Source organism: Balaenoptera physalus, assembly GCF_965194825.1.
Source record: "Balaenoptera physalus genome assembly, chromosome: 7".
Taxonomy (NCBI): Eukaryota; Metazoa; Chordata; class Mammalia; order Artiodactyla; family Balaenopteridae; genus Balaenoptera; species Balaenoptera physalus.
In genome coordinates this window covers 98,792,298-98,924,138 of record NC_138886.1, presented here as the reverse complement: position 1 = coordinate 98,924,138, position 131,841 = coordinate 98,792,298, and the positions used below count along the sequence as shown (strand labels likewise).

Sequence of the window (131,841 nt, the reverse complement as noted above, 5' to 3'; positions counted from 1 at the left end):
ACTTCAGAGTCCATGCTTTCCCACCACACTCTATTATTTCTCCTTAGTAAAGCTTACATATCCCTTTTTTGGAGGATATTAAGCTTCCTTGGGCTTTAGCCTCCCTCCAGCACGTGGGAAAATCCACTCCAATTGACATCTCAGTATCGTTACTTGAAATCACTCTGTAAATTCTTTTCAAGGCACTTCATGATCAGTAAACCATATGTGCCCTAGATTAGCATACGGCAACTTAGTCTTGTCATGTTCTAGCACTGGTTTCTAAATTTTATTAACTCTCAAAACCCTTTGTTCAAATGAAATCTTATAGGAAAGCCCAAGACATAAACAGAGTTGCTGCTGGAAGAGAGCAGGGTGAGCAGTGCATTGATAACCTGACCATCATCAACTGTAGCCACATTTATCGTTTACCGAGCACTCACCTGACACTATTTTAGCTCACTAATCCTCACTAACTCTCATTTAATCCTCCCAACCACTGTTGTTATTCCCAACTTAAGAACCCGCCCATGAGTTAGGCATGTCTTACTCCGTGGGTGACGGAGAAGCCTACCACCCTTGCTTCATGGAACCGGGAAGTTGAGGGAGCCAGGCCAAGGCTGGTGCAGTTGCTCAGAGACATCAGGCTTCTTTTATCCTTTCCCCAAACCCTTAAAATGAGGCTTCTCTCCCTCTGGATGTTGAGGATGCACATTTGCTACAATGGAAGAACTAAGTGGTCTAAAAATTACCAGGTTCTAGGAGACCTGTGAAGACTTTTCTCCAGATTCAGTCACTGTGGTAATTTCCTCAGGCCCCAAGCGCAGCACGATCCTGTTTCCTGGGTCTTGGAGCTCCCTTCAACTCATCACAAGCGGGCTGCTACTGCTTTCTCCTCCCCCCCCCCCCCCCCTTTTCTTGCTCCCCTTTTGACTTTGAGCTGCCGGTTCACTTCCACGATGATCCCAGGGGAAGCGGCTGCATTCAGAAGCACCTGGGAAGCACATCTTCACGACCTTTGGAAACCATGAATCATTTCGGACTTTTCACATACAAGATCTGATTTAATTCAAGCTTCAGAGATGTTCTCTGTTTAACATTCAGACAATGACAATAATAGCAAAGATGTAGTCCTTACAATGAGCCAGGCACTGCTCCAAGAGCTTTACATACATTAATTGAATCTTCCAACAGCCCTATTATCCCCATTTACAGATGAAGGACTTAAGTACAGAGTGATTAAGGGACTTGTTGAAGACTGCACGATAGGAAGGAGCGGGACAGGCAATGTGGCTCCATTGTTTTCATCCACGATGTTGCCTCTAATAAATTTAAAAATATTTTACAGGTTATGATAACATGTTGAAATAAACTTAGCTGAAAAATAACTAATTGTTAACATTCATCAAATGCCTAAACATGCTTATCTAAATTTGCATCAATGCTATGATTTCTCATTCGAATATGCTAAAGCAAATTGTTACACTACTGTATTTCTAATCAACTAAGATATGCACAATTCATGTACGTGACGTGACAGAGGAGCTAATTTGATAACCTTTTGGCAAATGAACTTCTTACTGGGACTGTAGCACTGTTTTTCTGCTTAAAATATTAATTCTGGCAACTTGGTGTTTCTTACGTATCAGGCACTGTCCTGGGGTCGATTACAGACGTCACAAATTCTTTGTTACATCTGCTATGGAGAGTGGAGTCTCTCTTTCTATGGAACCTGGGTTGGCCTTAGTGATTCGTTTGACCAACGGAATGTGGCGTAAGTGACATTTTGGGCCTTCGGAGACTAGCTCATAAGAAGTTTCTGCAGAGATGTCTATCAACTTTTAAACAAGGGCCCACTTGAGTAAAATGAGTCCGATCAAGTTGCTGTCATCTTCTGCCTGGAATTCAGCAGGGTGAGAGGGAATGGCCAAGCAGCTTGAATGGAGAGCAGCAGCAGGCAGGTCACCGCTGTCAGCATTACTGGGTCTGTGGTAGGGACTCGACAAACACCTTGTGAAGTCAATCTGCTCGTTCTTCCTTTATTCTTTTAACCTGTCGTATGCATTTATTTCCAGCTTAACGGTGGATGCCGGTGGTAAGCAGTAGTAGCAGCCAAACCCCCAACAGCTTGTTGGAAGACTGCCCTCATCACGTGCTTATGTTCTCAGTCCTAGTAAGTGACATGACCTGAGGCGGGGATCTTGCCCTGGGAGCTCGTCTGACACAGCCCCTTGGTTCCCCCTCTCTTCCTTTATACCAACACTGGAGTCCTGACAGACAGATGGATAAGACAAGACAAAGTACAGGAGGGAAGATCTAACTGATACATGATAAACCTGAGTAATATCTATTAAAATCTATATCCTGTAAACCGAGAATATACTTTTTTAAAGTGATCCTGGAATATTTTAAAATTAAGAAAAGACAATAAACTCTCCACAGTAAATAGAATACACATAACATTCTCTGATCCTGATGCCAAAACATGACAACTAATAAAAGAGTCAGAAAACAAAACCACTACCCACACCAAACTGCCATTATCTGGGGGAAAAAAACAGCAAAGAAAAAGGGGAAAAGCCTTCTTTTATACAACTTGTCGGTTAAGGAGGAAATAAAAACTGAAACTTCAGAACACCTAGAATATAATAGTAATGACAACACTAGTTCACCTAAGTGATTCAGCTTAAGCAGTACTCAAGTCCACACCTTAAATCTCATATTAATAATTAAGAAAAAATAAAAATGATTAAACTGAATGCTAACTCAAGGAGTTAGAAAAAAAAACGACAAAATAAACTAAGGAAAGCAAAAAGTAGGACATTTAAGGAAATCAATTAATTGGAAAACAGAAAAATAACAGAAGAGACGTTCAAAGCATACCACTTGGGGGAAACAAGCAAACAAAAACAACAACAAAATAGGTCAACCATTAGCCATCTTAATTAAGGAAACAAGGGAGCAAGCATAATACATAGTAAGGGGGACAGAGCCATATGCAGAAAAGAGGAGGGTAACTTTGCTCACCTCTAGGCAAATGAACTTGAAAACATGGACAAAATGGTTGGTTGATGATCCTAGCTAAGACATAAAAACTACACAGACCAATTACTGTAACAGATACTAAAAGAGCTGTCAAAGAGCTATTGCCGAACATCCACCAGCACCAGATAAATTCACTGAAATTTTAAGGAAGAGAAAATTCCAATGCTGTGCAAACTGTTCCAGAACTCAGGAAAAGGAAAAACATTTCCAATTTACCAGCATAAAATTAATAACAAAACTTATTAAAGATAGCGTGCAACACACACACACACACACACACACACACACACACACAGGACTAACTGCACTGATGAATACAGATGCAAATATATTAAATAAAATATGAAACATAATCTGGAAATATATTAAAAGAATAATACATATGGTCAAGTAGTTTATTTCAGGAACGCAAGGATGGTTCAAAATGACAAAATATATTAAAAGGTCAAAGGAGAAAAATCGTATGATCATCTCCACAGAAAATGAAAAGGCATGTGATAAAATTCAACATGCATTCTTGACTAATTTATTTTAAAATAGGGATCAATGGATACTCCTTAACATGATTAAATGTATATATCTCAACCCAGTTCATTATAGCCAATATATTTTAACATTATTCTAGAAGTACTAGACAATGCAATCAAGACATAAAGAGGTATGCAAACTGGAAGACATGACTGTATAACTGGAAAACACAAAAGAACTAACTGAAGTACTATTACAAACCATAAGAAAATGAGAGTCTGGTAGCTGGGCAGAAAATTAACATAAATAAGTCATTAGCTTTCATATATACTAAAATCAGACTAAATTATAAACAGAAAGGACTTCCTTAATAGTGGTAACAAAAATAATAAAATTTCTAAGAACTCTTGAAAAACATGTACAAGATCTCTGTAAAGTAAAATGCGAAGCATCTGTGAAGGAAACAACAAAAAAGACTTGAACAAATTGGGAACCGTTTTTGGATAGAGCACCATGGTTTAGATAGAAGCTTTAACATGATAATGATGTCAAATTTCCCCAAGTTGACCTATAAAAGTAAAACTGTCCAAAAAAATAAATGTACAATGGATTTGTTTTGTGGAACACAAAGGGTTGATTCTAAAGTTCAAATGGAGAAATAAGCAAGAATATTTGAACATTTAAAAATTACTGTTATTAAAACAGTGTAGGACTGGTACAAAAAAAAAAAAAGGCAAGTCAATTGAAGAGAATGGAATTAGAGTCTAGAAATACATCCACATAATATGAAAATCTGCAATACGATAAAAGGGCCATTTCCAACAGCAAGGAAAGGACAGATTTAATAAACAGCCTTGCAGTAACTAGGTAGTTACCTAGGAAGAAAAACTGGAGCCTTAAATTCAGGATAGATCAAATTTTTAAATGTGAAAAGTCAAATAACAGAAATACCCAACTGTACTTTTAACATTCAACCAGTAGCAGATACACTTTTTCCCTTGAAAAAAGGTGCAGAAAAAGAATGCATAGTATGTTACAATTTGTATTACATCATATAGCATTTATACATATAGATACATTTATGTATCTATATGGTATTTCTGGAGGGTATACAAGAATTTGGTCTTGGTACCTATTTCTTTGAAAGGGAACTAGAAGATGGCTGTCAGGGATAGGAGAGAGACTTAATTTTTTTACTGTTTGAATCAAGAAGATGTATTAGTTAATTAAACAAAGAAATTAAAATATATGTCAGAAAACAAAAACAAAAAACCTATACATAATAGTATATAATTAGTAGGACCTAAACAAGGTTAATTTGGTAACCCAAATTCTGCCAGTAAAATATTGTATAGGGGTCTAAAATGTATCTGAAAATAATATAAAAAGAGAACTGATATAGTTACTGACTCTTATAAGACACATCAATTAAAGGCAAAATAATGTCCAGGTCCTTAGGGATTTTTTTACCCTTGAGAACTGGTGTAAGCTACTACTTTACTATAAGGGAGTTAAGAAAGACATCCCCTCTTTAATTTTTCTTCTAGACACACTGCATATTTCATGGCCTGAAATTGTATATGCACCAAATGAACAAAAATAAATAGAAACTTTGATTTAAAAAGTACCTCAAGGCAATACAAAAAAAAGAAGTCATTTTAATTTTTGATACATAGTAAAACATTTCAGTCAGTTCTTCCTGACAGCATAACACGACAAATACACAAGACCTCAAACATGCTTTAAAATGACATTCAGCAAAGTATTTAAAATTTAATAAATAGCAATAATCATACACAAATACATTTTTCATACTCAAACATTAAGCTACTAAAACAGACAGCTAAAGAATAAATAAATGGGAATTGACAATAAAAAAATATGCGGGGTTTTGCAATTCATTTTACTTAAAAAAGGGAGGTGATCTGAATGATTTCTTAATTTGCTTTTCAACATGTAGCATGATCCTCCCCTTATGAATAAAATATATTGAAAAATCACTTTCTTACTATAATGCAGTTTTTAAATACAACAAATAAATATGAAACTAGCAAAGCAACCTCAAGTTGTCATAAAAATGCCCCCTCACGCCCCCCCCCCCCCATAAGCTATGGAAATATATAGTCATTATGATAGCAAATAATAGTATTTAAAGTGATAGTGCTTCTGCACTAAACTCATCTGAGACCTTGATATGATTTTAGTGCAAATCCCTAGGGTCCAATACAAGCATAACCCTGTATCAGGGAAAGACATTACCAGTCGGAACTTATCTTGTACAATTTTTGTACATATTTTATAAAGTTCAAGATTTAATGCATAGTAGAATATCTTCATCCGCTTAATTCTGTCCTTAAATAGAGATAAAAAAAGAAATGATTTGGGCTTTTTACCATTTGGTTTGTACCATATTAGAGTATTAAAGTCAACATTAGAAAATTTATAAAAGAGTTTTGTTTTTGCCATTAATTTATCTAACTCTATCTAAATTTCACATCATTGCATGTTAAACATGAGAAAAAATTTTAGACAGTTTTTTTCCCTTTGACAAGCTCATATTATGAAATCTAATAATGTTTAGACAGATGTTATACAAATAAAAACAGGTGAGAATAAGGACTTTTTCTCTTTTTATATTAACCACCTTAACATCTCGTATATTAAGTTACAAGATGTATTGGCAAAAGCATAAAGGGTTCAATTAAAAGAAGGTATTATTTTGAACAAAGAAACGTTTTAACATAGGATAGATAGAAACTGACAGTCAAATGAGTTTCTGCAGCCATATCTCTACTGCGAACTACAGTACCAGGATGAAAACAATTAGAAACAAATGGAAGAACATTATTGAACAATCTGAATACATAATGCATTTTTAGCTGCTACAATAGTAAACTCTAAAGTTTATAGAGTTACAGGTGTTTAATTTAACCATGCAGGCTAACATATGATAGTAAGAAATCACCCTGCATCTTTTCTCTTTTTAAATTAAAACTAGTTTAATTGTAAAGTTCCAAAACAATGAATGGATATTGCTCCAACTTGTATCCAATCTCCCTGATGGGATTCGTGTACCTAACAAAGTAACAAAGCTTCATCATCACTCGTTTCATTTTTCAGCATTGCTTCTAAGCAAGAGTCTGGTATCTGGGCAGTGTGGACAATACCGCAGCGCTCACAGGGGCCATCGCGATTACTTGGTCTTACTCCAGGGTCTGCTGCACTATATGGTTGTCTGAACCTTTGCCCTTGATCGGAGGCAAGATCAAGAAGAGGTCTGGAACAGTCATTCGCGTCAAAGTCTGAAGGTCCTTCAGAAACTGGACTCAGCATTTCGACATCATCATCTTCTTCTCTTCCATTTACCCCATTATCAAGTTGTCTCAAAGGGCTCTGGTTCTTACTTACGGAGCTTGATCGCCCTAATGTAAAACGTACCCAACGTAGCCCCTGAGTCATACGACTTAGCGCACTTGTGAGCTGGTGACGCGCCGGACTCACACTTGGGGGTTCCGCACTTGTCACATCCCGTCCGGTTTCTGTGTGACCACCTCGGGTATTCTGAGTGGAGGAACTTCCACTTGCTCCCACTGTTGCTTCTACCGCTGTTGTGGGAGGGATTTTTTGAGGCAAAGGAGCTGCAATCCCGCCAGATGCTCCTACCGTATCTCTTCTCTCATTTTCTGTGTCTGTGTCGTCAGATTCCACAGAAAACAAACTTCTGTGAGTATGATTTCTTTCAGGTTCTCTGTTGGTACTCTGACTAGGGGCAACCTCATCCCCATCTGCTAAGATCAGAGCCAATGACCCTGAATGGCGTGATCTTGCAAAATTAAAAATACGATTCCAGATGTTGCTGGATCTGCCTGCCATAGGAAGTCTGATTGAAGTAAATCCAAGCTGAGACCGTACAGCTAGCCTCAGGTTTTCCAAAACAGAAGCCTGCGGGAAAAAAAAAAGAAAGAAAGAAAGAAAGAAAGAAAGAAAGAAAGAAAGAAAGAAAGAAAGAAAGAAAGAAAGAGAGAAAGAAAAGATCTTAAAACAGCTAACAACGAGGTATTAAGATGGAAAACACCCTTCTATTCAGCATGTGTTGTGGATGAAAGTTCTATTACTCATTTTACGGTCTATGGAGGATGAATTAAATTCTCTCATCGATACAGGTTCACCTCACTCCAGAATCTAACCTATAACTTGAACCACTGTTCACTGTGTTTAAGATTTTCTCGATGCTTCATTTTATATATGAACTTTAAAATGATGTTTAATGCCAATTACAACAGCAATTTTATTTCAAAACTTCACATAGTAATCCAATCCTAGAAATGCACCAAAGATGGAAAATAAAAGTATTTGATACTTCTTTAGCTACGAAGATAGAAGAATCTCTACAATAATTCTCTAAATGACCTAAAGGAGTGTGAAAACTAGGCTGTTTCTTTTTTTGTTTTAACGCAGCACAAGTTAGACTTGATTTACAAGGATGAAACCTTCCAAAACATGTAAAAATTATATCTCACAGTTGGTTCTCAAAGATTTGTTGAATGAGTGGATATTGAGGATATCCATAAATTGAGGATATCCATAAATAAATATCCATAAATATTTATTATAAATAAATACAAATTTATTTATATTGTCATAAACAAAGGAATTACTGTATTTGTAATGCAGCACAGGAAACAAAAAGCCAAAGAAATTAACTTGTTTATAGCCCTATTCAATGGTATCTGAGACATTTGGGTTCCTTCTCAATCTTAAAGATTTAAGTCTTGGGCTTCCCTGGTGGCGCAGTGGTTGAGAATCTGCCTGCTAATGCAGGGGACACGGGTTCGAGCCCTGGTCTGGGAAGATCCCACATGCCGCGGAGCAACTAGGCCCGTGAGCCACAACTACTGAGCCTGCGCGTCTGGAGCCTGTGCTCCGCAACAAGAGAGGCCGCGATAGTGAGAGGCCCGCGCACCGCGATGAAGAGTGGCCCCCGCTCGCCGCAACTGGAGAAAGCCCTCGCACAGAAACGAAGACCCAACACAGCCAAAAATAAATAAATAAATAAATAAATAAATAATTAAAAATGAATATCTGCTTAAAAAAAAATTGTCTTTTACTTCTGCATTTACTGCTTCCCATAAACCCTTTCTTTTCAGATTTTCTGGTAGGAAACTCCACAATCTAAGACAGGGAAGGCATCAGGTTCCTGGTTTAGGAACGGCGGCCACCATCCCTCTGCCATGAGATCCTTCTCATCATTAACAATGTTCTAGGGAAGCTGCAGCTTAGGTTCCAGGCACTGGGGGAAATGTAAGCAAATACTTCCTCCTTCCTCTTCCCAACAGGGAAGTGTGCTGGGCGCACAAGACTCCAGTCCCTGTCACCTGGGGACACCCTCCCCTTTTCTCTTCCAAAAGGGAAAGAGAAAAAGATCTACCATGGCCATAGTTAATCTTCTGAAGAGCAGATCAGGAGCTTACTTTTGCTTTAACCATTTAGAAGCAGGATCAACTGAAGTCACTATTGTGAACTGATTACCATTCATTTTTAATTAAAATGTGACATAATACAAAGCATGCATCTCGTTAACTATATGTCACATTTGCTCAGCTCTAAATTTTGCTACACCATATTCTATTCATGTAATTTCAGTCTTTGAGTTTGTTTCTGCAGTAAAATTTCCACCTACATAAAATTTTACAGAATTGAAGAAACATGTTATGTGTACAGCCAGATCTTTATCATTTCGAAATGTTTATATCCATACTTCAGTATGCTTTGATGATCTTATTTTTAACCTCAGAGTACAGGTTGGACTCTTTAGATATGCAGATTAATCTATGATCTTGTGATTTCAGAGTCACAGGCAATGATGGTATCATTCACCAACCAATTGCTAGTGTCAGGAAGCAGACTTTTCTTCTGCCCTATTAGGTTTAGTAATTAGGGGCCTGCAAATTAAAATGACAAAAGATAGTTTAACAGGAGAAGAAGTTTATTCATATATATGGGAGCTAACAAGAGAAGTAACTATCTCACTAAATGTTTAAAGTTAGAGGTTTATATATCTAACTTAGCAGAGAAAAGGAAAGTGGAAGAAAGGACTTCTATTCTTTTAGAAGAATAAATGAACGATAAATAATTTTGTGATTATTTTGTGTCTGCACGTTCAAGGGGTCTTTCCTTCTTCTATGCGAATCTCCCCAGAGAGGGGATTTGTGGTAGGTTTACTCTTGATTTCTCTCCTGGGAGTAGACCTGTCTTGAAGAGGGAATCATAGAAGCCTCATTTCTCAGAAATGTCTGCTTTTAGTCAAATAAGGAAAGCTCTTTCTGCATCTGTTGATTCCCAAATGTTTTGAGCTTAAAATAATCTCCATACCAACTCTGAGGGTCCAACTGGGTCTCTAAGCATTCCTCCCTATATGTCCTCACTTGTAATGCTGTGAGGCAGTGCCTACTCTACCTTGTACAGATAAGGAAACTGGCTCAGAAGGACTCAGTTACCTGCCCCCGGTGAACAACTAGCCAGTTTCAGAGCTGGATTATTACAAGGGACATCTGAATCCATAGCCCAGCCTCTTAGCCCTTTGAGACATGATCACTCAAGAGATCTTAGAGGGCTTCCCTGGTGGTGCAGTGGTTAAGAATCCACCTGTCAAGGCAGGGGACACGGGTTCGAGCCCTGGTCCGGGAAGATCCCACATGCCGCAGAGCAACTAAGCCCGTGGGCCACAGCTACTGAGCCTGTGGGCTACAACTACTGAAGCCCACATGCCTAGAGCCCGTGCTCCGCAACAAGAGAAGCCAGTGCAATGAGAAGCCCGTGCATTGCAACGAGTAGTCCCCGCTGGGTGCAACTAAAGAAAGCCCATGAGTGGCAACAAAGACCCAACACAGCCAAAAATAAAATAGAACAACAACAACAAACGTTTAAAAAAAATAAGAGAGATCTTAGAGCTCATGTGATCCAACCCTCTTTATGCTATTGAATAAATTTGTTTACCTCACTGTCGATCACTAAATGGGGGGTCTTGGACAATTTTCTCAGCCCATTTGTGTCCCGGTTTTTCCATCTGTAAAATGATTACAGTATTCACTTCAGAAGCATGCTTTGAGGAACAGTGCCAGGCACATAGTAAGTGCTAAGTATCTGCTCTTATTATTATTTACTTTATAGACATCAACACATTCTTATAAAATATTCCAAGACTAAGTGTACAGAGTAAAACATGTAAATCATCTCTTACCCACCTGCCCACCCTCTTCCCAGGGGTCACCATCAGTGGATGTGTTTCTAGTCCTTTACCATCATAGTCATACATATTTTTAATCTGTGCACTCATGAGCTGTCTTCATGCATTTTAACAGAAATGGAATCATATTTTGCAAATTATTCTCCAACCTCCTGTTTCCATTTAAACCACTCAAGTCTTATAGATCTTTCCATGTCAGAACATCTCAGTGTTGCTCATTCTTTTTTAACAGCTGCATGGTGTTATACTGAATGGACTTAAAATGATGTACCCTTCTGATACTGATAAGCTTCTAGGCAGTTGTGGGGCTTTTGGTTTTGTTTTTCTCATGTAGCTAGACCAGCTCTTAGTGATTATAGACATGTGGAAAAGCTAAAGAGAGCATGTTGTTCCAGAAAAGTTCACATTAATATACAGCAGAGACTCTTCTCTCATGATCGGCTTCCTGTCTCTCTAGCTCTGATAGATAATATCATCTAAACAAACATTTGGGGTTTTTTTTTACCCATTTCTAGTGGGGCTGCACTTTTGGTTCCCTAACAACTTGCAGCTTCTGATCTGGGCAGAGTGAAGAACAAAAATAAAGGTGATGGTGGAGCTTGTGCCTAGGATGACACCCACTGGACTGAGATAATGAAACAGCCACTGAATGAGGCACGTTTGACCCTGGGGATGTCAGAGGTTTCTAAGGGAGCTTTTAATGGGCTAGTATCACAGGGTCACTTTTTAAAAGGTTCTACTTAAGTTGGACTGCATCTTTCTGCATCTTTCTTTCTACCATCCTAGTTTCCTTCCAAACCAACGGGATGACAGACCATGCTACAATAACATGAACATGTCGGTTTACATGAGGGAGTAGGGAGTTTACCCTTATCTGGGGAATTCTGAAATAGAGACTCCTGGAGGCACTATTTCTACCTGAATGTTTTGCACACTGCTAACGAATCACTTCTTAACTGCATGAGAGAGGAGTTTTTCTATGTACCATTTCAAATCAGAATCCGATGGTATTTTACCTTTAGGCAACAAAAGATCATCAGTTTCCAAAATTTAGTGAAATTTACAATAATTGAAAAAAATTTTTGTGCTAGCAAAAGTATCCAAGAGAGAAGAACCCAAGCCAGGAGCAAATATATTATCAAATTATTCATGAAATAATAATGATAATGATGTTGTGTGTTTGTGGAGAGCTTCCCATAAATGACGCCCTGAGCCAAGCACTTGGCTTAGATCACCTCACTTAATTGTCTCGACAGCGTAATCACTCTCACCTAAATATGAATTCAATCAGTCTGACTGGTTGAAATGCAAGGAAGAGTTCACTGATGTTCCCTGGTTTATAAAGAAAACTGCTTGTTATTACTTCTCTTCTGGATTATTTCACAGACATTAGATCGAAGTTTTAGAAGAAAATTCCCCATTTTAGTTTAGCAGATCTTCCCATGTTTTTATCATGTCTTAGCTATAAAAATTTCAGAAATGCAAATATATAATGTAATATAATATACTCTTTACAAATAAGTAAAAGCAAAGATTTATCTCATTCACAAAAATGCTAAAAAAGCAAGATAGCAGAATTAATGCTTTAAACTTAACACCTGACTACTACAGGCTACTACAGATGAATAAACGTCTATAGAAGACAAAGTACAGGGACTCCCCTGGTGGCGCAGTGGTTAGGAGTCCGCCTGCCAATGCAGGGGACACGGGTTTGAGCCCTGATCCACGAAGATCCCATGTGCTGCAGAGCAACTAAGCCCATGCGCCACAACTACTGAGCCTGTGCTCTGGAGCCCGCAAGCGCTGCAACATGAGAAAGCCACCGCAATGAGAAGCCCGCGCACTGCAACGAAGAGTAGCCCCCGCTCGCCTCACTATAAAGAAGGACTATATGATGAACAGCATCAAATTTATAATCACTGGGCAAACCATGAGGTACGATTTGAAATATACTAGAAATGGTCAGTGTCTTTCAAAATATCCCTTCTAGTCTTCCCCATAGTGTCTAAGGGGCCACCATGGCATTGAAATATTGATTTACTGTGAATCTCAAAGACTTTTCAATCTTAAGAAGTGTCTTTCTGAAATGGAGCTACCCTTTGTGGCATTCTTTTTTTAAAAAAATTAATTAATTATTTTTTAAAATAGATCTTTATTGGAGTATAATTGCTTCACAATACTGTGTTAGTTTCTGTTGTACAACAAAGTGACTCTTTTAAGTCAGGGTCTCTCATCCGTTTATTCATCCAACAATATTACTTGAACCACAATTGCCAGCAGGCGCCGTGTAAGGCTCTGAAGAGGATGGGAGACAGAGGCAGAGCTTTCCTAGGAAAGCTCACATTTTCACCTCCTTTATTCTCACCTGAGAGCAGCTGACACAGAAAGAGCAGGAGAAAATGTTGATGTCTGAGTAGGTAAGAGGGAAAGGACAGAACACTCTCTTTGACCACCTTACTATGAGCTGCCATGGGCTGGCTCTGTGGACAGAACATAAAACATGTGGCAAGATTGTGCTGGGGTAAGTGGTTTCTACATGGACTATTTCTAAGACAGTGTTATGCTCTTACAATTTCTCACTTTCATTGTATAACTGTCTCTGCTCTGAGTACATTTCAGAGAAAAATCTTCGGTGAGCATTCAAGTAAAGCAATGAAAATGTACTGCAGTGTGATCAAGCGGGTATTTTAGCGATTTATAATTATGCCTCTAACATATAAAATGCTCTACACTTCACAAGTTGGACTTGTTAGGAGGCAGATAAATTCATGAATGTGTGCAGTCTCTATTATATTTCTATCCTGGACTATTTTTCTTAAAGATTTTTATAGCTGCATAGGAGGTGATTTTAAGAAAAATACTTTGACTACTTTTTTCATGTTAAATACTCACTACAAATATTGTAGGAATATTCAAAGATAGAATTCTTCTGTTCACCTCCTGTCTTGAAGAAGCTTTTGTGTTTTTGAGTGACATAAAGTCTCTTTGACTTTGTGTTTGAAAGTGACATAAGTGTGGTAGGTGTCCTGATACAAGGATGGCATTTTCGGTTCCGTGCCTGTCTCTCAAAGGTTCAATGAAGCACAGAGGAGCAGGTGACTTCCTTACTGTTTCTGTGTGGGCTCTGCCTGTCCCATCACTGAGTCTGCCTGTCATCCTCGTGCAGATGGGCAGGCAGTTTACAGGCCCCATGGGGTCTGTGTCCTGGCTTCAATGTTGGACCCATTAGGAGAGCCCTGGGGGACCACATGAGTTGCCCGCAGGGTCCTACCTGAGCTCAGGGGAGCAAAGGGGGAGATTGAGGGCAGTGAGAGCTCTCAGCACCGCTGCCCCTGGGCTCACTCCCTGGAGGTAGTGATGAATGCCCAGACCTAAGAGCCTTCTGTCCATGTTTGCTGCACATATAAACTTAGTGAGGCAGTGATGAATTTGTGGAGAAAACAATATTTTTTTAAGTCCAAAGAACTAAATTAGAGTTCCTGACCTCTTGTGATTCCAACTTTGTATACATCTCTTAATCTCCATGAACCTCCATTTTTCTGTGCAAAAGAGAGGTAACAGTGATTGCCCTGACTACCTCCACGATGGAAGATGTATTGGTGTTTTACGTACAATGAAAAACTATACAGGAGTTCCATGGCCGATGGTTTGTAGAATGAGGCAAGGTAGAATAAAAACAGTGACAGAAGGAACAAAAACAGAAAGACGGGGTGTTCTTTTCTTTTAAACAATAATGAATTCACTGAGGAGTCTGAAAAGTTCCAGGAGCTGGGTGCTGCAGAGCCCAGCGGACACCATGGAAACCTCAGCAGGATGTCCAGCGTTTCAATGTTGCATCACCGTTAACTAATAGGAAGCCAGTTTCCTCTCCCTAACTTTCGGAGAACTAAGGATTGTATATTTTGGAAAATAAGGTTGAAAATGAGAATAAAGAGTGAGGATGATCGGATTGTAAATTTTTTTTTAATTTCCTATTTTCCTGCTGCCTCAACACCCAGGGGACCAGGTGCGTGGGTGTGCCCAGGCTGGTTCCTGCCGCAAGATTCCCTTTTTGCCCTCCCCGACTGTGACTTAGACATTCCAAGAAACAATGAAATCTCCTCAAGCCTTGTTTCTGCTCCATCCAGACTTGCCCAAGGTCCTCACTCTCTCTCGACTCCCCACCTGCTAGGTGGCTGTTGAATAGTGAGGTGCGCCCTGTCTTCTCCTCTAGGACCTGTGAGTATAATAAACCCTGTAATTTCTTCTGCAGAAATATTGCAGTGGCCCTTAAAGACCCTACAAGGGGGACTTACTCCCCCATTTACAATGATACTGGCAGCAAATGGAATTTTAATTCCAAATGTATGTAGTTTGGGAAAGCTAGATGATTTCCTATACAGACTATCTAGAAGGTTCTGTTGGCTCCTAGACACCCAATAAGCTATTAGAGAGTCTGCTTCCTGGACCTTGGCTCACAATAGCTCAGTTTCTCAGGCCCCATCTTTATTTTCATTCTCCGCATTTACACTGGCGATTATGAGTGTCAGCCATGGTTTATGACTAATAAAACCCTATTGTGTAAAATGCACTACAGTGAGGACCTTGCACAACAGGTGATTTAGGCATAAGAAGCTATCCTTCTGCTATATTCTTTTAAAATACTGAATCATTTTTTAAAACATGAATTACAAGCTGTCAGGGATGTCAGTCATGTACACGCATATATGCAACTAAAACTGTGCAGGTGTATCCCTCAGATTGTTTAGTGCTTACAATTTATTTTTGAAAGACATTTTGTGCTAAGTGAATGTAATCTAACATATAATTTTGGTATGTTTTACGAAAGGGACAATCATACTTCTCATTATTATCATTTAATTAATACGAAAAGAGTTAGTTTGGCTTTTGCTCAATTTTGAATGTGATTTTTAAATCTCATTTTATTAATTGAGATGAACTATAGAACTATGGGGGCTTCCCTGGTGGCGCAGTGGTTGAGAATCTGCCTGCCAATGCAGGGGACACGGGTTCGAGCCCTGGTCCAGGAAGATCCCATATGCCGCGGAGCAACTGGGCCCATGAGCCACAACTACTGAGCCTGCGCGTCTGGAGCCTGTGCTCCGCAACAAGAGAGGCCGTGATAGTGAGAGGCCCACGCACCGTGATGAAGAGTGGCCCCCGCTTGCCGCAACTAGAGAAAGCCCTTGCACAGAAATGAAGACCCAACACAGCCATAAATAAATAAATAAATAATAAATAAATAAAATTAAAAAAAAAAAAAAGAACTATGGTATATCATAGTATCAGCAATTCAGAAATCCTCAATGCAGTTTAACTTTCAACCTGTTCCAAGAGGATTTAAGGGCATCATAATGTCCCAGGGCTGTAAAAATTTGCTTGTGGATGTAGTAACCATATGCTTATCTCACATACAACTTTTCAGTCTTAGAATTAATGGTTTTTGTGAATTAAAAATTATTCTGCAAAAATTAGCATAACTGTCCTTGCCTTTAAGCATCACTCTGGTGAGCTGGTATTAGGAATAATGAGAAGAAACTTGTATCAACCCTGCACCCCACCACTGGTTAAACTACAATATGCTCTATACACCGTGAATCACTTCTTTTAAGAAAGTTATCTTATGAGATGGCAGCTGCTTATACCTGGAAATGTAGAAAATACTTCACTCACAACGTTTACGGAGACTAACTGATGAGGAAACACCCAAGGCAGAGACAAATGAGACGGAGCTGTGCGCTCAGGGATACACGGGCTGGGATGCAGGAACCAAAACTAGCACCAAGTGGCCCCTGACCTGATGTGATTCTGCAGGGAATTGCAGCAGATACGTTTGCTGGGAAATAAGGCAATGCTCAAGGAGGAGGAGGCTGCAGATTTGTAATTTAATAACGAGGAATTTAAACTGTTGCCACAAGAGGTGGGGCATTTCTGGTAGAGCAAACCTCCACGCAGAGGCCTGGACTTGGAAGAAGGCGGTACACTCTCCGGACAAGCAGGATGCTGGGCGGAACTTGGCTGAAGTTTAGGAAAGAGGATGGTGAGAAGAGTCTGGGGAGTCATGTCAGGGCCACTCTGTGAGGGGCCCTGAGTGTGAGAGTAAGGAAGGGAGACCGCAGTCCCCAGGCAAGGGGGTGCCCAGGGAGGCACGGGGGAGAGGGGGGAATATGCCCACCTTCTCTGGGGGAAGATGCCTCCCCCCTCCCCAGGCCCCACAGGGGTGGGAGGCGAGGCTGGGGGATTTGCTTCAGAACACAGACGGGAATCTATTGTTATAGACTGTATCTGAAATGAAGAAAATTAGTAATCAGTAATGAGTTAAAATAGAGATCATTTCATTTGGAATTAGACAAATCCTTAAAAGGTGCTACATACACATGGAAGTTCATTTATCTTCTGGTGCTGAGTCAGGTTTTGGTTTTAGTTTTGTTTGTTTTCCCTTTTTTCTAACCAGCCACAATGAAATCAGGGCTGGGGTAGAGTTCTCAGTAGCAGTGACTGCATTCCGGAGGGAGGGGCAGTGAGCAGGGTCTCACCTCCTCGCCTGGATGCAGCTCACCGAGCTCTCAGGGAGGAGGGCGAGCTCCCTGCCATCTTCCGCGGTCCCGAGCCCTCGTCCTTCTCCAGCCCGAGGTCAGAGAGGTGAGCGGTCCCTCCTTCCTCAAGGGTACAGCCCTGCCTTCCCCTCCTCAGGAGTGTCTCCTGGGATGAGCCCTGGGTGTGGGGCCCTGAGAGGCTGCCCCCGGCAGCTCCCTGCAGTGCTAAGGGCTCCTCCCAGCGTTTGCCAGCAGCTTCCGTGCTGGTGCTTGTTAGGGCCGCTGGGCTGGGAGGACGTGACCCACAGAAATGTGTCATTTAGTGAATCCACAAAGTGGCATCACTCAGCCCGGGTTGTTAGGATCACATCCAGATGGCCCTCAGGAAACATCTGATAGAAATTGGTAAGTGTAGGTCACCTGAAATGCACCTAGAGAGAGGAGATCCTGGGGCAGGGCAGGGCTTAGGGGACCGGCAGAGCCAATGATAGCCAGACACAGGATAAGATAAGGCCTGGGTGGGTCAACAGGGAGACATTAGATGAAGTCATTAAGGGAGCTCAGGGTCAGGTCTGGTTTCTAACTGTGATACTAATTTTTTATCAAATCAAATCCTGGCCATGTACTTCCTATGTGGAGTGAAGGCTGCCTTAGAAACTGGCATGTTTTTATATCTACAGTACTTCTCTCACTTCCTGAACAAGTATTGGCCTGCGAGCACGTCAGTACCCTTTATTTTTGTGGGGTGTCCAGGCATGCAGTGTTCGATTTCCAGCAGCATTGGGAGAGACTGACACCACCCTCAGCAGAGGGAGCAGAGCTGTGTTTGAGGGGAAGCATCTCCAGTTATACAAGGTCAATTGGTTCTCTGTAAAAAGTGACAGTGTCCACGTGCAGTCCTAAGGGCCCTTTTATCCATCACACGTGACAGGTTGGCAGAGTAAAGACTCTTTTCTTCCAGCAGTGACGAGAATATGTTCCTGTTTTGATTTAAGTACATAACCAGAAACAGACTAAAAAGGCATTATAGAAACTATAGAAATGAGTCAAAGATCTACAACAACCAAGCGAACGCACCATCAAAAAAATGTCACATTTAAAAGGGTAGGAAACCTGTGGCATTTTTTAGTCACTTTTTAGTGCAGCTTGAGGAAAGTGGCAGCCAGATCCCCAGCCCCCTTTTGCAAACCTGAGAGAGAGCAGACTGATCTGCAATGTTCTAACCTGTCTGTGGGCTGCCTAAGGATTGGTCTTTTGACACCTAACTCAGAGTTCAGACAAACAAAAATGGCTCAGATCTCAGAATAAGGGAGCCATGGGAAGCAGCGGGTATGATTTGTAAAAACGGTTGCAAAGGTAACTATAGACCCACAGACACCAAGGACAAGAGATTACTGATTGAGGAGTACAATAGGACAGCTAAGGCCCCAAGAGTAAGCAAGAGTGAGACTCTTAGAAAAGCAAGACATTTAAAAGCAGATGTATAAATAGGAGAACTGGGGAAAAAAAACACACGCACTGGTCCAGAGACAACACAGGTCTGAAAAGACCCTAAGACATCACATTAGGCTGATTACAAAGGTCTTCCCCTGTGTAGAGCAAGTATAAGAAGACTGGGAGAGGTGGCTGTTTTTTAAAATGCCCAGTTTTCAACAAAAGATCACCAGGCAGACAAAGAAACAGTAAAACTAGGCTCATTCAAAGGAACAAAATAAATATCCAGACACCATACCTCAAGAAACAGGTTTTGGACTTACTGGAAAAAGATTTTAGAACAACTATCTTATGTATGCTCAAAACGTTAAAGGAATACACCAACAAAGAACTAAAGGAAATCAAGAAAACAATGAAATGAAAATGAAAATGAAAGCACAACTTACCAAAACTCATGGGATGCAGGGAAAGCAGTACTTAGAGGAAAATATAATGTAAAAGCTTACATTGAAAAAGAAGAAACATATCACAATCAACCACCTAACCTTACACCTTAAGGGACTAGAAAAAGAAGAACAAATTAAATTGAAAGCTCAAAGAAGGAAGGAAATAATAAAGATTAGAGCAGAGATAAACAAAGAGAGACTAGAAAAACAATAGAAAAAATCCATGAGACCAAGAGTCCGTTCTCTGAAAATCAACAAAATTGACAAATCTTTAGCTAGATTGACTAAGGAAAATAAAAAAAAGACTCAAATAATTGAAATCAGAAATAAAGACAAAGACATGGCTACATATTTAACAGAAATAAAAGGATTATAAGAGATTACTATGAACTGTACACTAAAAAACTGGATAATCCAGGTGAAATGGATGAATTCCTAGAAACACATAACTTACCAAAACTAAATCAAAAAGAAACAGAAAATTTGAATAGACCTAGTAAGGAGGTTTAATTGGTAACCAAAAGTTTCCTGGCAAAGAAAAGCCTTGGACCAGATGACTTCATGGATGAATTCTACCAAATATTTAGAAGAACTAAGAAGAACCAACACCAATCCTCTCAAACTCTTACAAAACTTAAAGGAGAAGGAACACTCTCTAACTCATTCTGAGGCCAGCATTTCTCTGATACCAAAGCCACATAGACACTACAAGAAAAGACAACTGTAACCAACATCTCTTATAAACAATGATGCAAAAATCCTCAACAAAATACTGGTAAATCAAATTTAGCAGCATATTAAAAGGATTATGCACCATGACCAAGTGGGATTTATTTCTGGAATGCAAGGGTGGTTCAATATATAGAAAACCAGCAATGTCATATACAGTATTAATGAAGTGAAGGGGAAAAGCACAGGATCATCTCAACTGATACAGAAAGAGCACTGACAAAAGTCAGCACACTTACATGATAAAAGCACTCAAGAGACTAAGAATAGAAGAAACTACCTCCACATAATAAAAAGCCATATATGAAAAACCCATGCTGAACATGATAATTTTTGGTGAAGGTTGAAAGCTTTTCCTCTAAGATCAGGAACAAGACAAGGATGCTAGATTTTGTCACTTCTGTTCAACATAATACTGGAAGTCCTAGCCAGAGAAATTAGGCATGAAAGACATCCAAATTGTAAAGTAAGAAGTAAAATTATCTCTGCAGACAACATGATTTTATATGTAGAAAACCCTAAAGATCCCCCCCCCCAAAATTGTTAGAACTAATCAGGGAACAATGTTTCGGGATACAAAATCAATACACAAAAATCAGTTGCAATTCAATACACTAGTAAGGAACAATCCAAACATAAAATTAAGAAAGCAATTCCATTTACAACATTATCAAAAAGAATAAAATACTTTGGAATAAGCTTAGTCAAGGAGGCAAAAGACTTGTACTCTGAAAACTACAAAACATTGCTAAAAGAAATTAAGGACACAAATAAATGGAAAACCATTCTGTGTTCATGGATTAGAAAACTTAGTATTTTTAAGATGTCAATGTTTCACAAAGTGATCTACAAATCATTTTCAACAAGGGTACCATGTATTCAGAAAGGACAGTCTTTTCAACAAGTGGTGCTGGGAAAATTGGATATTCACATGTAAAGGAATAAAATTGGACCCTTACCTTACACCATATACAAAAATTAACTCAAAATGGATCAAAGACCTAAACATAAGACCTAAAACTATAAAACACTTACAAGAAAACATAGTATAAAAATTTCATCACATTGGATTTGGCAATGATTTCTTGGATATGAAACCAAAAGTACAAACAACATAAGCCAAAATAGATAACAATATAACATATAGCTATAAATGCTTACATTGAAAAAGAAGAAATATCAAAACATAACAACAGAATTTTAAAACTTGGATACATCAAAGAACATTATCAACAGAGTGAAAAAGGCAACCAATGGAACAACAGAAAATATTTGCAAATCATATATATGATAAGGGGTTCATATCCAGAATATATAAAGAACCTTGTACATCTCAACAACAAAAAAATCAATCTGATTTTAAAATGCACAAAGTACTGCAATAAACATTTATCTAAAGAAGATACACAAATGCCCAATAAGCACAGAAAAAGATGTTTGTTAGGGAAATACAAATCAAAACCATAGTAAGATACTACTTCACTCCCTTTAGATTGGCTATTTTTTTTTTTATTGGAAAATAAGATGTGTCGGCAAGGATATATAGGAAACTTTGTGCACTGCTGGTAGGAATGTAAAACAGTGCATCCACTTGCAAGACCGTTATGGCAGTTCTTCAAAAAATTAAAAATAGAATTACCATATGATCCAGCAATTTCACTTCTGGGTATATATCCAAAAAAGTTGAAAGAAGGGTCTCAAGGTGATATCTGTACACTCATGTTCACAGCAACATTATCCACCATAGCCAAAAGGTGGAAACAATCCAAATATCTACCAACAGATGAATGGATTAAAAAAATCTGGGCTATACATACAGTGGAATATTATTCAGCCTTAAAATGAAGGAAAATCTGACACATGCCACAGAATGGATGACCCTTGAAAACATTAAGTGAAATAAGCTAGTTACAAAAGAACAAAAATTATATGATTCCACTTATGTGAGGTATCTATTCAAATTTATAAAGCCAGTAAAATGGTGATTGCCAGCGCCTGGAGAAAGAAAGGAAATGGGGAGTTAGTTTTTAATGGGTAGCAAGTTTCAGTTTGGGACGATGAAAGAAGTTCTGATGGATGCACTTGGAGGGCATTGTGCTGAATGAAAGAAGTCAGACAGAGAAAGACAAACACTGTATGATATTACTTACACGTGGAATCTAAAACCTATAACAAACTAGTGAATATAACAAAAAAGAAGCAGACTCACAGATATAGAGAACAAACTAGTGGTTACCGGGGGGAGGGGGGCAAAAAAAGGGTGGGGAGTGGGAGGTACAAGCTATTGGGTGTAAGAGAGGCTACAAGGTAGCATTGTACGACACGAAGAATAGAGCCAATATTTTGTAATAACTGAAAATGGAGTGTAACCTTTAAAAATTGTACAAAAAATATACACAGTAAATATTAGTTGTTTTACCTCTCAAAAAAATTCTGAAGATGAATAGTGGGGTGATAGTGACACAACAATGTGAGTGTACTTAATGCCACTTAAAATACTTAAAAGGGTAAATTATATGTTATGTATATTTTACCACAAGAAAAATTTCAACAAAGTAAAAGTGCATTTTCATTTAGGTGAAATGTTAGCAATGAGACCCAGACTGATACAATGAGAAACAGAAAGTTTCCTGCCTATGAACTCCCTGTGGTAATGGGAAACTCTACTCGTCCCAGCCACTGCTGCAGATTTCCTGGGCACTGTGGTTGGGTGCCACCACGCCCACCCTCAATTTCATGTCAGTGACACAAAGCCCATTGCGACTGTACCTTGTTTGGTGTCACGCGGTGGCAGGACAGGACAGGACAGAATTTCTCAGTTCTTACCAGGGAATATAGTCATCATCAACTTCACACAGTGAGAGTCTCAAATTGCCCACAATCTTATCTAGCTCTTGCCAGCAGGAACACCTTTTTTATCTTAAGGTAATGAACTCTGAATCATGAATACAAATCAAGAGCTGAACGACGGAAAGTTACACACCCATGATTCAATCAAGATAAACGCCGAGAGGCCACGTGCTCCCACCCCCTGTGATTTGGATGCTTATATTACCCAGCTATGATGAGCGAGCCAGTTCTGACTGAAACTGCTTCCCACTGAAAACGGGTAGCGGAAAGTCTCCCAGGAGATTGTCTGTTAGGCAGCTTCCCCACTGTTTCTTGGGGAACACAGTGCAGTAAACAGATCATCTCAGGGGGCTGTCAAATAGACAAAACAGGAGTGAAGGTAACAAAATCAGCCCTTAGCAAATAACGTAAACTGGCATTAAGAAGAAGAAAATGGTGGTTGAAAGAAAAGTGTTACTTGAAAGTAATAAAGCCAAAATCAGGAGAAAAAAGCAGAAAGCAAAACCAAAGTAAGTGTAAATGAGAAAATAAATTAAAATGAAATTTGAAAATGACCTAACAACTTTCTAATAGAGAGAACTGAATCCAGTCAAGCTCTTCAGGCTCCAACCTGGAGGCAGGTAAAGTGAGGTGTGAACAATCAAGGCCACTTGCTTCTGTTCTGCAGGTGACAGCTGAGCTAGGACCCTTACCTGTGTACCTCTCCCCTGCATCCTCCTTTCATCCTTCCTCCCCTTCCCTGGTTGATTCTTGGCCTAAGGTAGTTCTTGAGGACCAAGCATTGGGTTCAGATTGATTTAGGGAATAATATACATCTTGATGCATCTTGAGGGCTTCCTGTGACTGAGGAAAGGACCAGTAAAGGACAAAGACTCAGGAAAAACTGATGCTCAGAGAGGTTGTGTCCAGATAAGAGGGCAGAAAAGCAAAGCCTGGCCTGGAACTGCTCTGCCTCTCATTTCCCTGAACCAAGACGCCCCAGGTCCTGAGCTGAGCAAGTCCACACCCCTTTATGAAGCAGGGAATGCGTTTTGTCCAACGCTGAACTCCTCATCGCTGGCTTCCAAACCTGGCAGGAACATCTGTGTCTATTCTACATCTCACTCCCAGTAGGGAGACAGAATTCACAAAGGCACCAAACAATCCAGCATCTTTGTTTCTATGTGGAACCTTGAGCAAAGATGGCAGATCCCTAAGAACAGAGCCACAGCCTGGGCTGGGACAACAGCAAAACCACAGCACATAGGTGTCCATTCAGGATCCTGAGGTCAGCAGGTCTCCAGGTCTTTTCTGACCACTGCCCTTGGGTGCACCCTCACCTCCTAAACCCAGCCCTAAGGTGACCCAGACTTGCCTCTGCCCCACCAAGAACACGATTGCGTTGTAAAGTCTTCCTCCCTCTCATCCTCTCTTTCTTCTGTGTGTTCTGGGAATCTATCTCACTGCACGTAATTAATCATAATAATAAACAGGAAAATAAAGGGCTACTTCAATCATACCTTAGAATATTCCAGAGTAACACAGAAATTGACCATTGTGTAACTCTGAGCCTCAGTTTCTTCGTCTGTAAAATGAAGACACTCATGGAGAAAGACTAAATGATATGATGCACCTGAAATGCTTAAAACCATGCCTGGCTCACAATAAACACTCAGTAAATGTCAGACACCAACCACGGTTCTTCACCTTGACACAAACTCCAGCCTCCCTTTCTAGATGCCACTCCTTGTAGTACTCAGGGGTGTTGTTTGCTCATTTTCTCACATTCCATTTGCCATGGTGTCCAGAGCATTTCTTATCAATTTCTCATCAATTCCAGATTAATCTTCTTCCCTTACAAAAAGTGGGCACAACAAACAAAATGAGAAAGTGCCTCTTTTCCCTTACGATAAGCATCGTTTGACTATAGCCACCTCTGTCCTTCCAGGCCACTGTCATGTTCACGTTGAGATATATTGGAGTTCTTACTCCGGAACCTGTGAATGTGAACTTATTTGGAAATCTGGTCTTTGCAGAAGTCATCAAGTTAAGATGAGGTCATGACAGTGGACCCTAATCCAATATGACCTGGGTCCTTACAAGAAGAGAAGAGACATGCACAGAGGGAAGATGAAATAAAGACACAGAGGGAGAACACCCCATGACAGTGGAGGCAGAGATTGGAGTGATGATCTACAAGCCAAAGAACTCCAAGAATTACTGACAACATCATAAACTAAGAGAATGACCTGGAAGAGATTCTCCCGAGACCCTTGCCCTGCCCATGCCCTGCCAAGACACTGATTTTGGACTTCCAGCCTCCAGAATTATGAGAGAATAAATTTCTGTTGTTTTAAGCCCCTCATTTTCCAGTACTTTGTTACAGCAGCCCTAGGAAACTCATACAGGGAGAGATTTAATTCCTTTCAGTTTAAAGGTGCCCTGTACTGTTTGACAGGGGAGGGTTTTCAAAAGACCCTAGATATCACAGTCAGGTTCCTTTAATAAGTGATTCATGTATTTATTATTTATTTAATCTAAGGATAGAAAACTTATTGGCGATGTAATTCACTGACCATTTCACTTATTATGACTTGGGTATATATGGATGAAAAAGTGTTGCCACAGTAATTTTGCATTCCATTCTGACGATATTTTTTGGTAACTGTCAAATTTTCTTCCAATATGTAGGAGCTTTTCCTATGTCTGAATTTTCCATCAGTGGGAACTTTAGCTAATAAAGCATTTGCTGCAGCATACACAAGAGCTCCCCAGGGAGCTCTTTCCACTGCTCAAGTGATTTTTCTCTTCTCTCTCTTCTAAAAAAGAAGGATACTGAATCATTAAAATGTTCAAAGCTCTGAGAGAAAGATAAGCCATTCAGGTTGAATGATTAAGAACATTAAAAAACACAAAAGAGAAGACAGGAGTTCAAATCCAAATAAACTTCATTTGTCTAGTGCACATCAAACATTATTTATTTTGAACTTCTCTCCCTTGGCCATAGCTGTAGTGTGAGGCTAAGTTCTGGTATTTCCACCACCTGCCCTTCTTCTTTCTTATGCACGGCTCCTTCTAGAAAAATGCCCTGACCTTCGACTCTTCTTCAAAACTGCTCTTCCTTAGCTCTTAACTGATCCCTCCTCAAGGACAAAGTGAAAGGTAGAGTATGCCAATAAAATAAGCAGAGGTTTTCAAGCATACCACAGGGTAATTGGGAAAATGACTGGAAGATGAGTCATGTGCTTCAGGTCCGGAGCGCACCCTATAGGTATTTATGGTGCATGGCAGACAGATGCACTCCTGTCCATGCATCCAAACCAATGTAATATCATCTCAGAGACAGCTTATCCTTTTATTGTTTTTTATTTTATTTTTTTTTAATTGAACTGATTGATTTTATCCTTTTTTTAAAAAATAAATTTATTTATTTATTTTTGGCTGTGTTGGGTCTTCGTTTCTGTGCGAGGGCTCTCTCCAGTTGCGGTGAGCTGGGGCCACTCTTCATCGCGGTGCGTGGGCCTCTCACCATCGCGGAGCACAGGCTCCAGACGCACAGGCTCAGTAGTTGTGGCTCACGGGTCCAGTTGCTCCGCAGCATGTGGGATCCTCCCAGACCAGGGCTCGAACCCGTGTCCCCTGCATTGGCAGGCAGATTCTCAACCACTGCGCCACCAGGGAAGCCCTAGCTTACCCTTATATATGCCAGAAGAAAGCCACCTCACCATAAAACTCTTAGAAGAGAACATAGGCAAAACATTCTCTGACGTAAATAGTACCAATGTTTTCTTAGGTCAGTGTCCCAAGGCAATAGAAATAAAAGCAAAAATAAACAAATGAGACCTAATCAAACACACAAGCTTTTGTACAGTAAAGGAAACTATAAACAAAATGAAAAGACAACATACGGACTGGGACAAAATATTTGCAAATGATGCAACCAACAAGGGCTTGATTTCCAAAATATACAAACAGCTCATACAACTCAATAACAACAACAACAACAAAACCCAATTGAAAAATGGGCAGAAAACCTAAATAGACATTTCTCCAAAGAAGACAAACAAATGGCCAACATGCACATGAAAAGATGTTCAACACTGTTAATTGTTAGAGAAATGCAAATCAAAACTACAATGAGGTACCACCTCACACCAGTCAGAATGGCCATCATTAAAAAGTCTACAAATAACAAATTCTGGAGAGGGTATGGAGAAAAGGGAACCCTCCTACACTGTTGCTGGGAATGTAAACTGGTGCAGCCACTCTGGAAAGCAGTATGGAGGTTCCTCAAAAAACTAAAAATAGAGTTGCCATATGATCCTGCAATCCCCCTCCTGGGCATATATCAAGAGAAAACTATAATTAGACAAGATACATGCACCCCAATGTTCATTACAGCACTATTTACAATAGTCAAGACATGGAAACAACCTAAATGTCTGTCGACAGATGAATGGATAAAGAAGACGTGGTACACATATGCAATGGAATACTACTCAGCCATAAAAAGCATGAAATAATGCCATTTGCAGCAACACAGATGGACCTAGAGATTATCATATTAAGTGAAGTAAGTCAGATAGAGAAAAAGAAATATCAGATGCTATCACTTCTATGTGGAATCTAAAATACAACACAAATGAATTTATCTAGGAAACAGAAACAGACTCACAGACATAGAGAACAGACTTGAAGTTGCCAAGAGTGAGGAGGGCTGGGGGAGAGATGGATTGGGAGTTTGGGATTAGCAGATGCAAACTGTTATATATAGAATGGATAGACAACAAGGTCCTACTGTATAGCACAGGGAACTATATTCAATATCCTGTGATAAAACATAATGGAAAAGAATATGAAAAAGAATGTGTATATATACATAACTGAATCACTTTGCTGCATGGCAGAAATGAACACAACATTGTAAATCAACTATATTTCAATAAAATTGATTTTTAAAAAAGAAGAAAGTCACCCAAAAAGGTTTTTCTGAAGTTGAAATAGTACTTACTCTTATCTATATCATCTAAAAGCCTGTATTAGGAATATATTCACTGTGGAAATGACTTAGAATCTACTTACATGAAGGAAACTTAAGTCTAAATCCCAATTTGAGCTGAAAATCTCAAGTAAGTAATGAGCATATTTTTATATTTTTTATGTTTAATAAAAAGGCCATATAAACGGTTTGACTTCTAACAGTTAGTACACAGATCTTATATTTGACATAATTTAGGTCGAGTGTATAATTTGGGAAACAAGATCAGCACAAAAGCACCATGAAAGAGAAAAGACGATAACTGAAAGCATTCCAAACACCAGCACAGAGAGACTGAGCGTCGTATAGTTCATGGTCATCCAGAAAGACATCTGAGAAACGGCACCATTTTGGAAGCTGTTCACGTGGCAGAGACACGGCTTAGTGAATACTGCCTCGGTTTCCCATGAACCTCCCTATGTGCTGCAGGTAATGCAAAGGGTCCAGGACGGATGATGCTGCAGGCAGTGGGCTGCCTTAGAGGATCAAGCACCACGCTTGGGGGATTCACTGCTCGTGTAATGAGAAGATGCAGACCTGCTCCTTGCCTGGGGGAGGCTGGCCTCTCATCTCTCAGGACTGCTGTTTCTCTAGCACACCCTGAGAATGGCCTGGATAAAATGCAGCTAGAGCCTTCACTCTTAGCCTATCTAGAAAGAGCACACAAGCACTCAGGGTCCATGTGGATTGCATCTCCCCACATATCTTGAGGCTATTTCAGTGGGTAAGGGAACCAAATAAAAACACTATTTAGGGGAGGATGCAGAGAAATTGGAACCCTTGTGGAAATGCAAAATGGTGCAGCCACTATAAAAAACAATATGCAGATTCCTCAAAAAAAGTAAAAATAGAATTAGCATAATAAGCTCCAGCAATTCCTCTGCCGGGTATATGTCCAAAACAACTGAAATCTGGATCTTGAAGGGATATTTGTATACCCATGTTTATCACAGCATTATTCGCAATAGCCAACAGGTGCAAACAACCCAACCGCCCGTAGATGGATGAATAGATCTCTTAGTCCATTCAAGTTGATATAACAAAATACCACAGACTGGGTGGTTTACAAACAATAGAAATTTATTGCTCACAGTTCTAGAGGCTGACAGTCTGAGGTCAGGGTGCCAGTAAGTTTGGGTGAGGGCCCTCTTCTGGGTCTCAGACTTTTTTTTTTTTTTAAATTTTATTTTATTTATTTATTTATTTATGGCTGTGTTGGGTCTTCGTTTCTGTGCGAGGGCTTTCTCTAGTTGCGGCAATTGGGGCCACTCTTCATCACGGTGCGCGGGCCTCTCACTATCGCGGCCTCTCTTGTTGCGGAGCACAGGCTCCAGACGCGCAGGCTCAGTAATTGTGGCTCACGGGCCTAGTCGCTCCGTGGCATGTGGGATCTTCCCAGACCAGGGCTCGAACCCGTGTCTCCTGCATTGGCAGGCAGACTCTCATCCACTGCGCCACCAGGGAAGCCCTGGGTCTCAGACTTTTGTTGCATTCTCTCATGTTGGAATCAGGTAGGGATCTCTCTGGAGCCTCTTTATGAGTCACTAAGCCCTTTCTTAGTGGAAGACTTAGTCACTTCCCAAAACCCCCTACCTACTAATACTATCACCTTAAGGGGTTAGAATTTCAACGTATGAATTCTGGTGGGATACAAACATTCAGACCATAGCAACTGATAAACAAAATCTGGGATATACATACAATAGAATATTATGCAGCCCTAAAAAGAAGGAAATTCTGTCATGCGCTATAATATGGATACTCAAGGACATTATGCTACTTGAAATAAACCATCACGAAAGGACAAATACTGTATGATTTCACTAATATGAAGTATCTAAGGTAGTCAAAATCATTGAAACAGATAGTAGAGAGATGGTTGCCAAGGGCTGAGGGGATGGGGAGGGAAATTTGTGTTTAGTGGGTTTAAGTTTGCTTTACAAGATGAGAAAGATCTAGAGATCTATTCCACAACAATGTGAATATACTTAACACCACTGAACCGTACACTTAAAAATGGTAAGGATGGTAAATTTAATGTTATGTTTTTTTACCACAATTAAAAAACTATTTTGTATTTCCTTTGCTTTTTTTCCTCTAATCCTTTCAAAACCTGATATTGAATTGAACAGCAATATACGCATGTAGTTTAAAAATACCATTCATCGCGTACTCATGGCATATCTTTACCCAGAATGAGAAATGCTATTAATAATTTATCTTGTATGCTTCCAGAAATAGTCTATATATATTTACATGCACATATACGTATATGTTCATCTTGGAAATTTCTAATGGAAGCACAATAAATACATCCCTTTTCCTAGCTGTAAAAAAAAAATGTTTCTTAAATCTCATTATGAATAAATGCATTTGATAATCTTGTACACATGAAACTTATATAATGTTTTAAACCAACGTTACCTCAAATAAATAAACAGATCAATTAATTAAATAACCTCATTGTTTTCAAAGGAATGAATTCCATATAATACTATATTATTCCATAAAATGGAGTATCGTAATTTCTTTGTGTTCACCTATTGACAGAAAACTGGATCTTGACTGTAAACAATGCACTTAGTTTTCTTACAGGCACTTCTGTGCACCCCTGAGTGTTCCTGTGGGACTAACTCCTAGAAGTGGAATTGTTACTTGGTGTAGACGATATATTGACAGGACTTAAAAGCATTACTCCTTTGGGGCTGTCATCTTCAGCGCTCTAAATAGCGGGTGCTTTTGAACACTTAAGTTTATAGAAATTGTCCTCCAAGGACGTGCATAATGCTGTGATGAACATGGGTGTACAAACATCTCTTCAAGACCCCGCTTTGGGTATATGCTTTGGGCATATCCCCATCTTATGCCATTTTATGCTCCTACCAGCACTGTCTGAGAGTGCTTGCTTCCCACGCCCTGAGGAAGAGGATCCCCATCCTGTATCATCACTTTATTCACCTCCAACATGAATCCTCTGTACTGTGCTAAGGTGGTTTGAGTGTGGGCCCTGCAGCCAGACAGCTACGGTTCAAATCCTTGTTACATCACTAACTAGTTCTGTGATTTGAGGATAGTGAACTTGAACTTTTCATGCCTCAGTGTCCTTTTCTGTAAACTGGGCATAAGAGGGCTGTTGTGAGGATGTGTTTAATAAATATGTATAAAGCGCATGAAGCAGTGTCAGGCACTCACTAAGTACTTAGTATAACACTTCTTATTGGTTTAATAGTTTTCTTTAAATTGATTTTCTTTTTAACCTTAGTTTTATGCTAAATGCTATGTAATAATATCATAGATCAGATGTATACTATCTATATCTTATTCTGAAAGACATCAAATTACATGCATACATTTAAAATGAAAAGAAAGTTTTTCTAGGACACAGTTTGAAAAGGACTGTCCTAAGCAAGAGTATTAGCAAAGGTTTTGTGGAGTTCAAGTGGGAGAGGTTACATTGTGTCACACTGATGTTGTAATTTTCATTTCTTCATACTGAATCCGTACATCATCCCTTAAACAGATACAAAGTGGACTAGACCAGGGGTAAGCAACCTAAACCCAGAACCAGCTGGCTGTGTGGCTTTTTAAATAAAGTTTTATTGGAACACTGCCACACTCGTTCATTTACATATTGCTTCTGGCTACTTTCACACAACAGCAGAGTTGAGCAGTCACAACAGAGACTGCATGGTCTACAAAACCAAAAATATTTATTATCTGTCCCTTTATAGAGAAAGTTGGCTGGCCCCTGGTCTAAACCAATATTTCTCTCTGTCTGAGACCCTTAAACATGCTTGAACAGCATCCAGCTTCTCAACTGCTGCCCTAGTCTTAGCCACTCTGAAAGTTTGAGGTTTGCTGATCAGAAATTCTCAACATCTCAGAGTTTTGAGACTGTGATATTAATATTAAAAAAAGTACTCAAAGCCTGTCTTCCTGTTTTGCAAAATTTTAAAATTTCATCATTGCTTTTGTCTATACAAATATATAAAATGTGGTCTGCATCAAAGGCAGAAAATTGTTCTAACTGTTAAGTGGCACAGGACTGCAGAGTGCAGAAACCATAGGAGTTATGAAGGGCTGTGAACACAGCAGTGCTCTAAACACTCCACCTCTGCTGTGGGCCATTTTCTCAAGATCCCAGTTAGTTTGGTACCAAACCACTTGAGTCTTTTATGTCAAAACAACAGACCCAGGAAATCACCCATGAATAGCCTGAAGTACATACCATATCTGTGCCTTCTGTACATTTACATTATGTGTGCAAATTGTAGAATTTGTAGACTTTGACTGTCGTTCCCTATGAGACCCACTATTAGTACAACATCCTATGAAGCTAAGCTGCCAGAACTGCAGTCACCAGGAAGAATTTCCATGAAATCCTGGTGAGATGCTCCCTGGGCTGTCCTGCCTTCCACCTTCCCAAAACATGGCTCTGCAGCACTTCCTTTCAATGAGTCTGCTGCCGGAGCACCTTTTTTGGTAAAAATTCACTTTTTCCATCATTTACTTTTCTTCATCAAAAACAATACTTTTGCCATCTCCCAAATGAATAAAAAAGTCTACTTCTAAAGCTATTTCCCCCACAACTCTGCCATACTCTGTTCATATTACTGTTTAAGATTTACCTTTTTCATAAAATATATCCTAATTTCCATATATCTCTAATAACACCACTTCTGGAACTACTTCATTCCAGGAAAAGTAAAACTGTAATTTGTAAGATGTCTCAAGAGTTGCTATTTATCCTGCTGCATATTTAAAATTCTACTCACCACCACACCCCTCCCTCCCAACCTGATAACACCTGGCAATTCAAATGAGCAAAATCGTTACTTTTGCAAAGCAATAAAGTAGGTACAAAGGATATCGGGATAAACAAGCTGTAGTCCCTGATGCCAGAATTGATGTGAAATAAGCACGAGGTGAATAAATATGGCAAAAGAAAAGTAATACTTGAGAAATAAAAATGAAAAATCCTAGGAGTAGAAAAAGAAGGGCGTGTCTACACAATTTTAGTACAGAGTAAAAGGGATTCGAGTGAAGGTTTTCAAGTTGGGAAGGATTGTAATCGACAAATGGAAGGAAGGACGCTCCACACCCGCCGAATGCAGCTGGCCCTGGCAAGAGGCAGTTGTTACTGGATCCTGGCTTTCCAGGGACGCATCGGCTACTTTGTGGTAGCAGCTCAGGTGTCTCATTCACTTCTCTGCCTCAACCTTTTCAGCTGCTCTGAGAGTTTTCGACAGACCAAATCCAGCTTTTATCTCTATTGTCACTGAGACCTGCAATGAAGGGCAAATGGAACCACCTCTCTCTCAGGTTCAGTAGGGCATCGTCCTTGTACAACTTTGTGGGGAAGAAGTGTTAAGCCTCTTGTTACACTTAGGCTTGGCACCGAAAGGCTCCCATCACACAAGCAACATCACACAGTTGGCTAAGTTTTAACTTAACTAACCATCTGGGTTGAGGTCTGTTTGAGAACAGCAACTTTTCCTTAACTCAATCTAACAACTCCTTATTGAGAATCTGTTATAGGCCTGGCCCTCTGAGGAGATTAATCCCTGACCTAATGGCTCTCAGAGCCCAGAAGGGGGAGACATGTACAGAAAATTCAATTGTGGTCCACAATGGTAAGTGCAATCAACAAGACTGTCCATGGTACAAAGTCACTGCCTCGGGGATCAATGCGCTTGACGTAATGAGGTGAATGGTTAGGAAGGAGAGGGCCGTGTCCCTGACAAGGCCAAGTACATGGAAGAGATCGATACAGAATCATTGAAATGCTGCTCCTATTCTGCCCAAAACCACCCAGTCTCAGAGCCAAACTTGAAATCGGCAAGCCTGGAGCTGGCACAAGCCTCAGACAGCCAAGGCACACTCTGCAGACCCTTCTTTGCAACCTCCTACCTGATGTGGGGCTTGGCTCTGTTGAGTCATCAACTCATTAGCAATAAATGTATTAACCTAGACCTGAAATAAACCAACATATATTTAAATGACTGAATTAGCAGGAATCTCTGTCAAGAGAATTTCCGCTCCTTCTACCAATAGAGCTTCACACTTAGCAGAGTGTCTGCTTCCTTACATACAAACCCTCCTTATCTCTGAGTCCAGTTTTTCTTATTATGATTTGACACTGTTCTTATCCCTCTTTATTCTGAAACTACACAGTCATATGATCTTTCTATTTATACCAAGTAAACGTCATTCTTTTAAACCTGAATCCAATATTCTTTATTAATTTGATTATGCAATATTTCAAACATCCCCCCAAAACAGATATGCATGTACTGATAATCTAGATTTATTTTAACAAGGTAAATATTTTGCCATATGTGCATCAGCTCTTTCTCTTAAATAAATGAAGTGGTGCAGGTATAACAAACAGTCCCCTTCCCAACCACCATGCTTCCAGTATTTCCGTGTCTTTTTTCTGCCCTGCAAATTTGGGGTCACCTTTGTTGCTCTCTTAGAGCACTGTGAGATTGTTGTGACTCTTTCAATACAATATTAATTAGCCTTATTAATTAGTCTACTTGGTGCTCTAGGTTGGAAATGATCTAGAGAAGAACAAAGGTTCAAACGATTTGCTATGTCTATTTTATATTCATTTAAGGACCTACTGCTACCTATTTTTTCAAGGCGAAAGAAATCTATTAAATAGAATTATTTATACTAGAACTTATGTTTATTTCAAGTAATTTCTTTTCTTATTTTTCTCAAATATATTTTGCCAGTCCTTTCCTAGAAGAATGCCTTTTTCACACAAAGGGCCTGCATAGGAAGAAAAATACACTTAAATTCTAAGTTCAATTCAATGCATTTTGAATAACAATTTCCATCTTAAATTCATAAAGGATACAACTTCTGAATTAGAGTTCTGATGAGTTTTTAATATGAAGAATAAACTCCTAATGAATGCAGAGTATAGCGATTCAGGAAATATTATAGTTCTCAAAGATAGGACTAACTTTAACCACTTGATTGTTTTCACTAATAACAATGAGAAAATACCTGGGCTCCGCCCCCCTAGGTTGGTGACTATCAGGGAGAAAGAGGGTGTCTTGCAGTCATAGGGCACTGGAGCAAGCTTCCTGAGGCCCTGTTACAGAGAGCATCACCTGTTCAGGCTAACACGTGTGTGGGATAAGCTGCATCCTAGAGCAGGCGGCACAGTCTCCTCTGATCCAGGCAGCTGGAGGATAGTTAAGGAGCAAAACAATTTCCCCCACAGATGGGACTTGGTTCATCCCAGTCAGTGCTTCTCACAGTCTAGCTTGTACTGGAATCCCCTGCTCATCTTGTTAAAATGCAGATTCTATTCAATAGGTTGGGGTGGGGGCTGAGATTCCATATTTGTATCAAGATCCCGGGTGATGCTGCTGGTCCGTAGGTTACATGTTGAGTAGCAGGACTCATTGCAATCTAGGTCCTTTAATTCATAGAGAAAAAGGGAAGGCGAGGAGTAGAAAGATAAGATGTATAAGAAGAGGAAAGCAGAGAAATAGAAAAGAAAGCAAAAGGTCATGGAGAGAGAGTGAAAGAGAGAGAGAGAGAGACAAAGAACAGGAAATTTGATAATATGGCCCTCCCAGCATCCCTCCATTCTAAGTGCCCCCATTAGGGTGGACATCAAGTCTTTACATGGCCCCACCCCCCAATCCAGGGGCTTCGGTGCTAAGTGTAGGGTGGCCTGGGAGCCGTCCTGATCAGATCAGCTCTTCACAGGTGGTGAGATCTGAGACTTCCCTCAGCCAGAGCCAAGTAAGTCCGAGCATTTCCTCAGATTTTTGAACCAATATAGGAAAATGAATGCCAGAAGCTAATCCACAGAAGGCACAGGACAGGGCTGCCTCTTAGTTACAGCCATTCCAGAGACCCAGCTAAATCCTCCCCTTCTCCGTGTGGTCGGATTCCCAAATTACCTAGATTGATTCAATTTGATTTTCTAGAATTTGTAACAATACAGATAGAAGACGGATATAGGGGAAAATGGAGAGAGAAGAGAGAAATAAGGAGAAAAGTATTTAATGAAAGGTGAAAAAATAGATAAGGAAAGAATAGAAGGATAGAGGAGAAGAGGGAGAAATAGTAAGGAGATGAGAATGAAGACAAAGTATTGATAAAATAGAAGAAAAAACACCCAGGAATTGCAGGAGGAAAGGTCCCCATGGCCAATAGGGACCCAGTGGTCCCTGGGCCAGATAAGCCTCAACAGAGGACACCATTGCAGTGGACACCATTAGGCACGGTCTCCCGAGAGGAGAGGTGGGTATTGGCCTGGCTCTCATTGAGTCAGCCCATTGTTCCCAAACAACTGGAACGGGGAGGGAGAAGAGACAGAGTCAGGGCAGGCAGGTGGTCTGGGAAGGACAAGGCTTGCTATAGGGTCCCAAGAAGACCAAATAGGTGCCCAGGAGGGTGGTGATGGAGCTGCCCCAACACCCCTCTAGAATACTGCCAGCGCTCTAGGCTGCCCACTCACAGACCTCTCCTGCCCACCAGGGATGCTCACAGACCCAGACTCAGAGCAGGACAGTGGTTGGCGCCCACACCTCTCCCCAGCCTGGTCCAGAGGCCCCCAGGGAGCTCAGAGCTCACATTAGCTTTCAGGTAAGAATCCTGGTTCGCAAGGGCTGCCCCACAAAATTCTTGTAATGAATCTAAGAGTCACAGTAGATTGATGTAAGTGTTGGCTGACATATTCTCAGGGAAACAGTAGAAAATAAACATTAGTGAGCTCTGTCAGTGATCACTGATCTGCTGCACTGCTCACTGCAATGCTGTTCTATGATCCTCAGCATCCTAAGACTCTGGCCACTTCCTGATTTAGTTGGGCTGAAGTTGCAAACTCATCTTCTAAGTCCTATGGACGTTTAGCACCAAGCTTGGTCAAGCCACCTGGTTTACTAAATGACCGATATAAACCATGATTGTTCACATCGTATAGGAAATGCACCCCTTCTAAACTTGTTCAAACAGTGATACTTCTTCCACTACATTTCAAGTGAGGACATTTACTCTGCACATCAAAAGAGTTTGTATGTCCTGAGATGTAGTGCATCCCTTGGTGAGAGATGGTGATGCCTTTTCTGTCATGTAAGACACATGCCTTTATTTCCATTTAAATAAAACCCTTTTGGAATGTATTTCACAGATCTGAGTATTTGTTTAATTTTTTTGGTTATTTTCACATAGAAATCCAGTTCAGCCATGGAAGCAGTCACTCATTAAGAAAAAATATTAAAGTGGAACATATCACCAGTGAAGAACATAATTTCTTTTTTTAAGAAAGTCAATTTGGATAACTAACCTTCAGTAACTGGACCTGCAGTCCTCAAATCCCTTAGTAAAAGACTTTGTGGCCAGCCATGTCTCAATTTCATAATTTTGAGAATTTAGAGAGGTATACATTGCAGTTCACATATTAATTAATATTCCATGGCAAACATGTGGCAAAGCATATGGACAATTTGCCCAAAGTAACATAAGTAAAGATCTTCTGTCTTATTATCATCTCATGTCCATTTTCAGTAAGGAGTTAGGATTGACCTTTTTCTGAGAGTTTTCGGAATTTGGAAAGAGTTAACATGTATTAGCGGACAGAGTTAGCACAGACAGCAGATAGACCCAGAAGAACAAGAAAATTCACTTAAAATAATTGTGACAGGGAGAACATCCACAAAACTTTTAAGGCCAGAGAAGGAGTGCTTGATTTGGACTTTCTTATAAAAGTAGAAGGAGGCTTCCTGAGAAGGAAGCCAATACACAGTCTTTCTTGCTGGGGGTCAAGGTTACATCAGCGAGACCACAAGCTGGGGACACTGCTGTGGGTGAGAGCTACACTAGTGATGGCGGGGCAGCAGCCTCTCAGGGGGGACACCTGTGACACACCAACTGCGAGCAGGTGCTCAGATACCCCTGCAACATGACTTCATATGACTCTGGAAAACATCTTCAGATCCAATGAGAAATGTGTTTGCTAGGAAAGGATACCAAATGCAGAAAGAAAAAAAACATCAGAGATGTATAAATACAGTGGGGTGGGCAGAAAGGCCTCAAAGATGTCCAGGCCCTAAAGAAAGGAACTGTGAATATGTTACTTTGCATGGCAAAAGGGACTCTGCAGATGGGATTATGGTTAGGAAGACTGTCCTGGATTACCCAAGTCGATCCAGTCTAACCACATGAGCCCTTAAAGTAGAGGACTTTCTCCAGCTAGAAGAAGAGGAAATCGGAGAGGTGCAGCAGAAGGAGAACAAGAACAAAGAGCGATTTAAAGATGAAAGGGACTTGACCCCCTGCTGCAAGAACAGGCCACACAGAAAGCATAAGGGATGTGGGAAACCTCTAGGAGCAAAGACCAGCCCCCAGCTGGCAACCTACAGGAGATCAGTGTCTCAGTCCTACACCCACAAGGAAGTGAGTGAGTGTGTATGCAGAAGCATCAGGAGCGCAGTCCTGACTGCTGCCCTCTGAAAGGCCTGCTTGCAAGGCTGGCCCATTCCCAAGACTCTAATGATAAAGGTGGCTTACTGTGCCTAATGTTTGTTCAAACAGTGTGGTTCATACTCAATACCTGCCTTCCTTCTGGGAGTCTGGGATTTTGTTACATGCAAGGCAGAGGGTGCCTACATGACCAGCCCCCAGTACATGAGCTCACCTGGTTGGTAATATTCCATGTGGGTTTCTATAACTCACTGCTGGGGGATTAAGCTAGTCCCGTATGACTTCCCTGGGAGAGGACTGTAGAAACCTGGGCCTGATTTCCTCTGGGCTTCACCCCAAGCACCCTCTTCCTTTGCTCATTTTGCTCTGTGTCCTTTCACTGTGCTAAATCATAGCTGTATGACTACACACTGGTCCTGTGAATCCTCCCAGCAAATCATGGAACCTGGGGAAGGTTCTGGGACTCTCCAGACACCTTGAAGGACAAGTCTTCCCCAGAGCCTCCAGGAAAAATGCCTTAAGCAGAGAACCCAGCCAGGTCTACTGTACTTTAGACCTACAGAACTATGACATAATAACTCTGTCTTGTATTAGGTCACTAAATCCATGAAAATTTGTTAAAGCAGTGATAGGAAATTAAGTAAATGGCACCATGAATAAACATATTACTTTCACTAATGAAGAGTATAATATCTCAAGGACATTTTTTAAAATCTTAAATTCATTCTCAAGTTAACATCAGCAATTCATATCTAAAACAACCACGTGAAGAAGGGGTAGAACCTCTGGTAAGGTGTATGGTTGATTTTTAAGAGCAGCTGACATTTTGTGAGAGGTCTGGAAAGCAGCCAAACCAGCCCAATCTTTTTAAAGAAACTGTGAGTATAATGTCAGAATCATCAACTAGTGTGATTTACTGCTGTCAATGCCAGTTGTGTATAGTCGGGCCCAGATTAGGAGATGAATTCACTTAACCCACGGTGGTGCGCGCAGGAGATGTGAGGATCTTCCACTCATTCGTTTTAATTCAGCAAACATTTACCAACGTGCTCGGCCCCAGGCACCATGAAGTGCTGGGGACACAGGGAGGGATGCAAGCTCAGCAGGAGTGTAAGGCAGGCCACTTTACCCATGTTTATTGTGTGATAGGATGGATAGGATTGAGGGGTCCACTTCTGTCCTCACCTGCATGATCTAGGATTAATAATGCCACTATATTCTTGACCCTACTTCCCCAAGGGTGCCTGACCTTTAAAGAAATCAGCAGAGGGTGATGCTTACATATGATTCCTCTCCAACCTGCTTAACTAAAAACAAGAACTGTTAGAGTTGCTCAATCAAATGGGATTGGAGCGGGGCGAAAATATGAACCTTAATTAATACAATGAAGAATAAGTAGGCATTAACTATTAGTTAACTAATTTTGAAAAATAATATTTAATTTTGAACAAAAGTTCTCTATGTAAGTAGATGTTTCATTAAGCTTTAACTTACTTAAGCAATATTGACCTTAACCCTGCTTTGGACTTGGTGTTCTTAGAATAAGCACAACATTAATATCTGCTTCGGATCATACACATGGCAATTACTTGTTTGGAAACCTTAGGTCAGCCAGCCCTAAAAACACTCACATAGCCCTTCCCACTTTGTTCTTTTATCTAGTATTAGACAACTAACTAGTTTTTCTTGATTCAATTTGCATCAACATTTATTGACTAACTAATAAAAGCTCCAGGGATAAGAAATTAAGTAGACCACAATCTATTAAGTTATAATAAGTTACAGAGTTCTAAGGAAATTCAAATGAGGGCAGTTTGTTACACAACGAATATTATCATTTTGTTGCCTGTTAGTTTTATAGATAAGCTATGTGCTAAGACATAACGGCTTTTTAGCTGACAATTTTCTTCTTACTCTGACAATTAAGAAAAAAAATTTCTTAAGTTATACAACATTCTTAGCCTAAATTAAATGGAAGATACACTGTGTATTTTTTATTGTGGTAAGATATACATAACAAAAAGTTTAGCATTTTAGCCACTTTTAAGTGTACAGTTCTGGACATTAACATTCACATTGTTGTGCAAACATCACCACCTTCCATCTCAAGAACTTTTTCATCTTCTCAAACTGAAACTTTGTCTCCATTAAAACACTTACAGTCCATTACTCCCTTCCCTTGGCTCTTGGCAACCATCTAAATTATATTTTTAAGAAGAAGAAAACAGTAATTTCTTCTCCACCTGATGAATCTTCTTCAGGCCACACCCCATCAGCCAATTGCAAACCTGCTGCAGACCTTTACAACACTCTACTTTTAGAGCTTCTCATTCAGAGCAGACTGTGATTTAAAGATATGAAATGCTAAATATAGAATAAATTACATAAATTTTAATATTCAAAAAGTTAAGCAAACAAAATTTAATTCTTCTAAAAGAAGCATGGATATGTAATCAGAAGTAGAAACTGTCACTGATGTAAAATAGTTATGATTCCAAAGAATCCTAGGGATCTACTGTCCATAAATTACAAGGGGCCACATGGTGCCCAAGTTCCTGTTGGTGCAGGAACTCAACATATTCCTCAACAAGTCCTCCACAGAGAGACTCTCCATCACATCTATTTTTACATGTTCAGGGTCTTTCAGAAATTTCAGTTTATCAGAGGGCACAGAGAAAATGAATTTGCTTTATTTAAAAATGCTGAGGCAATATAAACTATTGTGTTTTTTATAAAACAAAAATAAAATCAGTCGTATGTGACTTATTTATTCCTTAGACTTCACACTATTTAAAGGAATAATGGGAAGACATTTTCAATATTTCGCTACATTATAAAATTGTTTTACTTATTTCATAAATTAGCCATGGACGGTGTATTCTGGAACGTCACATGTGGCTTACATTCAGTGGAAACATTTTCAAGTAACTTAGGAGGCTCTGTTTCTATACTTGATCTGACAGATGGGCAGCAACATGCAGTAACTGGCATAATTCATACTCCGACAGACTGCTTTTCAATAAAGCACATACCCAGATGCTTTCCTCTCGTCGATATTGCTTCCAGTTCCTCCCGCCATCGCTGAACATCAGGAGGTAGCTGGTCACCCAGTCGGAGCTCCCGTATCCTCCCTGGGTGGCCACAGCTGTGACCTCCATTCTTTCTCCAAGGTCAATCTGCAGCCACTGGTATTTATTTGACACAAGGGGAGACCAGCCACCAGCTCCTTTTTGTGGGAATAAAAAGAAGAAAACCGGTAAAGACAGAGAAATCTTTGAAATCTATATTAACCTGTAAGAGTGGGGTCATAAATAAGATTTATGAAAATCATAGTTTCAAATTCTGCATTATATAATGCCTCAGAATTATACAAACACACTCACATACACACACACCAACACAAAATAAAAACACAGGTTAAATGTAAATGGATGAAGCCTATATTAATTGTTTTGTTTCTTAGTTCATAACCCCTGACTCTCTGGTATTGGGGTGTCCCGCTAAGTGAAATTGCTTAATGTAATAGGTGGACAACTAAACACCATGCCATTACATCAGTGCTTGGAACTAGTGTCGTTACTGGCTTCAATGCATGACTTGCCCTTTGTTGGACATAAACAAAGGGCAAACTTTCCTTTGTTGGAAAATAACAAACTTTCCTTTGTTGGAAAATAAAGCTAGAAAACCTTAATTGTGGATTCCCAGCATGAGGAAGTACAATGTTGAATGTTGGGATAACAAAGATGGCTATGGCATAGCCCTACACTCATGGTGCTTACAGACTCATAGGAGAAGCAGACATTTCAAAGAACAATTTGAAATGCAATATGGGAGGGGTGGAGGTGAAAGTGATTTCTGTGCAGGGAGGGAGAGTTCTAAAAAGTCAGCAAGGAGGGTGAGCGAGAACCCAGAGGAAGTGAATGGGGAGGAGTTTCTCAGGTATTCAAGACAATAGGCCCAGAGTGGAAATTACTGTGCTTTGTTTTCTCCAGTGCCTGTGAAACACCGAAGAATTAGGGATACCTGTGAATGTATTATTGATACATTTTGTTCTTCTAGTTTAACAGAAACATGAGTTTTGAATTTGGATTTAGATGTCATATTAAATTTTCTGAATTTAAATTATTATGCAATATAAAAATTGGGGGGCTTCCCTGGTGGCGCAGTGGTTGAGAGTCTGCCTGCCAATGCAGGGGACACGGGTTCGAGCCCTGGTTTGGGAAGAACCCACATGCCGCGGAGCAGCTGGGCCCGTGAGCCACAATTACCGAGCCTGCGCGTCTGGAGCCTGTGCTCCGCAACAGGAGGGGCCGCGATGGTGGGAGGCCCGCGCATCGCGATGAGGAGTGGCCCCCGCTTGCCGCGGCTGGAGAAGGCCCTCGCACAGAAACGAAGACCCAACACAGCCATAGATAAAGAAATAAATAATTAAATAATTAAAAGAAAAAAATTGGGAAACAGGTTTGAAATGCATTCTGGAACTGATATTTTGCTAATTATCCATGTCTAGAAAACACAGTGTCATGTAAACAGTCCTTAACACAAAAAAACTAGCTTTAAAAAAATTTTCCCCATTGTCCTGACATCTAATTTGAGGTTCTCATAATAAGGTCTGACACTTCAGACAACATTTATTATCTTTTTTATTAGGGGCTATTATTAACATCCATGTCCTGTTTACAAAAGCTGTTACGACCAAGTACATGTCAGGAGGTGTGTGACATGGTTACAAGACAGCTCAAAGGAAAATGGAAGTGGAGCGCTTACATCAGGGTGTGGAGGTGAAACTAGCAAGTGGGCACATCTGTTGCTTCATTATCTCCTCTGCTAACGGCACTACGTGTATAACCCTTAGCAAAATTTAAAGCTTACAAATTCTTTAAAACTCAAATTCTTTCTAAGATTTCCTCATTTCCTGCAATCTTTATTCCAAAATTCCAAAATTTCCTCTCAACCACAAGCACAATGTCTTTTCCTTTGATCCACATCTTAAACATGCCACAACTCTGGCTGTTCTGTAATGCATTATTAAACTTTTTATTTTGAAATAATTTCAGATTTACAAACGAGTTGCAAAGATGGGATAGGGAGTTCCTGTCTACTTTTTACTCAGTGTGTCCTAATGTTAATATCTGACATCACCATGGTATTTTGATCAAAACTAAGCTATTAACACTGGTACAATGGTAACAAAATGACAAACTTTCTGTTGATGTCTCCAGTTTTTCCACTAACTAACTCCCTTTTTCTGTTCCAGAACCCCACATTGCATTTAGTCACCTTGTCTCCTTAGTGTCTTCCAACCTGTGATAGTTTTCAGTCTTTCTTTGTCTTTAATAACAAGATTGATCACCACCCAACACCTCCCTGCTACTTCTACTGATTTGTGCAGAGGTCCCATCTAATGTTTGATGAATGATAAGTCCTTCTGGGTTCTAGCTGAGGGTTAACAACAGTCCCAAGTAACATTACTCTGCAACTGCCTGTAATTTTATAATAATTGCCAAAAGAAGTCAGAAATTAGGTGTTGGCATTTAGCTGATCATTTTAACTTAAAGGTTCTACATTTGAAGTTTTATATGAATCAGTTTCAATCTCTGCGAAACTGCTAAATGTCCTGTATTCTTAGTATCAAGGTTGTAAAGAATGTACTGAAGATACTTCTTCTTTTTGCATTTCACAATCTTTCTCTGTCATCTTTAATCTCTCTTGAAGCGGGAAGTACCATCAACACGGGCACCACATGTACAGAAACGCAACAGAGTAAAAAGGGTCGGCATGCTTCCAGCATCTGCCCTGGGACCAGCCTCTCCCACAGATGCAGCCACGTCTCTGTCAACCACTCTTCACCATCTGCAGGTAATCAACCTTGAACAGTTCATATTCCTTACCTGTGGTGAGAAGGTGCTACTGGTATGCAAATTAAGCTATCTGATTAAGTAGGTGCTCTATCAAGTAATGAAACTGCAGAATTCCCTGTGCTGCAAAGCAATTCATTTCAGCTGGGTAACACAGCCACGGCGTAATCCCCAGACCCCTGTAGGGTGATGATGTTGAATTACTGTGCATTTGCCCATGCACGCAGTCCACCGGGGTAGATGCCCTTTTTTCTAATGACTGGAAAAAGTGGGAAATGCACAAATATAACCTGAGGACTGTTAGGGAGCCCCGAACAGTTTTACTGACGGGTAAGGGAGATCACTGCTCTGTAATGGAAAACAAAACAAAATACACTGAAACAACATTAAAGTGGGTACGCTTGAGAACAGCCGCCCCACCAGCTCTTAGCTGCAGAGCAGTGGTTCTGAAACTGATCAGCCTGCATTATTCAATGTTGCAAATCTTCAGTAAATTCCCCCTGGGAACCAACACCCCCTGAAACAGAGCCAAGGGATTTGCAATTACTGTTTTGGAGTCACCAGTGCTGAACCCACAAGAAAGGCACTTGCCCTCCCACCCAGCTCTTCCCCTGACCACACCACAGACTGTCTTTTTCCATTGTCACCGTCCTGTCTCCTGCCTCAGCCCCTTAGTTGAATAAAGTGTCACAATTCATACAAAGGAAAACATGTCCAGAGGGTCTGACTTGCACAGAACAAGGTTCCACAGCTTAGGACACTGAACACAAAACATCCCTCCCAGCAAAGTGTGATAGGTATGCTTTAGGGTTGCAATGAGAATTCAACAAGAAGCTGTGTTAGAGCATCTAGCACAATACTTTCTCTCCCATACACGATCGCAAGACGGGAGACAGTCATGGTGAAAGAGGGGTGACATCCAGAGTGTGGGGCATTGCAGTCTTTTCATTACTGAATGGCCCGTTACCTGCCACTTTATACTAGATAAAGGAGAGAAAATGAGGAAAGCCAAAACTTGTCACAAGCATGTGATGTGTTCAGGACCCTCCCAGATGCTCTAAGTGCTACCTCACAACTCCTCCATGCACCCGGCAAGTGGGACGGGTGTTACAGTCTCTGCTTTGCAGACAAGCAAAAAACAATCATTTTAGGTTCGGGTGAGGGTATTTTATAAAAGCTTAGCTCCCTTTTCATTCTCTACCCCTTCTAAGAACATATCCCTGTGATTTGTCAGTTATTCAGTATTGTTTGCTTATCAATACCAGACTGTCTTTTATATTGATACACTGGCAGATATACTGGAAGGTTTCTGTCTCCAGTTATGCCTGTGTGATTGTTTCCCCCGCCTTTCGTTGGCTCAGACACAGGCAGTGACTTGTGTCTCTGGGGAGACGAAAGGCTGAACAGGAAACTCTCAGCGAGGGCCTTAATTATTCTGGTCACTGATCAAGACGAAAATGACCCCTGCCCCTGGTGGCCACGGGGCATGCACTGTCATAATGAGTGTCAGCTTTGTGCAGAGGGGGAAATTACCCAGAGGTGGAAATTACCCAGAGGTGAAAAGGAGAATAGCTCATGCCTTCTTCAAGTTGGAACAAGGTCCAGAGCAGAAAGATACCAAAGGGAGCAAAGTCAAGTGGGATAATCTGAAGTGAACAGACTAACCTATCTCCAGGGCATCTAAATGTCAAGCAAGTAAATGGCTAAATTGAAATTGTAACCAAGGGAAGTTTCCCTTCAAGATCTTCATTACATTGTCTCAAATGGGAGCTCATCAAGCTCTGTGTATTTCTTTCCTCACTTAAATGCATCTTAATTCACAGAAAACTCATTCCAGATTCCAGGCGGGGCTGGGTGAGTGGGGAGAGGGTGAGATAAGCAGGAGTAACAGACGTTCCCAGGAAAAAGGGGCCATAGGGCGGCAGGCCCTGGGGATGCTCCCTGACCATCCCACTCAGAGATCTCTGGGATTTATATATTGGTGTTTTTGTCACAACCCTGCCTACATTGCTGAGGGAAATTTAAGCATTTGCTCCAGCTCTGATTTCTTAAGGAGCAATTCCAACTATCTACATATACCATTTCTGGCTATCAGGATGTAAAAAATGCAGAAATCCTCCCTCTGGACCTGTCTAGGTAACCTCTGATTCCCTTTCTGCTGTGCTTCCTGCAGTCTGCTAGCAGCCTGAGCAGGAGACAACAGGTAGTTTTCCAAAAAGTGCATCCATAATGAAAAAAATCACACAGAGCTGCCTAATTGTAAAACAGATTCCTGTACTAAATGCAGACATACCCTATAATGGTTTTGTAAACAGACAATTTAAAATTAAATAAAAAATAAGTGTATACTTGTTAATTTGTGATTCAAATTAAATGCCAGTGATATTAAAGAAAAAAAGTACAGTGTGACCGTTCACACGTGACTCCCTTAAGTTCTGCGCACAGTGTCCCGAGGGACAACTTTCAATGCCCTTAGCAATTAACATTCATCGCTGCAGCTCTTTCTGCATAAAATAAACAAAAATCCATTGCTACTGTGTGTTTTGTTTTGCTTCTCTCATAGACACTCCTGACCAAGTTTTAAAGAAACACACAGTAGCGAGGCATTCAGATCTGAGTTGATCTCAGGCTTTGCAGTTCTTATGTGTTTGAAGTTCTGTACTGACAAGACTATAAGATGATTTTGCTAATTTCTCACCTTAGAAATAAAATACAAATTGCCCAGCAAGCCTATAAACCATCCGAACATGTACTAAATACCTCATTCATGACTGAATAAAATGTACGACCAAGTGTATTTGTGCATCTCCCGTGAAATCTTCATGTTTATGAGAGATGCAGCTCTGAGATCTGGTCTAATTCTATAAAAGCATCATTGTGCATCTTTCAGAGGCCCCCTGAGTTATTCAGAACAGATATGATTCCAGATCATTCTTGAGGCCACTCAGAATAGCTGCATCTCCCTCTGATATGTAGAGAACAGTGGGGAATCCAGGATGCCCAGAAAGGCAGGAGGCCAGGCGTTCTGCTCCAAGGCCCCCACCACTTCCCAGGGACACACCGTTACTCTTCTTAAGGCAAGAGCTCCTTTTTCTTTTTAATTAAATTCAGTGTAGGATCATGTCAGGAAATGCAAGGGTGAGGTGCTTAGAAATAAAACCATGAGTACTAAATTATCCATCCATACTTGACTGCTCAATTAGCCAGAAGCCTTTGGAAAAAAAGTCCATTGATGGTAAAACTTACATTTTCTTTAGTGATGTTATGTAGCTGAATTCATTACAATTTGTAAGCACACTGTGAAAGCCTTGGATAAAAAGAGATATGTACAGACGAGCTGCTATACAAAATAGAGTGGTAAAATAAGAATGCAAAAAGGATGAGGTCTGAGCATCACAAAAGGTAAATACTACTGACAAAGGTGCATTTTTGGGGGGGTAGGCATTCATCCCCAGCAAAGTATGGCATTATTTTGTGTCGGAGAAAAGCCTGCTCCACTGGATTTCCTTGGAGGAAACATGGCAACAAGGGAAGAGTCTACTGCAAGGATCACAGGACAGAGAGAACAGGGAACCCCTGAAATACCATCTTCCAGTCAGCCCCTAGTCCAGAAGCTCCTCATTAATGTTCAGAGCAAAGGTGGGAGTAGCTGACCACAGGGTCCACTGAGATATTCCATTAGCCTTTGCCACTGGCTGTGGCCTTCCTGGACCAGTCTCTGTGCCACAAGTTAAACCAGAAGTTCAAGACTCCTGTGTGCTTTGATCATTAGTGATCCCAGATGCCTCATGAAAGGTTGCTAATTGAACCTCACCCCTTTGGCAGGATTGAAGGTCACCTCACTTGGTACGTCTTTCATCAGTGACTCCAAACAAGAAAAAGGGAATATCCCTACAAGAGGCAATGTAATTGCATTGGATGAGTAAAGCAGTATGTAATGGGATAAAATATATCTCCATAGGGATGCCAATAATATTTATTAAAAGTGGAGTAAACAAAGACATCACGGTGTATGTCAAGGATACATACTGTTAAATAAATAACTTTCATGAACATTTCTGTATATTATACATGATATAAAAGTGATTACTTTGGAAAAGAACAGAGTAGAATTGGCTAGACAACTATTTTTGAATTTGGATAGTGCTTAGAAGGGCTTCCACATATCTTTTGGGAAGTTGCCAAGTACGTCATAGGCAGTACTTACTTTTGGAAAAATACTATGGCAAAATTGTGGCCACCATAAGATACTTACTGGGCAGATAATAAACACAGACATAATTTTGCAAGGATAAACTGTTGTGTTTTTCATTCCTCTCCGGTAAATCCTGTTAGCCGGTGATCATTATCCCATGAAGCCCTAGCGAAGCCAGGGAGGGCAAAGACCAACTAAGAAAATAGGAAACAGGACGTGTGATGTCTCCCTCTTTGGCAGGAAGAAGAGATGGGAACCCAGACGATCGTGGGAAAGAGAGGAAGTGGAGGAAGGGTAAAAGGTGGTGGGAGGGTGATTCAGACACCTTGCTCAGGAGCGAAGTCCCAGGGGGATCAGAAAAGTGAGAGGAATAAGCAAGCTGTGGAAAGGCTTTGTCTTGGCTTCCATTTGGAATTTTGGGAGATCACCTTGTAGGGGGCTGTGTAGTCATTACTAATGGTTGCCAACTATTTCCCTTCTTCTACCTTCCAGGCACTTGGAGGATTGCGATTTCCACGCCCCCTGGTGGTTGGGTGGGGCTATGTGACCAGCTCTGGCCAACAAGCTCTGAGTGGAAGTGATAGGTTACTTCTGGACTAAACTGCCAGGACAAAACCATTTGACGATCTTTTTCCCCTTGGGATGGTGAACCAGACTGCCCACAGGCCATCAAAAGGGGGCACAGAAGTGAGATGAGAGTCTGACTGGATCTGAACAGAAGGTCAACTTGGCAAAGGCAGATTAAACCTGTAACCAAGGCTGCTCAGGCTGGAAACCAAATGAGACTCATGGTCAGGCTTCAGGGAGGTAAGAAGTGACATCGCAAAGATCCCGGAAGGAACAATGACCTGTTCCCTGGGAACACGGTCTTACCAAGAGGTAAATCCGCCACAGGCTTCAGGAGCAGGTGCCAAGTAACCCTCAGCGTTAAAAGCAGACGAACTCCCTTCAGCAGATAGCAAGGAGCTGAGCCCCAACGTGAGAAGCCCCACCATCCAGCTCCATGAGGGCACCAGCCCTTCTGTAAACCCAAACACTGTCTTGGAAAGAAGCAGGAACAAAGAAATCTGAGCATCCCTGGACGATGCTCACCCATTCAAAAGAGTCCACTGAATTCAAAAGAGACTGAGGATTGCCTTATTCTGGGGGTAGTGCTATAATTTGGGCTACTTGGTAGAGAGAAATGACAACATTGCCTCCCTGAAGGTTGTTGACAATGCTGAAAAACACGTTTGGTTTGTTCTGGTTTGTCTCATCTAGCATCTTAGGTTCTATGGAGGTAACCTGGGGACTCCAGACCTTGAAAAGGACCATGGGAAAATCTGAGCAGATGAGTTCTGTGTGACAACTGTACGGCAGGGTCTGCACGAACCCTGGGATTTGGGGGCTTCTCCTCTCACATGCTACCATCATGCCGTGATTTAATAAAGTTGCCTGGTCACCAACACAGTGCTCTGTGCTTTAGTACATGGGTGTATTTTACATGGATGCTATTACATTTGGCCTGTCCACTGCACTCAATACCCACAGTTGCATCTGCAGGATCATTTGTTAAGAAAAATCGGAAAAAGAATGTGTCTTGGCCCTAATAGGTCTAAAAACTTTTAGGAAGCACAGGTAAACAGAATGAAACATCTGACATCCAGAGGCAAAAAGTCCCCAGTACATTCATATGCCTTTATAAAAATCTGGTTTGCAAGCCCTTTTATTGCCATCTGAATTGCTCAGACTAGTATTTGGGAATACTGACCAGTTCTACCAGGCACCTAGCCTGTGAATAAAAGATAGAAATACTGGAGAACTACGATTTTATGAAAAAATATGAGGGACAAGTTTATTATTATAAGATTCGCATCAAACATTTTTGATGTATTCAGTAATATTCTGATTTATATCAGGAGTTGATATACGTCTAGATATTTTAAATTATTATTCACTCTTTCCATTTTCTAACATTTCTTTGTAAAAAACAGTGAATTTTACGTCACAGCTTATTTGGGATATTGCAGAGTCCAAATAATCAGATGTTCCAGGTTTTAAGAAAATATTTAGTGTCTGATGCCCAGGCCTAAGCATTTTCTGCTAATCGAATCATGTGTATTTATTTCCTGCTAAAACCTGGAGTATTAACTTGTACTAGTAAATGTACTTCCTAAAGTGAGAAATAAATATCTTAACGCTGAGAATTGTTGCTAATATGCTCAGCCATCAATTGTATTGGGAGCATTAGACAAAATCTTTCCTGGCTCCACCAACACATAAGTCTGTTGTGAGGAAATATGATCAATGTCTCGGTACGGGAAAGGTGAAGAATTACAAAGAGAAAAGAAAACATCCAGTCAGTTCAGCTTGTCTCCATCTACTTCCTGTTTGCAATACACAATATAGTAATCTGATATGCCATTTTTGATCAAGTTAAATTTAAAGCAGTCTCATTTGCACTGTCAGTGATGAGTGGCTTGCCGCATTAGAGGGCATGATTTTCAGCATCTGGGCCATGAATGGAGTTGTCCCTCTTTCTGGGGATGATTGTTTATGCAAGCACTTTGGGGGAACAAAAAAGGAGAACAAAATGTGTGTACACTTCCTCCTAATCAATCTCAATCAGCTCTGGCCAGACCACTCATCTCACCACCATGCCTGCGGTGACTAAAGAGGACACGTCACGTGGCTAAAAAGAACATGTTATCCGGAGTTGGAAAGCAGCATCTGAAATGCTAAAGCCAGTTTCATGAAGGGTCACCTACAGTAACAATAATTGTAAAAACAAAAGGTTATTTTCACATGCAAGATCTAGAATGAAAGTCCAGCGTGGTTTACTCTAAGGTAGTTTTTTTACTTTTGGTTTTGGTTTTTTAACTTTTGTTTTGAATAAACTTGGATAAACTGCATAAAGTTCCTTTAGGAGATTTTTGAGAAGAAAAAAATGAAGTCAGTTTTATAGCGTGTTCTTATTTAGAATACACAGATTTCAGCAATCTTGATTTTATATGAGAAATATTAGGTCACTTGTAATTCTAGGAAATATCAATTTAATATTGATGGAAACAAATTCAGCTAATATGAATAGTCAAACCCAATTTGACTGTAAAGATGTAAAGCTTCAAGAACTTTACATTTTTATCTAATGGCATCAATTTTCTTGAATAGGTATATGAATACATGTACGTGTCTGTGGTTTACCCCTTAAAAAAAATCCTTCAGTTCTGAAAAATTATACATTCAGGCATTTCCAGTAATTTGTGTTTCTCTGTATAAAAAGGTAAGGTGTATGACCTCAGAGGGGATACTTTGTTAAATGTATTATCTGGAACCCAATCCCAGACTTCAAAATGGGAATGCTAGAGGAACCAGACTAGAAATTTCAAAAGTAAACTCCAGGAGCACTTAGTCCAATGTTGAGTGATGATACTAGCCCATTACTATCTCTACAATAACCAACACTTCCATTAGGGAGCTCACAGAAAACACTGGCAAACAGGTGGTAACATGCTCAGGAATCATGGTTTTCAAAGATGCAAGGTCTGCATCTCTCTGCTTTGGCCCACCTGTCCCTAGAAATGCCTGGATCCCTCCTAACTTCTCTGCTCATTCCTCTTAATATCCTTCATAGACTTCTTTCTTCTATTTATTGCAAAGTCTTTTCTAAGAAATATTTTACTACTTTTCATAAATTAATAGAAAACAAAATAAATACATAAACTGCATAAGTAAAAAATACGTAAAAGAGAAAACATGAAATGTGCAATAAGTTCTAGTCAATTAATTAACATTTGTTATGTGTTGAATCAGTGAAGTACTTTAAAATCATAAAATGCCTTAAAGTTTGAATTATTTGGCTTTGGGGGGTTATACAGTGGGTCAAATTTATATATATGTACACACATACAATCAAAAATTATGTATAGACTATGCTCTTACTACCTTTATGTATCAGGTAGATGAATTGATCAGCTGCTATGTATAAAGTTCTTGGTGGAAGCTGTGATATTTGAGACATTTCTAATTCTTAATGAACATTCTAGAAGCGCAATGACTTATAAGAAAATAAGAAAACTAGGGGTGTAAGACAGACCACCTTCTTTAAAACTTCCAAATACCACAACACAGACCAAGGAAATTTTAACCATACAATCAGGGAGTCTAACATGATTTTCCTCACTAGATCATACACAAAATATTCCAAAAAGCTAAAACTACTATATATGAAGAATCATCGCCCTCATTATATTCATCCACATTTCATACTATCCACATTTTACATCATAATCATCTAAACTAAAGTGAACTAATATGTTCTCCAGCAGTTACCAAGGCAAAGGAAATGTCAATAAAGACTCTGGGATGCTGGCTTTTAACAGAAAACACATATAGATAATCCTTCAGAAGGAATATTGATAAATTGTGCTGTCTAAAGCATGCTTTAGAAATGGGTCTGAAATCAGGTGGTAATATCTAGGGATATTTAGTGAAATGTACCCTATATGCAATCAGAGTAGCAACAACCATGAAAAAAAACCCCTCATCAGTTGATTGCCACTCTTAAAATAATTAATTTAAATTTTCAAAGAGAGTAGTTTAAATATAAAAGGTAAGCTTTGTACTTACCATTTTATAATGATGGCTTATAATATTCTGAGTTATTAGTTTTTTAATTAAATATAATGGAAATAAGTTCATCTTAAGCTTCAGGATTTTCCCTTCTAATGTTTATAAACTTCCCAGTGCCACCATATTGATAGCACTGGAGGCCTGAATCATAAAGATACTCTACACATGCAAATTAGAAACACAACACACAAGCCCCTCGGGCCTCTTTAAACTAATTAAATATGGCTTATTTAGTTTTTACAATTTTAGGGAAACCACTGGAAAGTTTAGATGTTAAGCTGATATTAGAATAACCACCAGACCGAAAATGGGTAATTTGATAACTGATCTCATTGAAATCTGGTTTCAAGGAGAATATATTTTTACTGGGGTGCTAAAAATGATTATGAATGATGCTTTGAGGAGTAAATATCTGGCCACAAAATGCTTTTTCCTGGGAAAAGACCATGAAGGTGGACAATTAATGGACATGCCTTCCCATCCTGAGCTCACTGAATTTCTTCACCTGTGTTCTTACTCTTCCCTGCCAATCGATTTGATCACTTACTAGGTTCCCAAATTTGATCCTTAAGGACACAATAAAGTTCAAGCTAGACTTTAACTCTGATCTTAGAAATGTCAAAGAAAGGGAGGAAAACACTCAATTCCTTAGTAGTATCTCCAGAATTTACAGCAGTGCGTTTACATGGGACACAGTTAATTTTCACTTTTACTTTCTGAATTCATCTTTCATTTAAAAAACTATCCCTTAAAACAGTAGCAAAACAAAAGCAGAAATAGAGACACAGACGTAGAGAACAAATGTATGGATACCAAGGGGGAAAGGGGTGGGGTGGGAGGAATTAGGAGACTGGGATTGACATATATACATTATTGATACTATGTATAAAATAGACAACTGATGGGAACATACTGTATAGCACAGGGAGCTCTACCTAATGCACTGTGGTGACCGAAGTGGGAGGGAAGTCCAGAAGGGAGGGGCTATCTGTACGGGTGTGGCTGATTCATTTTGTTGTGCAGTGGAGGCTAACACAACATTGTCAAGCAACCGTACTCCAATAAAAGTTAATCCAAAAAAGTAGCAAAGCATTTGAATTTGAAGTGTATGTATTCACTTATTTAATCCACTGAATTAGTATTTGTGCAATAGAAGAGGTAATTCACTCGACAACATTCAAGTAGCAAAAATGGACCTTTCCAAAAAGTAAGTCATTAACTCCCTTCCCACTAATAGGAAGGGAATCTTTATTTTCAGTAGCAGCCTTCACCTGGTCTCCTCCCAGGCCAAGTCCTGGGAATGGAGTCATTTTCCCATGACATCCTTTGGCAGCTTCACATCTTGCAAACATCAGGCTTCCCCAGTGGCTGCAGCACTGGCTCCTTCTTGTGTTGTTGTAGTTATTCATGACCAGCGCACTTGACTAGTCACCCTTCTGTCGCCGGTCCTAAAACTAAAAAGGGATGATAACCCTGGAAAAAATCTAGACTCCAATCATTCCCTTCTCATAAATCTTATTGATGATCATTTGCTGGCAATCAATAGGGAAGGAAGATAGCAAAACAAACCAAAAAATGGATCATAAGCAAGAAGAAAGCTAGCAGAGGAATACTAGCAGATATGATGAACCTGCTGCTTTCTTCAGTTTCATTAAACTCAATATAATTAAGTTTTGACCTATAAGAAGGAATATGAACTAAAAATGAAAATAATTCTCTCTGGGAAAGAATCAGCGTGGATTGACAAGAAGACAGCTGCAGACTCACCGTCTCTGCGATTAAGGCTTGCGAAGCCAGGGCCGTGGCTGCTGGACCGCTCTGAGGAGCTGCTGAAGGAAGCCCGGGGCAGGGCAGGCGCCAGAGGAGCGTCACAGCTATCTGGGGGGAAACACCACGTGCGGGTTAATACACTGATTAAAGCGTTCCTGTCCTCTCTTCCTCTCTTCTTCCTTCCCTTTTACTTTCCTTTCCTTCCTATTTCCCTGCCACCCTCCCTTCTCTTCTTCCTTAATTTCCTTTCTTTTTAGTTAACAGGCTAGGAAAATGCTAGAGCCTGTGGCAAACATCAGTCTTGATCAGAGGTGTGTTAGTAAACGTTGAACAACAGGCTCTTAAGGAAAATTAAAAACCCTGATTGGTAGCATTTGCCACTTTCCATGGTGTAAATACTCGTACCATGGCCAATTCAAAGCTATCAACGTGATGTCACTGACCAGGAAGTTGGAAAAAGAATCATATAGTATTTTCACCACGCAGACACAAGGTATGTAAATAACCTCAAGAGCACTGATAACAGCAAGATGACATAAAACAAAGTAGGAAGTGGTGAGTTTTCAGAATGTATTACTTTTGTTTTAATATGATTTAATTAATTATGTTTATGTAATTTAATTTTTAATAATGATTGTATTTTCATGCAAAATTCATGAAAAGTTAATGATTGGCTCTTGCTAGCTGCTAAAAATTGGTTCCAGCACATCACTCCTAAATGGGAAAATATTAAAAGTATTTCCTTGAAAATCAGAAAGAACACTTTCACAGACACCACCGTTTCTATTGAACATTGCACTGAAAGTCCTATCAGTACGTAAGAGAAAATTTAAAAATTAAAAGCACAAAATTGGATGAAAAAGAGCAACTGTTATCGTTTCCAGATGATATGATTATGGAGGTAGAAATTCTGAAAGTCATTGGCTAGCTTAACAATTCATTATACAAAAGCTGATAGTATTTCTAAACTTATCCATAGTTAGAAATTAAATAGAATAGCAAATACTAACAAAACATATAAAGTATCTAAGAATGAATCTTACAGAATTTGCAGGACATTTATGGAGAATATTATAAAAATTGTATTGAAAGACATTAAAGAAAAACTACATAAATTCAGACTACAATGATTGCAAATAGGAAGACTACTTTTAAGGTACTGGTTTTCCCTAGCTTGATCTAAAGATTCATTAGAAGTTCAATCAAAGCTCAGGAGGGTTTTTCACAGAACTTGAAGCAGTGAACCACACAGCTCAGGGGTTCTTAACGTGTGGTACAAATATGATATAGGGGGCCTGTTGAGATGAATAGAAAAAAATTACATCTTTATTTTCACTAACCTCTAGCTAAATTTAGCATATTCTTCAGTCACAAATGTAGACAAACCAGACTATATTCACCAGTGCCCGTGCATATGTTACCAACATAAGTTACAGATATTTTAATAGCAATCGTTGTCCAAGACATCTAGAAATATTGTTTATGGTCCCCTTTACTTCAAAATAACAGTATTTATTAAAGTCACCACTAGATCTTGTTTTTGAATGCACTAATAACTAAGAAGACACTATGTTACAATTTCTAGTACATTGATATCAGCATTTCAATATAACTATTTACTTTGTAACCCTATGTATACATTTTATGCATTTACAAGCATTGCTGTGAGAAGGGGTCAGGCTTCAGCAAAGTGCCCGAAGGGTCTTTGGCACAAGGAAGAGCAAAGAAACACCCGTTGTGAGTGTGTGCACTGCAAGTACAAAGCTTTTGAGACATTACTGGGGCATTATTAGCCATTCAGAAAATTCCAGAAGATTGGGATCATCCACAATCCACAGTCAGCTGTGCTAACTCGAATGTTAACGTGACAGTTTCTCAGGGGACAATTTCTCTGCCTGTTGAGCAGACCAGGCCTGCATCATTCCCCCTTTAGGTAAAGGGGTCCCAGGGATCTAAGTAACCTGCTCAAAGTCACAGAGCTGGTTGAGGGTAAGTGAAGATTATCTCCATCAACTGTTTAGCTTGGGAAGCCTGCTCCTTTCCCAGCCTCCCCCAGCCCCCTCAGCACGGCTTCCTTTCTGAGTCTCCCCAGACGCTCCCCACTCAGTCCCCTCTGCTCACATCTTTCTCATCTCACCGTATTGGGGTCTCTCCTTTCTGGGTTGGAAACAGTGAGGACCAAGTGTAGATTCTGGAGCCAGACAGGGTGTGGGCATGACATTTACCAAGCTGCCTACTCTTGGGAAGTCACTGGCCCTCCCTAAGCCTCAGTTACCTCATGTGTACAATGAGGATGTCACACAACTGAATCACACAATTCATAGGGTTTCTATGAGGATTAATAGTGTTTGCTTTTATTATTTTCAGTATGGTAAGACAAATCATCACATAAGCTTCTTCAAAATATTCTATAAGGACGTTTTCCCTATAGAGAGATATAGAAGGCAGCATGCAACGTTCCAAGCCATATTCTCATGTTTTATTCTTTCCTCAAAAGAAGGCATATGAATCTTAGTCTTTAAAAAAAAAAAAAAAAAAAAAGAGTAAGATGTACTCGCTCTTATGAAGTCATCTTTGCCTTTGAGAAACAATTTTAAAAGTGATCATTTTCTTTACGACCCTAATTGGTTGTTCCAATTCACTTCCACACAGTCAAATTTGAGAATGCACGTGATCAAAAAACGTGACCATGTCCAATAAGGTACTTGGAAAAGAGCGGCTCTGTGTTTGGACAGTGTTTTCAGTACATTCACTGTGTTTTTAACTAAATTACATTCAAGTAAGGTGAAGTCTCAGATGCCACCCAAAAATCTCCTTAACCATTGTTTTCAATCTGAAATGTCTATATTTTATACTACGATTCCTGGAGCCAAAATTGTTAAGACACAATTTAATTTTCTTTTTCTGGAATCATTAAAAAATATTTGATTTCCACTGAATATTATTCTTATCAATAGTCTGATACATACTATTTCTATCCAAAAAAAAAAGATGAATCCTGAAATGCTTCAAAGCTACAACAATTATTCATAAATAATTGTTTTTAACAAACGAGATGGCAAAACAACTGAAAAGTACAACTATTTACCACTTAGGGGGAAAAGGAGGTGAGTACAAGTAATAATCTTGTAAGAATTAACAAATGAAAATAGACAGATAATATTACAGTTCAATAGGCTAAAGCAAGTTTATTTCTCTTCATAATAACACTCATATTAAGAAGAAATTATTCTATGAAATAATCTCAGTTTTGAAATGCACTTATTCCTTCAAAAGTTCAAATGTACTCAGAAGCTCAAATGTTCTCAGAAAAGCTTAGGAACTCTAAAGGGAAACTGATGAGCCATTGTAACGTGTCTTGTAGAAAATACAGACACACCGTAATTGTTCATGATTTATGTATGATTCAGATCAGAGTGCTCGGGACAGCCTGGTGTGCATGCTTCTAGAATAAGTTCTTATGTATTAAATGAGCAAACATTGTCTCAGTAGTTGTACCTATTGTAACATCATTTTAATCAATAGCCTATTGTTTGTCCTGCCAACAGAACAGCTTTATACTGAAATTATTAAACAATATTTCAGCTTCTGTTTTTAAAAATTATATATATATTCTTTTCTCCAGGTAAAATCTTAGAAATTTGGAACTTCCCATAGCTGGGGAAAACATAGTTGCCTTAATCCTCTCAATCTAAGTGACACTATCTGAGTGTTTTCCAGACCCTTGACCTCCTCCTAAAACTACTTAAATCTACCCCCTCCATAAATAAAAAACAGTCCCAGACAAACCTCTGGATTACTACAGCTCCTTGGTGATGCATGCTCTTAGTTTCTTCAGAACTTTCAAATCCAGTTTATACACAACTGTATATAAATGGCATCTTTTCAATATGCATTATGTTCTAAAGTAGACTAAAAACTCCTCAGCAAAGAAAATGTCACTTTACTGAATTCATTGATGAGCTCTAGTAGTTATCTGGTAGCACCTTTAGGATTTTCTATGTCTACTATCATATCATCTGCAAACAGTGACAGTTTTACTTCTTTCTTTTCCAATTTAGATTCCTTTTCTTTTTCTTCTCTGTTTGCCACAGCTAGGACTTCCAAAACTATGTTGAATAAAAGTGGTGAGAGTGGACATCCTTGTCTTGCTCCTGATCTTAGAGGACATGCTTTTAGATTTTCACTGTTGAGTATGATGTTAGCTGTAGGATAGTTGTATATGGTCTATATTATTTTGAAATATGTTCCCTCTAGGACCCTTTCTGGAGAGTCTTTAATCATAAATAGGTGTTGAATTTTGTCAAAAGCTTTTTCTGCATCTATTGAGATGATCATATGGTTTTTATTCTTTAACTTGTGGTGGTGTATAACAGCCATTGATTTGCAGATACTGAAAAATCCTTGCATCCCTAGGATAAATCCCACTTGATCATAGTGTATGATCCTTTTAATGTATTGTTGGATTTGGATTGCTAGTATTTTGTTGAGGACAGATGAATGGATAAAGAAGATGTGCTACATATATACAATGGGGTATTACTCAGCCATTAAAAAGAATGAAATAATGCCATTTGCAGCAACATGGATGGACCTGGAGATTATCATACTAAGTGAAATAAGTCAGATGGAGAAAGACAAATATCTATTAAAAAATTTAGGGCTTCCCTGGTGGCGCAGTGGTTGGGAGTCTGCCTGCCAATGCAGGGGACATGGGTTCGTGCCCTGGTCTGGGAGGATCCCACATGCTGCGGAGCAACTGGGCCCGTGAGCCACAATTACTGAGCCTGCGCGTCTGGAGCCTGTGCTCCGCAACAAGAGAGGCCACGACAGTGAGAGGCCCGCGCACCGCGATGAGGAGTGGCCCCTGCTCGCCACAACTGGAGAGAGCCCTCACACAGAAACGAAGACCCAATGCAGCCAAAAATAAAATAATTAAAAAAAAAAAATTTTAAAACAGTAATTCAAATAATTATTTTAATAATATAATAATAACCTTCCAAAACAGAAAGCACAAAGTCCAGAGGGCTTCCCTGGTGAATTCTGCCAAACATTTAAGGAAGAAATCATGCCATGTCTCCATAATCCCTTTTAGAAGATAGAAACAGAGGAATACTTTTTAACTTATTCTACGAGGCTAATAGTACCATAATACCAAAACCAATCACAGATATTACAAGAAAAGAAACCTACAGACCAATATTTCTCACGAACACAGATGCAAAATCCTCAACAAAATATCAGCAATCAAATCCAACAATGTATAAGAAGAATTACAGGGAATTCCCTGGCAGTCCAGTGGTTAGGACTCCATGCTTCCACTGCAGGGGGCCCGGGTTCAATCCCTGGTGAGGGAACTAGGATCCCACAAGCCACACGGTGTGGCCAAAAACAAAATAATAAAGTAAAATAAAATAAAAATTTTAACAGATTTTTAAAAAATAGAAGAAGAATTACATACTGAAGCAAGTGGAATTTGTCCCAGGTATTCAGGGCTGGTTCAACATTCAAAAATCAGTTTATGTAATCCATCACATCCACAAGCTAACAAAGAAAAATCACATGGTAATATCAATAGATGAAGAAAAGCATCTGACAAAATCCAACACCCATCCCTGGTAAAAACTCTTGGTAAACTAGGAATAGAGTTGAACTTTCACAAATTGATAAAGAATATCTACCGAAAACTTACAGCTAACACCACACTTAATGGTGAGAAACTTGAAACTTTCCCCACTAAGATCAAGACTAGGCAAAGATTTTCCCTCTCACCACTCCTTTTCCACATCCTACTAGAAGTCTTAGTTTATGCAATTAGACAAGAAAAGGAAATAGAAGGGATACAGATTAGGAAAGAAATGTCTTTGTTATGGATGACAAGATCATCTATGCAAAAAATCCTGGAACTAATAAGTGGTTATAGCAAGGTCACAGGATACAAGGTTAAAATACAAAAGTCAATTGTTTTTCTATATACCAGCAATGATCAAGTGGAATTAGGAATCTGAAACACTATGCTATTTACATTAGCACCTAAAAAATATAAAATACTTAGGTATAAATCTAACAAAATATGCATGAGATCTATATGAGGAAAACTAGAAAACTCTGAGCAATTAATCGAGGAAGAACTAAATAAATGGAGAGATACTCCATGTTCATGGACAATACTCAATATTGTCAAGATTTCAGTTTTTCCCAATTGATCTATAGATTCAAGGCAATCTCAATCAAAATTCAAGCAAGTTATTTTGTGGATATCAACAAACTGATTCTAAAGTTTATGTGGTGAAGCAAAAGACCCAGAATAGCCAAAACAATATTGAAGAAGAACAGAGTGGTAGGAATGACACTACCTGATTTCAAGACTTACCATAAAGGTACAGTAACTAAGACAGTGTATTGGCAAAAGAACTGACAAATAGATCAGTGAAACAGAACAGAGAGCCCTGAAGTAGACCTACACAAATATAATCAATTGACCTTTGACAAAGTAGCGAAGGCAATACAATAGAGCAAAGATAGTCTTTTCAATAAGTGGTAATGGAACAAATGGACTTCCATAAGCAAAAACATGAATCTAGACACAGACTTTTTACCCTTCACAAAAATTAATTCAAAATGGTTCACAGATCTAACTGTAAAGCACAAAACTATAAAACTCCTTGAAGATAACATAGGAGAAAATCTAGATGAACTTGTGTTCTGCAAAGACTTTGTAGATACAAAGCCACGATCCATGAAGGAAAGAACTGATAAGATGGACTTTATTAAAATTAAAAATTTCTGCCCTGCAAAAGACAGCCAAGAGAATGAAAACACAAGCCATAGGATGGGAGAAAATATTTGCAAAATACACATCGAACAAATGACTTTTATCCAAAATATGCAAAGAACTCAAACTTACCAATAAGAAAACAAACAACTCCAATTAAAAAATGGTCCTAAGCTGACTTTAACAGACACTTCACCGAAGAAGATATACAGATGAGAAAGAAGCATATGAAAAGATGCTCCACATCATATGTCTTCAGAGAAATGCACATTAAAACAACAATGAGATACCACTACACTCCTATGAAAATGGTCAAAATCTGGAACACTAATGACACCAAATGCTGGCAAGGATGTAGAGCAACAGGAACTCTCATTGGTGGTGGGAATGCAAAATGGTGCAGCCTTTTTGGAAGACTGTTTGGCCGGTTCTTACAAAACTAAACATATTCCTACATGCAATCCAAAATCTGTTCCTTGGTATTTACCCAAAGGGGTTGAAAACTTATGTCTACACAAAAACAGGCACAAAAATGTTTATAGCGGCTTTAGTCATTAAACTCCAACACTTGGAAGCAACCAAGACACCTTTAGTAGGGAATGGATAAACAAACTGTGGTACATCCATATAGTGGAACATTGGTAATAAAAAGAAATGATCCATCAAGCCATGAAAAGACACAGAAGAAACCCAAATGCATATTACTAAGTGAAAGAAGCCAGTCTTTAAAGGCTACATACCATACGATTCTAGCTAGATGATATTCTGGAAAAAACAGAAGTGTGAAGCCAGTAAAATGATCAGTGGTTGCCAGTGTTTAGATGGGAGAGAGGAATGAATAAGAGGAACATAAGGGATTTTAAGAGCAGTGAAACTATTCTGTACAATAATATAATGCTGGATACATGTCATTATACATTTGTCCAAACCCACAGAATGTACAACACCGAGAGTGAAACATCAACTATGGACTTGGGGTGACTATCATGTGTCAGCACAGGTTCACCAATTGTAAAATAAAAAAAGTATCAACACCACTCTGGAGAAGGATGCTGGTAATGGCAGAGGCTAAGCATGTGTGAGGGAAGGGGGTATATGGGAAATCTCTGTACTTTCTGCTCAATTTTACATAAACCTAAAACTGCTCAAAAAATAAAGTTTATTTTTAAAAAAGGGCAGGGGGGCTTTCTCTTTATCAACTACCCTGAGTATTCACTTAAAAATAAGTGCTATGATTTAAATAACTTACTGAGAAAGAAGAGAAACTTTCAGGGTTTTTTTTCCCCAGTTATACATCCTGGAGCCCATTTATAAAACTTAGTTCTATCCCTTCATGGTTTTAAAATTGTGCAAGGGTGTGTGACTCTACCAGCCTTCAGAGCAATCAAATATCTGGAGGGAGAATGGCTGTAGTTTTTCATGGATTGTCCTGCTTCAGCACCCTAAGCAGACAAGGATTTAGATCTGTTTTAAAGGTCAATTTTAATTATCCCAATTATTATTCACTCATGACTGCTGAAAAATTATATTCGACAAAAGGAACAGATTCCCAGTGGTGGGAGTGTTTCTAAAATTATAACTTGTGCCAGTTTAATGAATCATACTGCTTCTCATACAGGAACAGCACTTTTTTTTTTTTAAAGAACCACTATTTATCTTTATTTCTTCAGCTTCTATCACAGTGCCTGGAACATGGTAAGCATTTGATAAATGTTTGCTGAATTAAATTGATCACAAGTCCGACAGCAACTTTCTTAAATCTCCATATCTAAGTTCTATTTCAACCCTGACATATATTGAGCTTAAAACATTGAAACAGCCAAGTTCATCCTAACAGAAAAATCATGCGGTCTTAATTTCCAGGCTGGGTGTGGGGTAGGTATGTGATAGTGGGACCCAGGAAAATATAGATAGAGAAGAGGGGTTCTCACTAATAGGAAGGGACTGCCAATGAAGTATTCATTTCAGAAGGCATTCTCATTCCTGCTTAAACAGGGCATGTCAGTAAAACTCAGCAATCCAACACACTCAGATATTTTTCAAAAATAATTCACAAATGGAAAGATGAGAACATGTCTGTGTTAGAAGTAACATCTCTAGATTTATCAAGATTGTATAATTTTGTGCAATGAAATTCAGGGGAGAAATAGACACAGCAGTTTTTCAGACACTGATACCCAAGGGGCAATTCCCCATCCCTGCCCCTGAAATTCTGATTTAGTGAGAGGATTTATTTATGTACTTAAGGCAGACACATTCTGTTCTTCAGAGAAGGAAATGTACAACACTCGGGACAGGAGCTGAGAGATCTCTGCAGTGGATAAAAACCTCAACTGTGCCAGGAGAGACCCTCAACGTGGCCACCAGGAGTGTGCACTAAATTGCAGTTTTCATATGAGTAGCCCTGGTATCTGTATTATGTTCTGTGGTTATTAAACCAGAATTGGAGAGTTGGGCAGTGTAAAAGACATACTTTCAAAAATCTGAAGCCCTATCATGCTAGTGCCCAGAAAGATGCACTTGGGAAACTCAGCTGTTGACTCATATTAGTATTGATATTACTTTAAATATTTAGTTTAAAAAGACTTTCACTATCCATAGCTCATTAACTGGAAAACTTCCTTGCTTGTATATAAATCTGAAATATCCATTTAAGGGGCAAAGTCTAATATTCCACACAACTTACTCAAATTGTTGAAATAGTCACAGAGCAATGAAATATGCAGTTTTGGGGTGACGTCAGTATCATGATAGTGTGAATCGTTCCTTTTTTCTCTCTCTCCTTTGGTTTACAACTATTAGGACGTCGATAACCAGAAAAAAAAAAAAAAAGCACCTATCCACAGCATACAACGACATCCAAGAGATCCATCCACCTGTGCATCCAAAGTGGGTGGACTGGACCATGGAGTAGGTAGCAGGGATTGAGGTAAGTGGCTGCAGAGCTGGTGGCAGGAGGCTGTGACAGCACAGAAGGCGGCTGCTGTTCTGGCAGCGAGCCAGCACCACCTTTCTGGCAGAGGAGCTGGAGGATGAAGGCAGTGACTGGAAGTCTGCCCAGCCACGTGTGTTACAGCTGGCGGGACCAGTTGCTCTCTCTGAGGAGAGACTGCAGTGAATGGGCAGAGGGAAAGGAAAGGTAAGTAGACAAAGAGAACTGAAGTCAAATGTCTCCTGCTGTCTGCCCCTGGAGGCAAGGGGACCGACACCCCAAGGACCCCTGGGACACCGCCCCCATCCCAACTTGAGGATACCTCTACCAGGCCATGGACACCCACAAAGCCCCAAGTGCTAAGTACACACACCTCCCCCCTGCGCCCACATTCTGCCACCACGCGTTGTTTTTGTTGTTGTTGTTTTTGTTTTGTTTTGTTTTAACTGTGTGGGTTCCCAATCTTAGAAGCCGCTAGTTAACGCTGGTAAGAGAAACCAAAAACTTGTGCCATAGCGCCACCTTCTGGAAAGGAAGGCTCCTAGCTACGAACATGTTGCATTCTTAGGATCAAAGTAAACAAAGTCTTACCTAAATAAAAATGGTGTTCCATTTTTTATTTAGGGAATCATGGTAATACGGTATCGCAAAAAAAAGAAAGACAATTTTCCAGTAGCCAAACCCAAAGGTATGGAATATTGTGATCTAACTGATAAAGAGTTTTAAATAGCTGTTACCAAGAAATTCAATAGAAAACTCATAAAGGCAATGCAATGATATTAGGAATGAAAATAACAAGCAGAAGGAATACTTTACCAAAGAGATTAAAATTCTAAAAAAGAATCAGACAGATTTCTGGAGCTGAAGAACTCAATAAATGAGATAAAGAATGCATTACAATGCACTGGAAATAGAGCTAATCAGGTAGAAGAGGAATTAGCAAGCTCAAGGATAGAAATATAGAAATAATTCAGGTGGAAGAAAAGAGAGAGCTAAGATTTTTAAAAAGTGAAGCCTATGAGAAATATCTGATTCTACTGGAAAGGGAAATGTAAGAATAATGGGCATCCCAGAAGAAGAAGAGAGTGGGAAGGGGACAGAGTTTATTTAAAGAAATAATAGCTGAGAAATTCCCAAATCTGGGGAAGGGATGAATATACAGATCCACGAAGCTAACAGAATATCTTGTTATCTCATCACAGAAAGACCTCCACGACACATTTTAATGAAGCTGTCAAAATTCAATTATAAAGAAGCAATTTTAAAGGCAGCCAGGGGGGGAAAAAAAAAAAAAAGACAGCAACCTACAGAGGTAGCCCCTTTAGGCTACAGTAGATTTCTCAGCAGAAACTTTGAAGGTCAGGAGATAGATAGTGGAATGACATATTCAAAATATTGAAAGATAAAAATTTCCATCTAAGAATATGTGGCAGTTATCCTTCAGATATAAAGGAGAATTAAAGCCTTTCCCAGACAAACTAAAGCTGAGGGAGTTTACCACCACTAGACGTGCCTTATGAGAAATGTTGAAAGGAGCTCTTCAAGCTGAAACAAAAAGACAAAAGTACACAAAACTCTGATTAAGATGATAAATACTCATAATTAGAATACTGTAAATCTTTTCTAGAACAGTATATTAAATTCTTAACTATAATATAATGGTTAAAGGAAAAGAGCATTAAAAATAGCTATAGATACTACAACTTGGTAATGAAATCACAGCATAGAGATCATTTCTAACATTAACAATATAAAAGGGGAAGAGTAAGCAGATGAAACCTTTATAGGTGAATGAAGATAAACTGGCATCAGCAGGAAAGGGGCTATTTTACCTGTAGGATGTTTCATGTAAACTTCATGGTAACCACAAGCAAAAATCTAGAGCAGAAACATAAACATAAAAAAGGGGAGAGTGAGCAAATCACCATGGAAAACCACCAACTTATAAGGGCAGACAGAAAGAGAAGAAAAAAGGAACAACAGAGAGACAAAATAAGCAGAAGGCAAAAGATAAAATGGCAATAGTAAATTCTTACATATCAATAATCACCCCTAAATGTAAGCAGATTGAACTCACCGATCAAAAGGCACATAGTGGGTGGATGGCTGAAAAAACAAGGTCCAACTCTATGCTCTCTACAGAAGACTCATTTCAGCTCTAAAGGCACATAGGCTCAAAGTGAAAGGATGGAAGATGATATTCCAAGCAAATAGAAATGAAAAGAAGGTGGGTATAGCCATCCTTGTATCAGACAAAACACACTTCAAGCCAAAAAAGGTAAGAAGAGACAAAGAAGGTCAGTAAAGGGGTCACTACATCAAGAAGATATAACAATAATAAATATGTACGTTCCCAAAACCTGATCACTGAAATATACAAGTATGTAATCATAGATATTAAGGAACAAATAGACAACAATGCAGTAATTGCAGGAATTTCAATACCCCACTATCAGCAATGGATAGATTGTCTTGACAGAAAATCAACAAAGAAACGTTGGACTTGAACCACACCTTAGAACAAATGGATTTAATAGACACATATAGAATATTCCATCCAACAGTAGCAGAACACACATTCTTCTCAAGTGCACATAGAACATTCAGGCTGGATCATATGATAGGTCACAAAACAAATCTTAGCAAACTTAAGAAGACTGAAATCATATCAGCTATCTTCTGTGACCACAATTGGTATGAAACTAGAAGTCCACAACAAGAGGAAGATGAGAAGATCTACAAACATGTGGAAAGTAAACCCACGTCTAAACAACCATTGTGTCAAAGAAGAAATAAAAAAGGAAATAAAAAATATCTCAAAACAAATGAAAATGAAAACACAACCTATCAAATATCATGGCATGCAGCAAAAGCAGATCTGGGTGGAAAGTTTATAGCAATAAATACATTAAGATGTTAGAAAAATCTCAAGTAAACAACCTAACTTTATACCTCAAGGAACTAGAAAAAGAAGAAAAAATTAAGCCCAAAGTTAGCAGAACTAAGGAAATAGTAAGTATCAGAATGCAAATAAATGAAATAGAAACCAGAAAAACAATAGAAAGGATCAAGGAAACTACAAAATGTTTCTTCAAAAAGATAAACAACATTGACAAACCTTTAGTTAGACTCAGGAAAAAAAAGAAGACTCAAATAAATAAAATTAGAGATGAAAAGAGAAGACATTACAACTGATACTACAGAAATACATAGAATCATAAGAGACTACTATGAACAATTATATGCCAATGGATTATACAACCTAAAAGAAATGGATACATTTCTAGAAACACACAACCTACCATGACTGAATCAGGAAGAAATAGAAAGTAGGAACAGACCAATAATGAGTAAAGACACTGTATCAGTAATTTAACAATTCCCAACACAGAAAACTCCAGGACCAGAAAACTCCCCTGGATAATTCTATCAAACATTTAAAGAAGTAATACCAATCCTCCTCAAACTCTTTCAAAATATTGAGGGGGAGAAAACACTTCCAAACTTGTTCTATGAGGCCAGCATTACCTTGATACCAAAGCCAGATAAAGATACCACAAGAAAAGCAAACTATAGACCAATATCCCTGATGAACATAGGTGCAAAAATTCTCAACAAAATATTAGCAAACCAAATTCAAGAACACATTAATAGAAGTATATACGATGACCAAGCGGAATTTACTCCTAGGATGAAAGGATGGGTCAACATATGCAAATCAATAAATCCAACACATCACATCAATAAAAGAAAAAATAAAAATCACATGATCTTTTCAATAGAGAAAGAAAAAGCATTTGACATAAAACAACATCCTTTCATAATAAAAACCCTTAACAGACTGAGGATAGAAGGAACATACTTCAACATAAAGGCCATGTATAACAAACACAAGGGTAACATTATACCTGATGGAGAGAAATGGAAAGTGTTTCCTCTGAGACCAGGAACAAGGCAAGGATGCCCAGTCTCACTATTCTTATTCAATATAGTACTGGAAGTCCTAGCTAGAGCAATTATGCAAGACAAAGAAATAAAATATATCCAAATCAGAAATGAAAAAGTAAAACTGTCATTATTTGCTGATGATATGATTGAATATATAGAAAATCCCAAAGAATCAGCCAAAAAACTATTGAAATTAATCAACAATTTCAGTAAATTGGCAGGATACAAAGTCAACGTACAGAACTCAATTTCATTCCTCTACACTAATGATAAAGCATCTGAGAAAGAAATAAAGAAAACCATCCCTTTCACAATAGCATCCAAAACAATAAAATACTTAGGAATAAATTTAACCAAGGAAGTGGAAGATCTGTACAATTAGAACTGCAAAACTGCTGAAAGAAATCAAGGACACCAACAAATGGAAAGACACAAACAAAATCAAAGAAATTGAAGACACAAACAAATGTTCATGGATCCAAAGAGTTCATATTGTTAAAATATCAATAGTTCTAAAGCCATCAACAAATTGAACATAGTCCTCACCAAAATACCAAAGGCATTCTTCACAGAAAGAGAAGAAACAATCCTAAAATGTGTGTGGAACCACAGAAGACCTCAAACAGCCAAAGCAATCTTGAGAGAAAAGAGCAAAGCCAGAGATACCACACTTCTGGATTTCAAGCTATACCACAAAACCATAGTAGAAAAACAGTATTGTACTTGGGGGGAAAAAAGACAAATTGACCAACGGAACAGAATAGAGAGCCCAGAATTAAACCCTGGCATATACGGTCAACTAGTATTCAACAAGGAAGCCAAGAATACCCGGTGGAGAAAGGATAGCCTCTTCAACAAATGGTGCTGCAAAAATTGGAGAAACATATGCAGAACACTGAAAGTAGACCCCTATCTCACACCACTCACAATAATTAACTCAAAATGGGTCAAAGACTTAAACATAAGACCTGATGCCATAAGAATCCTAAAAGAAAATGTTAGGGGAGAAGTTTATTGATATTGGTCTTGGCAATCATTTGGTGGGCATGATGCCAAAATAACAAACAATAAAAGAAAATAATCAAAACATGGGACTACATCAAACTCAAGAGCTTCTGCACATCAAAAGAATAAATTAATTAACAAAATGAAAAGACACCCTACAGAATGGGAGAAAAATTTTGCAAACCATTTATCGAATAAGTGATTAATATCCAAAATATATAAGGAACTCAGTCAACTCAATAACAAACAACAAACAATCTGGTTAAAAGATGGGAAGAAGAAGTAAATAGTCATTTCTCCGAAAAGGACATCAAAATGGCCAAGAGACACATGAAAAGATGCTCAACATCACTAATCCTAAGTGGACTGCAAATCAAAATCACAGTGAAACATTACCTCACACCTGTGAGAATGGCTATCATCAAGAAGACAAGGACCAACAGATGCTGGTGAGGATGTGGGAATGTAAATTAGCCTAACAACTATAGAAAGCAAGATGGAAGCTCCTCAAAAAATTAAAAGTAGATCTATCGTATACTCCAGGTATTCCACTTCTGGGTATACAACCAAAGAAAATGAAAATAGGATTTTGACGAGATATACGCACTCCCATGTTTATCACAGCATTACTCACAATAGCCAAGATACGGAAACAACCCAAAAGACCATCAGTGGATGAATGGGTAAAAAAATATGTGGTATACATACACCGTGAAACGTTATTCAGCCATGAGAAAGGAAGAGATCCTCCCATTTGCTACAACATTATGCTAAGAGAGTAAGTCAGATAGAGAAAGACAAGTACTGTATGATGTCACTTACATGTGAAATCTAAAAGTTAAACCTGTGAAAAACAGAATAAAACGGTGGTTACCAGGGACAGGGACAAGAGGGATGGTCTTTAAGGGTACAAACTTGTAAGAATTGGTAAATGAGCCATGAAGATCTAATGAACAGTATAATAAATAGACAGTAATACTGTACTATAATTATATAACGTGATCATGTGTATTATAATTATATAATGTGATATTACTTCAGCAATCACATTAACAATATATAAATGTATCAAAGTAACATACTGTATACCTTAAACATATGCAATGTTACAAGTCAAATTTACTCAATAAAAAAGTGTGCAATTTTATATTTTTCTGTTCATACATTGTTCACGTGAATTACCAAATTACTGTAATTGCCAAAATCACATAATTTTCTTCTACAAATGTTGCTGCTATATAAGTTGCTTCATGGAGCAAGAACCTAATAAATTTTTTTTTTTGTTTAATTTATTTTTGGCTGTTTTGGGTCTTCGTTTCCATGCGAGGGCTTTCTCTAGTTGCGGCAAGCGGGGACCACTCTTCATCGCGGTGCACAGGCCTCTCACTATCGTGGCCTCTCTTGTTGCGGAGCACAGGCTCCAGACGCGCAGGCTCAGTAGTTGTGGCTCACAGGCTTTGTTGCTCCGCGGCATGTGGGATCCTCCCAGACCAGGGCTCGAACCCGTGTCCCCTGCATTGGCAGGCAGATTCTCAACCACTGCGCCACCAGGGAAGCCCCCTAATAAATATTTTTTGAGTGAATAATTTATTTTGAAACTTTAGAGATTTTTTTTATCCTTCAATTTTCTCCACTAAAAATTGGAGACAAAATTATGTATTTCTTTCTGTATTATATGATTGTAGAAGAGTTAAAAACTGCTGCACAAATTTTTTAAAAACCTGTGATGAACATGAAAGGGTTAGATGTTCCTTTATATTTACAGGAGTGCTTCTTCTACAAGTCCATGTAACTTTAAAAACTTACAAAATTTAACAAAAAAATAACACCTATACTATAATATTTGATCCATAAATACTATAACAATTGTTAAAATTTTAGGACAAGATTTAAGTTACACAAGAAATTTTTACAGTATGTTTGGTAATTTGGGCATTTTCATTGGAAAAAATTTAAAATAAAATAACCAACATATTCCAAAGCTAAAGATTCACTGCTTTGTGGTAGAATGAGAAAAGAGAATACACATTATTGCAAAGAAATGTGTATTTGGTGCTTTAAATAATCAACTGGGAGTTTCAAAAAGCTTGTCTAACTAGGATAAAACTCCATTCATACGCTGTCTTGCAATTTGGAAATACTTTCCTTTTGTCCATCCATCTCTCCTCCTCCCACCCTCTCCTTCTTTCTTGTCTTCCTCCTTTCCTCTCTTCCTTCTTTTCTCCAAGATATTCAACAGGGGACAGTTGTCAAAAAGATGTTCATAGCTAAAGGCAGCAAGTACAATCAATCCATTCAAAGCACAAGTACTAGTTAATGATCCCTCCATAAAATACCGCTTTTCTCATTTTGCCAGAGGGGAAAAAAAACAAGACAGTAACTTCTTTGTAGAGTTCCAAGAATATACACAAAATATATAGGGGAAAAAGGAAAATTTTATATTTTAGAAGTTGGATCCAAATGACACCTAAAGTTTTAAAACAATTAATTCCTGGTAAATATTTTCAGGTTTAATCTACTGAGGTACACTATTATAATATAGCATTGCTGTTTAATGTAATGTTTACCTAAAAATTATTTAATTATTAATAGCAACAGTTCACTGAAAACTTGGGTCTCTGACCAAAAAATTTCCATAAAACAATAATTATGTTTAATTGTTCATGTTTATTCAAAAATACAGGCCACTGCTGTTACAAGAGTAGAAAACCGAATCATTTTAGGAAGTGTGTGTGTGTGTGTGTGCGCATGCACACGCATGCGTGCATGCACATATTTAACAAGTAAATAAAAAATTAGATTACTATTGAATAAAGCAGTGCATTCTCAGGTATCTCATTAGATACATATATAAAGATAAAATAACTATTTGGACGTGAAAACAAAGACTATTACAAGAGACAAAGAAGGACACTACATAATGATCAAGGAATCAATCCAAGAAAAAGATATAAAAATTGTAAATATTTATGCACCCAACATAGGAGCACCTCAATACATAAGGCAAATGCTAACAGCCATAAAAGGGGAAATCAACAGTAACACAATCATAGTAGCGGACTTTAACACCCCTCTTTCACCAACGGACAGACCATCCAAAATGAAAATAAATAAGGAAACACAAGCTTTAAATGATACACTAAACAAGATGGACTTAATTGATATTTATAGGACATTCCATCCAAACACAACAGAATACACTTTCTTCTCAAGTGTTCATGGAACATTCTCCAGGATAGATCATATCTTGGGTCACAAATCAAGCCTCGGTAAATTTAGAGAAAATTGAAATCACATCAAGTATCTTTTCCGACCACAACGCTATGAGACTAGATATCAATTACAGGAAAAAATCTGTAAGAAATACAAACACATGGAAGCTAAACAATACACAACTTAATAACCAAGAGATCACTGAAGAAATCAAGGAAGAAATCAAAAAATACCTAGAAACAAATGACAATGAAAACACGATCACCAAAAACCTATGGGATGCAGCAAAAGCAGTCCTAGAGGGAAGTTTATAGCAATACAATGCTACCTCAAGAAACAAGAAACATCTCAAATAAAAAACCTAACCTTACACCTAAAGCAATTACAGAAAGAAAAACAAAAAAACCCCCAAAGTTAGCAGAAGGAAAGAAATCATAAAGATCAGATCAGAAATAAATGAAAAAGAAATGAAGGAAACAATAGCAAAGATCAATAAAACTAAAAGCTGGCTCTTTGAGAAGATAAACAAAATTGATAAACCATTAGCCAGACTCATCAAGAAAAAAAGGGAGAAGACTCAAACCAACAGAATTAGAAATGAAAAAGGAGAAGTAACAACTGACAATGCAGAAATACAAAGGATCATGAGAGATTACTGCAAGCAACTCTATGCCAATAAAATGGACAACCTGGAAGAAATGGACAAACTCTTATTAAAGCACAACCTTCCAAGGCTGAACCAGGAAGAAATAGAAGATATAAACAAACCAAACACAAGCATTGAAATTGACACTGATTAAAAATCTTCCAACAAACAAAAGCCCAGGACCAGATGGCTTCACAGGGGAATTCCATCAAACATTTAGAGAAGAGCTAACACCTATCCTTCTAAAACTCTTCCAAAATATAGCAGAGGGAGGAACACTCCCAAACTCATTCTACGAGGCCACCATCATCCTGATACCAAAACGAGACAACGATGTCACAAAGAAAGAAAACTACAGGCCAATATCACTGATGAACATAGATGCAAAAATCCTCAACAAAATACTAGCAAACAGAATCCAACAGCACATTAAAAGGATCATAAACCACGATCAAGTGGGGTTAATCCCAGGAATGAAAGGATTCTTCAATATACGCAAATCAAACAATGTGATACACCATACTAACAAATTGAAGGATAAAAACCATATAATCATCTCAATAGATGCAGAAAAAGCTTTCAACAAAATTCAACACCCATTTATGATTAAAAACCCTCCAGAAAGTAGGCATAGAGGGAACCTACCTCAACATAATAAAGGTCATATATGACAAACCCACAGCCAACATCTTTCTCAATGATGAAAAACTGAAACCATTCCCTCTAAGATCAGGAACAAGACAAGGGTGCCCACTCTCACCACTATTATTCAACATAGCTTTGGAAGTTACAGCCAGAGCAATCAGAGAAGAAAAAGAAATAAAACGAATCCGAATCGGAAAAGAATAAGTAAAGCTGTCCCTGTTTGCAGGTAACATGATACTATACATAGAGAATCCTAAAGATGCTCCCAGAAAACTAGAGCTATTCAATGAATTTGGTAAAGTAGCACAATACAAAATTAATGCACAGAAATCTCTTGCATTCCTATACACTAATGAGGAAAAATCTGAAAAAGAAATTAAGGAAACACTCCCATTTACCACTGCAACAAAAAGAATAAAATACCTAGCAATAAACCTACCTAGGGAGACAAAAGACCTATATGCAGAAAACTATAAGACACTGTTGAAAGAAATTAAAGATGATACAAATAGATGGAGAGATATACTATGCTCTTGGATTGGAAGAATCAACATTGTGAAAATGATTATACTACCCAAAGCAGTCTACAGATTCAATGCAATCCCTATCAAACTACCACTGGCATTTTTCACAGATGTAGAACAAAAATTTTCACAATTTGTATGGAAACACAAAAGACCCCAAATAGCCAAAGCAATCTCGAGAAAGAAAAACGGAGGTAGAGGAATCAGGCTCCCTGACTTCAGACTATACTACAAAGCTACAGTAATCAAGACAGTATGGTACTGGCACAAAAACAGAAATATAGATCAATGGAACAGGATAGAAAGCCTAGAGATAAACCCAAGCACATATGGTCACCTTATTTTTGATAAAGGTGGCAAGAATATACAATAGAGAAAAGACAGCCTCTTCAATAAGTGGTGCCAGGAAAACTGGACAGCTACGTGGAAAAGAATGAAATTAGAACACTCCCTAACACCATACACAAAAGTAAACTCAAAATGGATTAAAGACCTAAATGTAAGGCCAGACACTATCAAACTCTTAGAGGAAAACATAGGCAGAACACTCTATGACATAAATCACAGCAAGATCCCTTTTGACCCACCTCCTAGAGAAATGGAAATAAAACAAAAATAAACAAGTGGGACCTAATGAAACATAAAAGCTTTTGCACAGCAAAGGAAACCATAAACAAGACCAAAAGACAACCCTCAGAATGGGAGAAAGTATTTGCAAATGAAGCAACTGACAAAGGATTAATCTCCACAATTTACAAGCAGTTCATGCAGCTCAATATCAAAAAAACAAACAACCCAATCCAAAAATCGGCAGAAGACCTAAACAGACATTTCTCCAAAGAAGATATACAGATGGCCAACAAACACAGGAAAGAATGCTCAACATCATTAATCATTAGAGAAATGCAAATCAAAACTACAATGAGATATCATCTCACACCAGTCAGAATGGCCATCATAAAAAAATCTACAAACAATAAATGCTGGAGAGGGTGTGGAGAAAAGGGAACACTCTTGCAATGTAAATTGATACAGCCACTACGGAGAATAGTATGGAGGTTCCTTAAAAAACGAAAAACAGATCTACCATATGACCCAGCAATCCCACTACTGGACATATACCCTGAGAAAACCATAATTCAAAAAGAGTCATGTATCACAATGTTCATTGCAGCTCTATTTACAATAGCCAGGACATGGAAGCAACCTAAGTGTCCATCGACAGATGAATGGATAAAGAAGATGTGGCACATATATACAATGGAATATTACTTAGCCTAAAAAAGAAACGAAACTGAGGTATTTGTAGTGAGGTGGATGGACCTAGAGTCTGTCATACAGAGTGAAGTAAGTCAGAAAAAGAAAAACAAATACCGTATGCTAACACATTTATATGGAATCTTAAAAAAAAAAAAGAATGTTCATGAAGAACCTAGGGGCAAGACGGGAAAAAAGACGCAGACCGACTAGAGACTAGACTTGAGGATACGGGGAGGGGGAAGGGTAAGCTGGGACAATGTGAGAGAGTGGCATGGACATATATACACTACCAAATGTAAAACCGATAGCTGGTGGGAAGCAGCCGCATAGCACAGGGAGATCAGCGCAGTGCTTTGTGACCACCTAGAGGAGTAGGATAGGGAGGGTGGGAGGGAGGGAGACGCAAGAGGGAAGAGATATGGGGGATATGGGGATATATGTATACGTATAGCTGATTCACTTTGTTATAAAGCAGAAGCTAACACACCATTATAAAGCAATTATACTCCAAAAAAGATGATAAAAAAAATGTCCATATTTCCCAAAAAAAAAAAAAGATAAAATAACTATATAGTATTATTTTCACAAGGTACAACTAAACATTTTTTTAAAAATTTTTCTGAAGAGGGTGTTTTTTTCCCTTTCTGTACAAAACTTCCAAACTGTGCTGGTGTACAGCACTCATGCCAAATAGAAGGTGAAACATTTTAATTCCGCAGCAAGTGGAAATTAAAAATTCACAGAATTTGTTGAATTATACCAGGTATGGAAATGGTCTTCTCTTTCGTAAATCTGACTATATGTATATTATACATAAGACTACATATAAGCATTGTATAAGATTATAGAACTTAAAATTAGTTTATAAAAGATACAAATCTGTTAACCTAAAAGGAACTCCAGATTTTTATAGAAAATGCATCATAAGATCCAATTTCATTCTATTTAAAAATCTGAGAAATTGACAAATATTTTAATCACTTACAGGAAAATGTTTCAGTTATTTCTCAGCAACAATAATTGGTGAAATTTCTACGTATAATAATAGTAAGATGTTAAGGACGTGAATTATATTGTGTCACCCAAATCCACCCAGTGGTGCTACTCATCATTCTTAACAGTTTTCACAGGTCTGCTTCCACAAGCCAACAGTAGTCTATAAAAAAAATAGATTGGGTAAAAAAATCCACATGCTTAAATAGCCTCATACACCTATTCTAAAGTACAAACAAACTTTCACTGTTTAACCAAGAATATTCTCACTATCAGATGAAAGAACAATGAATGAAAAAACATGCAATCATATTAAAACATGAAACAGAAAACAGGACTTTTTCTGAGGAGGAAAATCAGTTTCATGATTTTGAAAAGCACACAAAATATCACATTTAATTTATTTTCTACTGATCATCCTTCTATTTATAACGCAATACTTTATCTCAATTTTTAAACAATGTCCATGGTTAAATTCTATTTATTTCTCAAAGAATATTAGCAAGATTTTAGTCTCCCTCTTCATCCTCCCCACTCATGTTTTACGATGGTTTAAATAATAGTTTCTAGTAAAAAAGTTATTTTCCTTCAGAACTTATACTTATTTCTATATTTCTTTTTGCTTCTTGTATTACAGCTCTGCTGAAGTTAAATTAGCTCTCATTCCATTAGAGCAAATAAGTTTATATCATTATTTTTGGTGGTTTAAAATGTGACCATGTTTCTAGGTATTTTTTTTTAAATTATTGTTTTCCATTCATCTAACTCAGCACAATATGAGCTTTTGTAAGTGAGATACATTATTGCTTTTCAGTTTTAAGAAATTTTATTTTTATGTTACTAATTCTTTTATATTTATTGAAACTGGTTTTATGGTTAAGTAAAAATGTAAATACTGCACATGTAATTGAAAAGCCTGCATAATATTTTCTAACTGTTATATATATATATCCTTAAAATCAAAGTTAGAAATAATTTATTCAAATCTCTATATCCTTATCACTTCATTTTATTCTATTTTATGCTTATTTGTCTCTTTTTCTCAGTTATTTTCTCCTCCCCTCTCTTCTTGCTTTCTGTTGAACAGACTGAAATCTACCCCCATCCCATTCCATTTTTCCTACTGGTTTGAAATGTGTATGTCTTATTACTCTTCTTTAAGTGGTCATCCTTAAAATTTTACACTGCATTCTGCTTAACAATTTAACAAAGCCTAAAATTAAACAAAATAATGCAGGGACCTTAGAATGCTTTAGGTCTGGTAAGCCTTTTCCAACTATATTTTCAATTGTTCACTTAGATTTATCTTGTCTTCTTCCTTTGAATTCCATCAACTTCATAAAGATGTTGTTGTACAAACAGCTTTATTACTGTTCAAATATGTGATTATACCTGAGGACCTGCCATTTGTTTCTAGCTACTAGATTATAAGTACTCATAACTGCCCTCTGTAATAATTTTCTTTCTTGCTAAGTATATCCATTAACACTTCTTTAGTGAAGGTTAATTGGCCTTAAATGCTCTTTGATTTTCTATTTCTGTGAATGGCTTTATCTTACCTTCATTCTTGAAAGAGAAAGAAAGAGAAAGTCAATGAGTCTACAATTCTTGGTTGGTAATTATTCCCTCTCAGAACTTTAACAGTTCTTGTCTCTGATTTTGTTTGTTTATTTGTTATACTTATCTTTTATCTGCTTTTAACACCTCTTGATTCTGGTGTTCTACAGTTCCAATATAAAGTGTTGTTTTGGGTGGGAATTTATTTTCCTTTGTATTACTAGGGATTTGAGAGGTTTCCTGAATCTAAACATTGGTGATTGTCTTCAATTCTGGGCAATTCCCATAGATTATCTCTTAAGTATTTCTTTTTCCCACATGCTCTTCCTTCTAGAACTTAGATCAGATACAAAAATCAATCGCATTACCCCATCCCCTAACCTGGCTTTCATATTTTCCATCTCTTCATATCTCTGTGGTGCATGCTGGTTATTTATTTCAAATGTGTCTTCTAATTTGTTGAGTCTCTCTTCACCTGTGTCTAATCTGCTGTTTCAGCATTCACTAAATTCTTTATTTCAGTGATTACATTTTTCATTTCTCAATACTACTCTTTTTCAATTCTACTTGATCATTTTGATAGTCCCTTATTCTTTTCATTCTTCTAATCTTTCATTTCTTTATACATATAAAATAAATTTTATATCCTAAATCTATTTCAATATATACATTTATTTTGGTCTAATTCTGTAGTTTATTATTTCTGATGATTCTTCCTCTTGCATTTTATGTTTTTATTTTTATTGTGAGCATATGTTTCCTGGAAATGGATCTGTAAGAGCCTAGATGACTATATTCAACAGGAAGACAAGACATGGAGAGAAAGTGCCAGAAGTAGAGGGAGGGGTAACTGAAAGTCCTGATGGAAGAATGCCAGTGTAGCTAGATGGTGGTTGTAGTTTAGGTTCAGTTAAAGGAGGGACTAGGAACAGTAAGTGAAGGGAAGGGACCTTTCAAGGAATAAATGTGTGTGTGTGTGTGTGTGTGTGTGTGTGTGTGTGTGTGATGTGAGGGAAGATTCGAAAATCTTTACCCAGAAAAGCAAGATCATCAGGTAAGTGGTCTTTAGAAAGATTATTCTGGCAGCAGGATAGCAAATGGATCAGAAGGAGGTGAGGTAGAGACAGGAAAATCATGAAGACAACAACAGTAAATGCCAGAGATTTAGAGGCTTTGAATAAGTCAGTGATGGGATGACTGAAGAAAAGGGGACATGAGAAAATTCAAGAGATGGGGCTAAACCTAACCTTTCACAATCAAGCAGTAATGCTCTCTTTCCAAGGATCCACACCAAAGTTTTCATACCCATTCTAAGTGAGATGACATTCCAAAGCATACAAAATGTTTGACTTGGACACTAACACTCATTTCACTATCATAAATGTCAAACAACCCATATTGATGGTCAGATACTATATGTCTTAGAAGACTTCATAAAAAACAGCCAGATAACAAGCAGTATATGTTTCAGCAGCATATTGTCTTAATCTGGGGAGTCCTTTTCAGCTAACGGAAAAATATATAAAACCGAAAGAAGTCAAAGTTGCTAGTGACAATTTAATCCAAATAGCTTAATCTGAAAAGCTTTATTGCTTAGAGAGATATAATATTACAGAAAGCTGAAACATATCAATGTACTGTTAGAGTTTCTAATTCTATGACATAAACTTATTTTTAAATATTCTTCTTTTGTAATATTGTCTTAATCTTGCAGTATTAGTGATACTACTTTGAATAATGGAAATACCCAGTATAAATGCCTTTCCCTAAAATTGCTTATCTGATTATTCTACCCAAAGTCATGGACCAAAGTCACATTTCTGATTTTACACTTGAGATCAACAGGAGCAAGAGTAATGGCTAAAATTCACTGAGGACTTACTATGTTCCAGGCATTATTTATATATATTAATTAATTTAATCTTCATAACAAGTCTATGAGATGGGTTATAATTATTACTTATATTTTTGGAGACAAGGAAGCTGAGACACAGAAAGGATAAGCACATTACCCAGGGTCACACAGCTGGCATTCATCAGTGGAAGCAGAAACCTAATCCAAACATTCCTTTCATAACCACTCCACTCCACTGCCTATCTGAAAGTGTGACTCATTATGTTAGTACATCTTGTTGAATTTTATAGTTTTATGCTGTTTGAAGGAGTGCTGCTGGAATCATCTTCATTTCTATACCTCCACTGGGCCCTTCTATGTAATTCTGAAAATACGAACGATCTTTGTTTGAAAAGAGAGGTAGTCTTTAAGTGATAGCATGTGCATTTTGTCATGCCTTTGAGCTAGCTAGTCATAAAACTTCTCAAAGATAGTAACAGGTTTTGTTGACAATAATGGCCAGCCATAAACAGACTCAGAAATGCCTCACCCTAGACCAGGGGGTCAAGTCTGCAAGCACAATGGGAGCTTCCACTTGATGTTGCAGGTTACTGGACACAGAGTCCATGGTTCGCACTCCCAGAGGCAGCTGTGACCCAAATGAATTTAGCCTCATGGGTGTCAAGGAGACAACTGGACACCTACACTGAAGTGCAATGGCCACCTGTGCACCTGCAGGCCCTCTGCCCTGATGTGCAGTGAGCCTTTCCCACCTGGATTAGATGCTGCTTCAAGTATCAGGTAGACACTATGAACCAGGCTTGTGGAGAATGCCAATTACACACTGCCCCCAGGCACCTCTGTTTCAGGCTCCTCCTGAATATGGAGCCTTGCTGAGATCAGACTTGATCAAGATCTCCCTAGATAACAGTCATCTTGCCTAATAATACCTGCCAGAAGGCCTCCTCTTTGCTGCTTGTTGGTCTTTGGTAGTTCCCCTGACACCTGGCCTTTTCAAGCTCTCCCTCAGGGCTTCCCAGCAACTTTTAGAACAGGCACCATGCTTTTTATCAAAGCCTTGGGTCAGAAGTTATGTCAGGCATTTTCCTACTGGAAGAAAACAAAACACTCAAAATCAGCCAATGGATCCTTCCATGAACAAATCAGTTGGCTAGTAGAGAGCTCAGGGATAGTCACATAAAAATTCATTTTGATTAGGCCACCTAAAAAATGATTATAAAATACACAGGGGGATTCTGCAGATATTCTATATACTTTCAAGGTAGCATATTTAAAATAGATTAATTTCTCCATTTATTTGGTACTTACTGAGTACCATCAGCAAAGCACTGCAGGAACAAAGAAGCGTGATTCTGTTTTCAGGAAGTTTAAAATCTGATTAAGGAGGGAGACATGTAACCAAGCATCTGTTCTATGAAGCCAGTAAGAGCCTGAAAGCTAGTGCTTTTCATAATAGATGTTAAACTAATTACCTAAATGGATTGTGCATTTTGCTTTCTTGTCAAAGTGATGCAGTCAAAGCACCTGGTCAAGGATCAAGTTGCAATCACTTCCTGGCTCCACCACTGGTCATGAGGGCCAACCTTTCCTGTCACAGTAGCTGGATAAGAGCAGTCACAACACAGACAAAACAGTGGAAGTCAGATCTGGGGATCTTGCTGGATGTTTGGGGAAAGAGAATCATTCACCTTTTTACTTATCCAACAAATATGTATTGAGAACCCACTGTCTTCCAGGACCATCCCTGTGCTCTGGGGATTAGGAAGTAGGAATAACAACAAAAAAGAAAGAGGAAGTGTCTGCTTTCCTGGAGCTTGAGTTGAGGGAATAAACAAATAAATACATGCTTAGTGCTTCAGGGTAATAAGGACCAAAGTCCAAATAGAGGAAAGCATTCTCTCTACCACTGTGATCAGGAAGGTCGACCTTGGACATGGAGCTACCAAGCAGATTCCTGCCTGAGCATCAAGCTGACACTGGGAAGACAGAGCGGAAACATGAAGAGAGGCTGATCCTGATGGCACAGCCTCATCTGGATCTAACCTTGCCTGAAATGCAATGATGTGAACCAACAATTCCCCGTTTTGTTGAAGTCACTTGCCAATACCCCAGTCCTTCACACTCCCATTTCTTATTACTCCACATAGAATCAAACAACCATTAAGTCCTGAAAGTGTTCTTTGTGTGCAGTGTCACGTTCTCATTCTCACTGCCATCCTCCCACTTCAGTCCCTCTTACACCTGGGAAATGGAATAAGAGTGGAAGACCTCAGGGGGATGGATCCCACAGGAAGTAGTGAAGGAGGAAGGACACCTCTTTGGCTGGCCAAATCCACGCAAGTCAACCCAGGAAGTCATTCGGCATCACCTCCATCTAAGAAAATGGAAGAAGATGCTCATGAAGGCTCTGGGCATGTTGATGCTGGGGGTTGGGAAGGAGGCCTTGGGAGGGTGGGTAAGCCAGTCTCATCCCTAGGGAATTGGGATGGTGATTAAGATACAACATATGTCCTTTTCATGCTCAAATGCGCAATAGCCTGCAGGATGTATCTCCCCACTCCTGCTTCACCTTGCAGCAATATTCATGAGGAAAAGGAACTTTCCCTAGGCAAACATGCAGCCTATCTTCCAACAAATGAATCCTATCACTTAGAAGAAGAACAAGTGAAATCAGTCCATAGCGATGCAAATCTCCCAAAGATCAGGTTTTCAGGTTTCTTAAAATAGATCAGTAGTTCATCATGACAAAAGAATAGTAAATAATTATGATCCAAAATTTATTCTTATAAACGGGAAAATCAATATTATGTTTGTTAACCTTGTACCATAGTTCAAAATAGATCATTTGACTTACCTCTAATAGGTAATTGACTCTGAGATCTGTCAATTCTACTGTGTTCTATGCCAGAAAAAATATTTTTCAGAAATGTTCCTTGTCACTTTAAGAAAGCAGAAAGTAATTTGGCGTTTGCTCCCTTAAACTCCCTTATACTTACCTTAACTAAACTCTAGTCAACATATCCTCTTTCAGTCCCCCAGTTTTTTTAACCCCTCGCAATGACGGCATGGTTCACACCATAGAAAAGGATGTGCTCTGAAATGTCAAGGCTCACAGGTTTTCTTATCAGAACTTCCGTGAATCGAGACTTCCCTGGTGGAGCAGTGGTTAAGAGTCCGCCTGCCAATACAGGGAACACGGGTTCGATCCCTAGTCCAGGAAGATCCCACATGCCGCGGAGCAACTAAGCCCACGCACCACAACTACTGAAGCCCTTGCGCCTAGAGCCCATGCTCCGAAAAAAGAGAAGGCACCTCAATGAGAAGTCCGCGCACCACAACAAAGAGTAACCCACACTGGTGGCAACTAGAGAAAGCCCGTAGCCTCAGTGCCGCAATGAAGACCCAACACAGCCAAAAATTAATTAATTAATTAATTAATTAAAAGAAGAAAACTTCCATGAATTAACACAACGTTGCAGAGAAGCCTAAGAATCACAGACACACAGCAGCTAGCCAGCTTGATGACATTACACAGCTATATTTTTCTTTTTATGTTGTATTATTATACTTTTAGTGTATAGCAATGTCCTTATTCTCAAGTTTCTAATCATCAAAGACACAGCAAACGTAAAGCTATATGACAAATCCTTAATTTTGATAATCTCCAAACATTTGAACAGATGTCTATAGAAACATATTATTTTTCTTACATCAGCCAAATCTGAGACATTAAAATAGTTAACAGTTCTTAAAATATTTTCTTCCATAATAGAAGTTTATATTAAAATTACTTTCTTTGACCTGAATCAAATTACTGAATTATTTTCGCATGCTAATCAGATTCCCTTTATTATATCTACTCGCCTTTAAATTAAAATCCTACCAGCCATTCCTTAGAACTGTATTAACAGGAACCAGGACCTGGGAAGGCCTCAGAGGCAGGTTAACTGCTGCTGGTTCTAACGGTGGCTGCATAGCAATATCCTAGAACACAAAACACCTCCGACACGTGAAGGCAATAGTTTCAACTGGGGCTCAACTGGGTCAGGGCAGATGTCTTTGTATTTCCTGATTGCTCACATGCTCAGAAATCCAAAGTGGAGAATATCCGTTCTGCATGGTAACAAGTAAGAAATAGCTCAATCCCACGTAACTGGATCGTCACCTAATCCAATCTGAGCCTCTCTTACAACTATTGACAGTGGTTTTTAATTCCTTCAGCAGGTCTCTCTACCCAACCAGCCTCCCTTAAGACACACAAACATACGTACACACACATGGTTCATTCTGCCACTTCTCCCACCAATTCACCACTCCGAGGAAGAGTGTATTTAGCTTAACTTTATCAAGCTCTTTGGCTGCCTGAGGATTTATAAATGTTAAAATAAAAACTAATTACAACCTTGAGAACTGCAGGTGGCACCTGGTCTTATGTCTCAAGGCAGCAGCAGGTCGCTCCTGCATCATCCAAGCAGCAATGTCACTGCTTGCTCCTAAGCTCCAGAGAAACCCTCTGTTGGGTCTCGAACACCCCAAGTAATGAGATGCTACTGAAACGATCATGTGGGGACCCTAGGTCTATGCCACAGCGTTCAGTGGCTTCTGAGGTTATCGAAACTGCCACTGATTCCAAACAAGGTTCACCAGCCCCTTCCTCCCACAGTGGTCCAGTGAACACGTGGCATAAAAATTCCTTCTCCACAGGTGACAGCCACTAAGGCCAGAGATGGAACCACAGGTGATACAACTTAGGAACACATAAATTTAAATATCTGATACACCATTTACCATATCCCTAAAATGACTCATCCGAAAGGATCATATTTGCCAGTTTCAAAAACAAACTTTTTTCAAGTTTCTCTCCATGAGTTAGCTATAACTAGCACATCCTCCATGAGTATCTTTTCCTGATGTACTACCGAGTAAAAACCTAATAAAAGCCATCGCCTAGATAAAATATATCATTTTTTCATTTGTGATTAACAGCCTTGGAGGGAGGTTTTTTTTTAAACTGGTCCATTAAACGGGCATATATTTAAATAAAAATTATATAGTTTCTAACTTTAAACTACTCAAAATTTCAAGTACTTTATGTTTCATTTCTATTTCAAATCAGTACACTGAAAATACCCATTACCTGGAAACTAAGGAGAATATTTTTATTTTTTATGGCGAGCCAGACTCCCTATATTATTATTGAAAAGTAAAGTTTCTAATGAACCAGAAAGGAAATTTATTGTAAAGCAACACTCAAACTAAGCACATGTATTATCACACCAGGTTATGTGTACACCTACCAGACATGTGCAATCTCTATGTCAAAGCATTATTTTCAAAAAGTTAAAAACACAACACGTACAAATATAGAACAAATGCATGCCAAAGAATCATAAACTCATTAATGACTAATCCAGTAAAAGAGCATTTTGAGAAACTAGGAATTTACAGGCATTTATAGAAGAACATTAGAATGAGATTGCTAGGTTACAAAAAAACTGATCAATGTCCTACAGGGCAATAAAACCTTTGTAGTTACCATATGTACCTGAAAAAAAAAAAAAAAAGAAATCATCAATTTCAGCGTCTAAACTCCAATCAAATGGTAAATGACCAAGTCAGACATGGGTGCATTCTTCTAGGTAATTAAACAATCATGTGGGCCTATTAAACAATGTTCCTGCATAATGTCAAAAGGTCATTCTATCATACCCTCTCTTTTTTTAACTTTTTATTTTACATTGGAGTATAGTTGATCTACAATGTTGTGTTAGTTTTTACAGTATTTACAAGTTGTGTATAACTTTAATTAGCACACAGATTTTAACCTTACGCCATAGAACTCAAACTGGAAAAAACAAGTATGATATTTTGAAGGAACGTATTACATGTGGCTTCCTGCCTCTCAGAAATAGGTAGACATAAATAATTCAGTTTTTAAAAGTTATTCAATACGATGCAACAGAGCCTATAGCAATCAGCACCGCAACGGGCCCCAGGTAGGCAGATTGAGTGGGGACACTTTGGAAGTTACTCTGAAGAACTTTGTATGTTGAAGCCAAGCCTTTAAAGGCTCTGAAAAGTTAAGTGGGGAGAAGATCCAGAGGTTAATTTCATATTTGTTTGTCAGGATTAGAATTAGAATTGCAGGTCAACCCTGGATCTATTCATTCCAAATTGTTTGAACTCTTTTATACTTTTATAAGTATACTTTTATATTCAAATTCTGATTTTGATTTAAAGGGAAAAATTCAAATTCAAATTTGCTCAGTTAATTGAGATTTTTGTCAGTGAATATGTCCTTTATTTAGTACTCTTGAATGATTTGGGGTTTTTTTTCCAAATCAACTCAAAGGAGCAGACATTCTTGAGCTCCAGTCTTCTCCCCAGAACAGGCTTTCAGGCGTGGGAGGGTCACTGATAATGTGTCTTTAGGGTCATTTTGTTTGTTTGTTTGCTTAAAGAGTCTCCCCCAGTTGCATAAGCTTCAGGACCCTCACAGCTCTAGCCTTGCCTGTCACTCTGTGTTGATAGTCACATAGACTTTGTAAGTTTTTTTGGAGAAAAAAATGTTGTTGTTTTCCCGAAGTTTTCAAAAATATTCTGACCTCAGTATTTCTGGGAAGTTTATTCAAATATGATTTTTTTTAAAAAACGGTCCGTTTACCAGTTTGTTGAAGACTCTTTCCAACAAGTCCAAGCTCCAGTGCTTACTAAATACCTCTCTCCATATTCTATGCTCATTTTCCCCAACATGTTTCACTGAATCACGAATGGATTCCCCATTCACCTGCTCCAGGGGCACATCCTCTGATAGGCTCCCTCCCTAAACCAAGGAACATATTACATACGGTCTAATGCCTTTCAGAAATAGGTAGACATAAGTAATTCAATCTAAATATCAACCAAAATACTGACATTTTCTTATTCAGATTATATCTCTTCTTCCTCCCCAAAGATCTGAAAATTCATAAAGAAACAGTAGATTCACAGGGATAATCCTGATTAACTTGGAGGATTCGACTCACTCTAGAAAACCACTAAGCACACTATTGAGACAAAAAGAAGCCTGCACCAATTAAAACAGTAGCAGGATTTTAGTCCATATTACCCAAGGTGAAAACTTCTTTATGGACTGTATTGTCTTAGCACACATGGCATTACTTGAGAGTGACTGTGCTCACATAGCAATAGAATATGTTGATGACACTTAGCAAATAATTACAAAGAATCTGTGCCCATTGAAATGACAGGAGTTCTGACAAACAATACCCTTGAGAAGAGACATTTGATAAACACACTATTAGACATTCACTTAAATCAATTCTCACGATTTTATATTTCTTAGCAGTTGTAGCATTATGTTCAGTTCCTCCATTCTGCAATTCCTGTATTTTTATACCAAATTCTTAAGGTTAATCATGTTATTGGGTTAGGATAATTTATACAACAAGTGTCTCACTATTATACTGTGTTATGTTATTTTTCTTTTAAAAGAATAATATTGTATGATAATATCTATTAGAGGATCATATTAATAAACTTTCATTAAAGATGATACAGTAACACTTTAGCACATAAGGAGCCATTGCTCCAGTGAAGAAAGGATTCAAATCTGATACAAATCTTCAAATTGAGGTGCTAATATATTTGCCTAGATCAAGCACTAGGTATTACATGAAGAGCACATGTTTGTCTCCCATGCTGGCCAACAAAATGGGCTTGATCTGCTCCCCCAACCAAGGGCAGAGACCTCTCATACATATGCAGGACATAACAGGGAGGAGACATTGTTGGATAAAAACAAATCCTGATTACCACTCCTAGAACAGTGATTCAAGTTGTGTGCCCCACCTGTAGTGGGCCAGAAATACATCTTTTATTCTCACAACAAGAAGGGAACTTTTGACAGGGGAAGGAAACAAAAGAAGACTTCTAGAGAAAATTACAAGTACTGAGATTTAACAAGGTGCGGATGAGTGTGTAACACTCACTAAATTGAACCCCTGGATCTATAAATATCATCATTTACGTCAAATAATCACCATCAACAGCGGCTGAAATGTCTAACACTGGCTTCAGTCCTTTTCAGAGACTTCAGTCCTTTTTCTTTTCACTGGGGAGTAGAGTTAGGGAGGACAGCAGCTACTAGCTATAGCTGGTACTTTACTTATATGGGGAAAATAATTCAGCTGTAAATTAATTTCCAATTGTGTTGTTCCTTAATCGGGAAAGAGTGAACATTACTCCTCAAAGTGACATGCGATCCAGGAGACAGATTTACAATACTAAATATGCAATCAAAACACTGACATTTTCTTATTCAGATTATATCTCTTCTTCCTCCCCCTCCCAAAAAGATCTGAAAGTTCATAAACAAATAGTAGATTCACAGGGATAATCCTAAAACAGAGAGCTACTGCCCTCTTCCACTTGTGGCTCACGGTAGGAAGTGAGCAAACCAACCACTGTCTGCACAACAACTTCTGGAAAACAGGGCTCTAACTTGGAATCTATATTCTAACTTTCCTCTTGCATTCCATTTAAGAGGATAACTCCATTAGAATAACACTTTCATCTTGACTAAATACAAAGAGTTCTAGAAGGCAGACCAAGTAGAGATGCACAATTTTTAAATATCAGGTCCTAGAGGATGCTGTCCATTCAACTTGTTTTATCTTCAAAAAGACAGAGAATAAGAGAGAAAAAAAAAAAAAGCCCATGTTTTTGGCTATTTAGAAACATTACTCTCGCCCTGTGTAGACTCCTCCTGACTTAAAATTTCCCATTAATTATAAAGATTCATGTCAAAACATGGATAATTTCTGAGATGTCAAATGTTTCAACCAAGTCCTGTATGAGAGTATGTCTTATGCCAGAACCTCACCCAGGTTGACACCCCCCCCACCCCCCCCACCCCCGTCTCACTAATTTACTACTGAGAACCAGTTGTAAATAGAGGAAAAATGTCACTGTATCCTTTTGGGGAGAAGATCTTTACCTTTTTAAAAATTTACATACAGTTCTCATTATTTTATCAGGGCTTAAGAATATTTCATTTTTGTTAGTTTTAAAGTCTTGTCTGAAAAGATTACTTGAGTTCTTAAAACACTTCTTAGGAATAAAAGGTTAGCGATCAAAAGACTTGAGCAAATGCTGGTGTTCGTGATTTCTTGTTGGTAGCCTAAAATCCCATCCTGCTGGCAAACTCCTCTTCAGAATTTCTCAAATGATGGGACAGGACTAAAAGAACCCTCTACCTTGATTTATGTAGTAACAAATTTCAAATATGGGTTTGAAATACCTTGCTTGTATATACATCTACACATACAAACAAACACCTCCCAAATATTCGAGAGTTAAGGAAAAATCCAATTGGTCAAATTAGCTAATCTAGACTATAATAAGATTCATTCACCATTACTTCTACTGCTACAAAGGATACTGTCAAATGAGATTAGCAAGCAATGATCAAACACAGTTTGTGTACCCTCTATGAATCTTTAAGTCTGCAAAGACATTTAAATATATACTTGACACTTGAACAACTATAGTAGCCATCTTTGCGGTGATCAAGGACTCTATAGTATCTAAAATGTTCTTAGCCATGCAAATTTACATAGGTACTTTGGACTTACTGAACTTTTAATCAGAGTACTAAGCACATCTAAATAAAACAGAGGCTGAAAAGTGAAAACTAGCATTGACATTTGAAGAGTCAGCCAGAGACCCAGACGAACTGAGCTTAGAGATATATTCAATTCAGAAAAGGCTATCTGCCTGGATATTCAGACATGGAGCACCTCAGAGCATGTGACTCTTAAAAAAGATGCTCAGTATGAAGAACATGATACCTCTGTGGATTTCAGGGAATAAAATACAAACAGAAAACAAAGAAATATCAAAATAACTGATCTTGCAATATCCTGTAATCACAACTAAGGAGACAAGAAAGGCAGCACAGCACTCTGCTTCTCTTCTAAGGGAAGGATTTTTGAAGCCATGTTTCCTTTAAGTAAGAGTGACCTCTGGTGACTTTTTAATTGCACCTCAGTGTACTATGTTAAATTATTCTACAATTCTTTTATACCAGCAATTCATTTAGTACTACATTTTTAATTTCTTAGCAAAGTGATAAATGCTTTACTGCAGGACCTAAGGATTTCATGTAAATGCCTCCATTTTAATTAATTCATGGAAATTGTGCCCAAAGCTAAATTAAAATTCTGTCTGAAACAGGGGGCAGTATTTTCTTAAAGGAGACTAAGGCTCATTTTCAGGAGTGACTCATATAATATGGCATTAAATGAGCTGATACTAAATGATGACAACACAAACTTATCACAGCCTCGGGGCATATATGGATGAGTGCTGGAAGGGTAACTATTTGTACAATATGCTTTTCACTTTAGCACAAACTTCCTGGTAAGGGCGGAGTTCCCCAGCCCACCCCACCCCCAGATAAAACTGGATACCAGCAGCAAGGTCGGTTTCTAACATGCCTACTAGCACTTTCTTGAAATGCATAATAGCTTGCCTTACTCCCTACAACCTGATTTAAAAAAAAATTCTTGAGGGGGATGGGGTGTGGATGTAGGACTAAGGGGGCTTTCTTCCAATCGCTCAAGGAAAGAAAAGCGCTATGATGGAAATTTCAATCTGAATAACACTTCGAAAACTTTTTCCAATTTCCAGATTAAAATGCCTTGAGGTCGGCTGAATCAATTTGGCCTGCATCTTTAGATCAGACTCACATTGCCAGTCCAGAACTGAGAGGTTAATACATCTTCACTGAACCAACAAAATGAGAAACACAGCACATCACAATATACAAGCATGTGCACTTGCAAATGAACCTGAATGGCAGGTTATGTTTTTCCTTTAAGCAAAAGCCTTCTAATTCTGAGGGGTCTCTCCTTCTCGTAATTCTGGGGACTAACCAGGTTTGCCGCCTGGGTTCTGATGCGGAGCCTGCCCGCCGCTGCAGCGCCCGAGTTCTTGTTACCCGATTCCGCAGGGCGCCAACTGCAAACATCTATGCTAATGCAGGACCCAGCCAGGTCGGCCAATGATTTCCTTTCTGACATAAATCCTGCAAAATGTATTCATGGTAAAAAGAAATAAATGACGTATTGGCATGCTCTTCTCTCCTCATCTCCTGCTATTCTCTCTCTGGTCTCTCTCCGCCTCAATATTCTCATGCTAATTTTAGGTTTTACTAGAACTTGAGCTTTCTCAATGAATATTCAAAACAACAGCACACAGACAAAATTCAGCTCACAGACAAGTCACGACAGGCTTTGTGTATTACAGACTTGACAAGTGGAAAAACCATTGTAAACCATCCTATCCAAGCGTTGGGACTTTGCGATGTTTTTTAAATGCCTCATTTTCAGAAGCAGACCAGTGATTCCATTTGTAAAATTCAATTATTTTTTTAAAAAACACGAATTCTCAGTTGTCAGTATAAGTTTTAAAAGATTTGCTGTACTCACAAGTATTCCCTGATGCTAATGTACTCCAGGGCTGGGCAGACAAAAGAAAGAGCATCCTGAGACAGGCTCCCGCGGCGGAGTCCATGTTCACAGTCGCCGTGGCTCCCCACCCCAAAACCCAAGGTGTCCAGACAGCTGCTCTGAGCCGGAGTCTGCAAGCTCCCTCCCGCTCGGGGTAGCTAGCGCTCCCTCCTCCGGGCTCGGCGAACCCGCGCAGCCGGGCGGGGCGGGAGCCCCAACCTGCAGCCACACCCCCACCCCCACCCCCACCCGCTCCCGCCGCGCCGCGAGCTCCACGCCTCCCGGGCGCTCCTGGCGGTGGCGGGAGGAAGTACGAGTCAAGTCGGTGAAGGTCTTCAACCTGCACTCGCTCCGAAGCCGAATCCGCGGTCCTAGCTCCTTCACCGGCAGGTTTCCCACTCTGAACAGCTGAGCAGTTCAGTGGACCTCAGTCTGAGACCGAGCTTCACCACGCTGATGATGCTTGAGCATTAACACCGATGCTAGGAAAAAGGTGAGTTTTTTTTTTTTTGGTTGAAAAGAACTTAGGACAAGTAACTAATCCGGTTTGAAGAAAATATTTACTTGTACTGAGAACTGTTGTAAAAAAGACTGCTTTTGTTTTCCCAACTCATTTAATGATTCATATTTAAAAATAAAAACCTAAAGAACCTTATTATGGTAATCATTTCGAAATATATACGGTTATATATACAGTGTTATGTGTCAAAATACATCTCAATAAAGCTGGAAAAAATTAAAATTAAAAAATAATTAATTAAAACACCGACCCGACTTCTACTATAATGTCAGCATTTTATTATGTATATTCCTACTTGGAGATTTGAGAATTGTGGTCAGCAGATATATAAAACTAAAAACTGGCATCCTGGGAGAAGGAATCTTACTCCAAATATCATCAGGGAAGTGACCTTATGTTAAGTAGGTAAACTGAATACACTTAATTGAAGAATGAAGAGTTTTGAATCAACTTCTATATACTGTATGTGTATTCCTTTCCATTCAAATTCTTTAATACAATTACCCAAAAGTTCATATTGAAAAATGATGGAATAGAAAAGGCATCTTAAATAAATAAATAAATGGATAGATAAATAAATGGATAGATAGATAAGCAGATAAATAAATTGTTTCAGAGTATACAGATAGAGGCCTGATGGCCCATGGAGGAAGAAGGATTTCAAGATCCATGACCTTGAGGTAAGTCACATGGCCTCCTCTACTTCCTAAAGAGGCTGCCAGCAGATGTAAATGAAGGAGGTATGAGCATGGCATCACTAGGATCAATACTCTCCTAAAACTGTGACCAGACTCATGACAAATGTGCTGAGACTTAGGAACAGTGTCCAGGCATTCTTGCACCATCCAAAGGGATCAGAATATGAAAGTAACTTTAACCTTGAGTAGGGCATTATATGCCTGAGAACAAAGCAGAAAAGCTGTTTTTATTATTTCTATTCTGCAACCTGGGTAAAAAACAAAAACAGGAATAGAAAATGTAAATAGCTTGGCAAGGCCACAGAATTTACAAGTAGAATTTGACCCAAATATGTAGATTCTGATCCCAACTTTCCAGCTTTCTCCACGCCTACTCAGGGCCCCTGGGAATCAGGAACTCTTCCCACCCACCCCATCAATCAGCAGTCCCGGGAAACACTGAGCAAAGCTTGCTCGGAGGGTGCATTTAGAACCTTGAAAAAAGCCACAAGCGGTAGAGTGACCTTCATTTATTAGTCAGACATTTTCCTAGTGCCTAATACATGTCCCAGAACCTGAATATGGTATTTCTAATTTTTAAAGCAAATATAAATTAATGATTTACATTAAGTGTCTAATATTTTTTAAAGCCTATACAACAGACAGTCTGTGTGTGTGTGTCTGTGTGTGTAATCTAAATAAATGGTCACAGCATTCCTTTGAAGTAAATGTTACTCTGCCCATTTAATGGATAGACAGACTAACCTCAGAGAGGTTAATGGATGTGTCACAAAGCAAGCCAGACTTGGACCAGGTCAGCTGAGCTCTGAAACCCCTTCTCACTGGCCCTCAGGTCTCTGAAACAGAAAAGTTGTCACCTGTGAAAACTCTATTCAGTTGTTCATGGGAAATCCATTTAAAATGGGTTAGAAGGCGCCTCAATAATTGATGTCAATTAAAACCAAAAAGGACAATGCTGGTAAATTACTTGAGCAGACATTCAGGATGGATTTTCCAAGTCAGAGATGAAACAGCCCACGAGGGATTGAGATTTGCAGGCAGATGTCCTGGTGCAGTGCACAGCATTGACCACTGGACAGCACTGGGGCTATTACGTGATCTTCCAAGACAAGGGCAGCCCCAGGTGAGGAGGCTTGAAGAGACCAGGCAAAGCAGGGCCCAAAGCAGGGACTTGCTAGCAGACAGCTGATGCGACTCCTGGTTTGACCCCTTTCCAGCTGCCTTCTTTCGCTGGAGACTTCGTGGCTTTGTGCTTCACTTTTCTTGTTTGTAGAATGGTGATGATAGCCAGTCATAGAGCCATTATGAAATTACACGTCTGAAACCCCCACAAAGGGATGGAAACTGCTGAGCATTCCACGTACCAGCCCCAGAGCTGCCCTGGGAGTTGGTACCCACCCGTGAGACCCCCGGCAGCTGCTCAGCATCTGTGATCCTCAGCTTCGTTGTCTGTTTCATAAGATAATAGAAGTCTTACCAGCAGAGAACCGATCCAAGGGTTACAGGAGAAAATGAATGTCAAGTACTTAACACCATGCTCATCCACAGGGCGCTGGATCAGGTAGGCTGATGCTAGAGCTCCAGGCTCAGAGGAGAAAGGATGCCTAACGGGAACGCCAAGGCCTCCAAGCTAAATCCCTGCAGGTCAGGGGCAGTCCGCTGCATTCTGTGACCTGTTTCCACAGCCCTTTGCTCTTTTATGTAAGAAAGATGACAGATAATCAACAAGGACCTACTGTATAGCACAGGGAACTCTACTCAACATTCTGTCATAATCTATATGGGAAAAGAATCTGTAAAAGAATGGATACATGTATATGTATAACTGTATCACTTTGCTGTACAACTGAAACTAACACAATATTGTAAATCAGCTATACTCCAATATAAAATTAAATTAAATTTTAAAAAATCAAAACAAAGGAAAGGTGAAGAAAATGTGTAGATCTAATCTTGCACATTTCTATAAGTGATGATTCAAACCCCACAAATCACGCACGCGCATATATGTATGTGTCTGCAGAGTTCACACCAAACACAAAAGAGAACTTGAAATCAGCACACGTCACAAATAAAAGACAAGAAATCAACTTCCGATGTTCAGAAGTGTGTGGACCCTCATATGTGTAAGTGTAGACAGGCTGCCTAGGAAAGTAGATTCTAAGTGAAACTACACCCTTGGCATTTCCTGACCAAAGTCTTCTGTTTTCCTGCTCACCTGGGAGCAGTCTGTGCACTCAGGATTCCCTACCGAGAAGAGGAAGGATCAACTCACCCCACCCGAATGAAATCCTTTCTCAATGCTCTCCATAGATCAAAACATGACTCCATTCATTTTTCTTCTTTATTCAGCAGTTTTCTCCCTGTAAATTATTTCTGCGTGTTTTATCTAAATCTGGGAATACATTTAACTTTACTCTTGTAATGGGAACAGATTTATCATTAAATCCTCTGAAAGAATACTGTGAATCAAATAGAATAGTATTTCTATTAGGAGTCATTTTTCCCATAAGCCCCCAGGCAACAAATCCTGAAGAACAATTATGGAGAGACAGACTGCAGGGAGAAGAACTGTCACATGTGTGATAAAAAACACACTGCACGGTGTCTTTGCAGGTTATCTCTGATGAGCTATGTGCCCTATAACTAGCCCTTGGAAGCCCTGGTTTTAACAACCAAAGGATTATGCATCTAATTACATAAATCTCAGCTAGAGAAGAGTCAGCCTCATATTGTTACCCGAAAAACTAGGTTCGCCTCTTGGTGGGTGTCGAGCCAAAAGACACAACCAAGACAAAGAGTGAGAGAAGGAAGGATTTGTTACTTGCAGCAAGTAAGTAGAACACCAGGGATCTTTCCCAAAGCAGTGTCTCCCCAAACAGCAAAACTGGGGAAGTTTTAAGCTAAGGGTACATGGCTATTCATGAAAGGACTTGGGAGGTAGGCAGAGCCCAGGCTTTAGTTGATTGAAATCCGGAGGATCAGAAAAGGTCAAGGCCATCATCCCTTAGGTTCCGTTTGACCTGGTGCTTGAGTGCTTCAGGCTAATCTGTACCATGGAAACAGAACTGGAAGTCTTTACAATTGATACATTATTGCTATTGCTACTTCTCTTGCCTGATAACATTCAGCATTCTTGTTTTCCCTTAAGATCCTTAATTACTGAGACCTGTTCAAGGGCAAGCACTCTGGCCAGGCTTAGATCACAAAATGGCTTGTACTAAATTAATAGGTGTTCTCTTATGTCCAGAAAGCCATGCCTGGTTTCCTTTCTCCATAGACCCCCTACCTTATCTGCTTATAATATTTCTTTCCAATTCAGCCCATTTCAACCCAGGAGGACTTTTGGGGACTAACAAACACTGGTATCTAAGATAGAACAAACCACAACTAAGAACTTGAAGTATAAAAGCAATACTGCATGGTATTTCCAAAAGTGCTTAATAAACATTTCACAGGATTGTGCATAAACAACACACTTTTCCTGACATTCTGGCACAAGTAGAATCAGAGAGGCTTAACGTTAAAATGAAGTGCAGAGTCAGCTGTCCAGCATTCTACCCAATTCAAGCACCACAGTCTCCAATATCATCTTGCACACATGTCCACTGATGGCAACAACTGAGGTGCATACATATAGAGAAAAGGGAGATTCTAGAACTTCCTTCTATCATATCACAAAGAAGGATAAATTCACAGAATCAACTACATGAGTGTCCAGGAAAAAAAATTCTTTTTTTTTTTTAAACTTTTAAAATTGAGATATATTATACCCTTTAAACAAAATTTCTAATTTTATGAAAGGCATAAAAGGTCACAATTTTTCTTTACTTCTTACTTCTTTGGGGTAGGAAGAGGGAGGCAGAGTTGAGTGTATCCTTAAAAGTCCTTTTCTAATTTAAAATTAAATTAAAATTAAAATCAACATCTGATCTTGACCTAAGAATTTTTCTATTGAGGTATAATTGACATAGAACACTATATTAGTTTCAGGTGTACAATTCAATGATTTGACATTTGTGTGTATTGCAAAATGAACATCACAGTAAGTCTGGTTACCATCAATCACCATACACAGTCACAGATTTTTTTCTTTCTTCTTGTGATGACAACTTTTAAGATTTACTTGCAGCAACTTGTAAATATGCAATACAGTATTAATAACTATATATTCACCATGCTATACATTACATCCCTGTGGCTTATTTATTTTATAACTGGAAATTTGTACCTTTTGAACCCCCTTCACTCATGTCACCTACTTCCCACCCCCATCCCCACCCCCCCAGTCTGGCAACCAACTATCTCTTCTCTGTATTTATGAGCTCCTTTTTTTTCTTTTTAAGATTACTCATATAAGTGAGACCATAAGTTATCTTTCTCTAACTTATTTCACTTAGCATAATGCTCTCGAAGTCCCTCCATGTTGTCACAAATGGCAAAATTTCCTTTTTCTTAATGGCTCAATAGTATTCCAGTGTGTGTATCACATTTTTTTAGCCATTCACCCATCAATGAACACTGAAGTTGTTCCCATGTCTCAACTATTGTAAATAATTCTGTAATAAACATGGGTGTGCATATATCTTTTGGAGTTAGTGTTTTCATTTTCTTTGTACAAATACACAGAAGTGAAATTGCTGGATCATATGGTAGTCCCAGTTTTGATCTTTTGAGGAAACTCCATGCTATTTTCCATACTGTCTGTACCAATTTACATTCCTACCAAGAGTGCACAAGTGTCTCCTTCTCTCCACATCCTTGCCAGCACTTGTTATTTCTTATCTTTTGATGCTAATCATACAAACAGGTGTGAAGTGATATCTCATTGTGGTTTCGATTTGCATTTCCCTGATGATTAGTGACATTGAGCATCTTTTCCTATACCTGTTGGTCAACTGTATGTGTTCTTTGGAAAAATGTCTATTCAGATCCTTTGCCCATTTTTAATTAGATTGTTTGTTTGCTATTGAGTTGTGCGAGATCTTTATATATATTAGCTATTAGCCCATTATCAGATACATGATTTGCAAATATTTCTCCCATTCAATTGGTTGCCTTTTCATTTTGTTGATGGTTTCCTTTACTGTACAAAAGCTTTTTAGTTTGATGTAGTCTCACTTGTTTATTTTTACTTTTATTGCCTTTGCTTTTGGTGTCATATCCAAAAAATCATGGCCATGACCAATGTCCAGGAGCTTACCGTATATGTTTTCTTCTAGGAGTTTTATGATTTCAGGTCTTAAATTCAAGTCTTTATTCCATTTTGAGTTAATTTTTGGATGGTGTAAGGTAGTAGTCTAGTTTTATTCTTTTGCATGTGGCTGTCCAGTTTTGCCAACACCATTTGTTGAACAGACTGTCCTTTCCCCATTGTATATTCTTGGCTCCTTTGTGATCAATTAAGTGACCATATATGTGTGCGTTTATTTCTGAGCTCTCTATTCTGCTCCATTCATCCATGTGCCTGTTTTTATACCAATACCATACCATAGTTTTGTAATATAACTTAAAATCAGGAAGCATGATGCTTCCAGCTTTGTTCTCTCTGAAGATTGCTTTGGTTATTCAGGGTGTTTTGTGGTTCCTTACACATTTTAGGATTTTTTTGCTCTGTTTCTGTGTAAAATGCCATTGGAATTTTGATAGGGATTGAACTGAATCTGTAGATTGCTTCTGGTAGTATGGACAGTTTAACAATATTAATTCTTCTAATCTATGAGCCACAGAATATCTTTCCATTTATTTGTGTCTTCTTCAGTTACTTTCATCAGTGTCTTATAGTTTTCAATGTACAGGTCTTTCACCTCCATGGTTAAATTTATTCATAGGTATTTTATTCTTTTGATGCAATTGTAAGTGGTATTGTTTTATTACTAGCATATAGAAATGCAACCAATTTTTGTATATTGATTTTGTATTCTGCAACAGTACTAAAGTTGTTTATTAGTTCTAACAGTGTTTTTTTGTTGGAGTCTTTAGGGGTTTCTATACATAATATCATGTCATCTGCAAATATTGACAATTTTACTTCTTCCTTTCCAGCTGGGTGCTGCTGATTTCCTTTTTTTTTTTTTTTTGCCTAATTACTCTGACTAGGACTTCTAATACTATGTTGAATAAAAGTGGCGAGAGTGGGCATCTTTCTCTTATTCCTGATCTTAGAGGAAAAGCGCAGAGTATGACATCAGCTATGGGCTTCTCATATACGGCCTTTATTGTGTTATAACCAATTTGATTTTATTGCACAGAATTGAATCTAAATTCAACCATAAGCATTTTAATGATTATCATTAAAAGTCTTTTTAAATTGAAAACAAGACTGAGAACTCGTAATAGTGCTGGATAATTAAAAAAATACACCCTTAAGGATTAAGTTTATTCCATAATTCCAGTGATATTTTTTTAGGCTGAAGTACTGATGAATGAAGTACTCCAATGTAGAGGAATCTTGAAAATACTCTGAGTGAAATTAGTTAGTCATAAGTAACCATATATTATATGAGCCCATTGATATGAAATGTCAAAAAGGACAAACCTATAGAGACAGAAAGTAGATGAGTGTTTGCTTGGGGCTGTGGGAGATGGGAGACTTGTAGGCTAGAAAAAGAAAGATTTCTTTTTTTGGAAATTGATAAAATTTCCAAAATTTTTTTTTATCAATAAAATGGATAAAATAGATTGTGGAGATGAATGCACAACTCTGTGAATATACAAAAAAACTATTGAATTGGACACTTTAAGTAGGTGAATTGTACAGTAGGTGAATTATATCTCAAAGCTGTTTTTAAAAAGGAATACAGAAACTCTAGAAAAACATTGAATCCATTGACATCTACTTTACCACACTATTCCAAATAGAAATGTAACTGAAAAATGGGAGTTAAAAAACATAAGCAGCAATATCCGTTATTTACTGCCATAATAATGCTGTGAATCAACCAGAAACCTCAGTGGCAGACACCACTTTACTGAGCTCAGGGGTCTCAAGACCACACTCTTGGCTCAGCAGGTGTTCTGGTATCCTGCGCACCTGCCTTGGGGAGGCTGTTGTCCGCTGATGGAGAATGGCCCCATCTGAGATGACTGGACTTGTGTATCACTGCGCAGTAAACAAACCCAGGCACCTCTCACCGCGGTGGCACAGAACTAAGAGAAGAAGCAGAAAAATACAAGTCTGTTCTGATCTTCGTGTGTCACATCAGCTGGCATTGCATTGACCGAAGTAAATCTCATAACCTAACTCGGGATCAAGGGTCGAGAGAACAGATTCTGCCTCTTCAGTAAAAGGAGCTGAAAAGCCATGTGGCAAAGAGGGTGAATCCAGGAGCATGAAGAATGAGGACCATTTAGACCTCAGTCTCTGCCCAGCACAGGGTATTTGTGATGGAAGAAAACTGAGCAGAAATTAAATATTTGCCATCTGGCAGCTTCACTTTCTCACCATTTTCACTTAAAATTGTATCAGAGGGCTTCCCTGGTGGCGCAGTGGTTGAGAATCTGCCTGCCAATGCAGGGGACACGGGTTCGAGCCCTGGTCTGGGAAGATCCCACATGCTGCCCAGCAACTAGGCCCGTGAGCCACAACTACTGAGCCTGCGCGTCTGGAGCCTGTGCTCCGCAACGAGAGAGGCCACGATAGTGAGAGGCCCGCGCACCGCGATGAAGAGTGGTCCCCGCTTGCCGCAACTAGAGAAAGCCCGTGCACAGATACGAAGACCAAACATAGCAATCAATCAATCAATCAATTAAAAAAAAAACAGACTCCTCATTTCCTCCTCTTCCCCTTTAAAAAAGAAAAAAAAATTGTATCAGAAACTTTGAAATATCTTTCTGTTTCATATAGATTTAGATAATAGAAACATTTAACATTTTTGTAATTTAGCTCAAATAATGGCTGCATAATTCAACTAGATTCAAAAGCAAATAGAATCTAACTTATAATAGCAAGTTTTGATATAAATGCCACTGGATGATACTGTATGTGACATGAGCTGGATGACTTGCTTTTTTTTTTTTTTTTTTTTTAAAGTGCTTTCTCAGACAAACACCTTTTAGGGATTTTTTTTTTAAATTTTACTTATTTATTTATTTATTTATGGCTGTGTTGGGTCTTCGTTTCTGTGCGAGGGCTTTCTCCAGTTGCAGCAAGCGGGGGCCACTCTTCATCGCGGTGCGCGGGCCTCTCACTATCGTGGCCTCTCTCGTTGCGGAGCACAGGCTCCAGACGCGCAGGCTCAGCAATTGTGGCTCACGGGCCTAGTCACTCCGCGGCATGTGGGATCTTCCCAGACCAGGGCTCGAACCCGTGTCCCCTGCATTGGCAGGCAGATTCTCAACCACTGCGCCACCAGGGAAGCCCCTTGCTTTTTAATTATAGGAAATTTTAGCTTTCCCAAAGATAACTACTTTTTAAAATGCTTTTCTAGATGTTCTTGTCTTATCACAGAAATACATTCTTATATGTACATATATAATTCGCATAGAGAAGTGTTAATAACAACTCCCTACACACACACACACACACACACTTCCATTGCTCTATTGTTATGTCATTGACATAACTGATGAAAACTAGTTTCCTTCATGTCCATACACACATTTATAGGATTAGGTTCATTTTCCTTGTATTGTAATTACAATATGATGTTATTCCTCAGCTTGAACTAGATTAAAATTTTGCATTTGTATTTTTCATTTCCATGTGGAAAATGAAATCTTATTTTTGCCTGTCAGTCTAAAACCACTTTGAATCGTAAATTGGTCTCCTATGGTAAACCTTTAAGACCTCTTTTTTTTGTTGCTGTAACCTCTTCTACATGGTGGACTTTATTAGCTACATAAATTAAATAACAAATGCCCACCTTATTGAGCTGGGTATGCTTTAACCCACAGGCACAAATCAAAAGAAAGAAATGATTATAACATTAGAGTTAAAAAACAAAAAGCTTTGGTTGATTTTTTTGTAAAGAATGGTTGAAAAGGAACCTAAAGTCGTTCCTTTATTTGAAGGCTTAAGTAATTGTACCTGCCAGGTAATAGACGAGAGGGAGGCCTCTCACTTACCACCCCCTTTTGTGTGTTTCAATTACTGGGAAGGTTAATGGTGCTGAACAGCTGAGGTATGAAGGCACCTTTCATTATCTTCCCCATCAGAAGTCCCCAGAGCCCGTTCACCTTCCGTCGTGTTTATGGGAAAAGACACAGTGTTCTCTCACAGCCCAGAGTACATGAGAACCAACTTCTCACAGCCTAGCAGATCTTTGCCAACATTTTCTGGAAAATAATTCTGCCCCTTTCAGAGCCAGCGTGCAATGTAAATTGAACTCAAATACCAACATCATTTAGAATGACTGAAATAATACCTTGATCTTGTGACTTGTATAGTCTCATTCTTCTAAATTTTAACTTTAATGATGCTTATTTATTAAGCAAGTACAGAGTATATGGGCAGAATTTTTCTTTGAATTTTTATATTGAATGAATTGAAATAATTGGGATGTTAAAGGACTAGGGAATGATAATGAACATGTATGCACTGAAGCATTTACTCTGTACTAGGTAGGTTCTCTTCTGTATCATATCATAATGCCACCAAACATTAAAATTTAAAACAATTTATAGGTGTCCCTTTAAGACCCCTCTTCTCTGAATATCGTCCTCCATGTTGACTCCATCAGGATTCACTTACCTAGAAACAATAGGTAACCTGTGACCAGGGCAGATGTTCAGGGAATGGAAAGGAAATTACGGCTCCACCAAACCTCTCTTGCACAAGTACAGATGTGTTTGTATTTAGCCTGAGACAAAAACTTTGTTCCCTTTCCTTCATTATTGTTCCTAACATGCAACAAAGGCAATTGTAGGAAAGGCAGTGTGGCCCTAAATTCCCCCTCAGCTGATCTTTAAGAACTTCAGACATTTTCCAAAGAAGATTTTGATCTAGGGAAGGACATCAAGCTCCAAATTAAGGTGGAATATGTGGGAAAAGGGTCACTGGGATAGGGTTGCCAGGTAAAATACACCATGCCCAGATAAATTTGAATTTCATATAAATATATAGTTTGGGAGACATACTTACAATCAACAAATATAAATCTGGCAACTTAACATTGCACTGCACCATACAGATGGCAGATGATTTTAGAAAGGAGGGTCATGGGGATATAAAAAAAGAATGTGAAACTCAGAGTTTTTTCTAGGGTAAGGGTCAACACACTGGCATGAGGTCCAAATCTGCTTTGTTCCTGTCTAAACAATGTTTCATTGAAAACACTGCCACACCCATTCATTAAGTACAGTCCAAGGCTGCTTTCACTCTGCAGTGGCAGCGTTCAGTAGTTGCAGGCCCACAGAGCCTAAATATTTACTATCTGGCCCTTTAACCAAATAATAAAAAATAAAAAGTCCCAGTTAAACTGCTAAAATTACAATTGTCATTCTAAATACTCACTATTTCCCCTCTCTGATGAAAGGCTTCTTTCCATAGGCATGCCTGATATTATAAAGCTGAAAATATGTAGGCTTTTAAATAAGTAATATTATTCTACTCAATGGATTTAAACATAAGGCAATACTGTCACTTCAAGAAAAATAAAAAGAGCTTTGAGAATTTTTTCCATATGTCCACATTTGTGTTTCACAACTCCAGACCACCTAATGCAAACTTTCATTTCTCAGCAAAATGAAGCAGAGACTATTACAAAAGACTCAGCGATGTCAAATCCAGCCACCAGTTAGATTTTCCAATTTTCAGTACAACATTTCCTGCCAGATGTGGCTCAATGTGGCTTAAAGAAGCAATTGTTTAATTCTCATGTGGAGAACTATTGTTCTGGAAGAATGAGAGCATTATAGGATTAATCTCCAAGTAGTAAGAAGAAAAGCTAGGTTTACAAACTCTGTATGACTCTGTATGTGCCAGTGAGTAGCTGGAAGTAAGCGTTCTATTGGAAGATAGGATTTTGTTCCTCAGGAAACCAACACACTCCTGGGACCCTGGGTTGAAGCCATTTGATGGGTGGATAGCATGAGAAAGGTCTGGCAACCAAAGTCACCCCATGCTGCTGATGCAGACAGCTGGCAGAGACAAGATAAAGTTCACACAGTCACTTGAGGCTTTAAAACCTAGTCTGCAAACGAAAAGTAGAGAAGAAAATTCTATTTCTAATCTACCAGTGAAAGATGTGCATTTCATTTTCAGATTATGAAAGTATCGAAGGAGAAAGGCTGTGCTGTCATGAGTGACAGTGCTTCGGCCGCCAGGACTCCAATCAGAGGCTCAGTGATAAGTGAGAGTGAGCCCAGACTACTGCCAACGCCATGGCCAGAGACCGAAGAACACACGGGGAGGGGTTTCCTACTTGTGTATGGTAAATAACCCTGCATACAAATCCTCCAAGCCACGATCTGGGTAGTGTATTAGAGCAAAGAAGTAACAAAGAAAACAGGCAGGTTGACATTGAGCAGAGAGGACCAAATCAGTTTCAATAGACTTGAGGCTCTGTGGACCTAGGGAAGGAGAGGGTACAGAGCCCAACAGGATAGGAGACGAGGAAGGCGTTGGAGCTCTGCTCCTCACCAGAGCTCTCTAAATCTCAGTATCCACATTTTTAAAAAAATTTATTTATGTTTATTTATTTTATTTTTGGTTGCCTTGGGCTCGTGGGCTTTCTCTAGCTGCGGCAAGCGGGAGCTACCCTTTCTTGAGGGGCACAGGCTTCTCATTGCGGTGGCTTCTCTTGTTGCAGAGCACGGGATCTAGGCGCGGGCTTCAGTAGTTGTAGCTTGCAGGCTTAGCTGCTCCGCAGCATGTGAGATCTTCCCAGACCAGGGCTCGAACCCGTGTCCCCTGCATTGGCAAGCGGATTCTTAACCACTGCGCCACCAGGGAAGCCCTCAGTATCCACATTTTTAATATGAGAATAAAATCACGTGTATTTTATAAAAACACTTCCTGGAAAATGGTCACGGCTAGAAATATCATGAGACTTCAATAAATGGCTTATATTTATAATTACTAACAGAAATAAATACAAGAATCTAATAAGAATATGTTTTATAACCTAATGCATTTTGGATCACTCATTTCTAGCCCAAAGATTTAATCTATACCATCGTGGTCTCTAAGCCGTAGTTTATATTATGTTTGCCACGAGTTGCTGTGACCAAATGTTACTGTTTTTAGTCCTATAGTTCCTGTAGTTTCTTGTTGCAGTGTTACAAACTAATGTTTCCCAAAAGTAATTTTTGTATGAATAAACAAATAAAAGTGAGAAGCACTCCTATGAAGCCCTTATTAAATATTAAAGGATAAACAGTTCTAATTTAAAAATAAAAGAATTATAATTTTAAGTGCAAATTTGACTAATTGTGCTTTTCAAAAGCTACTGTCAAATATTTTTCACAACAGTAAGTCTTAAGTTATGATAAAAAAATTCCTTGTGAAATCACACCTGACAAAATGAACCCTAATAAAGTATAATATCTCCTATCTAAACACATTCTTAAATAATTATTTCAATTTAAAATAAAGAAATTATCAAATTGGGTTGGAATTTGTCAGTTGGTTATCTCTCCATGAAGCACCGCTAAGTTTTTTAAACCTCCATCAGCGAGTGAGAACACCGCCTTGGCAGAATCTTAGCAGTTATCAGAAGCAGGAGTTGTGGGAACATATTTACAAGATTAGGGGTCTGAACTCCAATGGTTTAAGGTGGATTTTCAAGATGGGAATCTGACTGGGTTTGGGCAAAACTCATGACCTAATAGTTTTGATTTTGTGCTACAAAGGCAACTCAGTAGAGAAAAGATCGTCTGTTCAACAAATAGTCCTGGAGCAATTTGATCCTTGTGTAAACAAAAAATAAATTTTCATTCATATCTCACACTTTATACAAAAGTTAGCTCAAAATGGATTGTAGACCTAATTGTAAAACCTAAAATTATACAACTTTTACAAGAAAACATAGGAGAAAATCTTTGTGACCTTGGGTTAGGCAAATATTTCTTTGATATGACACTAAAATCACAATACATAAAAGAAAAAATCAATAAACTGGACTTCATCATGATAAAAATGTCTGCTCTTTGAAAAAAGCATTCACAGTTAAGAAAATCGAAATAGGAGCCATGGACTGGAGAAAATACTTGTAAGTAACATATTTGATAAAGAACTTGTATCTATAAAGAACATAATAAAGAACTCTTAAAACCCAATAATAAGATTTGAACAAACCAAGAAGAGATTGAATTAGTGATCAAAAATATCCCAACAAAAAAGTCCAGAACCAGATGACTTCACTGGTAAATTCTACCAAACATTCAAAGAAGAATTAATACCAATCCTTTTCAAAATTTTCCAAAAAATGAAGTGGAAACACTTTGAAACTCAGTTTAGGAGGCCAGCATTACCCTGATACCAAAACCAGAAAAGGATGCCAAAAAAATAAAATCAATAAATGGCTCATATAATGACTAATAAAAATAAATACAAGAATCTAATAAGAACATGTTTTATAACCTAATCATTTTGGATCACCCATTTCTTTCCCAAAGATTTAATCCCTGATGAACAGTAAATATAGATGCAAAAATCCTCAACAAGACATTAGCAAACAAGATTCTACAGTAATTAATAGAATCACATACCTGAGCAACTGGGATTTATTCTAGGGATGCAAGGATTGTTCAATATCCACAAATCAATCAATGTGACACACTGCATTAACAAAATGAAGGATAAAAATCATATGACCATCTCAATAGACGCAGAAAAAAAGCACTTGACAAAATTCAACATTCATTTAAGAAAAACTCTCAACAAAATGGGCATAGAGGGACCATACCTCAACATAATAAAGGGCTTATATAACAAGTCCACAGCTAACATCATACACCATGGTGGAAAGCTGAAAGATTTTCCTTTGAGATCAGGATCAAGACAAGGATACCCACACTTTTATTAACCAAGGAGGTGAAAGACCTGTACACTGAAAACTATGACATTAATGAGAGAAGTTGAAGAGGAAACAAAGAAAAAGATATTTTGTGCTCATGGGTTGGGAAAATTAATATTGTTAAAATGTCCATACTACTCAAAGCAATCTACAGGTTCAGTGCAATCCTCATCAAAATTTCAATGGTATTTTTCACATACATAGAACAAAAAATTCTAAAATTTGTATGGAATCACAAAAGACCCCAAATAGCCAAACCAGTCTTGAGATAGAAGAACAAAGCTGGAGGCATCATGCTCCTTGATTTCAAATTATATTATAAAGCTATAGTAATCAAAACTATGATATATATTGGTATAAAAAAAAGATACATTGATTAATGGAACAAAATAGAGAGACCAGGAATAAACCCACATGTATATGGTAAATTAATTTGTAACAAAGGAGCCAAGAATATACAATGGGGAAAGGACAGTCTTTTTAATAAATGGTGCTGGGGAAACTGGACAACCACACGTAAAAGAATAAAACAAGACCAGTGTCTTCCGCCATACACAGAAATTAACACAAAATAGATTAAAGACTTGAATGTAAGCCCTGAAACCAGGCTTCCATAAAACTCCCAGATGAAAACATAAAAAAAATCCTTCTTTACAAGGATCTTGGCAATGATTTTTTTGGATATGACACCTAAAGCACAAGCAACAAAATAAAAAACAAACAAGTGAGTCTATATCAAATTAAAAAGCTTCTGAGCACCAAAGGAAATAATAAACAAAATGAAAAGGCAACCTATGGAATGGGAAAAAATATTCGCGAACCACACATTTCATTAGGAGTTAATATCCAAAATATGTAAGGAACTCATGCAACTGAATAGCAGAAAAGTCAAATAATCCAATTAAAAAATGAACAAAGAATCTGAAAAGACATTTTTCCAAAGAAGGTATTCAAATGGCCAACAGGTAGCACATAAAAGATGCTCAATATCACTAATTACTGGGAAATGGGAATCAAAACCACAAGGAGATATCACTTTACACCTGTTAGTATGGCTATCACCAAAAACATAAGAGATAAGCATTGGCAAGAATGTGGAATAAAGGGAACCCCTCTGCACTCTTGGTGGGAAAGTAAATTGGTATAGCCATTGTGAAAAGCAGTATGAGGTTACTCAAAAAATTAAAACTGGAACTCCCATGGGATCCAGCAATTCCACTTCTGGGTTTTTAGACAAAGAAAATAAAAACAATAACTCGAAAAGATATATGCAACCCCATGTTCACTGCAGCATTATTTACTATAGCCAAGATATGGAAACAAAGTGTCCACTGATGAATGAACGTATAAAAAAAAGTATATATACACAATGAAATATTATTCAGTCATAAAAAAAGAAAGAAATCTTGACATTTGAGATAACATGGATGGACCTTGAGGCCATTATGTTAAGAAAAATATGTCAGATAGAGAAAGACAAATACCATATGATCTTACCTATATGTGGAATCTAAGGAAAACAGAAACAAACAAATAAACAAAACAATGTTATAGATTTAGAGAACAAATTAGTGGTTGCCAGAGGTGGGGGATGGTGGTATGCATGAAATAGCTAAAGGGGATCAAAAGGTACAAACTTGCAGTTATAAAATAAATAAGTCATTAGAATGTAAACTACAGCACTGAGACTATAGTTAATAATACCGTATAGCATATTTGAAAGTTGCTAAGAGTGTAAATCTTAAAAAGTTGTCAATACAAGAAAAAACAATTTTGTAACTATGTATGGTGACGGATGTTACCTAGAATTATTGCAATGATCATTTTGCAATATATACAAATTTTGAATCATTATGTGTACACCTGAGACTAATATAATGTTGTGTGTCATTATACTTTAATTTTTTTAAATAATAATACAAATTTAAAAACCCACCTTTTGAAAAAGTGGCCAAAAATTTTGAATAGACACTTTACCAAAGATATATGTAACACAATTTAGCACATAAAAAGCTATTCTATATGATAGTCATTAGGGAAATGCAAACAAAAGTCACAATGGTATTCTTCTACACACCTGTTAGATGGCTAAAATTAAAAAGATTAATGACAGCAAATGTTTTATTTATAATGCCTAACCTGGAAACAACACAAATATTTATCAGTAAGGGAAAGGATAAACAAATTGTGGTAAATCCATATAGTAGAATAGTCGATAATAAAAATAAATACATTATAAATAAGTGCAAGAATGTGGATTAATTACATGATAATTATGCAGTGGAAGAAACCAGGCAAAAAACAATATATACTGTATGACTCTATTTATATAAAATTCTCTATGCAAATTAACCTGATGTCTAATGGCATCATGTCTAATAGTCAGTTGATGGGAAGAGCAAAGACGGGTGGGAGGGCAAGTTTATAAAGGAACAATAAAAATCTTTGGGGAGGGCTTCCCTGGTGGTGCAGTGGTTGAGAATCTGCTTGCCAATGCAGGGAACATGGGTTCGAGCCCTGGTCTGGGAAGATCCCACATGCCGCGGAGCAACTGGGCCCGTGAGCCACAACTACTGAGCCTGCGCGTCTGGAGCCTGTGCTCCGCAACAAGAGAGGCCACAATAATAAGAGGCCCGCGCACCGCGATGAAGAGTGGCCCCCACTTGCCGCAACTGGAGAAAGCCCTCGCACAGAAACGAAGACCCAACACAGCCAAAAATAAATAAATTTTTAAAAAAAATGCCACCTCAAAAAATGCCACTTTGGCATAAATATGGTTTTGAGCTGAAAGCAATTGAAAATCAGCAGATGCAGGAAGAAATCTTCCCTCCCCTTTTCTCCCTAAAAGCAGGGCATGAATTTTCCCTGAGACCGGGGCCCCCTCTCCCGAACCAGGAAGAAGAGAGTGACTCTTGTCACCAAAGGTGGAGAATGGGCACTGAGGTGAGTCGACATAAACAAACCTTATGAAAATAGCGCTTATCTCCCATCAGTTTCCCCATATATTTCCTACTCACTTTCCTCCAAACCCCCTTTCCTTTCTTAAAAATGGAATATAAGCCCCCAAGTCTAACTACTTCTTTGAGTTTCACTTCCTTCCTGTTGGACTCTTTCACACAGAAAATATTAATTAAAATAATTTATGTTTTTTCTTCCATCATTCTGTCGTTTGTCAGTTTACTTTGCAGGCCCCTACGAATAAACCTAAGAGGGTAGAGGAAAGAAATTTCCTCTCAGACATTAGCAATGAAGGGGAAAAAATGTTTTAGTGGTGACATGGGAATGAACTTTGGAGTTGGTCAAATCATCACAATGGTCACTTCAGTCATCTATGCTGAGCAACCCTCCCTTGGTATTCTTGTCCTGCCTCTATTTCTCATGATATCTGGTAGCACTGCAGTGCCCAGGAATGTAATGAGCTCTCTCCAAGGTGAGGCCTATATGCAGATATTATTTTATAAACTATTTCCAGAATCTTGTTCAAGGTAAAACCATACAATTCATGTTCTAAGTTCGAAGGCAGCTCAGCTCACAGAGAAGACCTTTGAGAAAGCACAACATGCTTACGGGTCTCTGGCATGGTATCAATGTCAGCCTCTAGACTGTGTCAAAAGCAATTCTGCACTCCCTCGTATTGACCAAACATGGGTAAAATACCTCTTCTGGTGCTTCCTTCTCTCTGATGATGTAGCTACCTGGGAGCCTGTAAGAACTCACTAATACTATGCTTTCTAAGAGCAGTTTCTGCTCTCACTCAAAATTGTATAGTTTTTCTTTAATCATGTGGATAGCTTCAGGATTAGTTTTTTGGTTTTTGGTATTTTTTACAATGGGATAACTTGATAATATATCTGAGAATACCCTTCCCAGTAATTCTAGTCTCCTTGACATCAGTAAGATACGGAAGAGAAAAACCTTTGTAAAATGGTGTTAAGGAAAATTATCCAAAAGCCTGAAAAAAACTAAAGGGACGTTTGCCTGTTCTTTCTTAGTTATGCTAGGGTTTGATTATCAGGCCTGCCTGCGGATTATCTGAATCTCTAGGCATGTACCTTTGCATCTTTGTTTAACTTGTTATTTACTATTGATAAAGGTATGGTGTAATTCTGAAGGGGTTGATGTTGATTTGTACCTTGATTTCTGTCAGATAGCAATACAAATAATGTCTGTTCAGTAGGGATGCAAATGATTCCTTTCTGATGGAAAATACAATTTCCAAAAATCAGAATGATAGCTGATTTTCCCTACAGAACATGAGCTATTTTTTATCTAAAATCAGTAATCCTATTTAAGAATTCTTCCAGCTACTATAAAAGCTTCTACCCCATTTAGTTCTTTTGAATCAGCACTACCATCATGCCAGTTCTCTTATTAATGGGTTCATTAAATCTGTGCCATATACTCATTTTACATTTGCATGAGAGTCATGAGTTTAATTTATGAAAATGATACTTTGACAAGGAGCAGTTGTGAGTAGCACAATGTGCACCAGTCAACAAACCATGGGCACACAAAGTAAGGGCTACCTGCATGGACATACACACCAAAAAAACTGGTCACTTTCAAACAGTATCTCTGCTATCTTTTCCCTGCTTTTATTTGGGTTCATAAGAGCTCAGATTTCCCAATATCTAGTAGATATGTTAAGTTTCTCTGTTAAAAATATGTAGGCTTATATTTGTTTTAAGCTCATGTATTATTTTTAATCAAAATTTTGGACTCTGCCCTTTTCCATAGGATAGTTAGTGCCTAGTGATTTGAGGGTGGGTCTGATAACAGGCTCCTATCCAAAGCTGAGATTTATTCTGGAAAGTTTAAGCCTGCAGCTCCATACTGTAGGTGTCCTTACACCTACAACACTGAGGTGTCCTTACTCACCACCACCTCCCTGCCCTGCTTGTTCCCACTGTCTGCCTGGAGAGAACCCTGGGGAGAACCTCCACCACTGCCCCACTCTTCCTTCTTTTTGGTCTTCCCCCTTACTTGGGGAGATTGCTTGTACACTTCTGCTTTTCCTTCTCCCTTCCCTTTGCCCCTCTTTTACCAAGTCTAATCATACTCCTTTGATGGGACTCTTTCCCTTGCAATCAACTTCATTGCAATTGTTTTGATTAGTGGTTATTGGCACCATTCCCCTATCAAAAAGAACTAATCAAACACCTGACCTGGTGGGTGGGGATCAATTCCACTACGATGAGCAAAGGAGAGCTGAGAGGACACTGATTTCATAAATGGACTCGTGAATGTTTTAGTTATAAAGAGTTTTGTGTCCCTATACCATTTAGTAATTATAGGCCTGTGAAACTGAATTTTAAATTAACAAAAACTCTGCATTGTTCAATTCAAAGGATATGTTCTACTTACTATTTTGTACCAGAACAAATGTTGAACTGGCACCAAAGATGAATGACACATCCTACCAGCACTCAACAAGGTCACAGTCCAATGGAGTTGATAGGCATGTACATATAACATGCAAGATTTCTTTTATAAATATTGCAGAGGTATAAACCAGGTGAAATTAAGGCATACTTAGAGAGAAACACATGATTGAAGAATCTAAAAAGGCTTACTGGGGGCATTACATTTTATTTTATTATTATTTTATTTTAATGAAGTCCTGTTGCATTTTATATTGAGTTCTATGATCCATTTTGAGATCCATTTAATGTATATGAAAAGTGTAAGGTCTTTGTCTAGATTCTTTTTTTTTTTTTTTTTGCATGTAGCTGTCCAGTTGTTCCAGCACCAAAATTACACACGGAGAAACAGACAATCTCAATAGGCCTATATCTATTAAAGGATTTGAAACTATAATTAATAACCTGCCAAAAAGAAAGCACTAGGGCCAGATTGGTTCACTGGTGAATTTTAACAAATAGTTTAGGGAAAATGTATGCTTATTCTCTAAAAATAGAACTAGAATGAATACTTTCTAACTCATTCTATGAAACCAGCATTATCCTAACACCAAAAGCATACAAAGCATTACAAAAAAAAAGGAAAAATTCAGACAAATGAATATAGTTGCAAAAATCCTGAACAAAATATTAGTCAATCAAATCCAACTATGTATGAACAGAATTATACACCATGGGCAAGTGGGATTTATTCCAGGTATACCAGGCTGGTTCAACATAAGAAAACCAACTAGTGTAATTCATCATATAAACAGGTTAAAGAAGAAAAACTATATGGTCCTATTAATAGATCCAGAAAAAGCATTTGACAAATCCAGCATTCATTCATGACAAAAACGTTCAGTAAACTAGAAATAGAAGGGAACTATTGCAACTTAATAATGAGAATTTACAAAACACCTACAGCTAATATAATATTTATTAGTGAGAAACTAGATGCTTTCTCACTAAGATTAAGAACAAGGCAAGGGGGCTTCCCTGGTGGTGCAGTGGTTGAGAATCTGCCTGCTAATGCAGGGGATACGGGTTCGAGCCCTGGTCTGGGAAGATCCCACATGCCACGGAGCAGCTAGGCCCGTGAGCCACAACTACTGAGCCTGCGCGCCTGGGGCCTGTGCTCCGCAACAAGAGAGGCAACGATAGTGAGGGGCCCACGCACCGCGATGAAGAGTGGCCCCCGCTTGCCGCAACCAGAGAAAGCCCTCACAGAAACGAAGACCCAACACAGCCAAAAATAAATAAATAAATAAATTAAAAAGAACAAGGCAAGGATATGGCCTCAACACATTTTTTCAACATTGTCCTAGAATTCACAGCTAATATAATTAGACAAAAAAAGGAAATTAAAAGTATATAAATTGGAAAGGAAGAAATAAAACTGTTTTTGTAGATGACATGATCATCTATGTAGGAAATCTCACAGAATCAACAAAAAACTTTGAGAACTAATAAGCAATTATAGCAAGGTTGCAGGATACATTTTTCACATATACAAATTAACTGCTTCCCTGTACACCAGCAATGTACAACTGGGTTTTGAAATTAAAAAACACAATATCATTTACGTTAACACCCAAAAATGAAATACTTAGGTATAAGTCTAAGAAAATATGTGTAATATCTATATGAGGAAAAACTACAAACCTGTGATGAAAGAAATCAAATAATTTAAACAAATGGAGAGATACTACATGGTCATGTATAGGATGATCAAAATTGTTAAGATGCCAGTTCTTCCCAACTTGATCTACAGATTGAATTAATCCCAATCAAAATCCCAAGTGATCTTGTGGATATTGACAAACTGATTCTAAAGTTTATAAAAACCCAGAATGGCTGACACAGTATTGAAGGGAGAGAACAAAGTTGGAGGATTAACATTACCCAAAATCAAGACTTACTATAAAGTTAACAGTAATCAAGACAGTGTGGTATGGGCAAAAGAATAGACAAATAGATCAATGGAACTGAATAGAAAGCCCAGAAATAGACCAAGACATATACAGTCAACTGATTTTGACAAAGGAACAGAGGCAATATGATGAACAAAGATAGTCTTTTCAACAAACAATGTTGGAATAACTAGACATCCACATGCAAAAAAAAAAAAAGTGAATTTTGAAACAAACCTTACACCTTTCACGAACATTAAGTTAAAATAGAGCACAGACGTAAATATAAAACACAAAGCTATAAAACTTCTGGAAGATAACATGGAAGAAAATCTTCCAACTCTACAACACTCTGGAAAAGGCAAAACTATGGAGACACTAAAAAGATTAGGGGTTGCCAGGAATTAGTGACAAGAGAGGAATGATGAACAGGTAGATTACAAGAATTTTTAGGGCAGTGAAACTATTATGTATGAGATTGTAATGGTCAATACATGTCATTATACATTTATCCAAACCTATAGAACGTACAACACAAATAGTGAACTCTAATGTAAAACTTAATTAACAACAATATATCAGTATTGGTTCATCAATTGTAAAAATGTACCACTAATGCAAGATGTTAATAATTGGGGAAAAGGGAATGGGGCGTTGGCAGGAGAATAGAATAAATGGAATCTCTATATCTGCTTAATATTTCTGTAAACCTAACACTGCTCAAAAAAACGTTTCTAATTAAAGAAAGAGTGGCAGAGAGAGTTGTAGATTTGTAGCAAAGTGCTGATTCATGAAGGTTTTAGAGATTTAACAAAAATGCAGTAAGTGATTGCTTAGGGCTAGGAGGCTTGTGGGGATAGTAGGGTGATAGGTATGGGATTTCTTCTTGAGGTGACAAAAATGTTTTAAAATTAACCGTCGTGATCACTGCACCTATCTGTGAATATACTAAAAACGACTGAATTTTACACTCTAAATGGATGAGTTATAATCATATGTGAATTATATCTTAATAAATCTGGCTAAAAAATTAAATGGCCTAGATCTGTGTCATTAAATTAAATAAACAGCACTTAATAGTTTTTCTATAGATGAAGTGTATGCTGTAAGGTTCTAACATATGACTTCTTCCCAGGAAGTCAATAATGTTTAAAAGTATAAAATTTCAGAGTTAATATCAGTTTTTTACAGATTTCAATGACAAGAGAATCACAGATGCAAGGGCCAAGAGCCATTAAAATAGTTTCCTTCCAGATCACAGACTAATGAATAAGATTTCCAAATGTCAATATTGATGACACGGAGAAGTATACACTATTAATTTGGAGTGAAGCTGTCAGCATTTCTTTCTGAATGAAAACGATTACAAAACCCTCTTCCCCAAACACACACGTACAAATGCCGAAGAGTGCATCCTCCTTCGTGAAGCTACCAACTCAGCAGCCTTCAATGAAGGGCATACAAAAGATGGAGCGCACTACAAATATCCATTGTTGCCACCACCTCAGTAACAGAGGAGTGGCTTTATCATCGGAAGTAATCGAAAGAAAGAAAGAACAGATGGACGTCTGGTTTATGGGGACTCACACAGTAAGCGTCACCCGAGGTGGAGGGCTTGCCACGAATAGAAATTAGGTGTTAGAAAGAGGGAACATGAGCGCAACAGAGAGGAAGATGGTTTGGAGAAGGGATGCTCAATTATTTTATTCGGTTGTTTTCTTTTGTGATATATGTCTGACAAACTGATTGCACAGAATCGCATTCTCTTACTGAGTGAAACTAATTAGTGTAATTATTTTCAATTGAGGCTATCTTATAAAAAAGCTGAAGAACTCGGGGGCTTCCCTGGTGGCACAGTGGTTTACATCCTGCCTGCTAATGCAGGGAACATGGGTTCGAGCCCTGGTCTGGGAAGATCCCACATGCCGCGGAGCAACTGGGCCCGTGAGCCACAATTACTGAGCCTGCGCGTCTGGAGCCTGTGCTCCGCAACAAGAGAGGCCACGATAATGAGAGGCCCGCGCACCGCGATGAAGAGGGGCCCCGGCTCGCCGCAACTAGAGTAAGCCCTCGCACAGAAACGAAGACCCAACACAGCCAAAAATAAATACATTAATTAATTAATTAAGAAAAAAAAAAAAGAAAACCCCAAACATGATAAATATCAATACAAAGAAAACCAAGCCTGGGCACATCATACTCAGATTACTGATGAGTAAAGATAAGGAGAAAATCTTTAAAATATCCAGAAAATAAAAGACACAACACATACAGAGGAACAAAAAAAAAAAAAAAAAAATGCTGAAGAACTAAAACCAAAAAAAATGATTTCTTTTGATTCTTTTAAAATATCCTATGAAAAGCTAGCTTTTAATAGGGACTTTAGATCGCTGTTATTTGGGGTATTTTGTACACTCTCTTCTATAGTTTCTAATTCACCTCTGTTTCATCAAGTGAAAAATCACATTTCATTGTACTTGTGCTCCATTTGTTCTCCATATAACATCTTCCCACCCTTGTTTTAGTATTATCTAAGATCTTGGGAGATTTCAATCAAAAACATGTGGATGATTTTGGACTCTAAGCTTGGAGCATCCACCAATTATGTTTGAATTCACGAGACTGAAATAGCTATTGGCAATAGTGTAACCAAGAGAGGAGATCCCTTCTTACACCTCACACATGTACATTTCACATGAGTGCCTTTACTGTAGCTTTATGACAAAGATGTTTAACCACCTGGCAATTAAAAAAAAAAAAAAAACACTTTGGTGCTCTAAATTCTTGTCATATTCTTCAAACTTATTGTCCTAAAAATATTTGTATAAACAACTGAATTTCAAAGGCATATTTTTAAAAGCTTTCTTATTATATATGCATATAGATCAACTTCTTAAACACTGTAAGCTGTAAGATGGAAGAATTTCTGCATCTAAGTGCATGCTTCTTTTCTTAGACATATTTGCACAATCATTGCAGGCTAAAATTGATGGTGCTCCTGAATGCAAGTTCTCTATAAGGTAAAATTCAGTTTCCTGTACTTCATTCCTATAATCTATAAATATTGAAATGAGGTAACTAGAAGGTAAGTTCATTTAAAAATTTAACTAAATTATTTTTGTAGCACATTGAATATTGTTTATTAGCATATATATTTTAAGGCACTGACTTACATAGGAATGATTCCCAGGGTGAAAACATGTATGTGATGTTTTAGAGAATAAAACAAAATTATTTTTATAACATATGTATATATATAAATGCATATATTAGCCAATATCCATTTGGAAACCTTTATTCTATTCAAACTTAATACTCCACTTCCAAAACGATATGTCCATGTAAAGTTGATAAAGTTCACCTCTTAAAATATGTCTATGTTTAAAAGAAATAAAGGTGCACTATACACCAAATTCTGTTATTTAAATTTGTATTTCATATATAAATTGGACTATACTGCATTATGTAATACTCCATAGGTACTGAATAAGTAATAAAAACTAAAAATAGTATTTATCTAGATGATATGATTGACCGGAAGGTATGTCCTGGATTATTATAAATATTTCAAGAGGAGGAGGATTATCTATAAAACCTTTTTCATCTGAAGTCCTGGGTCTTATGATATAGATAGAACTTTATCTAAACATGTAGAGTTTCCTGATTTCCTTTGAAGAAATCAGTAAGAAACTCTTTGAAAAGAAGAAAAAAACAAAACAAAACAACAAAAGCAAGCGGCAAGTTAAAACAGTTTATGTTGCTCTTTGTTTTACTAGATCTTATTTAATTTAAAATCAATTTGAAATCTCTAGTAATATGTAATGTTTACTTAAGTAGAAGCAATTAGACAAATAGTGTTTTAAGTACAGATGTACCCAGCCACTCTGATAATTCATTTTAAAGACACCTTAAGATAATAGGCTGAGATTTCCAAATAGATTTAGTTACAGGAGGGCTGGCTAACAAAGTCACTTCTAAAAGTTTGTGCCCTGATATTACAAACACCAATATAAAATATTGCCTATTATCTTTAGATCTCAATTTTGCATTAAGTTTTGGATGTATAACTGTAAAAAGCAACTTTATAATTCAGTGGTATTTGGGGGCAAACTTAATAATATTTATTCCAGAAAAATATATAATGGAAGCAAAAAATCTCTATTCAATTGGAATTTTTAAATTTTAGTCACAAAATTAATAGAGGCACATAGTTTAAAAAGTCAAATAGCACTAAAATGTTTACTTTGAAAATTAGCTTTTCACAGAAGCTGTGGAACTTGGGCAAGTCATTTACCTGTCTGTGCTTCAGTTTCCTCATCTGTAAAATGGGGATAATAATATGTCAGATTCACAGAGGTGCTGTGAGGACTAAATGAATTAACGCATGTGAAAGACTTGGTACAATGCCTGGCCATAGCAGGATCTTTATAGATTCAACTATTATTATTACTGTTCCCACCCTCAGAAGTAATCGTCTCGATTCCCATAAACAGTCTCTGTCTCTTTCAGAACAGAATGTTTCCTCCTATTCTCAATTAAATGTAAATCTGTTTGAGGGGAAGCACAGGATATGCATTCATATTTAGTTGAAGTTAAAATTTCAAAATTTGGAACACATCTACCTGATTCCTTTTTCTCATCCTTCTTGATAGAATATGGAATGTTTGTTTTCCTGTTTATCTAATCCAAAATATTCAAAACACTTTCAAGGTCTGTAGAGAACAGACTTGTGGTTGCCATGTGGGGGGGTGGGGGGAAGTACTGGGAGTTTGGGATTAGCAGATGCAAACTAGTATATATAGGATGGATAAACAACAAAGTGCTACCATATAGCACAGGGAACTATATTCAGTATCCTGTGATAAACTGTAATGGAAAAGAATATGAGAAAGAATGCATATATATATATATATATATATATATATATATATATATATATATGTGTGTGTATATATATATATATACGCATATATATGTGTGTGTGTATATATATATATACACACACATATATATATGTGTGTATATATATATATACACACACACATATATATATGTGTGTATATATATATATATATATATATATAAAACTGGATTACTGTGCTGTATAGCAGAAATTAACACAACATTGTAAAGTCAACTATACTTCAAGAAAATAAATTAAAACAGAAAACTCTTTCAGGGTCTGAATAATAATCATCTTTCAGAACTGAGCCTGAATTTACAGCTGGACTTACACATATATCTTTCTATCTCAAAATAGATTTTATAGAGGTAAGTCATTGTCTCAGTTTTTGTCATTACTTATAAGCTTATGTTTTGATAGAGTTTATATGGAAATACCATGTGGCATAACTGCCTATTTCACACCCTACGAGGTGGGAAGGGTATAAGGACTCATCATCATCGACCCAGATTCTCATCTGATTCAACTAATTGGCATTTCAGTCTCACAAGCAACATTTGAAATTTTTATTGCAAGGAACTAATGGGATGAAGAACAACACAAGTAATCAAATCAAATAAAGGCATCTGCTGGAGTGGGATCCCAGGGTCCCACCCCACAGCTTTTTATGGAGAATTTTGTTTTCATGGAAAGGCCAGAATTCCCTAGGGGTGGAGTTTCATGATCAGAAAGTAAAGAAAAACCTCTATGTATTATTAATATCAACACACAAAATAATACAACTGCATTACACATTTTTCAATTTAGAATAAGGATAGCATGTATGAACATGTTTTGGGAAGGTTACTGAAATTCTCTAAATCACTTTGGTATCCTTAAGTTTCTTAAGGCATTTATCAAAACTCCACAAGAACAGAACTCTTCTTTGTTGCTTGAGTCAATAAAAATCTGACTCAACTTCTATTTTAGGTCACAGATTTTTAATGGAGTAAACCAGGATTTCCTTCGTAATGAAACTACAAGGCCTGCACTATACTGCAATTCAGTAAACTCTGAATTATAAATGCTAAAATTCCTTTTGACAGTAAGGAGTAGCATGATTCTTTGTTGGGAGCAACATTATTGGACAATTTTTCTTAAGAAACGGAGAATTTATTAAAGCATCTTATGGGCTCACAGAATCAATAAGAGGCTGAAGGACTGGGCTTGGGAAATAAGTAGAAACCAAATACCCCTGGATCAAGGGTGGGAGTGGGTGTGGGGGCAGGACCATATTTGCCTTTTGGTTGGACCCTGCTGCCCCCTTTATTTTTGCCTGTTCAGGACCAACCAAGAGCTAACAATCCTCTTATTTTTAGTTCTTTTTGAGGAACCTCCCCTACTTCTGGGTATATAGTTAATGGAATTGAAATCAGGATCTCATTAAGATTTCTGCACTCCTACATTCACTGCAACAATATTATTCACAATAGCCAAGATGTGGAAGCAACCTAAATGTCCATCAACAGACGAATGGATAAAAGATATGTGAGATATATATAATGGACTATTATTCAGTGTTAAAAAAGAAGGAAATCCTGCCATTTGTGACAACATGAATGAATGTGGAAAAATTATGCTAAGTGAAATAAGTCAGACACAGAAGGACAAATACTACATGATACCACTTACGTGAGGGATCTAAAATCGTCAAATCACAGAAGCACAGAGTAGAATGGTGGCTGGCAGGGGCTGAGGGGAGGGGGAAAAGAGAAGGTGTTAGTTAAAGGGAACAAAGTTCCAGTTATGCAAGGTGAATAAGTCCTAGAGATCTTCTGTACAGAATAGTGCCTCTGGTTAGTAACACTGTATGTGCTCTTAAAAATTTGCTAAGGGGATAGATCTTACGTTGTGTTCTTATCCCAAAATAATAATAAGAAGAAGAAGAAGGAGAAGAAAAAGGGTGGAAGTAAAGAACAACAACCTGCTTAATACAGAGTGCAGGTCACAGCCCCACTCTCATCTGCAGGTGAAGTGGTTTCCACAGTAGCAGGAAACACGCTGCCTCTCAATAGGAAATCACATCTGGGTTAATTCCGCAGAGTCAGGGGCGGGTGGGTGCTGGACAGTCGAAAAATAACAAGCACAGTTTCCCAGATTTACATCTATTCATGTACATGAAACAGGCTGGGACCTGGGAGCCTTTGCTGCAGTGCTGCAGTGCTTGCACCTGGACAAATGTCTCTTAGAGCAACAAAATGCAAAGAAACTATAAGGGACTAAAAATAACTGTGTGCATGCACAGTTGGGGCAAATTCTGGACAAAAGATACAGAAAGACCAAAAAAGCCCAACTGCCACTTCTGAAGAGCTAGAAGCAAAAACGGGGGTCGGGAGCAAAGGCTGGGTTCTGCGCATGCCCCCTGCACTCAGCACCACCAAAGGGGTGGGCAGACCACCTAAGCCACCCCTCCGGCCCAACCCCGGGACACACCACTACCTCCCCCCCATATAAGGAACCAGCTGCCCCCATCCCCACCCGCAGGAAGCGAGCAAGGGAACCTGTTGCTTGTTCTCGCTCCCCCTGCTGCAGCAGGGGTCCCAATAAAGCTTTGCCTGAATTTCTTGTCTGGTCTCTGATCAATTTCTATTGATTAAGGAGGCCAAGAACCCTGGTCAGTAACATACACACTTCAAATTCCAGAAATTGTAAGTCTTGCTGAACACAATTATCTTTCAGATAAGCAAGGGTACCACCCACTCACCAAAGGCAGAAAACCTCAAGTCTCTGCATCCAGCCCCAATCCTAGGATCTCTGGATGTTGTCTAATCCTCCTCTAAGACGGTCACAGGCACATCTACATCATCAGAAACCCACAGAGTAATGGTGAATGTAACCATCACTATAGTGGTCTATATAAAATGGTCTGACAAGGGAAAGGGATGGGGGAGGAAGATGAGTTATGGAGCATGGAAGGAAACATGTGTAGGCATGTGCTTCTGCATCATTCGTGATACTGTGACGTCCCTCAGCCACTCTCTGCTCCATGGTCACCTTGTTCTCAGCCAGCACTAGGCTCATTGGTGTCTTCACTTGGTGACATGATCCAGACCTTCATTTCTGAAGGAACTGAGACCTTCACAGCCCAGCCAATGTGGTGTTGCCTCTTGAATTTTCATAAGCTATAGATGTAGGGAGGCAGGACACAAGATCCCTTTGATCATCAGAAAGGATTTCTCCCACCCATCTCATAACACTTTTTTCCCAGCTTGCCTAGTGATCAGCAGAGCCCAGGATGCCAGGGGCAGCATCAGCTTTAATTCAGGGAGCCACTGTTGTGCCAGCTGGTGGACGCATCCCTCCTATGGGTCAGACCATCTCTAAGTAATCTGAGTCGACACTTAGTGACAGGAAGAAAAGGGTTTGTAAGCAGGTCATTAAATGGTTCACAAGTGAAAGTGGAAGTGGTCACTAGTTCAGAAGAATAGTCAGGTCCTATAAAACAATGTGTCATAGAAATGGTCAAGATGTATATATACACACTACTATATATAAAATAGATAACCAATAAGAACTTACAGTATAGCACAGGGAACTCTACTCAATACTCTGTAATGACCTATATGGGAATAGAATCTAAAAAAGAGTGAATATATGTATATGTATGACTGATTCACTTTGCTGTACAGCAGAAAGTAACACAACGTTGTAAATCAATTATACTCCAATAAAAATTAATTAACAAAAATAAATGATACCAATCAAAAAAAAGAAAGATGTGACCCAGAGTACTGCTTCTGCCACTGAAGAGCTCTAGCTCAGCTGCTCTGGACCCATCCATGTAGCTGGACAGGCCATTGCTTCTGCCTGCTGTGGTGCCCCCCTCCCCCAAGAACTCCACAACTGCAATCACAACAATAAAATCCGACTGCTTCTTAATCTTTTCCCCACTTGTTCCTGACTCTCAGTCTTGGGTTGCAGGATCCCAGTGGCCGAGCCCAAGGTTCAGGCCCTCACACTGGCTGCCAGAGGCACCAAGAAGGGGAATCTGCTCCCTTCATTCATTGTCATTCTGAATGAGTTGATACACCTAATTGTTGTATTTTCATGTCTTCCCAGAAGAAAGCTGTCAAGGAACAGCCTATTGTAAACAAACTCTATTTAGAGTATAATTGAAGAACCAAATTAAAAAAAGAATCCTAAGCTTCAGTTAAATCAATAAATAATAAACACATACATACATATGTACATACATCAAAAGAAGAAGAGAACGTAACAGTTTATCCTCCAACTGACACATGAATACATTCCTTACTCTCAGCAGGTTCATAGAAGCAAACAGGGACCCCTGAGAGACTCAGGCCCTGTGCTCTCATTTTCCTTTTTAGTGCCGATGAAACAGCCTCCAAAGTGCTCACATGGTTAATTATTGGCAGAACTAGAGTGACGATGCCACACTAAATATTGAGCTTCCTGGGAACACCATCCAAGCCTTACACATCCACCGCAAGTCACACGGTGCCTGTCACATAGTAAGCCCCAAATATTTTGTACTAAATGACCGAGTCCACACACTTTCCAATATATTAAGCTTTATGTACCTCCATTAATAAGCATTTCACAGTTAAGGATTGAATTTTAGACTTCCATTCCCCTCATCTCCTTAATTCCATGCTAACTGAAAGATAGCACCTTGAGAACACAGGAATTCTAGACATTCTGGTGATTCAAGTCATGTTGCAAAAGCAGAATTGTTGCAGGTTTTTTTCCTTCCTCAAATAATACTTGGCACAGAAAAAGCACACGGATGCAGCACACTGCATTTTCCCCTGCCAGCAGCTCGCTCATGGAGCATCTACTCATGAAAACACAATTTTTAAAATTTATTTATTTATTTTATTGAAGTATAGTTGATTTACAATGTTGTGTTAGTTTTAGGTGTATAGCAAAGTGATTCAGTTATACATACATATATATATATATGCACATATACATATATATATTCTTTTGCAGATTTTTTCCCATATAGGTTATTACAAAATATTGAGTGTTTTCCCTGTGCTGTACAGCAGGTCCTTATGAAAACATTTTAATACCCACATAGATAACCACTTATAGGTATTACAAGGATACCATTCAAAATAGGGAACAGTAAGTGACTCCTTCACATTAGGTCAGGCAGAGTTTGCTCATTTACTTTTTAAGTGGTTTTTATTGATTTTGTTTTGCTTTGTTCTGTTTTATTTTGCCTAAGAACTAGTGGGACAGAATCATTGAATGCGTAAGCTGAAAGAACTCTGGACCAGTGCTCTAATGGAACAGATGAAGAGAACTCACCCAGAGACCAAGGACCTGGCCAGCACTCCTATCCCAGGGCTTTATCACCACCACACATGGTCTCGGGGGCCACGTTCATTGAATGCCTACCACTTGGTCTATATCATATTTGATTTTACAGAGAAATAACAGTCACCTTTTCCTCCCTATTGCAGAAGGTATTCTTGTGACTTTGAGAGTGAGAATGCATTTAAGAAACATTTTTAAAGCACATCTTTCCAAATGCGAATATGAATATGTGGATGTTTTTGGTCTTGTACATTCAATAATATGAAACTACAGTGACTGAAAGAGTATAACTAAAGTAGGAAAGAACACTCTCTTTTCTCCCTAAAAATGTGTCAGAATCATTGCGCTTATAAAAGCCTGGAATCACAAAAGTCATTGATGAAAAATATGATTGGGATAGCTCCAATTAGATACTTTCTACAATAGTTTTCTTTCCTCTTTCTCAAGTATTTTAAGCTACAGAGAAGCTCCTTAACTGTAATAGGGTTCATTGAAGACTGACTCTTCAGAGCTGAGCAGAGCCCAGGCTGCCCTCAAGCGCATGTGTGGGAGAGATGCTCTCAGTTCAAGGCAGGCTCTCTGTGCCCTGAAATCTGGCTAAAGCTGCACAGTGCTACGAAGACAACTTGTGAGGAAAGAGCGGGGAGTGTGCAGGAAAGCAACAGAGCCTGGCTCTCAGGGAAGATCACGGTACAGGGGCCAAATAGTCTGGGTTGGGCCTGGTCCCCAGTCCCCAGCAAACTTGGAAACACCACGAAATCACTTCAGAGTCTCTCAAACAATATGTCACTGTGAAGTCTTTAAATTCTATACCAGCTCTGTAACTCTTTATTTTCATCGCTTAATCCAGCGGTCCCCAACCCACTGTGCGAGGCCTGTTAGGAACCAGGGGGCACAGCAGGAGGTGAACAGTGGGTGAGAGAGAGAGAGAAGCTTCATCTGTTGCTCCACACTGCTTGCATTACCACCTGAATCACGCCCGCCACTGTAGCTCACATTACTGCCTAAACCATCCCCCCTGCTTCTGTGGAAAAAACTGTCCTCCACGAAACTGGTCCCTGGTGCCAAAAAAGGTGGGGACCGCTGGAATCGGTTTGCCACAATTTACCATGTAACCTCTTGTAATTCTCATTAGGTTTCAGCAGCTTTGGACTTGTCACTTACCTTGACATCGGAGCTCTACAAAATTGTCTAAATTAATGAAAACTTCCATAGAGCATGATATCACATATCTTAAGAGACTGCCTTTCTGTTAATGTTATTCATTGGTTACTAGACTTATCTACCTGTGGTTAACCTATCTCAAAAGTTAGCAAATATTATTCAGCAGAAACGAATGTTTCTAATACAGTGTGTCAAAAATTACATTAAATTTTCCCCAAGATATAGTCCCTAATACAATTTTTGCTTCTCTTATTATGTTACAAATGATAAAATGACTGCCTGAAAGTTGAAGTTGTCTTGAAGAGTTTAGCACCCTCAAAAAAACACTTCTATATAGACTTTTTCTTATTTGAACACATTACTTTTTTTAATGATTTCTTCTGAAATAATTATAAACTGACAGGAAGTTGCAAAAATAGGACAGCAAAGCCCCAAGTAATCTTCATCCGGTTTTCCTAATTGGTTACATTTTATCTAACAATAGGATACTATCAAAGCTGGGAAATTGACATTGCTACAAGGTATATGTGTGCCATATTATCACATGTGTTGCCACCACCAAGATCAAGATACATAACTGTTCCATCACCACAAAGATCTCCCTCCTGTTACCCCGATATATAGTCACGCTTACCTTCCTCCCACCCTGGCCCCCATGCACCATCCCTAAAACTTGGCAACCACTTATCTGTCTCCTTCTTTGTCATCTTGAGAATGCTATATAAATGTATTCATATAATATGTGACCTTCAAACACCAACCTCAAATGTTGGCTTTTTTCACCCAGCATGTTTTTTGAGATCCATCCAAGTACTTGCATGTATCAGTAGTTAATCCTTTTTACTCTTAAGTAGTGTTTCATAGTATTAATGTACCACGGTTTGTTTAACCATTCACTTATTCTAGAACATTTTTTTTTTTTTTTAGAACATTTTTATTGTTTCTAGTTTGGGACTATTACAAACAAAGCTGCTAGAAACAATCATGTAGAGATATTTGCATGGACATAAAATTTAATTTCTCTGGGATGAACGTATATGATACTTTTGAACATTTTTGGAAAACCAGTGTATATAATTATGTTGTTCTGTTGCTTCTTATGTCACTGAAAGAAAAGGATGAACTTGGTGATTTGAACTCCCAGCTCAAGTGCCACATAAATGACCATGTGCCCTGAAGGAGACCACTGTCTCCTGTAGCTACAGGGCTGGAAATCAAGCACAGAACCTCATCGTGCGACTGGTTGAATTACAATGCAAGTTGAACTCCCAGTTTTGAAGGGCATCTACTGTTGAATCAATGTGAGGGCATTGATTGGGAAAGAACTGGATCTTATAAGTCGGGATGGGGACCCGTGGGAAGATCCTGATGAAGCTGGGGATACTGAGCCCCTAAACTGTGATGAATCTTTTATCACCAGTGGTACTGGCCTCCCCGGCCCCAGCAGAGATGGCTTCCTCAACCCCAGTGGAAGCGGCCTCTCTACATACAGGGTATCAGCCTTTCCATCTCCTTCTGAGGGGATTAACCCTGCATTGCCTGAGGAAAGGGTCATAGCCTCCCCTGACGCAATTGTCATGTAACATAATTATTAGTCTCCTCAGGACCCACCCCTACCACCCCACCTTACTTCTGGACCTTTAACTAGACTCAAGCTCAGCAGGTCCCTAAAGGTGGGATACAATCTGTGACTCATGAGGAAGTGCATTACATTCCAAAATAATGACTTCCATTTTCTAAGTTACACAGACAAAATCTTGGGAAATGTGTGGGAATAAGTACTAAAGGTGTGGGAAAATGGAAGAAGGAATTCCTTATAAGGTTGAATGAGGCTGAATGTATGGGCTCACTAAATAGGGCTTCTGCATTTACTGTTGCAGCTTGAGGAATTAGAAAGGGCTCTAGCAGTTTTGTTGGTTGGTTGGCTGAAACATAGGCCAAAAGGTGGCCCCCCATGAGTACCCTGGAAATGCTGGACTTGCCTCAGTTTAAGCTAGAGAAGAACTTCAGAGGCTTAGGGATAGAGGAATGTTAGAGTAGATTTGTCACTTAAAACCTGCTCACCTGACTGGGGGGTTCCTGAAGTTTTACCTTCCATCAATACTGTGAGGAATAAATCTATGAGAGGATCCCCAATATCCTTTGTGGACAAAGAATGTCACCTGCCATACCAGTAAACAAAGGATCTTGCAGCCACCAAGCCACCAGCCACTGCAGCCACCCCTGATAGTGCACCCTGAGGGGATTTAAGATGTAGAAAAACAGGATACTGGCCCTAGATAGTTTAGGTGCATATCAAAGGAATAATTTTATTAAGCCCAGATTCTTACATCTTCCCATACATAGAAAAGTGTTAAAATCGTTAACTTGAGATGTCTGGTTTTCCTTTAATTAGCAGGAAAGTTTTGATGTTTGATTACTTGGGGTTTTTTTGCAAAACTCCTATATATTCTGTTTCTCTTTGGAACTGTCCCCAGAGCTATCTGAGAGGCTGTATCCCAGGCTTAAGTCCTCAGTTATGTTCCAAATGCAACATAATTTTCAACTTTTAAGTTGCGCATTTTTTTTCAGTTGACACCTTGAATACTCTATGGTTGCTTTCTCTGTAGATCAGACCTCACAGTGGGAAATGCAGTCACTGCATTGGGAAACCTAAATGCAAAGAGGGTAATTGAATCCTGAGGTGGTAGGGGCCAAGTGACAATATTCAACCACTGAAGGCAAAGTGGACATGGTTACCTTAATGTACAGCAGAGTCAAAGCAGCAATCAGAATAGTCTGACTCATGCTGACTTATGGTGTTGATTAATTGATCATGGTGTTCCTAGAAGTGAAATAGATAGGAAGCCTACTAAATTTGTACTTATCTGTATAAGCAGAAAAGTTCTAGGTCAAGTGAATAAAAGTCGAACCTAAATCATAAAAACAGAGAGTCACATCCCTTCAATACATTCCTAGACATGAGCCAGTTTATGGATCCCGAACCCCTGGAATGAAGGAGAGGCTGGGCCCCATTGAGGAAGGACCCCAGTGCACTCTGAAAGTTTATACTGTCAATTCTTGCCCCAGCCTTCCCCAGAATGATGTTTGGCATTTTACCAGAGTAACTGTGCATTGGGGAAAAGGAAACTATTAGACCTTTTGGGGAACAACGGACTCTGGCTTTGAAATGATACTAATTCCAAGAGACCTAAAACATTGCAGGGGCCCAAAAGTCAGAGTAGAGGTTATGGAAGTCAAGCGACTAATGGAGTTTTAGCTCAGTTCTGTCTCACCATGGGCCCAATGGTTCTCCAAACCAATCATGTGGTTATTTCTCCAGTTCTGGAATGTATACTTGGTATAGACATATTTAGCAGCTGGCAGATTCTCCACATTTGTTCCCTGACCTGTGGAGGGAGGGTTATTATGATGGGAAAGACGAAGTAAAAGCCAGGAGAACTGCCTCTACCTAGGAAATCAATAAATAAAATTTAATACCACATTCATGGAGGGACTGCAGAGTTTACGGCCAGCATCAAGGACTTGAAGGAGGCAGGGGTGGTGATTCCTACAACATCCTATCTGGCCTGTGCAGAAGAGAGATGGATCTTGAGAATGACAGTAGATTATCATAATCTTAACCAGGTGGTGACTCCAATTGTAGCTGTTGTTGCAGATGTGGTTTCATTGCTTGAGAAAGTTAACACTCACCCTGGTAAATGGTATGTAAGTATATGGATTTGGTCTGGAAAATGCCTTTTTATCCATCCCTGTCCATTAGGCCCACCAGAAGCAGATTGCTTTCAGCTGGCAAGGCCAGTAATACACCTTCACTGTCCTACCTCATGAGTATATCAACTTTCCAGCCTGATGCCATTATTTAGTTTGCTAGAAAATACACCTGACTCTCCCTTCCATAAGATATCACACTGGCCTATTACATTGCTGACGCTATGCTGGTTGGATCTAGTGAACGAGCAGTAGCAACTACTCTAGATTTGTTGGTAAGGTATTTATGTGTCAGAGGACAGAAAATAGATAAGACAAAATGCCATGGCCTCCTACATCAGTGAGATTTCTAGGGGCCCAGTGGTATGAGCCATGTCAAGATATCCCTTCTAAGGTGAAGGATAAGTTGTCGTCTCTGACACCTCCTACAGCCAAAGCACAGGCACAGCTCTTAGTGATTTCTTTGGGTTTTGGAGGCAACATATTCCTCATCTGGATGTGTTACTCCAGACTTTTTAATGAAGTGACTCCAAAAGCTGCTAGTTTAGGATGGAACCCAGAACAAGAGAAGGCTGTGTAACAGGTCCAGGCTGCAGTGCAAGCTGCTTTGCCACTTGGGCCATAAGATCCAGAAGACACAATGGTGTTGACATGTCTGTGGCAAATAAGGATGCTGTCTGGAGCCTTTTGAAGGCCCTCATAGGTGAATCAAAGCACAGGCCTTAAGAACTGTGGAGCAAGGCCCTTCCATCATTTTGGTAACTAGTCTCCTTTTGAGAAACAAGAGGTCTGCTACTGAACTTTGTAGAGACTGAACACTTAACCTTGGGCCATCAAGTTACCATGTGACTTGAGCTGCCCATCATGAACTAAGTGGTATCTTAACCACCAAGCCATAACAGAGGACATGCACAGCAGCACTCCATCGTCAAATGGATATGGTATATATGTGATCAGGCCAGAGCAGGTCTTGAAGGCACAAGTAAGTTCCATGAAGAAGTAGCTCAAAGGCCCACAGTCCTCACTTCGGCTACACTACCTTTTCTCTCCCAGCCTGCACCTATGACGTCAAGGGGACTTCCCTACTATTAATTGACGGAGGGAGACTCAGGCAGGCCTGGTTTACAAATGGTTCTGCACAATATGCAGGCACTACCCAAAAGTGGATAGCTACTGCCCTCAGCCCCTCTCTGAGACATCTCTGAAGGACAGTGGTGAAGAGAAATCCTCCCAGTGGGCAGAACTTGAGGCCATGCACCTGGCTGAGGGAGAAACACTTGGAAGGAGAAATGGTCAGACACGCTGGGTGGTCAGGAATTGAAAAAAGCATGACTGGAAAGTTGGTCATAAAGAAAATTGGGGAAGAGGTATGTGAACAGATTTCTCTGAATAGTTGAAAAACATGAAGATATTTGTGTCTCATGTGAATGCTCATCATCAAAGGGTGATCTCAGCAGAGGAGGATTTTAATTATCAAGTAGATAGGATGACCTGTTCTCTGGAGACCAGTCAGCCTCTTTCCCCAGCCACCCCTGTCATTGCCCAATGGGCTCATCAACAAAGTGGCCATGGTGACAGGGACGCAGGTTACGCATGGGCTCAGCAATATCGACTTCCACTCATCAAGGCTGACCTGGCTACAGCCACTACTGAATTCCCAATCAAAAAGAATCAACCAGCAGCAGAGACCAACAGTGGGCCCTCAATATGGTGTTATTCCCCGGGTGATCAGCCAGCTAGTCAGTGGCAGACTGATGACACTGGACAGCTTTCATTGTGCAAGGGGCAGGATTTTGTTCTTATTGGAATAGACATTTGCTCTGGGTACAGATTTGCCTTTCCTGCATACGTCACTTCTGCGTAACTACCATCCATGATCTTACAGAATGACTTATCATTGTCATGGGATTCTGCAAGCATTGCACAAGATCCAGGAATACATTTCACAGCAGATGAAGTGAGGCAATGGGCCCTTGGAATTCACTAGTCTTACCTGAAGCAGCAGGCTTGATAGAATGGTGGAATGGCCTTCTGAAGACTCAGTTACAGGGCTGGCTATGTGACAATACCTCTGCTTGTCCCAGGGCAAGGTTCTCCAGAGGGTTGTATATGCTCTGAATTGGAGTCCAATATATGGTCCTCTTTCTTCCATAGCCAGCATTCTCGGGTCCAGGAATTTTAAGGGACAAAAATGAGAATAGTTATTTTCAACTCTTCAGTATTATCCCTAGTGACCCACTATCCAATTTTTGCTTTTTGTTCCTGTGACCTTATGCTCTGCTGGTCTGAGTTCCAAAGGGGAAAATGCTTCTACCAGGAGACACAGCAATGATTCCAAAGAACTGGGAGTTAAGACTAACACCCAGCTACCTTGGGCTCCTCATGCCTCTGAATCAACAGACAAAGAAGGAAAGTAAAGTGTTTGTTGATACAAGGATACTACTTGCGGACTACTCTTCCACACGGAAGTAAGGAAAAGTGTATCTGGATATAGTAGATCGCTTAAGGCATCCCTTAGTATTACCATGTTCTTTGATTAAGCTCAGTGGAAAACTGCAACAACCCAGTCTAGGCAGGGCTACTAATGACCCAGACTATTCAAGAAGGAAGGATTTGGTCACCCACCAGGGAAGAACCACGATCTGCTGAGGTGCTTGCTGAAGATAGAAAGAATACAGAATGGGTATAAGAAAGTAGTTACAAAGACCAGCTATAACTGACCACTTACAGAAACGAGGACTGTAATTG

The 131,841-nt window shown here is 38.7% G+C and overlaps 1 protein-coding gene across 4 annotated transcripts; it reads right to left on the bottom strand.

The window, feature by feature from the left end:
* Positions 1–10,301: 10,301 nt before the first annotated feature.
* On the bottom strand, positions 10,302–91,718 carry LOC309665145 (contactin-associated protein-like 3). 4 transcript variants are annotated; one of them, XM_082471387.1, is made up of 4 exons: positions 91,482–91,697; positions 54,634–54,744; positions 41,235–41,428; positions 10,302–10,558 (listed from the first exon to the last, which is right to left on the bottom strand). In XM_082471387.1, exons 1-4 carry the CDS (start codon positions 91,564–91,566, stop codon positions 10,490–10,492), a joined length of 459 nt encoding a protein of 152 aa, XP_082327513.1. In that variant the 5' UTR covers positions 91,567–91,697; the 3' UTR covers positions 10,302–10,489. The 4 variants fall into 4 exon arrangements, 3 of the variants coding, with proteins under 3 accessions (XP_082327513.1, XP_082327514.1, XP_082327512.1); XM_082471388.1 differs by lacking the exon at positions 10,302–10,558 and adding an exon at positions 39,621–40,543 and having other exon boundaries at positions 91,482–91,694; XR_014266233.1 differs by lacking the exon at positions 10,302–10,558 and adding an exon at positions 54,138–54,320 and having other exon boundaries at positions 40,957–41,428; positions 91,482–91,718.
* Between the last annotated feature and the right edge of the window lie 40,123 nt (positions 91,719–131,841).

What these genes read in the sequence shown, in the direction of transcription:
- LOC309665145 (XM_082471386.1), bottom strand. Translation starts at nt 91,566, where the DNA reads ATGGACTCCGCCGCGGGAGCCTGTCTCAGGATGCTCTTTCTTTTGTCT. An exon ending in ATTAGCATCAGGGAATACTT is followed by an intron (nt 54,745 to 91,481) that starts GTGAGTACAGCA and finishes GTTTCCCCCCAG; the next exon opens with ATAGCTGTGACGCTCCTCTG. An exon ending in AAGCCTTAATCGCAGAGACG is followed by an intron (nt 41,429 to 54,633) that starts GTGAGTCTGCAG and finishes TCCCACAAAAAG; the next exon opens with GAGCTGGTGGCTGGTCTCCC.